General features: G+C 45.4%; 1 protein-coding gene across 7 annotated transcripts; it reads left to right on the forward strand.

Moving 5' to 3' along the window:
• Positions 1-1,772: 1,772 nt before the first annotated feature.
• LRCH3 (leucine rich repeats and calponin homology domain containing 3) lies at positions 1,773-109,435 on the forward strand. 7 transcript variants are annotated; one of them, XM_073589288.1, is made up of 21 exons: positions 1,773-2,137; positions 28,003-28,147; positions 37,309-37,435; positions 39,020-39,125; positions 41,960-42,096; positions 42,202-42,311; positions 45,040-45,133; positions 45,402-45,522; positions 52,393-52,532; positions 52,777-52,853; positions 53,440-53,526; positions 62,478-62,529; positions 62,714-62,836; positions 65,060-65,101; positions 68,034-68,087; positions 92,475-92,523; positions 93,579-93,680; positions 94,044-94,129; positions 95,912-96,049; positions 96,144-96,221; positions 97,460-101,855. In XM_073589288.1, the coding sequence occupies exons 1-21, from the start codon at positions 1,897-1,899 to the stop codon at positions 97,664-97,666; spliced, it is 2,316 nt and encodes a 771-aa protein (XP_073445389.1). In that variant the 5' UTR covers positions 1,773-1,896; the 3' UTR covers positions 97,667-101,855. The 7 variants fall into 7 exon arrangements, with proteins under 7 accessions (XP_073445389.1, XP_073445391.1, XP_073445388.1 ...); XM_073589287.1 differs by having other exon boundaries at positions 1,774-2,137; positions 65,057-65,101; XM_073589292.1 differs by lacking the exon at positions 97,460-101,855 and adding an exon at positions 103,165-103,591 and having other exon boundaries at positions 1,775-2,137; positions 65,057-65,101.
• Positions 109,436-123,487: the final 14,052 nt, after the last annotated feature.

Consider the following 123,487-nt stretch of genomic DNA (forward strand, 5'->3'; position numbering starts at 1 on the left):
GGCGTGACTGACATCTTTTCACCGGTAACGTCTGACAAGCAGATGAGTAGGAAGATTATACTGCGAGTCTGATGAGCTGGAAGCCCCCTCCATTCCTGCACTCTATGGAGCTTTTATGCGGCTGTAAAAAGTTTTGAAACGTTGCATAATTTCAGAGCCACCAGCAGCTGATAAAGTGATGCAACTTTTGTCATTCTCACCCAGATATGCTGGGACAGGGGCATGCGATCACCGCTCATTAAATTCATGGTGAGCGGCAGCTTTTGTTACCATAAATCATCCTAGAAGCTGCATGATGCTACTTTCATGTGCCGTGGGGGGAAATCAGCGCTTCAACACTGCAGAAAGGAAAAAAGTGTAATTGTAAAACAGCTACATATAACCCGATATGTGCGTGGCGTCCGCTCCGGTGGTCCCTGGCACACCACACACTACAGGGCCCCCTGGCACTCCACTCACCACACATGGCAGCGCCCCCTGGCTCACCACACACCATACACTCCAGGGTCCTCTGGCACACCGCACATGGCAGCGCCCCCTGGCTCACCACTCACCATACACTCCAGTGCCCTCTGGCACACCACACATGGCAGCGCCCCCTGGCACACCACTCACCATACACACCAGTGCCCTCTGGCACACCACACACTCCAGGGCCCCCTGGCACTCCACTCACCACACATGGCAGCGCCCCCTGGCTCACCACACACTCCAGGGCCCCCTGGCACTCCACTCACCACACATGGCAGCGCCCCCTGGCTCACCACACACTCCAGGGCTCCCTGGCACACCACTCACCATACACTCCAGGGCCCACTGGCACACCACTCACCATACACTCCAGGGCCCTCTGGCACACCACACATGGCAGCGCCCCCTGGCAAACCACTCACCATACACTCCAGGGCCCTCTGGCACACCACACATGGCAGCGCCCCCTGGCACACCACTCACCATACACTCCAGGGCCCCCTGGCACACCACTCACCATACACTCCAGGGCCCACTGGCACACCACACATGGCAGCGCCCCCCTGGCTCACCACTCACCATACACTCCAGGGCCCTCTGGCACACCACACATGGCAGCGCCCTCTGGCACACCACTCACCATACACTCCAGGGCCCTCTGGCACACCACACATGGCAGCGCCCCATGGCACACCACTCACCATACACTCCAGGGCCCCCTGGCACACCACACATGCACACATGGCAGCGCCCCCTGGCACACCACTCACCATACACTCCAGGGCCCACTGGCACACCACACATGGCAGCGCCCCCTGGCACACCACTCACCATACACTCCAGGGCCCACTGGCACACCACACATGGCAGCGCCCCCTGGCACACCACTCACCATACACTCCAGGGCCCACTGGCACACCACACATGCACACATGGCAGCGCCCCCTGGCACACCACTCACCATACACTCCAGGGCCCACTGGCACACCACACATGGCAGCGCCCTCTGGCTCACCACTCACCATACACTCCAGGGCCCTCTGGCTCACCACTCACCATACACTCCAGGGCCCACTGGCTCACCACACATGGCAGTGCCCTCTGGCTCACCACTCACCATACACTCCAGGGCCCTCTGGCTCACCACACATGGCAGCGCCCCCGGCCCTCTACACACGGCAGAAGCTTCCTGGGATTCCACCAGACTTCACGTTCTGTAGTTCGCTTTGAATGAAGTACGATAAAGCTTACACACCGACATCAAAGAATGACACATGCGCAGTAGACACATCCGGCAGGCTGTTACGCCTGCGCCGTAGACCATTTGTGGTGTGCTTAACGGGCATGCGCGTTACGGCCTGTCCCTGCCCCTGGCTCGCGTTTCCCGTCAGCTTGGTTGCGCAGGCTCACTGAGGAGTCGGGGTGATGGCGGCCGCGGTGTTGGCCGAAGGCTCGGTGGTTCCCAGTTACACTGGTATTATCCATAATGGTCACGGAGTACCCTCTGCTTCCGGCACTGGTGTGGGACCTGCAGCTTGGAACCGTTCACTAGAAAGGGCTCTGGAGGAAGCTGCGGTCACCGGGTCTCTGAATCTGAGCGGCAGGAAATTGAGAGAGTTTCCGCGGAGCGCAGCGCGACAGGATCTCAGTGACACAACACAAGCTGGTGAGCGGAGGAGCGGGCGGGGGTAGCACGGCACTGGCCGTATGGCGAGGCTCGGTCACAGGTTATGTACACAGTGTGCTGCCAGGATCAGCGCTCACACCAGGTGCCAGCGGTATGTCCATGTACACAGTGTGCTGCCAGGATCAGCGCTCACACCAGGTGCCAGCGGTATGTCCATGTACACAGTGTGCTGCCAGGATCAGCGCTCACACCTGGTGACAGCAGTATGTCCATGTACACAGTGTGCTGCCAGGATCAGTATGTCCATGTACACAGTGTGCTGCCAGGATGAGTCCTCACACCTGGTGCCAGCGGTATGTCCATGTACACAGTGTGCTGCCAGGATCAGCGCTCACACCAGCGGTATGTCCATGTACACAGTGTGCTGCCAGGATCAGCGCTCACACCTGGTGACAGCAGTATGTCCATGTACACAGTGTGCTGCCAGGATCAGCGGTATGTCCATGTACACAGTGTGCTGCCAGGATGAGTCCTCACACCTGGTGACAGCGGTATGTCCATGTACACAGTGTGCTGCCAGGATCAGCGCTCACACCAGCGGTATGTCCATGTACACAGTGTGCTGCCAGGATCAGCACTCACACCTGGTGACAGCAGTATGTCCATGTACACAGTGTGCTGCCAGGATGAGTCCTCACACCTGGTGCCAGCAGTATGTCCATGTACACAGTGTGCTGCCAGGATCAACGGTATGTCCATGTACACAGTGTGCTGCCAGGATGAGTCCTCACACCTGGTGACAGCGGTATGTCCATGTACACAGTGTGCTGCCAGGATCAGCGCTCACACCTGGTGACAGCAGTATGTCCATGTACACAGTGTGCTGCCAGGATCAGCGCTCACACCTGGTGACAGCAGTATGTCCATGTACACAGTGTGCTGCCAGGATCAGCGCTCGAACCTGGTGCCAGCGTTATGTCCATGTACACAGTGTGCTGCCAGGATGAGTCCTCACACCTGGTGACAGCGGTATGTTCATGTACACAGTGTGCTGCCAGGATCAGCGCTCACACCAGCGGTATGTCCATGTACACAGTGTGCTGCCAGGATCGGCGCTCACACCTGGTGACAGCAGTATGTCCATGTACACAGTGTGCTGCCAGGATCGGCGCTCACACCTGGTGACAGCAGTATGTCCATGTACACAGTGTGCTGCCAGGATCAGCGCTCAAACCTGGTGCCAGCAGTATGTCCATGTACACAGTGTGCTGCCAGGATCAGCGCTCACACCTGGTGACAGCAGTATGTCCATGTACACAGTGTGCTGCCAGGATCAGCGCTCACACCTGGTGACAGCAGTATGTCCATGTACACAGTGTGCTGCCAGGATCAGCGCTCAAACCTGGTGACAGCAGTATGTCCATGTATACAGTGTGCTGCCAGGATCAGCACTCAAACCTGGTGCCAGCGGTATGTCCATGTACACAGTGTGCTGCCAGGTTGAGTCCTCACACCTGGTGCCAGCGGTATGTCCATGTACACAGTGTGCTGCCAGGATCAGCGCTCAAACCTGGTGACAGCGGTATGCCCATGTACACAGTGTGCTGCCAGGATCAGCGCTCACACCGGTGCCAGCGATATGCCCATGTACACAGTGTGCTGCCAGGATCAGCGCTCACACCAGGTGCCAGCAGTATGTCCATGTACACTGTGCTGCCAGGATCAGCGCTCAAACCTGGTGCCAGCGGTATGTCCATGTACACAGTGTGCTGCCAGGATCAGCGCTCAAACCTGGTGCCAGCGGTATGTCCATGTACACAGTGTGCTGCCAGGATCAGCGCTCAAACCTGGTGACAGCAGTATGTCCATGTACACAGTGTGCTGCCAGGTTGAGTCCTCACACCTGGTGCCAGCGGTATGGCCATGTACACAGTGTGCTGCCAGGATCAGCGCTCAAACCTGGTGACAGCGGTATGTCCATGTACACAGTGTGCTGCCAGGATGAGTCCTCACACCTGGTGCCAGCAGTATGTCCATGTACACAGTGTGCTGCCAGGATCAGCGCTCACACCTGGTGCCAGCGGTATGTCCATGTACACAGTGTGCTTCCAGGATGAGTCCTCACACCTGGTGACTGCGTTATGTCCATGTACACAGTGTGCTGCCAGGATGAGTCCTCACACCTGGTGACAGCAGTATGTCCATGTACACTGTGTGCTGCCAGGATGAGTCCTCACACCTGGTTACAGCAGTATGTCCATGTACACTGTGTGCTGCCAGGATGAGTCCTCACACCTTTTGCCAGTAGTATGTCCATGTACACAGTGTGCTGCCAGGATGAGTCCTCACACCTCGTGACAGCGTTATGTCCATGTACACAGTGTGCTGCCAGGATGAGTCCTCACACCTGGTGACAGCAGTATGTCCATGTACACTGTGCTGCCAGGATCAGCGCTCACACCTGGTGCCAGCGGTATGTCCATGTACACAGTGTGCTGCCAGGATGAGTCCTCACACCTGGTGACAGCGTTATGTCCATGTACACAGTGTGCTGCCAGGATGAGTCCTCACACCTGGTGACAGCGGTATGTCCATGTACACAGTGTGTTGCCAGGATCAGCGCTCAAACCTGGTGCCAGCGGTATGTCCATGTACACAGTGTGCTGCCAGGATGAGTCCTCACACCTGGTGACAGCGTTATGTCCATGTACACTGTGTGCTGCAAGGATCAGCGCTCAAACCTGGTGCCAGCAGTATGTCCATGTACACAGTGTGCTGCCAGGATGAGTCCTCACACCTGGTGCCAGCGGTATGTCCATGTACACAGTGTGCTGCCAGGATCAGCGCTCACACCTGGTGCCAGCATTATGTCCATGTACACAGTGTTCTGCCAGGATGAGTCCTCACACCTGGTGACAGCGTTATGTCCATGTACACAGTGTGCTGCCAGGATGAGTCCTCACACCTGGTGACAGCGGTATGTCCATGTACACAGTGTGCTGCCAGGATCAGCACTCACACATTTTGCCAGTAGTATGTCCATGTACACAGTGTGCTGCCAGGATGAGTCCTCACACCTGGTGACAGCAGTATGTCCATGTACACGGTGTGCTGCCAGGATGAGTCCTCACACCTGATGACAGCGGTATTTCCATGTACACATTGTGCTGCCAGGATCAGCGCTCACACCTGGTGCCAGCAGTATGTCCATGTACACAGTGTGCTGCCAGGATGAGTCCTCACACCTGGTGACAGCAGTATGTCCATGTACACGGTGTGCTGCCAGAATGAGTCCTCACACCTGATGACAGCGGTATGTCCATGTACACAGTGTGCTGGCAGTATCAGCGCTCACACCTGGTGACAGCAGTATGTCTATGTACACAGTGTGCTGCCAGGATGAGTCCTCACACCTGGTGACAGCGATATGTCCATGTCCATAGTGTGCTGCCAGGATCAGCGCTCACACCTGGTGACAGCGGTATGTCCATGTACACAGTGTGCTGCCAGGATCAGCGCTCACACCTGGTGACAGCAGTATGTCTATGTACACAGTGTGCTGCCAGGATGAGTCCTCACACCTGGTGACAGCGGTATGTCCATAGTGTGCTGCCAGGATCAGCGCTCACACCTGGTGACAGCGGTATGTCCATGTACACAGTGTGCTGCCAGGATCAGCGCTTACACCTGGTGACATCAGTATGTCCATGTAGAAAGGGTGCTGCCAGGATCCGAGCTCACCTGGTGACAGCAATATGTCCATAGTGTGCTGCCAGGATCTGAGTTCACATCTGGTGACATCAGGATGTTCGTGTACACAGTGTGCTGTCGAGATCTGAGCTAACACCTGGTGACAGCAGTATGTCCATGTACACAGTGTGCTGCCAGGATCCAACCATACACTTGGTGACAGCAGTATGTCTATATACACAGTGTGCTGCCAGGATCCGAACATACACCTGGGGATAGCAGTATGTCTATATACACAGTGTGCTGCCAGGATCCGAACATACACCTGGGGATAGCAGTATGTCCATGTGCACAGTGTGCTATCGGGATCCGACCATACTGCTATCCCCAGGTGTATGTCCATGTACACAGTGTGCTGCCAGAATCCGAGCTCACATCTGGAGACAGCAATATGTCCATGTACACAGTGTGCTGCCAGAATCTGAGCTCACATCTGGTGACATCAGGATGTTTGTGTACACAGTGTGCTGTCGAGATCTGAGCTAACACCTGGTGACAGCAGTATGTCCATGTACACAGTGTGCTGCCAGGATCCAACCATACACCTGGTGACAGCAGTATGTCTATATACACAGTGTGCTGCCAGGATCCGAACATACACCTGTGGATAGCAGTATGTCCATGTGCACAGTGTGCTCTCGGGATCCGACCATACTGCTATCCCCAGGTGTATGTCCATGTACACAGTGTGCTGCCAGAATCCGAGCTCACATTTGGTGACATCAGTATGTCCATGTACACAGTGTGCTGTCGGGATCTGAGCTAACACCTGTGACAGCAGTATGTCCATGTACACAGTGTACTGCCAGGATCCGACCATACAACTGGTGACAGCAGTATGTCCATGTGCACAGTGTGCTGTCGGGATCTGAGCTAACACCTGTGACAGCAGTATGTCCATGTACACAGTGTACTGCCAGGATCCGACCATACAACTGGTGACAGCAGTATGTCCATGTGCACAGTGTGCTGTCGGCATCTGAGCAGACACCTGGTGTGGCAGGTCCCTATGTGGCTGAATAGGGGTGTAGTAGCTTGTCATAGAAACGTGGACACGGCCATCTCTAGAGACGTGCTGTGAGTGTGTACTGGCGTCTAGTCGCTGGGTCTGTCCGCCTGTCTAGTGCTGCGGTATTAGTATAGGACATGATCACTGACGGGTGACGCTGATGCCAGTGATTTTCTGCTCTTGTCTCCTTTGTGTTGCTGCGCCATACTTGCTATTGTTAGGAAATCATTTGTCTGTACCTGGATGTAGTGCACTAAATCGTGGCCTTTAATGGGGTTGAATCCTCTGGCAATTCCTACACAGATGTGACTCAGAATGACAGGGCCGTGACCTGAATGCTCACTAATGTAAGCAGTACCAGCCCCAGCCAGGTGGCATCGGACCAGTAATTACTGAATTCATTAGGTAAAACGACAGCATTAGGGACCATAATCTGACCTCTGTTGGGCCGCCCTTCTGATCTGGACTGCAATGTTCTGTACTTTAGGGTTTTTTCTCTCACTGCGATCTTATTACTTGTTTGTTTACATTTTGTTGTTCATTTAACCCCTTAACGACCGCCGATACGCCTTTTAACGGCGGTAATTAAGGGTACTAAAACCACAGCGCTGTTAATTCACGGCGCTGTGATTTAAGTGAATAGCGCCCCCCAGTGTCGGATTTTCTCCGGGGTCTCGGCTGCCAGGGTAGCCGAGACCCCAGAGAACATGAATCGGTCGGTTTTTACCGACCCCCGCATTTGCGATCGCCGTTATTAACCCTATAACGGCGACCGCAAAAAAAAAAAAAAAAAAGCCGAGATTTTACATTTAATTTCTCTCTCCTCTGATGTGATCGCACATCAGAGGAGAGAGAAATAGGGTCCCCGGTACCTCTCCGTGGCCCTCCGTCCCCTCCCGGTGGTCCCACGTCCCGCCGGCATCCTCCGATGGGCGCCGCCATCTTGAAAATGGCGGGCGCATGCGCAGTGCGCCCGCCGGGAATCCTCCGGCTGGCAGATTCCATTCATTATTTTGATCACTATGATAAACGATCATAGTGATCAAAATAAAAAAAATAGTACATAACCCCCCCGTTTATCACTCCCTTATATAGGCCAATATAATGAAATAAAGAAAATATTTTTTTTTTCAGTTTTCCATTAGGGTTGGGGTAGGGTTAGGTTAGGGCTAGGGTTAGGGTTGGGCTAGGGCTAGGGTTAGGGTTGGGCTAGGGTTAGGGTTGGGCTAGGGTTAGGGTTGGGCTAGGGTTAGGGTTGGGCTAGGGTTAGGGTTGGGCTAGGGTTAGGGTTGGGCTAGGGTTAGGGTTGGGCTAGGGTTAGGGTTGGGCTAGGGTTAGGGTTGGGCTAGGGTTAGGGTTGGGCTAGGGTTAGGGTTGGGCTAGGGTTAGGGTTGGGCTAGGGTTAGGGTTGGGCTAGGGTTAGGGTTGGGCTAGGGTTAGGGTTGGGCTAGGGTTAGGGTTGGGCTAGGGTTAGGGTTGGGCTAGGGTTAGGGTTGGGCTAGGGTTAGGGTTGGGCTAGGGTTAGGGTTGGGCTAGGGTTAGGGTTGGGCTAGGGTTAGGGTTGGGCTAGGGTTAGGGTTAGGGTTGTGCTAGGGCTAGGGCTGGGCTAGGGTTAGGGCTCGGGTCACGACTAGGGTTAGAATTAGGGTTAGGGCGAACTAGAATTAGGGTTAGAATTAGGATTAGGGTTGGGGTTAGGGTTGGGATTAGGGTTAGGGGTGTGTTGGGGTTAGGGTTGGAGCAAGAATTGAGGGGTTTCCACTATTTGCCAACTTTGGGGGTCTAAAAATTGGGGTCTAAAAAAATCGCTTTTGTGGAAATAAAAAAAGACTTTTTATTTTCACGGCTCTGCGTTTATAAACTTTTGTGAAGCGCTTGGGGGTTCAAAGTGCTCACCACACATCTAGATAAGTTCCTTAGGGGGTCTAATTTCCAAAATGGGGTCACTTGTGGGGGGATTTCCACTGTTTAGGCCCATCAGGAGCTCTGCAAGCGCAACATGATGCCCGCAGACCATTCGATCAAAGTCTGCATTCCAAAATGGCACTCCTTCCCTTCCGAGCTCTACCATGCGCCCAAACAGTGGTTCCCCCCCACATATGGGGTATCGGCGTACTCAGGACTAATCGCATAACAACTGCGGGTATGATTTCTCCTGTTACCCTTGTAAAAATAAATATTTGGGGGCGAAAAGATCATTTTTGTGGAAAAAAATAGATTTCGTATTTTCACGGCTCTACGTTATAAACTTTGTGAAGCCCTTGGGGGTTCAAAGTGCTCACCACACATCTAGATAAGTTCCTTAATGGGTCTAGTTTCCAAAATGGGGTCACTTGTTGGAGGTTTCAACTGTTTAGGCACATTAAGGGCTCTCCGAACGCAACATGGCATCCGATCTCAATTCCAGCCAATTCTGCGTTGAAAAAGTCAAACGGCGCTCCATCCCTTGCGAGCGCTGCCGTGTGCTGAAAAAGTGGTTTACCCCCACATATAGGGTATCAGCGTATTCAGGAGAAATTGTTCAACAAATTTTGTGGTTGATTTTCTCTTTTAACACTTGTGAAAATAAAAAAAATTGGTTCTGAAGTAAATTTTTTGCAAAAAAGAGTTAAATGTTAATTTTTTCCTTCCACATTGCTTTAGTTCCTGTGAAGCACTTAAAGGGTTAATAAACTTCTTGAATGTGGTTTTGAGCACCTTGAGGGGTCTAGTGTTTAGAATGGTGCCACTTTTGGGTATTTTCTGTCATGTACACCCCTCAAAATGACTTTAAATATGATGTGGTCCCTAAAAAAAAAATGGTTTTGTAAATTTTGTTGTAAACATGAGAAATCGCTGGTCAACTTTTAACCCTTATAACTTCCTAACAAAAAAAAAATTTTGCTTCCAAAATTGTGCTGATGTAAAGTAGACATGTGGGAAATGTTATTTATTAAGAAATTTGTGTGACACATCTCTCTGATTTGAGGGCATAAAAATTTAAAGTTTTAAAATTGCAAAATTTTCAAAATTTTCGCCATATTTCCGTTTTTTTCATAAATAAACACAAGACTTATCGAAGAAATGTTACCACTAACATGAAGTACAATATGTCACGAAAAAACAATCTTAGAATCAGCGTGATCCATTAAAGCGTTCCAGAGTTATAACCTCATAAAGGGACAGTGGTCAGAATTGTAAAAATTGGCCTGGTCATTAAGCTGCAAACTGGCTCTGTCGCTAAGGGGTTAAACCAGATTCCTTCCAGTGTTTAGGAGCAGAGACATTATCTGCAAAGAGGTGTATGGGGGGCTGAGAGCGCTTGGTAGACAACAGTAATCATTTGTTGTCAGCTGTTATGTTAATGCATAAATAGGTTGTCCACTTTTCGGGACTTTTTTTAAATTATTTAAATGCATATAATTGGGGCTATTCCTTTTTTTTCTCAATTTCATTAAGAAATGTTGCTTTTTATAGCCTCATCTGTCACTGGCTGCAGAATGAGAGGGGCTCATGCAGACGTCCATGAAAAATAAATCTAGACGCTGTCAGTCCGTGTTTTAGCGGCCCATGCTTGCACCGATTTGCACAGATGTCTGCATGAGCCATTATCTGGGAACCTGTCAGTCAGCCGTCTATGACAAAATGACGGAGAGTTTGTAACTTTTTCTTATGTCTTTTGCTGAGCTCCCCCCACCTGGTTTATGACCAATTCATAGTTAAATGTGCCTGGAAACAAAAGGCCTGTAGAAACAAAACTGTGCAAAAATTTTAATAAAACACTATTTTTTATCGCTATTGCATTTAAGAAAAAATAAATTATGGTGAACAATTCCTTTTAAAAGGTTGTTCTGATCTTCATAGCTGGGTATTGTTGAATAATGCTTGTAAAAATGTGCAATTTGCTGTTTACTAAAATTGTAGCTGTTCTTTTGTATACAGCTCGTTGCCTAGGAGACAGACCACCACTGCTCAGTCGTTCTGCCGCTGCCGAGCAGTGATTGCCAGCATATAGGAGGGAGTGGTGCAAATGCACATCCCCAGTGATGAAACATGACTGCAGTAGTGCAGTCATTGTGTGATACATGCTGCCTGGGGTTCGGGCAGCATAAATCAGCTGAAAGGTTCCTGTTAATGTTCATGTAACTTAAAGGGGTGACTGGCTAAACGTATCATTACACCCTAACCACTTTTGTAATTTGCTTTATTGTACAACACTTTATGTGGTTTTTTTTTTTTGATTGTTTGTTTTCTTTTTATGGAACTTCCTGTGACATTTTGTTTGAGAGATGTCTTAAACGTGATATCACAGGAGGCTGGGTCTGCACTCAGTGCCCGCAGCGTCCATTGCTCCTCCTGGAACAGGACATAATCGGGGGCAGCACTGCAGTTACTTACTAGCTTTTTGCATCGCTGCCCTCTAAAGACATCCTGGATTTTGGATCTTGAGTGGTGGACACTGTTGGAGAGGTGAGTACAGCATCGGCACTCTTCCATCTCCTCCACTGCCATAGCTTCTAAATGAAAGAAGACGTCATCAGGAGATGGAGATAGAAGTGAATGACACCAGCGTCGCCCAACAGCTTCTAGCAACGCCCTCACACTAATCATTTATCGGAGGAGGCGCTGGTTTTATCTCCGCCATCTGATGGCGATTCGTTTGAGGTCAGTACTAGAAGCTTTGGCGCTGCACTGATGTCACTCACTTCTATCTTCGCCCCCTGATGGCGTTTTCGTTCAGTTAGAAGCTATGCCAGCGGCAGAGAGAGAAGCAGAGTGCTGGCGCTGCACTCGCATCCCCCACAGCTTCCAGCATCCAGGACGTCTTCAAGAAACCAGCAAGTAACTGCGGTGCTGCACCCTGTGACATACAGTTCCAGGAGGAGCGATGGACGCTGCGGGGAGTGAGTGCAGCCCCAGAATAATCAGCCTCCTGTGACATCATGGTTTAGACTCCCCTCAAATTAAATCTCACAAAGTGCAGTAAAAAATATACCATTGATCATGAGATTGGGGTTCTGGTTCCCAGGAACCACTTTTTGCAGAGCCATATATTGATTGGTGCAATGCTTGACTTCCATACCATCTATTGTCTGTGTGACTGCTTAAGAATCGGAGTACAATGCTCAAACAGTTCCATAGACAATTAATGGAGCAGAAGTTCAACTTGCACACCTGTATTTTATTCAAAATGGGACTGTGCAGCACCCCATCCCTGGGATCTAGAGCTCATGTGTGACCCAAATAATCAGTAAGCTACCTCTAAACTGTGGATAGGGCATATCTTTCATTTTTGAGAATAGCCCTTTAAGGCTCTGTTCATACCTGCATTCTGAGCTCCATTTATCAGCTCAGTTTTAGGAACAAAGAAACAGGATGCATATGGAAAACAGACCTGCTACAAAAATGCAAACTGACAGCAGAAGGGCCCTACTGACTATCATGGGGTCAGTCTGGTTTCAGTTTGGGGCCGCTTGCCTCTGTTTAGTCGTGGATCTATTTTTCACCTAAATTCTACTTCTAAACCCAAGTGTGGATGGAGCCCAGCATTACATTAATCAGTCAGTCTATTGTAACACAAGCATTAAAATATACTGTTACTTCCTTCCATGTGAGCTTGGCCACTTTACACTGTGAATCAGCCAAACTGGTGTACAGATGTGCAGCTGTCGTCCGCTGTCTGCTCCCGGTGCCAGCTACACTCTGGAAATACAGCCTGGCAGCGCTCCAGGACAATTTGCACTTTGTTTTGGCATGTGAGTATTTGAGGGAAAGAAAAAATAGTTTTGAGCATAATGACATCCTTCCACCTGCCTCCCAGGCGTTGCTCATTCATGAAGATTGCATCCTTTCTGTCCTAGAAATGTACAGCACGAAATACTGTCACTTCCTTTTCCAGACAAACAGTTTGTTCTAGTCCGCGGAAACTGTCCAGATCCCACCTAATTGTAGATTACAGCATTTTTTGATGTTGTGCAGGTAAAGCCTATGTCCTACTATTTGTATTGGCCAGTAGACTGTAAGGGCCGCCTCTCCTCTGTACCTGTCTGTCGCTGTTATTTTCTTCTCTAATTTATGTGTGTTTTGTATGTAAACCCTTTTTACATGTTCAGCACCATGGAATCCATGGAGCTCTAGAAATAAATATCACAAGTCCTGTATATTTTTGTTATTTATAAGCTCCTTCTTTGTTCTTCCAGATCTTATATTTATCTCCTATATTTGTATTTTTGATATTGAATTGCCTGTGTCTAAAGACATATTCCTGTGAGGTTTTTTTTGTTGGTGGGGGGTATTATTTTGGTCAGTACTTGCTTTGTACAGTAGATAATTAAATGGATAGTGGCTATAAGAGAAAAAAAAGGCACCGTGCAATGATATACCTATGGTGGAGATTCTCTTTACAATGGATGTGTATTGCTTGTTTTGTGCACTGTCTGCTGGAGAACATTACAGTATATAAAATATAGAATTGTGATTAAAGAGAGAATTTCCTGACATATAGTAGCACTTATTTTTTTCCTATGTATTTTCCGTGTTTTCTGTTGGAGCCTTTCAGTAAAACATGTTTTGTCATTTACCCCAGAAAAGCACTCACCTGATTGTTTTGAAAATGCCTGATATAACCATACCCATCTCTAAAAGGTGATTACAAAATGTTTTCATGATCTGCCATGAGAAACCGCTTAGATACTCTGTAACCAGGCCAATAAAAAATCTGATTTTCAGACCTGGACAATCCCTGAAAGTGTTCAGCAAAGTTAGTAAACTTATAACCTGACATTATCTAAAAGGTAGAGTTTTGCCTTAAAGTGCACCTGTCACCCACTCAAAAGTGGCCAGTTTTTGCTCTTTTTATTTTTGATTTTGTTTCCCTGTTGCTGAGTACTTAGGTTTACTTTTTTTATTTTAATTAATTACCGTAAATCCAAGCAGAGATATGACCATTATTTTTTTTTGTACCTATTATTATGGCGTTTATCGGGGGCGTGACTGGCAGAATTCTCTGGGGGCATGTCTTTAGGCGGCTCTGGGTTATTACCCCTTGGTGAAGAGCATAACATTTAGCACCCCATAATAATCCCGAGATCTCTGAAACCGTATGGTGGATTTAACAAAAAATGTACTATTCAGGGGGGCAGCAGGAATAAAAGGAAAACTGCCCACTTTTCACCTGTTGACTGATCTTCTTTAACCCTTCAGGTTTAGCTTTGCTTTATGCACATTTTGACAGCATAGCAGAACAGGCGATGTCGTGAATAATGATTATATTCTCCGTGGTGGTGTATCGTGGTGTTGCATGGGCCTGGTTCTAGTGGCACGTCCGCTTTCAGTTAGCCGACCCTTTTACTAGTAGTGTGACCTGGTCCTGGTGTTTGCTGCAGCTTGCTCGGTCAGATCCGCGGCTGGTTCTCCACATGCTACACATGACTCCGGAGTTTAAATATAACATGTTGTGTAACCATACACCGACTGGCTGCATATTTCAGCCCGGCTACAGGCGACTTTACTAGCTTCTATTCATAAAGTGACGGTCTGTGACATTTTCTGTCTAGTGTGTAGCTGAGTAAGGGGTTAAATATTTTCATCTGTATTAAAAATATTGCAATGCGTTCCGCGCGTCTATAGTCGCACGCACGCCGGTGTTCTCAGCGCCCGGACGCTCCTTGGGGATGTGCTGACCGTGGACATAAGATGGCTGCTGTCTGATCATGTCTCTGACTTCAGCTGAGCGTGATGTTCACAAGGGGAAGGAGATAAGCGGATTGTTTGCGGGGATCTGACCAAAAAATATCTAATGCCAAAGCAAAAACCGCAACAAGGGAAAATCCAGGTGAATGATCCCTGCAGATCAGAGCGCGCTCCAGCCACAGATCTATTTCTTTTAGACATTTTATTACTTTTACTATCCTCACTCCCCACAACTGATGAAGGTATGACACGGCAGTCACAGACCGGCTGCCATCACTGCGGTATGATCTCACATGGCAGCACATAAGGGTGACTATTTTTTTATATCCTCTGATAATATCTGTATTTAAAGAAGTCCTGATTTTGTTTCTGAAGCCAACATACATGGAAGCGATTAAAGTAAGCTCCCAGGCTGAGCATATGCCACGGCAAATCGATTTTCTATCACAGCACATATGTTCGTTCACTTTAGCCTAATTTCCACGTGGGTTTTGGAGCGTACCCGCTTGTAAAAGATGTTGTGTTCCCATACCCGTAGGCTCTGTGCTAGTGGCTTCACACAGCGCTTTAGGTCCTGAAGGTAACGTGTTCGCTTGGAAATGCCGCGTAATCTACTGGCAGCATCTAATCAACTAGAGGAGCTGAGCAAAACATGTTTCAGCTGACGGGAAAAGATTCTCTATGAATTATAGTTTATACATGAAATCCCTGCTGGTTCTCAGCTTAGGAGTCAATCTGTTATTGCTTACTTTCCCTGTTCTATAGAGAGCTGGAAAATCAATAATTAGGACCACCCTTTTCGTAATAATTGTTTAATTTTTACGTTGGATGGCTTAGAACAGTAATGTCTTGTTCACATGTTGCTGTTTTTGACGCCATTTTTTAGTGTGTGTGGGGGGGGGGGGACACGCAGCATTTTACTGTGCCAGCAAAGGTTTGGATATATGCTTCTTTATCGTCTCACCCTCGTGTAAACATGAGTTGTAAAGTTGAATATAACCTTTAAATTGTGTGGGGATAAAACCTGTTTGTCCTCTTTCTTATATAGCTGGATATGGCCACTGTTTCACCTTATCAGGGATGATCCACAAAGATTTACTTCCTGAATAGCAAGTCTTAAAGTACGGTAATTTCAGCTGTGTGTGAAAAGTTCACATGCCGCACCGCTACGGGTGACCTGCAACTCCCCTATGATGGAGGCGCAGAGCTTTGGCCTCTCCATTCTATGGTTCTGCTGGTGTGATAAAGATCAAACCCCCATTGGAATGACATCACGTATGTGAAGATGAGAGAACCCCTTCATTTAGATTGTTTTGGTTGATGTTCTCCTTTATAAGGCGAATATCGATCACCTCTTGGGCCTCTTTGTGCTGCACATGTTGCAGCAATGAAAGGTCTACCCCTGATACTATGAGCTTATATTTTACACTTAGGCCACCTTCACAGGCCTGCTTTAGAAAAAAAAAAAAAAAAACCATGCATGAGGTATTGTGTGGTTTTCTGTTAACCATCCATGTGTGCCATATGTCTGTACCATCTGTGTTCTGTTCATGTGACACATACGAAATAGAATGCAGAATAGAAATTGCAGAATTTTAGGTGTTAAAGATGTGCAAAAATAGAGGTAGATATATGCAGGTAGATCGATAATAGAAAACCTTTATCATTGCATGTGTAGCTTACTGTACATATATTAACCTAATAAATTAAAAAACGATGTGGGTTCCCCCACTATTTTTGATAACCAGCAAAGGAAAAGCAGAGAGCTGATATTATCAGGTTGGGATAGTCTATTGTTATTGGGCCTTTCCCAGCCCGCAACCGCTACAGAAGTGGCACATCACATCAGATCCTTCTGTACTGGTGCTTAGCTATTCCCGATTGCCCTGGTATGTTGGCAATTGGGGTAATGGTAGTTGGGGTTGATGTCAGCTGTCCAAAAACACAGCTGACATCAAGCCCTGGTGATAGTAATGGAGAGGTGTCAATCAGACACCCCTAGTACTAAAAAGAAGAAAAAAAACAAACACACACAAAAATGCTTTATTTAAAAAAAAAAAAAAAATCAGTACCCCAACTTTTTCCCTGGCTAATCAATTTATAAAAGAAAATAAAAAATCCCACGCAGGTCTGTAGTCCAGGGAATCGGACGTATTCCACAAATATAAATCTGAAAAGAGAAATGAAGATACTGTCCCTTATTCACAAATGTATTTTTAAAAAAAAGTTCTCACTCAGATCCGGCGTACTCCAATGCTTCCCATTTTGTTTCCCAAATTCGTTGTTCAAAGCCTATGGAGCTTCGTTTAGACTAGTAATATTACTGACCTCACGACTCTTCGCTGTTTTTTTTAATTTTTTTTTAATTTTATTACTGGGTTAGTAATGGGGATGTCTGAGAGACACCTTTCTATTTCTAATACAAGGCCTTGAGGCCAGCTGCTTCTTTGGGCAATTCACAGCTGACATCAAACCCAACTACCATTACCCCAATTGCCAACGCACCGGGGCAATCTGGAAGAGCAGAGATGAAACACCAGAATTGGCACATCTAATGTCATGTGTCATTTCTGGGGCGGCTACGAGCTGGTATATTTAGGCTGGGAAGGGCCCAATAATCATGGACCTTCTCAGCCAGATAATATAAGCCAACAGATGTCTGCTTTACCTTTACTGGTTACCAAAAAATCTGAGGGACCCGACATCAATTTGATTTCATTCAATTTTATTTCACATATTTATTAGGTTAATCCATGTCCAGTAAGCTACACACGCAAGGCACTACCATATTTTTCAGACTATAAGACGCACTGGACCATAAGATGCACCCCAAATTTTAGGGTAAAAAAAAAAAAAAAAACATTTTCAAAAGATGGGATCCATCTTATAGTCGAATTTAAAGTATCTTACCTTGGGGCTGGTGGTGGTGGAGCAGGATCACAGGTGGCATGGTCCCTTCCTCAAGAGGTTGGCGACAGCAGAAGTGGGGCAATGGGTGGGAGAAGGGGGTATCCAGCGGTGCGATGCTGCGAGCCCAGTGTCAGCAGTAAGGCAGAGTGCGTGACGTGGAGCAGAGTCCCTTCCTCAGGAGGTTGTCTGAAGTGGGAGGATGCTACGGGCCTGGTGTCGGTGGTGAGCAGAGTGGAGTGCATAATTTATTTCCTGGCTACCTTTTCCCTGAAGCCCACAGTCAGGGGAAAATATTCACCTCCGGTGGTGTGTGTGCAGATTGAGATCTTGGTTAGGCCAAAATCGCAATCTGCGCATGCACTGCCTCCAGCGGCCCACAGCTTCAGGAAAATGGCTGCTGGGAAACCAATGTTGCACTCCGCTCTGCTCACTGCCGACATCGGGCCCGTAACATCGCCACACTTCTGCCGCCAGCTTCCTGAGGAAGAGACCCTGCTCCATCACTGCCACAACACCCCCCCCCCCCCCCGTAAGCCTTGGGGGGGTGTCTTACGGTCTGAAAAATCCGGTAATTGTATATCTCATGGATATCTGTTTATCCATCTATTTACCTCCTATCTGCCGATCCCTATCTTTACCCATCTTTAGCACACATTTCTGTTTTGCATTCTACTCCGGTACGTGGCGCACAGATGTGAGTTATGTCCTCCTTGTGCACAACACGTGCTGCCTGAGAAATCTGGACATATCTAGGCATGGATCACATGGACATACGGTCCGTGTAAAAACACAGACATGTGCAAAGCCTCATAGATTATAATGAGTGTGTGAAAACGGATGCCACATGTACACGAAACGGACGCTTGAAGAGGCCTAAGATAGGTGGTGCTAAGTATCAGAAGAGTCCGTATCCAGCTGTGCTCTGAGAAGGCAGACCGGCGGCTTGTTTTCTGTTGATGTCATCCTTTGAACTGTGGCCACACTGTATTTAGCCTTGGCTATCTCATTGTGCTCTGCTGCAATACAGAACACTGCTCTTGTTGTTAGCTGTGCTACTCTAGGGGATAAGGGTTGGATCCAAGATATTCGTATAGATGAAAAGCACCATATGTCAGATGACCACTATTGAAAGGCTGGAAAATGTGCATTTCTGACAAGTTTTCATATAGTTTGAGATCGCATCATTATCTTAACAGCCATATGTGAATGCTCCCTAAGGCCGTGTTCATATGAGCGGTCTGTGGTCACTTATGCTGAGACAGGCAGTGCTTGTGGCTGTCGCTCCTCCGTAGTGGACCCCAAAATATGGCAAAAAGGATCCATTTTCATTTTACCAATGTCATCTCCTGATGATTTCCAGTTTGACAAAATACAAAAAAAAATCTCCTTTTAGAACAAAATGCTGGACTGGCCAAAAAAAACAACAACCCCAGATCCCATTATACCGTTAAATGGCTGCAAGATGGTGCTTGATTAAAAAATGGGTATGAGATCCAGTTTGTGTCTAATAGGGAGTGCGTGCTCCATCTAGTAGCATATTAGAGGGTCTCTATATCACAGCGGAGTTCATCGCATTGCTTGAAGTCATTATGTAAGACGTGCCGCTCAGGATTCCTCGGTGACTCAATCACCAGCTTCTTATTTTGTTGAGGAAACTGGAATTTCCCCTTGAGTTATTTGGTGAAATATTTTCTCTAGCTGGAACATGTTGAAAAGGGTAAAATAGATTTTTTTTCTGGTATGCAGTGGTTGCAGAATTGACATTTGATCCTCAGACCATCCTTGTAATGGGGCACATTACTTCCCGTTCTGGACTTCATACACATATAAGTTTACAGGTTGCATTGAATTGGAGGACTGAGAGCAGGGTTATATGTCTGTTACTTTTAAGATCCAGTTTCCTATAAACATATGAAACAACTGTGTTTTAAACCCTTTGAAACTATTGCATCACTCTTATTTGAAAAAAAGACATGCCTGCAGTACTCAGCAGCAGCCACTACACAGCGCTGTACTGTTCAGCGTGGCAACTATCAACTTCCAGCCCGCAGCATTGAGAATAGCTGATTGGTGGTGCTGCCAAAGGCTATTGGACCCCACCAATCTGATACTGATGAGCTACCCTAAGCAGGATACATCAGCAATTTAAAATAAGTATCAGCCTAAAAGTAATGGGACTACCCATTTTAAAGGGAACCTGTCAGCAGCATTGTGCATAGTAACCTACACACAGTGTCAGGTCGGTGCAGTTATACTGATTTCAATGATACCTTGAGTGATGAAATCTGTCTTGTGGTTGTTGCTTAATCTTTATTTTCAGTTAATGATATGCTCATGCGCCGGGGCCGCCTGTGGGGGATCTTCATGTGGTTCTCCGATTAGATATTCATGTCTATGGCTTCTGACCGGTCACTGATCCCTCACTGATATGCCCGCTAGTTTGCATAATGAATATTATATTTTTTTCTTTTTTTAAAAAAACTTCGGCAGGCAGATGGTGACTGCCCTGCAGCACGATCGCATCTATAATGTGTATTTAATTATTGTTTTTGATGGTATACTTATATTAAAAAAAATCAGTCTGAAAATGGCGCCGCCTGCGCAGTAGCAGCTATCGGAGAGCTGATATTAAAAAAAAAAATCGCCTCCTCCAAGATGGCGGCGTCTGCGCAGTAGCATCTATTAGATGGCTGATACCCTCTAATGCGCAGACGCGGCTGGCACCATTTTCAAAATGATTTTTTTTCTGTTTTATTGATACCATCAAAAACACATTATAGATGTGATCATGCTTCAGTGCTGGAGCCACCTGCAGAAGGGTTTTTTCTTCTTTATATGTAGAAGCCATACACATGAATACCTGAGCAGGGCACCACATGAAGACCCCCCCCACAGGCCGCCCCAGAGCACGAGCATATCATTAACACAAAACTGAAAATAAAGATTAAACAACCACAAGACGGATTTCATCAACCAATGTATCATTGTAATCAGTATAACGGCGGCGACCTGACACTGTCTGTAGGTTACGGAGCACAATCCTGCTGACAGGTTCCCTTTAAGTGATTATTTTTAGTTTAGTTTGATCATTTTAAATTACAACATAATTGAAAAATGAGCTTTTTAATGATAAGGTAGCTGTGAATGAGGACGCTCCTTTACAGGTCCATAATTGTAGTCCTCTGAGTGGATACTATTGTAGCTATTTATGCAATGCTCTGTGAGCAGAATATTCCGCAGCTGCACTGATCATGGGCTAGTTCACACCATTGGGCAGCACCTGCATGCTTTGTGTTGCAGCTGCACTTCTTGGCATGGCCGTGTATCTCCTGGGATGCTGCTGGTTTTGATCATAAAAAGACCTGCAGTTGGACTGGGAGTTGTATCCGTAATATGTAAGATAATAGTCATGTGGCTAAGCCCTATCAGTGTGGAGTCTGTTACCAGGCTGGACAAAGTGGTCTGTACAGGATCAGAAGGACATGACTGCTTTCTTACATAAGAGGCCACAGTAGGGCATGCTTAGTATTGCAGCTTGGCTTCATTGAAGTGAAAAAGGACTGACCTGTAATACCATACGTAACCAGTGGATGGGTGTGGCTCGGTTTTTGGAAAAAGGCATTTGTTTTTGCAAGAGCAGGTACTGGCGGCTGTAGATTCTCTCATCCGAGAGTATCCGTCCAATTATGAGTGACCTTCTGATCAGTGTGAGCATAGTGCGATCTGATTCTATCGGATAAGAAGAAGATGTAGTAAAAAAAAAAATCCTCCATTGTGTCAGTGCACAGAAATCTGACTGCACTCAAATGTCATCCAAGTGCAGTCTGATGTTTCCCACGCACTCATTGACCTGCATGGCCAAGTGCGATCCAAATGCTGCAGGGTTTTTTTCCCCTTGGGCTGAACGTTGGATCGCAGGCACTCTGTTGTTTTGTCGGATCGTTCTAGCACAGCAGATTTTCTTGTCTGCACGAGTCCTAATACTAGACATCCCATTTAAACTTTCTATAAAACTGGAAATCCCTCTAACTAGACATCATCCGTGCACCCTTACCTAGCGGTGATGCTACCCATGTATAAGGTGCTGTGTCCACATTCCATATGTCTCTTTGCACCTTCAGCTGTTCTCCTATATCTGTGCATTGTCTCATATGGGTCAGGGCACACGTACTGAGGGGGTGTGTGCAGGGGGATGTGGTGTCCATAAAAAGCCTTATGTTCTTGTAATTCCTCCAGGCGATCCTCCACACCATGACATCATCTGAAGCGGATCATTGTGCTGCAGAGAGGAGACCGGAACAGCCTCATTTCTAGCATGAAGAGGCCGCTTTTGTACATTAATGCTGAAATGATTTGGGTCATTGCCAGGTCGTCTGTGTGAGAGTAGCAGAGAAAGAACTGGGCAGCTGTCTATCTGCGGCATTCATCTTCACTGTGAGCGGATTTATCACCCAAAATCTCTGCCGATAAAGCCGCCAATGAATGAGGAATGGCTCTTGTTTCATAGGGAGCAGCCTTGTACCCTTGGGCACGAGACTTGAAGACCATCGAAGGTCATGTTACGGGCAGGCACATAGCAGAGTAATGGTTCCCTACTTGTCAGCACAAAGGTGTTTCCCGCAAACATATAGGGCTATCCGCAGGATGGGTCACGTGACGTCTGAACGATGGGCTTCTCATGTTCATTGGGTGACAGGCTGCTGTTTATTTTAGAAATCACTATTACACCTGAAAAGATCATCGATCTGATCAGAGACTCTGCTTGTTTCATTGTTCTTTCACTGCGAGAGATGGACACGTTCTATGGAGGAGAAGGTAGACACCGCATTCTGCTGCAAAGTCCTCAGTGGGACACTTTGAGCTCAATCTGCTCATCTCTCTCTGTAAGGCCGGGATCACACATGCAAGAGACTCAGCCGAGTCTCACATGATAATGCCCGGCACTGCCGCCGACACTCGGCTCCATGTATTGCTATGCGGCCGCACTCTCCGAGGGCCGGGTATTAAGATGCGAGACTCGGCCGAGTTTCTTGCATGTGTGAACATCTGTACTCACTGAAAAAATGTTACCTGTGAGCTGAGATTGAATGATCAGTGCAAGGAAGAGAGAGAGCTGCAGATTACCCTCATTTTATATACCGTACTACCTGTACTATTGATGTTTGACAAAAATACATAAAATGACTATTGCGCTTTAAGCTCCGTTCACACGTTGCAGTTCATCATGGATAATTTATAAGAGAATAACAATCTGCTGGTCAGCCAGCTGACATTGGGCCAGAGAAGGAGAAGAGCCCAATTTTCCTTAGGGTTTATTTACACGGATTTTGCAGCCAAAACCAGGGATGAAACCTACAGAGAAACTATCATTAAAAGACTGCCGCCTGCTCTGTGTTTTGGAGACGCTCCTGGTTTTGGCCCACGAATACTGATATGTGAATAACTTACAAGTAGGGATCATGGCGGTTTCCTCTTGTATTTTTGAGGGGATGATACCCCTGTGAATTATGGTGGTCTTTTTTTCATTATTCACAGTCCGACACTACATAAAATGTTGAGTCCGTTTGTTCTGCTTTTCTTATTTTGGTTGTGTCCAGTTATAGTTCTTTGTTCACGTGTGTTACTCATTTTTTTTTTTTTTTCCATGTGATGGATTTGTCCTCTACGTGAATTCCTAATGCTGGGAAGAATGGCAGATTCCGAATTCTGCCGGTTTCTTGTTGGCAGAGCAGAGGGTTATAGACGTTTGGCTCGTATATCGCAGGTCGCTGAGTGCCACATGTTTAACGTGTCACACATTTCACAGCGGGTTCAACTTTGTTTTTCTAGATTCAAATGGTGAAATATTTCTTAGAAATCTAATGCACTTTAAAGCTAAGTTCACACTAGGTGTTTTTGCCGTATTTTTAATGTCGTTTTTTTTAGTGCATTTTACAGCACCAGCAAAAGCTGAGATTTCAGAATATTCCTGCACACAGCGTGTTGTTTTTTTTTTTGTTTTTTTTTTGTCGTCATGATTTTGTGTTTTGCATGTTTTTTTGCACAATGGAGCATGTCATTTATTTCATCAGCGTTTTTCACCCATTTATTTTCACAGGGGCAAACATTCAGATCGAGAAGGGGTTGCCCTAGTTGTGGACAACCCCTTTAATTATGGATGTGTAGATGATATAAGGCGGCGACCAGTAAATATTGTAAACTAGATTAAGGCCCGATGCTATCGCATCGGGAGGGTAGTGATGTAGCGTTGACCATGTGTTGTGCGGCACTGTGAGTAGCACACCTTGAGAAGGAGATGTGGTGAACAACCATCCCGCCCATCTCTTTAGCTGTTCACAAAAACCCAGCCCTGTTAAAAGAGGAGATAACATATCTCAGCAGCAAATATGATGCTGGACCTTGACATCCGGGTTCATATCACCAAATGAAAGAATTTTGATGATACACATCTCCCCTCTTATACTTAATGTGTGTTACAGTAATGTTGAGAATTATGTGTAAATGTATCACACCTATGTTTTTATGTGGATAGGATATTTACATAGTGAGCCTCAAGAGGGACAGTATTACTGATGTATGTAAAGTGCTATTGAAATAACAGTACTCTAAAAATAAAAAATTATTTATTATTACCTAAGTTATGTAGGTATGTGTTAGCTATATAGTTGAAATCTATGGATGTGTGCCTAATTTTTTTTTTTTTTGTATTTTTATTTATTTTTAATCTATGTATACCTATACGTATTATGAGGAAGAAGCCGTCTGTTGTCGGCGGTGACGGCGTGCAGAGGCTTCTTCAGCCAATCTAATGGATTTAGAGTTAGGGGATTCGTGTGTGAGACGACGGCGTTTATAAGCCGTAATCTTGTCAAGGCGATGGTGTTTTTCCTCAGGAGTCTCATTAGCACGGCGTTGTTTTTGACGTCGTGCTAAAGCTGCTTTCCTTTCACTGGCATTGGCATACTTTTTGGTATGACTCATGTTGGCACAGGTAAAGGAGTCTATTTGGCAGTTATCTGGCAGTGAAGAAGGTGTCCTGGAGTATTGTAGTGTAAACAGATACTTATAGTACTTATAGTCTTCTTATAGAAGTGGGGTACAGCAAAACAGGGCATATAAATGGAGTGAAATAAATGACTTATTAACTGGTGTAATTATGCAGAAGACTTAAACTGGGGTCCTCCTGTAGTTATGCTTAACGTTTGAAGAAACTGGTGTCCTCCTAGTCGAGGCAAAATTGGCCCTGTAATTGCCCAGCAGTAGTTATGAAGTGGTAGAGGCAAATTGGTCCTGTAATTAGACACCAGAAGTGAACAGGCAAGAGGAGCAAGGCAACACGTCCGCACAGCAAGTCGGCGTGAGGTAAATGACGAAATTCCCCGGGATCCAAGATGGCGTCCGCAAAATCTCACAAGATTTTGCGGACGCCATCTTGAGTATCGTGGATTTCGTTGATCCAAGATGGCGTCGCTGCAAGAACATGTCGCCGGCGTGGACAACGTCTGGATCCAGGATGGCGCCGGCGGAAGATGATGTCGGGGATCGTGCCGATGCCGACGGCTATCGTGGAGCAGCGGCAATGACGGCGTGAGTATGAGAGACGGAGTGAGAGAAAGGGGCGTATGTGGAGTGAAGGGGGGGACGTGAGTGGAGATGGTGAAAGGTGAGAGGAGTGTGTGTTGAGGGTTAACGTGGCAAGAGGTGTGTGGAGACGGCTGGCATGGTGAGGAAGGTGTGTGTTAGGAAGGTATATGCTGTCGGGTAGTGTGCAGGGGGCAGAAGAGGCACAGTGCTACCGCCAAAGGCAGCTTCTGTCTGGATGTGATGTCACCAAGTTACAACCGGACGGAAGCTGCTTAGCGCATTTATTATTAGAGGTGCCCTCTCTAAACACGCATTACTAATTGCTAAGACCAGGAAAAAAGGACAGCAAAAAATGCCCGACTGGTCCTTTAAGACAAATCAGTGTGTTACACAGTAGTCAGTCGTTTAATTTTGGACCGAAATGGCACCAGTCTTCGTCTGCATTTTCTAACGGTTTCCTGGGTTTACCATAGCTCTGACCTAGCTGGCTTTTTTTGCCTTGATTTAGGATTGGTAATATTCCCATGAGTCACTGTAGTGTAATTTGTGGAGGTAGTGGAGCGCCAGTAACCTGTCAGCTCCGGGTGTCAAAGGATTGTTGCTTGCTGAGTCAGAGCCAGAATAGAACAGGCAGCAGTGCTATTTATGAGAGCGTTACGCTATTCATCTAGCCATTCGGTTTTACCAGACGTTAGAGTATGAAACACAAGTCAACCGTGACAGGAAGCTCATTAATAGTTACACTAAAATGCAAGAAAGGTAAAATATACTACACATGCTTAAAAAACACCCCATATCTGCAGGTCAGTAGCGTTTTTTTCACATGATAGGTTCCATTTAATATATAAATAAGCTGTTAATATCTAGGGTCCAGACACAGATCTGTATAAGTGTATACCTCCAGAGCTTATTTTAAACAGAAGGGTGGTGTCACTGTGATTTGTAATGACTGACAGTCTGCTCTCCAGGTGATGCCCCCTTAATTTAAAACGAACCTGTCCCCAGGTTTGGCCGATATGAGGTAAAGCAGGTAGAATGCTGTATATCAGGCCTGAAAGGTGGTGGCCGTATCTCATATCGGTGAAACCTGATGACAGGTTTGCTGTAAACTAATCTCTGGAGGCAGATTCTCAGGGAGATTTGTTTCTGGCCCCGAGATCTTAGCAACTCCTTTACATATTGCGAAAACATGGATTACTCTAGAATAAGACATTTGATTGCAGATATCAAGGTACCACTTTATTCACATTCTTATGACCGGCTTAAATCCTAATGACAGATTCCCTCTAAGGCTGGTTTCACATTAGCGTTTTTTAGCATAGCGCATCGTGCGCGTCCATGCGCCATGCGCCCCTATGTTTAACATGGCGGGCGCATGGTCTAGCGTTTGCACACGTTCGTATGCGTTTTCGTGCGCATGCGCTTTGCGTTTTTTTGTAGTGCGCACCTGACACAACCTGTTGCATTTTTGGCCCGTCCAACCTGTGTCAAAAAAACGCTTGTGCACGGAATGCGACACAATAACACATTACAGTCTATGGGAATGCAGGTGTGCGCATGTCCATGCGCACCCCTGTGTTTAAAATCGCAAGTGTTTTAAGAGTTAACATGGCTAGAAACTGGTTAAAACGCATGCGCCTAAAAAAAGCAAACACATACAAAACGTATGATGCGTTTTTTGCATGCGTTTCTATTGCGCATGAAGCGCAGCGCTAATGTGAAAGTAGCCTAATGCAAGTACAGTTGCTTGATTTTACAAGCCCTTTGTAATTTCAACAATTACAGATGATCAAACAATCCCTTTAAATGAGAGAACTGACGTAAGGCCACATAGTGTATGTAATGAGAGCGCTGCAACCTAACAGCGCCGTTGATAGACTGCAACTTTTACCCTGCCGTCAGATGGTGCTACTCCATCAGACGAAGCTGTAAAGCTGCAGCTCATCACTGACCGCTGATAGACTGCAGCGCTCTCATGACAGGAACAATGTTAGGGGGATCACAACGCTTGGAGCGGAAGTACGTACCGTAAGTATTTAAGTGTGGGTGTGTCTTTTTTTTTTTTTTTTTAAATTTTACTAAACACATTAGGGACATTGAATATGGAGTTGTCTGATCGTGGATCATGCGGTTATTTACATGATATTTTATATATTTATACGGATTGTATGGATATTTGCTCTGCTTAGCAACATGTAATATAAAGCGCACTGTCTACCCCATGCTTGTTTGGGCAAAACGCCACCAAATCTGCACTGTCTGGCATTACCCTTAGGCTATGTGCACACGTGTGGATTTTTCGCAGAATTTTCCGCTGCAGTTCCGCAACTCCCTGCCACGGGAAATACGCAAAAAATCCGAATGCGTAATTCCCGCAAAAAACTAGCGTTTTGAAAGCGTAATTAGCTGTAGCATCGCTTGGAAAAATGATTGACCAGTTGGTCACACTTGTCAAACATAGTGTTTGACAAGTGTGACCAACTTTTTACTATAGAGGCTGCAAAAAATACACAGCATTAGCACAGCATGTGCGGAATGCCATTGAACTCAATGGGTTGCTTATTTTATGCGTTTTCGTGGTGAAAAAACCCCGCAAAAACGCCTTAGAGGATCACTTGTGAAGTAAGCTTTTGTACTCAGGTTTTTGCTATGTATTGTTTTTGTATGTTCCCTTGCTTTGCACTGCTGTTCTGGAAGCTACAACTCTGCTAACTGGTGATGGGTGTAAACTTTACATATTCAACATATTTTTTTTTAATACACTATAACTTACATATTACGACTTCCAGAATTAAAGTTTATCAACAAAAATTTTTTGTTGCATCCATTAATTTAAAAAAATGTAATATGAGTTTTAAAATGCAGTTATGTGTCAAAAGTACAAGTTCTTGTAACTAACAGTGGCCCGTTGTATAAGGCAGACATGCCACGAACAGGGAAATGAATCATGCCATTTTATCCTCTTGTACTTTTGTTTCAGATCTGTCTCGCAATCGATTGTCTGAGATTCCTGCGGAAATCTGCAATTACGTCTCTTTGGAGAGCCTAAATCTTTACCAAAACTGTGTCCGCTATGTGCCGGAAGCCACGCTTAACCTACAAGCCTTAACCTTCCTCAATCTCAGGTATTTCCCTACTCAAACGTCATGTGACTCTACTTGAGGACAAGTCTTGTCTTTTAAATAATGGAGTGCTGACTTCATCAACAAGAAAAAATGAGCAGGATTTTATTAGTAAAACATGACACAATTGGTACATATACAAAAATATGATAAAAAATTGTATAGAGGTAGACAAAGAAAGGAATCTCAATTGGCACCCTGGGAATGAAACTCTGGGTAGAGAATAAATCCACAGAGGTGTCTGATGTCAAGAATAAGAAATTACGTGAACAAAAGGATCTATGCATAAAAAAGCTGTATGCAGCACACAAGGAGCCAGAGGTATGCCATGAAATAGTAAAGTACCTGTGCTGAAAGTGGGATCTAATCACTGTCTCACTGACAGTAGTAAGCATGAACATCAGAGTCTAAGTAGAGCTAACCATTAAAGTGCATATCCTATTCAGTGACACTCACCCATTATATGTAGTGCATGTGCAAAGACCATGGATTCCCTGGGGCCGCCCCAGACGCGCGTTTCACCATAGCTTTCCCAACAGGGGTATACTCCAATTTTTGTATTCCGTTGGCATTTCTTCTTTATTATTTTTCATGTTAATTAGACTTGATTGAGGATTATGTTTTTCACAATACCATTTATTTGTCTAATTACTAGTGTTCCTGTGAACGCTTCAATATTGTGGACCGGTCTGCTGAGTTATTTCCTTTTTAGGAAAACGAGATGAATATTAGAGTCTTTGGGTGTAATATCTGATGGGTGATATATATTCAGACTTGGAGCCAAGATTTGAAAATTCTGATTTCTTGGCTTGAAGGAAACAATAACCTTAGATCTTTCATATATGCGCAGGTGATCTAATGTTGGAGGCAAGCGGAAAAGAAAATGCATCTTTACTCAGGAGTCATTTATTTATTTTAATTAAAAAAAAGAACTAGATTGTGGTTTGCTCACCCTCCCTGGGTCCAGTATGGAGTCTGTGTCCGTTACTGTCTGCAGTGCTAATGTCATGTTGACAGTTTAGAATCATAGCGTGGTAGAGTTGGAAGGGACCTCTTGGGCCATCTGGTCCAACCCCCTGCTCAAAGCAGGATTCGCTAAATCATCCCAGACAGATGTCTGTCCAGTCTCTGTTTGAAGACTTCTATTGAAGGAGAACTTACCACCTCTCGTGGCAGCCTGTTCCACTCATTGATCACTCTGTTAAAAAGTTTTTTCTAATATCTAATCTGTGTCTCCTCCCATTCAGTTTCATCCCATTGCTTCTAATCTTTGTTTGTGCAAATGAGAATAAAGATGATCCTTCTGCAATGTGACAGCCCTTGAGATATTTGTAGACAGTTATTAAGTCTCCTCTCAGTCTTCTCTTTTGCAAGCTAAACATTCCCAAATCGTGCCATCTTTCCTCATAAGACAGGGTTTGCAGTCCGGTCACCATTCTGGTCGCTCTTTTCTGAACTTGCTCCAGTTTGTTAATGTCTTTTTTAAAATGTGGCGCCCAAAACTGGACACAGTATTCCAGATGAGGTCCAACCAAAGAGGAGTAGAGGGCAATAATGACTTCACGTGATCTAGACTATATGATTCTGTTAATACATCCTAGAATTGCATTTGCCTTTTTTTTGCTGCTGCATGACACTGGTGACTCACATTCAGTCTGTGATCTATTAGTATACCCAAGTCTTATTCATATGTGCTGTTGCTTAGCTCTATTCCTCCCATTCTGTATATGCTTTTTTCATTTTTATTGCCCAGTTGTAGTACTTTGCATTTTTCCCTGTTAAAAACCATTCTGTTAGTTGTTGCCCACTGCTCCAGTTTCTTTAGATCTTTTTGAATCCTCTCTCTCTTCTCTAGTATTAGCTATCCCTCCTAGCTTTGTGTCATCAGCAAATTTAATCAGTTTACCCTCAATTCCTTAATCTAAATCAATGATAAAGATGTTGAACAATACAGGGCCCAGGACAGAGCCCTGTGGTACCCCACTTGAGACATTCTTCCAACTGGATGTGCAACCATTTATGACCACTCTTTGGGTCCGATCACTAAGCCAGTTATGAATCCATCTAACAGTTGCCTTATCCATTCCATACTTAGTCATTTTTTCAATAAGGATTGTGTGAGATACTTTGTCAAATGCTTTGCTGAAGTCAAGATATACTATATCTACAGCATTTCCCTGATCCACCCAATCATTGTTTCTGCCATATAAGGAAATTAAGTTAGTCTGACATGACTTATTAGTTACAAACCCATGCTAACTCTGGTTAATCACTTCATTCTTATCCAGGTTACTTACATGTTGTTTAATAATTTGTTCAAAGATTTTTCCTGGTATAGAAGTCAGACTCACCAGCCTACAGTTGCCTGGGTCCACCTTCTTCCCCTTTTTTTGAAGAAAGGAACAACATTTGCTCTTCCCCAGTCTTCTGGGTCTTCTCCTGTTCTCCACGAACTTTCAAAGATTATGGAGAGGGGTTCAAAATTTTCTTCTGCTATCTCCTTCAGTACTCTGGGGTGTAATTCATCTGGACCTGGAGACTTGAATTTGTTTAGGTTAGCTAAGTGTTTCCTCACTATCTTTCTGTTTATAGATATCCTAGATTCTTCTATTCCCTTAATAGGACAGTGAAGAATAGTTGATGTTACATTTTCCCTTCACCATGACAGCACACCTGAGAGAGGGATCCGCCCCGCCAGGACAGGAACCTACTGAAATATAAGGGGCGGTACCTCTCCCCCGCTTCAGTTGGGTTCCTGACCTGGAAGGGCATCCCAGACTGACAGCGGCGGGTGGCAAACTGTGTTTTCCAATAGAAGATACGGATGCTCTCCTCAAGGCCATCAAAGTGACAATGGGCCTACAGGAGGAAAAAACAACTAAGTCCCTGGAGGACTTCATGTTCGGGGGACTACAAGAAAGGAAGAAACTGACCATTCCAGTCAATCAGAAGGTCCAGGTACTCATTGAGAGAGAATGGAGGAAGCCTGAGAGGTCAAGAGCCCTTTCCTCCTCCTCTAAAAGGAGGTACCCCTTCGAACATAAAGACACAGAAATATGGGACAAAGTCCCAAAGATTGATGCGGCGGTGTCCAGGTCATCCAAAAAATCGTCTCTGCCCTTGAAAGATTCAGGGGTACTTGGGGACCCACTAGATAAGAAAGCGGATTCCTATTTAAGACATACATGGGAAGCAGCCGCAGGAGGATTAAAGCCTGCAATAGCCGGCACCTGCACGGCGCGTTCCCTAATGATTTGGCTGCAGCAGCTGGAGAGAGACTTGCTTCAAAGGTCTCAAGAGAAAAGATACTGGCAGACATGTATCTTCTGCATGGGGCGGCAGCATTTTTGGCCGACACCTCTGCTGACTCCATGAGGTTGACAGCCAGAGCGGCAGGGTTATCAAACGCCGCGAGACGGGCGTTGTGCCTTAAGGGCTGTCCAGGGGATCTGCAGTCTAAAGCTAAACTATGCTCTCTCCCATGTGATGGTCGTTTTTTTATTCGGAAAAAACCTAGATGACATCCTAGAGAAGGCGAGTGACAGAAAAAGAGGCTTCCCCAGGTTTCCAGCGGATCAGAGGAGGCCACCCTTTTGGATAGGAAAATTCAACAGGGGCCGTCCTCCGGGGGATAGGAGGAGATGGGAAGATAAAAGGAAGGAGGAGTCCGGATTTATGTTCAGTGGAGCCACCTCCACTTCCAAGAAATCCCCACAATGATGCCAGTATTCCGGTAGGGGGGAGATTGGCGCTATTTTCCCAGGCATGGTAAAACATCTCTTCAAATGCCTGGATCCTAAACATCATAAGGGAAGGCCTCAAAATCCCTTTTTCACATCAGCCGAGAGAATCATTTATCGTTACCCCCATCAAGAAGGGGATAGAAGAACAATTGGCCTTGGAATCGGAAATCTTAAGTCTGCTAGACAAGCATGTTCTTTCCGAGATCCCGAGCGGACAAGAGAAAACCGGATTCTACTCGCCCCTCTTCCTGATAAAAAAAAAAAACGGACCAGTCATTCAGGACACTCATAAACGTCAGAGGCCTCAATCAGTGGATAAAAAATCAAACCTTCAAGATGGAGTCGATAACTACAGCCATAAAACTGCTGCATCACAATTGTTTTATGGCCATAATCGATTTAAAGGATGCATACTATCGCATCCCCATTCACCCAGGTTATCAAAGATACTTAAAAGTGGCTCTCTACATCCAGGGCAATCTCAGGCATTTTCAATCCATAGCCCTTCCATTTCGCATATCCATAGCCCCGAGAGTGTTTACCAAGGTTATAGCGGACATGACAGCCTTCCTCCGAATCCACAACACGATCATAATACCCTATTTGGACGATTTCCTAATAGTGGGCGGCGTACTGTACAGTTGAGACGAGTAACCGACACCCTACAAAAACTGGGGTGGATGGTAAACGTCAAAAAATCAAGGTTACAACCCCTAAAGAAACAGGTTTTTCTAGGGTTTATCCTGGATTCCGAACAACAAGCCTGTCTGCTACCAGAGGCCAAGATAGAAAAGGTGAGGAATGTGACCTTGGCTGCCCTAGATTAACCCCACATAACCCTGAGAATCGCGATGTCCTTGCTAGGTACCTTGACATCCTGTATCCCAGCGGTCAGGTGGGCACAATTCCACACCCGACAGCTTCAGGAGGAAATTCTGTCAGCACAAAAATCGCTGAGAGGGCGTTTAGAAGGAAGACTGGAGCTTTCCTTAGCGGTCAGGAGCTCTCTCAACTGGTGGTTAGACAGGACAAACTTGACGTCAGGGATGCTATGGGACAAACCAGTGACCGACATAATTCTGACAGATGCAAGCTCCTCAGGGTGGGGAGCGCACCTAAGGGGTCATGCGGCCCAGGGGTCCTGGGGACCTCAAAAGCAGGGCGCATCTTCCAACTTTAGAGAACTGTGGGCAGTGAGCAAAGCCCTAAGAGACTTTATTCCCCCTCCTCAGCGGCCGCAATGTCCGTATCATGTCGGACAACAGAGTAACAGTGGCATACATCAATCACTAGGGGGGTACAAGATCACACTCCCTAATGAAGGCAGCCAGCGACATTTTTCACAGAGCGGAACAACATCTACTCTCTCTGACGGCATTGCATATAAAAGGGGTAGAGAATATAGAAGCCGATTTCCTGAGCCGCAATATACTAAAGCAAGGGGAATGTGCTCTAAATCGGTCAGTTTTTCAGAAGATAATACAACTATGGGGGGAACCGGTGATATACCTCTTCGCCAACAAAAACAGGCAAGTGGAGAGATTCTGTTCATTAAACCCAAAGGAAAAGCCGTGGGCGATGGACTCATTGCAGATTCCGTGGGATTTCAGGCTAGCCTATGCGTTCCCCCCAGTGACTCTGATCCCAACAGTGGTAAGGAAAATCAGGAAAGATCAAGCCAGGGTGATCCTAATAGCCCCGTTCGGGGCAAAAAGACCCTGTTTCTCTCTGTTGCGGATGATGTCCCTCTCAGATCCATGGATCCTGCCGGAGATCCCAGACCTGCTAACTCAGGGTCCAATATTCCACGCACAGGTCAAGAGATTCCATCTGACGGCGTGGAATTTGAAAGGTCAAAGCTGGGGTTAGCGGTAAATACCCTTAAAGTTCAAGTGTCCTCACTGGGCGCGCTATATAACTGCAACTTGGCAGCAAACAAATGGGTAGCTAGGTTCATTAAATCCTGCCGTAGGTCCAGACCTATCCCATTACCAAAAATAGCCCCGTGGGATCTAAACCTGGTGTTAGAGGCCCTTACAAAAGAACCATTTGAGCCTATTCAACAGCTGCCTATAAAGTATCTTACCCTGAAGCCGATTATATTAGTTGCCCTTACGTCGGCCCATAGGGTAAGTGACTTGCAGGCCCTCTCAGTAAATCCACCCTATACACAAGTATATCAGGATAGGGTTGTGTTAAAAACAGACCCTGCGTAGCTACCTAAGGTAGTATCAGATTTCCATCGGAGTCAGGAAATTATCCTTCCCTCTTTTTGTGAAAATCCCAAAAATCCAGGGGAGGAAAAATTCCACAAATTGGATGTTAGGAGGGCCCTGCTAGAATATATGTCTGTGACTAGCCAGTGGAGGAGGTCCCAGTCCCCTATTCGTAGCCTGAGTGTCAAAGGGGACTATTGCCAGATGGATTAGGGAGGCCATTAGTGTAGCCTACTCAGCTAGTGGTGTTCCGATTCCTGACGGCATCAAGGCTCATCCCACCGGGGCCTTGGCGACCTTCTGGGCCGAAAAGGCAGAGGTATAAATTGATCAAATTTGTAAGGCCGCTACATGGGCCTCACCGTCATCCTTCTTTAGACAATATGGATTAAACCTGTCGTCCTCTGCTGACTAAACCTTTGGTAGAAGGGTGCTGCAAGCGGTGATCCCTCCCTAAGGTGTTTCAAAGTCTCCAAAAATCTCTCAGGTGTGCTGTCTTGGGTGAAGGGAAAACTACCATGGTTACTTACCGGTAGCCGTTTTTTCCGGAACCCATGACAGCACCCGTATATTTCTCCATTTCCCCCCCCCCCCTTTTTCACCGTATGGGTGTGCACGCTAGTAGGGTGTATTTGTGTGCTGTGGTGTTGGATAGATATGTAACTAACTGGGAAGTCCTCTCATGCTCTGTAACCAACTGAAGCGGGGGAGAGGTACCGCCCCTTATATTTCAGTAGGTTCCTGTCCTGGTGAGGCGGATCCCTCTCTCAGGTGTGCTGTCATGGGTTCCGGAAAAACGGCTACCCTTAAGTAACCATGGTGGTTTCCTTTCTGAGAGAAAACAGATGCAAAATAGGAATTTAAAAGTTCAGCCTTCTCAACATCCTGTCTTACCATTTCATCATTTTCAGCCTGTAAAAATCCTTTAGCATCTTTTACGTTTCTTTTACTTTTGACATATCCCCAAAATCCTTTATTATTGCTTTTGACATCTCTTGCAAGCCTCAATTCATTGTCAGCTTTAGATAATCTGATTCATGCCCTGCAGGTTCTGCAGACAGCATTATATTCTTCTTTAGATATGCCTCCCTCCTTCCATTTTATAAACATTTCTTTCTTTCTTTTTAGCATTTGCTTACGTTCTGTGTTCATCCATCCTGGTTTCCTTAAACCCTTCCTGTTCTTCACTCTTTTCGGAATTGTTAACATTTGTGCTTTGAGAATTTCATTTTTCAAGATTTCCCATCCTTCCTGGACATTTTTGTCCTTAAGGATATCCAGCCAGTGGATCCCTCCAATTCTCTTTCTGAATCCCTTAAAATCTGCCTTTTGCTGCCAATTGGTGCTGACTTGAAGGCACGAGCCGCTCACTGATGGTTTGCAGCACTGTCAGTCCTTGTTCATACTGAATGTATTTGAGTTTTTCACCTCAGTATGTGTAAGCCAAAACCAGGAGTGGAACAGTCAGAGGAAAAGTGTAATAGAAACACGTCACCACTTCTGGATTTATCACCCACTCCTGGTTTTGGCTTACAGATACTGATGTAAAATACTGACCCAATACTGAATGTGTGCCACATGGCCTTAATGTGATGTCAGCACTGCAGACAGTAACAGACACCAGGAGCGTAGGTGAAGACTGAAGGCTTGACCTCGAGAGGGTGAGTAATGCACTCTTTTTAGTTTTTTAAAACAAACTGCAGCGGTTCTGAGTGTTCATTTCCAGTTGCTTATCAGTTTGGTATGATCTATTGTGATAGTTCTTGGTGACTTTGTGTAGGCACACTCCTCCCTGGTAACACCTATCTGTACTTTATTCATAAATTTATAGGAAAAATAACAGAGGAAATGCACCCTGCTGAGTTTTAAGTAAAGTGATCCATAATTTATTTTTTTTTTTATTTTTTTTTTTTACTTTATGAAGAGTATTTGCAGAATGTGACAGGAACAACCTGTGACATACACTTTTGTCACAGATCACCTGCAGGGCTTTTGGTTAAGGCTCAGGAACTGAGCCTGCTCCTCACCAAGCAGATGCCGGCTGTTTCACACAGCCGACATCTACGTGTAACAGCAGCAACCAGTGCTAGCGCCAATCGCTTCTGTTTAACCATGTAAGCAGCACTCCCACCAAGTTTTTATTCATTAAATATGTGCATGTGCATATAATGTAGTGTCAGTGTATTAATATACTCAGTGCTGCTCTCTCCGGTCTCCAGCACCATCCTTCTCTGTTTCGGTGACCTCACTGTTCTACTGTTTGGGTCACGCAGAGCTCAGCGAAATAGCTACTACAGTGTAAGTCTATGAAGCATCAGAACGAGGCTCCATGAGCTTTCATTTTAAGGCTATTGAGGGCTCCTATGACTTTCATATTTGCTCTTGTATGACGTTCCGAAGCTGACTGGGCCTGCATAGGAGGACATCAATCACACTATATACTGTACAATTGCAGGAGGTTTAAGTCCACTAGGAAGACTGAAAAATAAAGTTAAAATATAACATTTTTTTAACTTTAATTACCCCCCCCCCCCCCCTTTTTCCATTTCGGAAATTAAAAAATGCTATATGGCTAGCGCAGATGCTTCATTTGCGCTAGATGTGACGGAGCCTTAGATGCTGCAGCCCGCGTCCAAGGCGCCGTCACTGAATGACGGCACATCGCTAGTGCATGCCGATTCTGGCATGCGTTAGCGATGCGCCTGATAATGGGGGTTAATGGCCGCGTTAACGGACTGCGTTACACCGCGTTATGCCGTGGTGTAACGCAGTCCGTCTAACAGACTGCCAAAACGCAGTGTGACCCCAGCCTTAAACTCTGAAAAGGAAAAAAAAAAATGAAACTCTTGAATCCTACTTAATCGCATTGACCTAGAGACTCTTGTTTCGAGGTTATTTTTACTGCACAATGAACACGCAAAAACAATACCCCAAAGAAATTATGGAATTGCTGCGGGATTTTTCACCATTTTACCCCTCTTAGAATGTTTTTGCTGCTTTTCAGTACATTATATGATAAAATGTTTGATGCTATTTAAAACTAAAACTTGTCCCACCTTAAACAAGCTTTTGTATGGCTATGTCGATGGGGGAAAAGCCTCTGGAATGAAAAGACAGGAGCTAAAGAAGAGCAAAAATTAAAAAATAAAAAATTATGAAAGGGTTAAATAATTTTTCTTCTTTGTCGCTTTTTTCCCCCATGAAGTCGGAACCAACTGACTTCACTTCCTGGGCATGTCTGCAGCCTCCCGCTCAAGGTGCTTATAGCGAGTAACAACAAGCTGGACTCGTTGCCAGAGGAGATCTGTCATCTGAGGATTCTGACCGAGCTGGTAGGTGCACAAGTGATCATCCACATTTAGCTTACGCACTCAGATTCATGGGCTAGGCCTGTAGACGAGAACGAATATTTGCATGACCGGTTATGTCATCTGGTTCAAATCAAACTTGCTTTTATTAAAAGAAATGCTTTCTTTAATGGAAAGTCCATATAAGTATCACTATTAACACCAATGTTAAGTACAAAAGTTCTATAGTGTTGTCTCCATGACCGAATTCCAGATGTATCTCCATAAATGCTTGTTGAGCCTCCACTATAAGGCTATGTCCACAATCTGAGCACTGTTGCTTTGCATCTACTTGGGTCTCAGGTGGATGCCTTCACAGCAACTGTAGGTTCCATAGGGTGACTTAAAAGGAGTGTATCATCAGAAAATTACCTATTAAATCAGGTTTTTGTGTTAGGTGGATTTTTTAAAAGTTTTGGCAGTGTTTGTCATTTTACAATACGATTAGTGATGAGCAAACGTGCTTGGATAATGTGTTATCAGAGTAGCTTGAGCATTGTTTGCGGAGTTTGCCTAACAAACAGTTGTTGTTTACTAACTGTGAAGGATTTATCACTAAGCGATTAACATTGCCGGACTAGTCCTGCAAGTAAGCACCTCACTGTCTATGGACTTTGTACATGGAGAGCCTGGTGTGGGAGGGGTTAGCTTGCTCAGCTCTGCTTCTTGCTAAATCTAAAAGCTCTGATTAAGTGAGAGCGGCTGCACCCAGTAATCTAAGTGATACATTGTTGGATTCAGCTTCTCTTTGCCTACATGATGCTGCTCTCAGATGAATTAGCAAAAAAACTGCTGACCAATTCCCTTTAAGGAGAAGAAAAAAAAGTAATCCTGCAGTGTTCACACTGGTGACTAGTGCTTTTTTAGATTTGTGTTTTCTGTCCTTTCAGAAATAGTTTTCCCACAAAGCTCCTTATTATTGCAGGCAGGTTTATCATGACAGGCAATGCCTCTATACTCAGGCAATAGCACGGGATCTGCCAATCACAATAGCGATGTCACACCTGACTGCTCCCTTTGCATATGCTCATTCCACACTTTAATATAAAAGATGGGGTTGGTATCTGACCATTGTGGCTATGTACATGGTATTTTCTGAAACAATGGAATGTTAGTCTAAAAAAAAATCCAGTGTCCAACGTGAAAATTGCAAGATTTTTTAATAATAATAATTATTTTTATTAAAGATAGTGGCATGAAAAAAAATGGCAAAAAAACCCCCAAAAAACTAAGCAATAGGTCATTTTTTGATGACACATTCCATTTAAGAGAGTTTATATATTGATATTTCTGCTCTAATGTAAATATTACATTTATTAGGCTTGAAAAGAGAATCTCCTACATAATCCACAGCACTTTACAGGCATTGGCATCACTCATTTGTGGTCCTAATCTAAGATCCCTGTAACTATGATTGTGGGAGGAAATCTGAGAATTCAGAGGAAGCACATGGAGAGCTTGAATGTAGGAGACGCAGTGCTGCAAGACCAGTGCTCACCGCCTGTTTCCACCTGTCGGCCACAACTAAAATTCCTCCTCCAACCACATTATTTTCCCTGTCCTCCACAGGATGTGAGCTGTAATGAGATCCAAACCCTTCCCAAGCAGATTGGTAAGCTAGAGTCATTACGGGATCTGAACATTAGGAGGAATCATTTGGTGCGGCTACCAGAAGGTGAGCGGGAGAGCGTTTGTAAAGGCTAACCTTTGTTTCTATAGCTGTCATAGTTTTTATAATGTGTCATTCATGTGTGTCGGCTGTATATGGCCTCACGTTTGGTATTTTGGCTTTGCCTGCTTTGGTGAATGTTTAATAATAAAGTGCACTGAGTGAGAGATGTGCCAGGATCCGGTGTAAGCGAACAGGAATGTCAGGTTAGGACATTGTTATACCGTAAATGATTTCTACTCTAAAAGCCGATGACCGCACATTCCTCTGTGTCAGAAGAAGTGACGGAGGGACATAAAAAAGAATACAAAGTTTGGCTCAATTGTGTTTTACATTGTAGTTCTAGGCTACTGGTGGAAGTACCTTTATAAATGGTTTCCAAGCTTCCCCTACCCAATAAACAGTAAAAAACTGAAACCACTTGGGTGACACATGTCAAAGAAAGGCCATCCGGCTAAAACACACAAAAAGTCATCCAAATGAAGCTTGAAGACTTGCTGATATTTCTAAACACTGATGGCAAAGCGGTTTTCAAAGCGTAATGAGCCACAAGTTATCTGCCGTAACTGAACTCGCTGCCTCAGGCCTGGTTCCGACAGGCGTGTCAAAAGACGGGACGCTTGTGTCCACAGAATGCAGCCAGGATTGGCTCTGGGTTGTCCACGTTGGGACAGCAGTGGGCTTCATTGATTGCAGTGTTGAATGGTCGACCAGATGAGTGCATTTGGCTATTTTTGGAGACTCGGAGAACACTGATCCATAGGTTGTTGCTGGGTGCTTGTGCACGTGGCCATGTAATAGAAGACTGTTTATAGGAGAAATGTACATGTAAGACTTGGGATTTGCTGGCTGCAAAGCTTTAGAATCCTGTATTGCTGATTTTACTGCATTCTACATTTCCTTGTTTCCTCTGCTGCAGTTTTGTATAAGCTCCTGTATTATGCGCCTTTCATGTCTAGTGGTTGACAATAAGGTTCTGAGTGAATGGTAACTATACCCTTCTGTTCAGTAAAAGGTCTTGACCGTTTCCGCTTGAACATTTTATGCTAAGAATTGCAGAGTGCTTCATTCCCAGTGTTTGGATTCCCGTTTTCGGTTTTACGGATACATAAGGAAAGATGGAGCGACTTAGCGCTGCACATATTTTCACTGGAATATATTCTGAGCAATGCCTGAACTATGTTGGCATGGAAAAATCCGCACAGTAAAGTATTGCATATGTGGCTGGTTAACCCCTCAATGTAATAAATATTTGACTTCTTGCTGAAATCGGGGAAATGAGAAGCAGATTTATGAAACAATAGACATTGTGATCAATACACTGTGTGCAGTCTGGTAATGCCCCATGGTGAGAAACCCACAAACCGTAGCTTGTGCAATTTTGAGTGAAGTTTTGTCCTAAGTTGCCTCTATTATTCCACTCTAATGTATAGTTAAGACTTACCACTATGCCTGGGCAAACCACTAACTTTGATCTAAATCTGTCCATTTCCGAGGCACAATGCAGTTTTGAAATAGGTGGTTAACAAAGTTGGGTATCGAGCCGTGGTTAAAGTGTGGAATCGCTTGCCCAAACTCTTTTCATTTCAGGGGAGCTGGATAAAAACGGAAGTTAAAACATCAAAAGTTGTAACATTTTGCTGCCACGCTAGAGTTGCCCCAAAAGTTTGCAGCATTTCAAAGCTTTTATGTCACTATTTTGGGCATGAAAGCTTTGATGAATCGGGGCCATAGAATTTATCAAGCCATTTCTGTTCATCTTAAGTAGTGAGAAATCCGGATCTAGGGGTTAATGTGCTGACTGTCTTAAGAACTGAGCATACAGATGAGAAAACCGGACATGGGAGCACCATGAACAGATTTTTGTATTTTTACTCTGGCCAAGCCTATGGAGATGAAAAAAAAAAAATTAATCCAATTCTTAAACATACTGTCAGAGGGAGTGATTGTTAAGCAGGTTTGTTAAATGGTTTTTCTTCAAGGAAAGGGCCATAAACCCCCTTATGTACCTAAAATAACACCCTCTTGTGTAGTAACCACCGCTGCTAGAGACTCGCTGTTTTGACTGCAGCGATATGTTGACAGCACCCACCTCCGCTGCAGCCAATCTCTGAGCTCAGCTGCTTTGCCAAAGTAGACTGTACGGGTGACTGAACACACTGATTGGCTGCAGCAGTGATGCGAGCTGTCTGCGTGACATTGTAGCCACAGCCATGATCGTTTTGGGGAGCAACCGCTGGGCCCATGGTGGGTGATTACCTGATCTGTTTATTTAAAAGCGTTTCCGATCCACTTTCCCCAAAGCGGAAAACCTCTTTAATGACAAATTGAACCACCAGAGTGTATGTGGCTAGATACTGTGTTACGTTTGCAACCATTGGAGCAGAATTATTTCAAATTGGTAATGGCCAACTAAAACCAAGTTTGACTGTAAATTGTAATTGTACAGTTTTAGACCCAACAATCGCAGGTACAGGGCAGGAAAGATTTTATTCTATGCCCGCTGGGAAAAGCGATGGCTACTTACAGTGCGGAGATGGACTGGTGATGCTGGAAAGGGAGAGTCACAGGCTGTGTAGTTGACCGGTGGAGCAGAGAGTCACCACCACTCCCTGTAATCTGTCATTTCACTTGACAGCAGGCAGTGGACAGTAAATTTGATGGATGTGAGACCCCTAGTGGCTGGCATTTTGGATTAGTTCTTTGGTACCCAAACTGATTTTTTTTTTTTTTTGCAAAATAAGTGATTTTATTAATGTTATTTTTTACATTGACTATCCAAAAAGTGTAAAAAAATTTACACTTGAAATTGTATTACATTTTTCTTTGTTCCTTCCTAGAACTTGCCGAATTGCCACTGGTGCGATTGGATTTTTCATGCAACAAAGTAACCAGTATCCCAGCATGCTTCCGAAATCTACGTCACCTCCAGTCCATAATCTTGGATAATAATCCCCTCCAATCCCCTCCAGCACAGGTATGTGCTTAATGTGCTGTAATATTGTACCTGCTTTAGAAGAGTGATCTAGATACTTGGTATTGCACAGACGTGTGAATGGGAATTGTCTGTTTATTTCAACAGATTTGTATTAAAGGTAAAATCCATATATTCAAATACCTGAACATAGAAGCTCTTAAAAATGCTCCAGATCTGCCGGAGTATGATCGACGACCCTTAGGCTTTAGTACTTGGTAAGTTCTGTATTATGAGATGGAAGAAATTCTCTATTTTATTTGGTGTGATGAGGGGGCATGAGATCTCTTGTGACCTATTGTGAAAGGGAATCTGTCACCTTGGAAAATACTATTTGTCTGCACTTTGACAGCTGGCTCTGCAGCACGTCTCTGGAGAGTGAGCTGTCAAATCCCCGAGTTTGCTTACACCTGCCGCTCACAGTATAGTGATCAGTGCTGTGAGCGATGCCTGAATGCCGGCGACTCTCACAATGAAATGCATTTATTTCATTAACCCCTGGAGCTGTTTTCGGTTTTCGCTCCCCTCCTTCCCAGAGCCATAACTTTTTTATTTTTCTGTCAATATGGCCATGTGAGGGCTTGTTTTTTTTGTGGGACGAGTTGTACTTATGAACGACACCATTGGTTTTACCATGTCATGTACTAGAAAATGATAAAAAAAAATTCCAAGTGCGGTGAAATTGCAAAAAAAAAAAAAGCGCAATCCCACATTTGTTTTTTGTTTTGGCTTTTTTTACTAGGTTCGCTAAAACTGACCTGCCATTATGATTCTCCAGGTCACTACGAGTTCATAGACACCAAACATATCTAGGTTCTTTTTTATCTAAGTGGTGAAAAAAATTCCAAACTTTGTTAAAATAAAAAAAAAAATTGCGCCATTTTCCGATACCCGTAGCGTTTCCATTTTTCGTGATCTGGGGTCGGGTGAGGGGGTATTTTTTGCATGCCAAGCTGACGTTTTGGCACAGATACGATCTTTTGATCGCCCATTATTGCATTTTAATGCAATGTCGCGGTGACCAAAAAAAACGTAATTCTGGTGTTTTTTACTTTTTTTTCTCACTACGCCGTTTAGCGATCAGGTTAATCCTTTTTCTTATTAATAGGTTGGGCGATTCTGAATGCGGCGATACCTAATATGTGTATGTGTGATTTTATTTTTATTGCTTTATTTTGAATTGGGCGAAAGGGGGTGATTTGAACTTTCATAATTTTTTTTGTTATTTTTAAAAACATTTTTTTTATACTTTTGGCATTCCTTGAGGCTGTGTGCACACGCTGCGGATTCCGCTGCGTTTCCGCAGCGGTTTTAGCTGCGGTGTACAGTACCATTCATTTGAATGGGAAAAAAAAAAACGCTGTGCCGACGCTGCGGAAAAAACCGCGCGGATTTGCTGCGGTTTTGAATCCGCAGAAAGAATTGCATGTCAATTCTTTCTGCGGAAACCGCTGCGGGTTCCTATCTCCACCATTGTGGAGATAGTGAATCCGCAGGACCAAACCGCAGGCAAAACCGCAGATAATCCGCAGGTCTTCGGACCTGCGGATTATCTGCGGTTTTTGCAAAATCCGTGCGGATTAATCCGCAGCGGATTCCGCAGCATGTGCACGTACCCTGATAGTCTCCATGGGAGACTAGAAGCTGCCACAACCCGATCGGCTCAGCTTCATAGAGGCGATGGTCAGATCGCAACTATGTAGTATAATTGCTCTCTTGCTATGAGCGCTGACCACTGGGTGGCGCTCACAGCAATCCGGCACTGACAACCATAAAGGTCTCCAGGAGACCTCCGGTTGTCATGCCAACACATCGGTGATGCGGGTCACTGGTGTGCATATTTCCGACGCGATTGCCGGAAGCGCTTGTTTAATGCCGCTGTCAGAGTTTAACATTATCTACCTGCAGATTAAAGGGAATCTGTCAGCAGGTTTTTGCTATGTAATCTGCTAGGAGCAGAATATAAGGCACAGAGCCTGATTCCAGGGATGGGTCACTTACAGGCCAGCTTGGTGCAATTTTGATCGAATCCCTGTTTTGTCTATTGTAGATGTAACAGTGGTCAGAATGCTGAGCTCAGTATAACCCCGCCGACACCCCTGATTGGCAGCTTCGTATGTATATTCTCAGCTGCTGATCAGTGATGGGGACAGAACTAGACAAATTAGCTGGACTGGCCTGAACTTGAGACCTAGTCAGGTAGCTATAATCTGCTGATAAAACACTGTATAAATCTGCAACACAAAGCCTAGTTACATTGCTGTAATCATGCTCTTTTTCTCTTTATTGTGCTACGCTCAGATTAAAAAACAAAAACCTGCTAAGAGATTCCATTTGAGGCCGGGATTACACTTGTGAGAAACTCGCACGAGTCTTGCACCTCAATATCCGGCACTGCCGCCGGCACTCGGGACCGGAGTGTGCGGCTGCATAGAAATCCATGCAGCCGTACACTCCGGTCCCGAGTGCCGACGGCAGTGCCGGATATTGAGGTGCGAGTTTCTCGCAAGTGTGATCCTGGCCTAACCCTAAATTTTCTGGTAAATGTTTTTGGAGGTGACGTGTTTCCTTTGAGATTGTCTAAGCTATAAGTCTCTGTGAGCTGAAAGTAGTGAATTCATTTTTTTTTTTTTTTCGCATTCTAGTGACATGCTTAATCACCTAGAAATTGGAGATTCTTGACCAATCCTGTGGGCTGGTTTAGGAGTCGCCATCTGATGGCTATGATGCAATTTGGTATAGAGGAGCAGCATGAGTGATGGAGGGTTAACTGGGGAGCGAGTGTAGTAATGTTATCTCTGTTATGGGGTCACTACCACATCAGGAACAGGAGCAGATAAACAATGTATGAGTTCATCCCTAGTCACATTGTGGTTGATCATCTAAGTTGGCTTCCAAAAAAGTAATTCGCACATAAAAAATGCTGAAATCTGTCCCTTCTTACAGTCATGATGATGTGTATCCTGGGCGTGCATATGGGGCACTGGACTCTGGATTTAACAGTGTGGACAGCGGTGACAAGAGATGGTCTGGCAATGAGGTAAGCTTTAGATTTCCTATCCATTAAAGTAACAAGTAGCTCCTTCCACGTAAGCACACTCTATCACATGTTTTTACTGCTGATATTTTCACATAACCTTTCTGGATACTGTTAGTAATTACACTGCCAGATAAAAAGCAGAACTGATTTCATGGATTTACTTGGAGAGTTAGAAATGCATCATTTAATTATTCACATTTTTTGCTAGATATGTACCTATTTGTTTTTATAGTTTCAAACTTTATTTTTTATGTTTACCCCAATATAGCCTACAGATGAATTTACAGACCTGTCTTTTCGGACAACTGATGCAAATAAAGAGCAGAGGTTAAGAAGAGATCACCAATGCCAAGATTCCAGAGGGAGTTCCTTAATTGCAAATGGAGGAGGTAAGTGCCCAAAAAGTGGAAAAGTTGAGTTTGATCCTCGAGAAATTCTAGTTACAAGCACTATTGCTCTCCCTGCTGCATCTATCTTTCTCACTTTTAAAGTGAACCTGACAGCGGATATATACTGTGGTGATCACAGGCAGCATTCATCAGACACTGACTGTATGATTTCAGCTGTGTGTGTTTGACTCTGAAACCTCACAGCATATCAGAGAAAAACATACTTTAAAGGGAACCTGTCAGCAGGATTGTGCTCAGTAACCTACAGTGTCAGGTTGGCGCAGTTATATTGATTACAATGACACCTTGGTTGATGAAATCCGTCTTATGGTTGTTCTTTAATCTTTATTTTTCCCTTCACCCATGACAGCACACCTGAGAGAGGGATCCGCCCCGCCAGGACAGGAACCTACTGAAATATAAGGGGTGGCACCTCTCCCCCCGCTTCAGTTGGGTTTCTGTCCTGGAAAGGAATCCCTCTGACAGCGGCGGTGCCTGTCATCTGTGAAGGTCCCAGACCCGTCCCGGCGCGAGAATGAACAGGGCTCACCTTTAGCGCCGGCTGTCGGGCTTCTGGATGCGCAGTCCCCGGAGGTTCCCTCAGGTACCGGGTTCGTGCGGGCGCTGGCGGCGACTCCTGACTGCTGGAGGCTCCACCGCGCCTCCCTCCCCTCGCGCATTCCTGCGGTCTCGTTCCCCCAGGGCACCTAGCGAGGGAGTGCCGCAGGCGTCTTCCGGACTCTGGCATCAGAGGCGCAAGGCATCATGGGCGCACCAGCTGACGTCAGCCTGTGACGCCGGCCTGCTTTTTCTAAAGCGGTCGGTCGCAGGGGGGAGGGGAGAAGACACCCACCAGGACGGAGGCAGAATATTTAAAGAAGAAGAGCGGCATGGCGGACGCGTAATCATGGAGTCAGAGCAGGAGCGATCGCCGTCTCCACCGACTGTGCCTTCTTCGCAGCCCTCCGCTCACAAGACATAATCCTGACAGAAGCGAGCTCCTCGGGGTGGGGGGGCACACCTAAGGGGTCATGTGGCACAGGGTTCCTGGGGGCCTCAAGAAAGGGGCTCATCTTCCAACCTGAGAGAACTGTGGGCAGTGAGCAAAGCCCTAAGAGACTTTATCCCCCTCCTCAGTGGCCTCAATGTCCGGATCATGTCGGACAACAGAGTAACAGTGGCGTACATCAATCATCATGGGGGTACAAGATCACACTCCCTTATGAAGGCAGCCAGCGACATTTTTCACAGAGCAGAACAGCACCTACTCTCTCTAACGGCATTGCACATAAAGGGGGCAAAAAATATAGAGGCCGATTTTCTGAGCCGCAATGCTCTGAAGCAAGGGGAATGGGCTCTAAATCGGTCCGTTTTTCAAAAAATAATACAGCTTTGGGGAGAACCAGTGATAGACCTCTTTGCCAACAAAACAACAGGCAAGTGGAGAGATTCTGCTCACTAAACCCAAGGGAAAAACCATGGGCGGTGGACTCATTGCAGATTCCGTGGGACTTCAGGCTAGCCTATGCGTTCCCCCCCCAGTGGCTCTGATCCCAACAGTAGTCTGAAAGATCGGGAAGGATCAAGCCAGGGTGATCCTAATAGCCCCATTCTGGCCAAAAAGGCCCTGGTTCGCTCTTCTACGAATGATGTCCCTCTCAGATCCATGGGTTCAGCCAGAAATCCCGGACCTACTAGCTAAAGGTCCAATATTCCACTTTCAGGTCAAAGGATTCCATCTGATGGCGTGGAATTTGAAAGGTCGCTTCTAATGGATAGAGGGTTCTCTCCGGGGTTGGTGGCCACCCTGCTAAAAAGTAGGAAGCCGGTGACGACTACTATCTACGGCAGAACATGGAATAAATTCCTGCAGTTCCTAGGTAAGCCGTTAGAGCAAGAGCCCCCGATTAGTTCCATCTTGGAGTTTTTACAATCAGGATTACAGCTGGGGTTAGCGGTAAACACTCTTAAAGTTCAAGTATCCGCACTGGGCGCGCTTTATAACTGCAACCTGGCAGCAAACAGGTGGGTAGCCAGATTTATTAAATCCTGCCATAGGTCTAGACCTATCCCAATACCTAGAATAGCCCCTTGGGATCTAAACCTGGTACTAGAGGCCCTCACAAAAGAAGCATATGAGCCTATACAACAACTACCCATAAAATATCTTACCCTAAAAACGATTATTTTAGTGGCCCTTACATCGGCCCGTAGAGTAAGCGACTTGCAGGCTCTCTCAGTGAATCCACCCTAAACACAATTTTTTCAGGACAGGGTGGTATTAAAAACGGACCCCGCTTATCTACCTAGGGTAGCATCAGATTTTCATCGAAGTCAGGAGATTGTCCTTCCATCCTTTTGCAAAAATCAAAAAAATTCAGGGGAGGAAAAATTCCACAATTTGGATGTTAAGAGAGCCCTGCTAGAATATATATCTGTCACTAGCCAGTGGAGGAGGTCCCAGTCCCTATTCGTAGCTTTTCAGGGTGCCAGGAAAGGCTATGGAGTATCAAAAGGGACTATTGCCAGATGGATTAGGGAGGCCATTAGTATAGCCTATTCAGCTAGTGGTGTTCCGATTCCTGACGGCATCAAGGCTCATCCCACCAGAGCCGTGGCGACCTCCTGGGCTGAAAAGGCAGAGGTATCAATTGAGCAAATTTGTAAGCCCGCTACCTGGGCCTCACCATCAACCTTTTTTAAGCACTATAGATTAAACCTATCCTCCTCTGCTGACTTGACCTTTGGTAGAAGGGTGCTGCAAGCGGTGGTCCCTCCCTAAGGTGTTTCGAAGTCTACAAAAATCTCTCAGGTGTGCTGTCATGGGTGAAGGGAAACCACCATGGTTACTTACCGGTAGCCGGTTTTTCCGGAAACCATGACAGCACCCGTATATTCCCCCCCTTTTCACCGTATAGTTTTGCACGTTAGTAGGGTGCATTTGTGTGATGTGGTGTTGGATAAACATGTAACTAACCGGGAAGTCCTCTCAATGCTCTGTAACCAACTGAAGTGGGGGAGAAGTGCCGCCCCTTATATTTCAGTAGGTTCCTGTCCTGGCGGGGCGGATCCCTCTCTCAGGTGTGCTGTCATGGGTTCTGGAAAAACCGGCTACCGGTAAGTAACCATGGTGGTTTCAGTTTTGTGTTAATGAGAGTCACAAGAATCTCATTAAGGTGTGGTTAGTGTATGTGGTGCTCTGATTAGGTATTCATAATGCAGCCTGCTGACAGGTCACTGATCCCTCACTGACCTGCCCCCTTGTTTGCATAATGAATATGTGAATATATTTAAGAAAAAAGAAAAACCTTCTGCATATACGGGTGCTGGCCGTGGCACCTGCTCTGCAGCAAAATCATATATTTTGTGTGCTAATAATAAATTTTTTTTTCAGGTTATTACGGTAGAGGGAAAAAAAATCAGTTTGAAAATGGTGGCTGCTATCGTTGTCTGCTGCTGTGACCGATAGCTGCTACTGCGTATGCTCCGGCGTCAACATCTTACTGGAGAAGAAGAAATTCCTCCATTAAGATGGCGCCACCTGTGCAGTAATAGCTCTTGGCTATCTACGAGCTGCTACTGCACAGGTGTGGGCGGCACCATCTTGGAGGAGGAATTTTTTTTCTTCTCCGTTAAGATGGCACCACCGGAGCAGGTGTCCTTAGGGCATGAGAATCTCATTAAAGGGAATCTGTCACCTCATTTTGGCCTATGAGGTGCGGCCACCGCCATCAGGGGCTTATCTCCAGCATTCTGTAATGCTGGAGATAAGCCCCCGATGTAACCTGAAACATAAGAAAAACGAGTTATATTATACTCACCGGGGGGCGCGGTCCGCTGCGGTGCGTGTCGCGGTTCGATCCGGCGCCTCCCATCTTCTAGCAATGATGTCCTCCTTCTTACTTCTGCCATGGCTCCTGCGCAGGCGTACTTTATCTGCTCTGTTAAGGGCAGAGTAAAGTACTGCAGTGCACAGGCGCCAGATCTCTCTGACCTTTCCCGGCGCCTGCGCACTGCAGTACTTTTTAGGCCAAAAATGAGGTGACAGATTCCCTTTAACACAAAACTGAAAATAAAGATTAAAGAACAACTATAAGACGGATTTCATCAACCAAGGTGTCATTTTTTTCAGTATAACGGTGCCGACCTGACACTGTCAGTAGGTTACTGTGCACAATCCTGCTGACAGGTTCCCTTTAACCTCTTCACGACCGCCCACAGTAGATAAACGTTGGCGCTTGCTGGGCTTTGTGCAGCGCCGACATTTATCTACTGTCGGCGGTTTTGTGCCCCCCGGGACCCCCTCATACCTTATAACGCGGGGATCCCGGTGCACAATGCATGCTGGGACCCCCGACGTCATCGAGACCTGATTGGTTCAGGTCCTGATGACGTCGCGTCACAGCAGCCAATGAGAGAGCTCGCTGGGAAAGCTGCTTGTTTCCCGGCGATCTCCCTCATTATAACGCGACTTCTCCTCTGAGCTCATGCTGACAGATGAGCAGAGGTGAAGCAGCGTTACAGTGTGACTAGATCGCTGCCTGGCACAGCTGTGTCAGGCAGCGATCTTGTCACACAGTAGCGCTGCTTCTCCTCTGATCATCTGTCAGTGTGAGATCAGAGGAGAAGTTGCGTTACTATGTGACGGGCAGCGATCTTGTCACATAGTAACGCTGCTTCTCCTCTGATCATCTGCCAGTGTGAGATCAGAGGAGAAGTGGCGTTACTATGAGTCAAAAATACAAAAAATAAAAAACACAAAAATAAAAAAAAAGTAAAGAAAAAAAAAGCAGGCGGGCTAGGGTTAGGGCTAGGGTTAGGGGTGTGTTGGGGTTAGGGTTGGAATTCGAATTGGGGGTTTCCACTGTTTAGGTACATCAGGGGCTCTGTAAATGCAATATGACGCCCGCAGACCATTCCATCAAAGTCTGCATTCCAGAACGTCACTACTTCCCTTCCGAGCCCCACCGTGTGCCCAAACAGTGGTCCCCCCCCACATGTGGGGTACCAGCGTACTCAGGACAAATTGGACAACAACTCTTAGGGTCCAATTTCTCCTGTTACCCTTGTGAAAATAAAAATTGGGAGCTAAAAGATCATTTTTGTGGAAAAAAAATGATTTTTTTATTTTCACGGCTCTACATTATAAACTTTAGTGAAACACTTGGGGGTTCAAAGTGCTCACCACACATCTAGATAAGTTCCTTGGGGGGGTCTAGTTTCCAAAAAGGGGTCACTTGTGGAGGATTTCCACTGTTTAGGCACATCAGGGGCTCTGCAAACGCGACATGACACCCGCAGACCATTCCATCAAAGTCTGCATTCCAAAACGTCACTACTTCCCTTCCGATCCCCTCCGTGTGCCCAAACAGTAGTTTTCTTCCACATATGGGGTACCAGTGTACTCAGGACAAATTGGACAACAACTTTTGGGGTCCAATTTCTCCTGTTACCCTTGTGAAAATAAAAAATTGGGGGCTAAAAGATCATGTTTGTGGAACAAAAATGATTTTTTATTTTCATGGCTCTACGTTATAAACTTCTGTGAAGCACTTGGGGGTTCAAAGTGCTCACGACACATCTAGATAAGTTCTTTAAGGGGTCTAGTTTCCAAAATGGGGTCACTTGTGGGGGTTTCCACTGTTTAGGCACATTAGGGGCTCTCCAAATGCGACATGGCGTCCTATCTCAATTCCAGCCAATTCTGCATTGAAAAAGTCAAACGGCACTCCTTCCTTTCTGAGCTCTGCCGTGTGCTCAAACAGTGGTTTAGCCCCACATACGGGGTATCGGCGTATTTGGGAGAAATTGCACAAAAAATTTTGTGGTTCATTTTCTGTTTTTACACTTGTGAAAATAAAAAAAATGGTTCTGAAGTAAAATGTTTTTGAAAAAAAGTTAAATGTTTATTTTTTCCTTCCACATTCCATTCATTCATGTGAAGCACCTGAAGGGTTAATAAACTTCTTGAATGTGGTTTTGAGTACATTGAGAGGTGCAGTTTTTAGAATGGTGTCACTTTTGGGTATTTTCTGTCATATTGACCCCCCAAACTCACTTCAAATGTGAGGTGGTCCCTAAAAAAAATGGTGGTGTAAATTTTGTTGTAAAAATGAGAAATCGCTGGTCAACTTTTAACCCTTATAACTTCCAAAAAAAAAAAAATTATGTTTCCAAAATTGTGCAGATGTAAAGTAGACATGTGGGAAATGTTATTTAATAACTATTTTGTGCGATATCACTCTCTGATTTAAGGGCATAAAAATTAAAAGTTTGAAAATTGCAAAATTTTCAAAATTTTTGCCAAATTTCGATTTTTTTTTTTTTAACATATAAGCGCAGTTCATATCTAAGAAATTTTACCACTATCCTGAAGTACAATATGTCATGAGAAAACAATGTCAGAATCAGCAGGATCCGTTGAAGCGTTCTAGAGTTATGGCCTCATAAAGTGACACTGGTCAGAATTGAAAAAATTGGCCTGGTCACGAAGGCAAAAACAGGCTCAGGCGCGAAAGGGTTAAAAGCTGGCCAGGGACTAAGGCACACAGGTGACTAGTCAAAAAGGCAGGTCCACAGCAGCTTCACCCCGCTCATTCCCTTGAGTGATAGGTGACCTGTGTGCGTGTACAGGGAGAGATTTGTCAGTCAATAGACAACCATCCTTTTTGATTAGTCTTGCTGCAGCATTTCAGAGTCAAACATACACAACTATGTCTGATACTTGCTGCCTGTGGTTCGGACAGCATGTATCCACTGTCAGATTCCCTTTAACTTATGACCTGAGAAATCGGTCAAGCTTTCAGCTGGAACTACCCTTCTAAGGATTTTTTGGGTCCATAGTGTTCATAAAGATTTCTTTTCGAATAGTGGAGAATGACTTGGATCAGATAGACTACATAGATAGTTATGCTACAGAAGAAGAGGAGGAAGAAGCGAGACTCTCCAGAGGAGACAGTCTAAGCTCACAATTCATGGCATATATAGAAGAGAGACGAGTGACACATGAGGTAAGGAAAAAATTGTTGATATAGAATGATAAATGAAATCTTATTCTGGAATCAGAAACCAGACTTCATCAACATGTCATCTCATATTTGTGACTTCTGAATATCATTTTGATTGTTTTTTACCTTTAAAATGCCTGATTAGTCAAAGGGATACTCGAATAGCCATTGTTTGCTAATGTAATCCAGAAATTGAGTGCATTAATATTATGTCCTTCCAACAATGTGCTTATTCCTTTTTCTCTAGAGCTCACCATTCAAACAGGCGCAAGCAAGAGAGCAACAAAGGTCAGAAGAGGCTAGAGGACGTTTATTTCACAGCAGGTTAGAGAGTTTCGATATAGTTTTATATACTGCATGTATATAACCGAGTGTGTGCTTGCAAGCGTATTTGTGTACATTTGCAAATTACTTTTCATTTTTGATAATCTGGTACCTAAGAATTCTCAGTGATACTGGATTAATGGCATTTTACCATGGTAGTTATTAGTGGACGTCTATTGCACCTATATGTTTAACACGGTAGTCCTCTTCTAGGACTTATCCATTATGATGCCATTTTTTTTTTTTTTTTTTTTTTTACATTATAATGTTCTCCGCTTTATATGAAACCTCGTGACTAGTGATGAGCGAACGTGCTCGGATAAGGGGTTGTCCGAGCATGCTCATGTGCTAGCAGAGTGTCTTAAGTTTCAGACCTTGGGCTCAAAAGGGAGCCTTTGATACTTTGGTGGGCCAAGTCCGATCCTGCCCTTTATTCTCTATTGTCTTGTGGCTTAAACTCTTGGCATTACAAATGTGTTGAGCTTTCAATGTAGACTATCCCTTTACATAAACAAGAAAAATGCTTTAATGCTTATACTGGCAGTAAATCTGAAGTACTTTGTTATTCATTTGTGTCATCCTGCAGAACCCAAGAAGAATTGAAACGACCTGAATCTTTGAGCTTAATACAAAATAAGCAGAGGCAGCCGTCACCACGTAGGCAATCTGACAGGTAATGACATTAACAACAGCTGACTTGTGCTCACTAAGAAGTAGGTTTATAGAGTACTGAGCCAAGGCTCTTCATGACTGCTCACTGTGCAGAAGGGGAAAAAAATGCTATTACATAACCATTTTATGTCTTAAAAATCTCTTAACCTGCTTCAAAGAACATGTTATAGTCCTGATGCTGTCATCATTTTCACTAAACCACTTACTTAACGGGCACACCCATGGTCAGACACATTATTGTTAATTTCAGGGTGCTGTTCGTGTGAAGAGGGTTTACAAACACAATCTATTTTGAAAGCTATTGAAACACTACATAGTAATTAAATACTTAGAGTATATACAGTGGGTACGGAAAGTATTCACACCCCTTTAAATTTTTCACTCTTTGTTTCATTGCAACCCTTTGATGAATTCAAAAAATGTTATTTATTTTCTCATTAATATACACTCTATGCACCATTTTGACTGAAAAAAAAACTGAAATTTCACATGGTCATATGTATTGAGACCCTTTGCTCAGACACTCATTTAAGTCACATGCTGTCCCATTTCCTTGTGATCCTCCTTGAGATGGTTCTACTCTGTCATTGGAGTTCAGCTGTGTTTAATTAAACTGATAGGACTTGATTTGTAAAGGCACACACCTATTTAAGAGCTCACAGTGCATGTCAGACTAAATGAGAATCATGAGGTCAAAGGAAATGGCCAAGAAACTCAGAGACAGAATTGTGGCAAGGGACACAACAGGCCAAGGTTACAAAAGAATTTCTGCAGTCATCAAGTTTCCTAAGGGCACGTGGCCTCCATAATCCTTAAATGGAAGAAGTTTGGTACCACCAGAAGTCTTCCTAGATCTGGCCATCCAGCCAAACTGAGCAATCGTGATAGAAGAACCTTGGTGAGAGAGAGGTAAAGAAGAACCCCTTGATCACTGTGGCTGCGCTCCACAGATGCAGTAGGGAGATGGGAGAAAGTTCCACAGAGTCAACTATCACTGCAACCCTCCACTAGTTGGGCCTTTATGGCAGAGTGGCCTGACGGCAGCCTCTCCTCAGTGCAAGACATATGAAAGCCCGCATAGAGACTTTTTGATGATAATTCTAAGCCGTATGTGTGGAGAAAACCAGGCACTGCTCATCACCTTCCCAATACAATCCCAACAGTGAAACATGGTGGTGGCAGCATCATGCTATCTGGGTGTTTTTCAGCTGCAGGGACAGGACGACTGGTTGCCATTGAAGGAAACATGAATGCGGCCAAGTACAGAGTTATACTGGATGAAAACCTCTTCCAGAGTACACTGGACCACAGACTTGGCCAAAGGTTCACCTTCCAACAAGACAATGACCCTAAGCACACAGCTAAAATAACAAAGCAAAGGAGTGGCTTCAGAACAACTCTGTGACCATTCTTAACTGGCCCAGCCAGAGCCCTGACCTAGACCCAATTGAGCATCTCTGGAGAGATCTGAAAATGGCTGTCCACCAACGTTCACCATCCAACATGACGGAACTGGAGAGGATCTGCAAGGAAGAATGGCAGGGGATCCCCAAATCCAGGGGTGAAAAATTTGTATCATTCCCAAGAAGACTCATAGCTGTACTGGCTCAAAAGGGTGCTTCTACTCAATACTGAGCAAAGGGTCTGAATACTTCTAACCTATGATATTTCAGTTTTCCTTTTTTAATAAATTTGCAAAATTTTCCACAGTTCTGTTATATTCAGTAAAGATGGGGTGCAGAGTGTACATTAATGAGAAAAAATTATTTTTCTCCTTCGTCTCATTGGGGGATACAGAGACTGTGGGTGTATGCTACTGCCGTCTGGAGGCTGACACTAGGTATACAAAAAACAAGTTAGCTCCTCCTTCGCCACATGCACCCTTGCCCCGGTACCGGGCGGAAACCAGTTTTATGCTTAGTGTCTTTGGAGGCACACGCAGTCTGGAGTTCTCCAGACTATTTTTTATTTTTTTTTTTAATTCCTTTTCGGTTCTCTCGCTATGAAGAGGAGACAGGGGCGACGGATCCTATAGAAAGGGTCCGATCTCCCCAAACCAACAACGGGCGAGCACGCGTGGAGCATCGCTCCGCGTATCCTTTCCCACACCGAGGGACATCTCTGGGACTTTTCCCCAGACATCTATTTTTTCCGTGTTTATTATTTTTTGAAGATGAGACAGGGGAAACGCATCCTATTGAAAGGATCCGATTTCCCCAAACCAGCAACGGGCGACCACGTGCGAGTATCCCTCCACGTTTTTCTCTCCCGCAACGTGGGACATTATGCCAGACTTAGCCCTGTCCACCCCTAGGTATGGAAACCATGGGCTTGCACAGTGGCACAAGACTAGTCTGTGCGCCCCCACTGCTCCACCAACGCTAGACGGCGGTGCCGCATGGCGGCGGACGGTCCCTCTCCTTGCCCCTGCTGGGCAGACGGAGTTAGGGTGCCTGCACCGTCCACGGAGCAAAATACCCGGTAAGTTTTTGCAGCTGGGGAGGGCTCTGGGCAAGGAGTAGGAGTAGGAGCCAGGTACCCCCCCCCCCTCCTCGCGCCCCTCGCTCCTCGCTCGCCCCTCGCCTAAGATTACCTGCAGGAAGGGCGAGGGTGTAGGACCGGAGTAGGCCCAGGGCCGGGCGCCGTCGGGGGGTGAGCTTGACTCATCAGGATGTCGGCGCCGCCATTAGGGGCACGCGGCGGCGGCGTGATTGGCGCCGGCGCGGCGTCACGGCCGGCGCCGCCCCCGGCGTGATGTCACGGTCGGCGCCGCCCCCGGCGCAGCATCATAGCCGGCACCGCCCCCCGGCGCGACGTCATGGCCGGCGCCGCCCCCCGGTGCGACGTCACGGCGGCATCGCCCCAGCGTGACATCAGATCCGGCGCCGCCCCTCAGCATAGGGCGGGCGCTGGCTTAAATCGAGGCCCCGGCTTCAGAGCAGGGTAGGCCGCATGCGGAAAAAGCACGGGCAACCTACCCAGAGGATCGGCACCAGGCTGAGCATCCGCCAGTGCAAGGAGTCACGCTGGAAGGGGGGCACACAGACTGTGGGTAAGTGCGACCCTGTCCTGGACTGCCCGGGGCACATTTAAAAGTTACCCTCCTCCTCCTCCTTTCCCCTTTAGCTTGTGATAGGAGTAAGCGGCATTATGTCTGGAAAAGGGAAAACACACACGTTCCTTTATGCCGCATGCGTTTCCTGTGGGGTTATGTTCCCACGAGCACAGACTATCAAATTGTGTGAAGCCTGCGACTCCGAACGCGCCCAGGAGCCCTCCCCTGCGACAGAGCCCAGGGGTCTGGATCCCCCGGAATGGGCGTTATCACTGTCTCGGTCCATGGCTTCACTTACGAAAGCGATTGAGACCCTTCAGGCCCCGGATAGGGGTAGAGACGATGGCTCGCTTGTTTGGGAGGGGTCGTCCACCTCACAGGAGCCTCCGGCCTGCAGGGGCCGCACACTCTCTAGGCAGACGCACAGGAAAAAAACCATACTGTGTCTCCAGGCCCCTCCGGTGCGTCAGCATCCGCGAGTGTGGCATCACGCTCACCGTCACCTTTTTCCGGGAACGAGCAGAGTTCGGGTGACGACGTAGAGGAACCCTTGTACCTGGATATACCGGGGTGTCGGGAGACGGTAGACAGTCTTATTGAAGCTGTTAATCAGACTCTGGGTATTGAGGATGATGTCTCCCCAGCTACAGGTCATAAGGTATCTTTTTAAAGGGCCAGGATACCACACAGAGTATTTAGCTCCCATCCTGAGTTCGAGGACATTGTGCAGCGGCACAGGGAACGTCCTGATAAGGGGTTTTCGGGACAGAAAACGCTAGAAGCGAAATATCCGTTCGCATCAGAGCTCTGTAAAAAATGGGCGGAATCCCCGGTAGTGGATCCCCCAGTGTCTCGCCTAGCCTCAAGATCCCTGTTGTCAGTTCCCAGTGGCTCCGCCATTAAGGACCCCACGGATCGGCTCATAGAGGGCTTAGCCCGCTCGGTATATGAGGCATCAGGATCAGCGCTCCTCTCTTCTTTTGAAGCGACATGGGTAGCCAAGGCCATGATGTCGTGGTCGGAGTCTTTGAACAAAATCCTGCAGGATAGAGAGGTGCCGACGGAAGTAGGCGAGATAGCAGGTCAGATCGCAATGGCAGGGGACTATTTAATCAATGCATCTTTAGATGCAGCTAATGGCGCAGCGCTAGCGGCGGCAATCGCAATCGCCATTAGGAGAGCCTTATGGCTAAGGCTGTGGCGAGCTGATTCAATCTCTAAAAAATCGTTGACTTCTCTGCCCTTTCAGGGGGACCGGTTATTTGGGGAGAAATTGGATAAGATTATTTCAGACGCCACGGGGGGAAAAAGCAGCTTTCTTCCACAACAGAGGAATAAAGTGCCGTTTCGTCAACCACAAACGCGCTTTCGAGCATTTCGTACCCCAGGGATGGCAGCGGCCGGTACTTCCGGCCCAGCTCGCTATGGCCAAGACAAAGAGCGTCAGGTTACGTACAAGGCCAACCCCTTGGGCAGAATGCGGGGCCGGCCGCCCAGATCAAGGGGGGCCAGGTCTCAAAGGACCTCAACAAAATGACTCGAAACATCCAGTACCCGGGGACAGCAGGGTAGGCGGACGTCTGCTCAGGTTCTGCCACGTCTGGGTCGCAGTGGCACGCGACGCATGGGTGGCAGAATTAGTGTCTTCCGGGTACAAAATAGAATTTATGAGGGATCCGCCAAAACGATTTTTTCTTTCTCGGCTTCCCAAGACGGAAGTTCGGGCACAGGCTTTGCTAGAGGCCATCAAAGTGCTGCAGCGCAACGAGGTCATTGTCCCGGTACCAGAGGGCGAGAAAACCCGGGGTTTTTATTCCAACCTATTCGCGGTACCCAAGAAGGATGGAACAGTAAGGCCAGTTCTGGACTTAAAGCTCCTGAACAGGTTCATCAGGGTCAGGCATTTCCGCATGGAATCTCTCCGGTCGGTCATAGCGTCCATGGAGCAGGGAGAATATTTGGCCTCCATCGATGTCCAGGACGCCTACCTGCACATCCCTATTTTTCCCCCGCATCAAAAATTCCTGAGGTTCGCAATCAATGGGCGACATTTCCAGTTTGTGGCCCTACCTTTCGGGTTGGCCACGGCCCCCAGGATATTCACGAAAGTGATGGCGGTTGTTATGGCCACCCTACATTCTAGGGGCATAGTGGTTATGCCGTACCTGGACGACCTCCTGGTAAAGGGTTCGACCTTTCGAGCTTGCGAAGAGAATGTCAGCATTACTCTGGACACCCTAACTCGCCTAGGGTGGTTGATCAACGGGAAGAAGTCATCCCTTATTCCAGCCCAGAGGATTCTATTTCTAGGGATGATTTTCGATACTTCCCGAGGGTTGGTGATTCTCCCTCAGGACAAGGCTCGAGCACTGCGGCAGGGAGTTCGAACCCTTCAACAGCCGGGGCCCCACACTATCCGGTTTGGGATGAGGGTTCTAGGGAAGATGGTGGCGGCGATGGAAGCAATTCCGTTTGCGCAATTTCATCTCCGCCCCCTGCAGCATGCTCTCTTAGCGACATGGGACAAAAGCCCGTTGTCGCTCGATCATCAGTGCAGGTTGTCCTCTCAGGTCCGAGGGGCGCTTCAGTGGTGGACACGCGACTCCTCTCTCCGTCAGGGAAGGCCCTTTCCCCCGGATCAGTGGTTAGTGATCACGACCGATGCAAGTCTTTTCGGTTGGGGGGCAATCTTCCGCCACCACACGGCCCAGGGGCAATGGTCGCCTCAGGAGGCGCGTCTCCCTATCAACTTGTTGGAGATTCGAGCAGTGCGGTTGGCACTGCAGCAGTTTCAGCACTTGCTGGCAGGGTGCCCGGTCCGGATTCAGTCAGACAACGCCACGGCAGTAGCATATGTGAATCACCAGGGAGGCACGCGCAGCAAGGCAACCATGCGCGAGATAGAACATGTACTCCGCTGGGCCGAGAGAAACCACTCGATGATCTCAGCAGTCCACATACCAGGTGTGGAAAATTGGGCGGCAGATTTCCTAAGCCGGCAGGGGATCGCGGCCGGGGAATGGTCTCTGCACCCCGATGTTTTTCAGCAAATTTGCCAGCGGTGGGGGACTCCAGACGTGGATCTGATGGCCTCCAGGGAAAACGCCAAGGTGGGCGTGTTTGTCGCCCGGTCTCGGGACCCGCGAGCGCTCGCAGTAGATGCGCTGGTCCTACCATGGAACCAGTTTCGGCTCCCGTACTTATTTCCCCCGCTGCCACTTCTCCCGAGGGTCATCAGAAAGATCAAGACCGAGGGGGTTCAGGCGATTCTGCTGGCCCCAGATTGGCCCCGTCGGGCATGGTATGCGGATCTGGTGCAGCTCCTCGCAGACGTACCCTGGCGGCTACCAGAACGTCCAGATTTGCTGTCTCAGGGGCCGATCTGCCACCCGAACTTAGAGGCCCTGTGTTTGACGGCATGGCCGTTGAATCTTGGGTTCTGACCCGGGCGGGGTTCGGGCGTGATGTGGTGGCTACAATGGTTAGCGCCCGGAAACCGGCTTCGGCGAGAATCTACCATAACACTTGGAAGGTTTTCTTTCAGTGGTGTCGAGAACGCGGAGTTGCGCCATTATCCTTCTCGGTCCCCAACATCCTGGCTTTTCTCCAGTCCGGCCTAGACGCAGGGTTGGCTCCGAGTTCTCTTAAGAGGCAGATATCGGCCTTGTCTGTCCTTTTTCAGCGAAAGATCGCTACCATCATGCAGGTCAGGACGTTCATTCAAGGGGTCTCTCATTTGGTACCCCCCTTTAGGGCACCCTTGGAGGCCTGGGACCTGAATCTGGTACTGAGTGTCCTGCAGGAGGCCCCGTTTGAGCCGCTACAGGAGGTTTCGTTGCCATATCTCTCCAGGAAGGTGGTGTTTCTGGTAGCCATAACTTCCATTAGGCGGGTCTCGGAATTGGGGGCATTGTCTTGCAGGGCTCCATTTTTGACTTTTTTTAAGGATAAGGTAGTCCTTAGACCGCCGCCGCCTTTTTTGCCGAAGGTCGTGTCCTCTTTCCATATTAATGAGGACATTGTTCTGCCTTCGTTTTGTCCGGCACCAGTTCACAGAGTGGAGAGAGCGCTCCACACGTTGGACCTGGTAAGAGCTCTCAGGAGGTATGTGTCAAGGACAGCACCTTTCCGCCAGACAGACTCGCTGTTTGTGATCCCCGAAGGGCGCAGGAAGGGGCTCGCAGCTTCACGGTCAACCATAGCCAGATGGATTCGCCTAACTATTCAGGAGGCTTACCGTCTTAGAGGCACGCCGATTCCTACGGGAATAGGGGCGCACTCTACTCGGGCAGTGGGCGCCTCTTGGGCGCTTCGGCACCAGGCTTCGGCAGAGCAGGTATGCAAGGCAGCAACCTGGTCCAGCCTGCACACTTTTTGTAAACATTACAATGTGCATACTCAGGCTTCGTCTGATGCGAGCCTGGGTAGGAAAATTCTCCAGGCAGCAGTGGCACACCTTTAGTCAGGAGGGCATGCGGCTTGGAGCGGTGAGTTGTCTTCCCACCCAGGGACTGCTTTAGGACGTCCCACAGTCTCTGTGTCCCCCAATGAGAGGAAGGAGAAACAGGGATTTTTGTGAGTACTCACCGTAAAATCCTTTTCTCCGAGACGCTCATTGGGGGACACAGCACCCACCCTGATAGCCAGTTGGCTTTTGTTTATTTTTGATGGGTATAAACCCTTATTTTGTAGGGTGGTCCTTTTTTTTCAGACATATAATTTTCTGCGGTAGAGCTAAATTGCTGTCAGCTTTTCCGACGGCTTTGGCACTAAACTGGTTTCCGCCCGCTATCGGGGCGAGGGTGTATGCGGCGGAGGAGGAGCTAACTTGTTTTTTTGTATACTTAGTGTCGGCCTCCAGACGGCAGTAGCACACACCCACAGTCTCTGTGTCCCCTAATGAGCGTCTCGGAGAAAAGGATTTTACGGTGAGTACTCACAAAAATCTTTGTTTTTGTCAGTGGATTGTTCCTGGGTCCGTTCTAGCTGATGATTACTAGAAAGGTTAGCATAGCCTAACAATGACAGTCTGGTACAGAGGGGGAAAAGGGGACCCTGCACTCACAAGCTTACGCTCTGAATTGAGGAAGCAGTCAGCGGGTTTATTGCAGGCTCTAAGATTTCCTCAAGACAGGAGTTGGTCATTGTTAGTATTTTAGGCTACTTTCAGATTTCTGGATTTTAAATCCGGCGGTCTGCGGCGAAAAATTGTCAAACCGGATTCGGTAGAAGCCGCAGCCCGCCGGATCATCTGTTTTTGCCGGATACGGTGCTGGAGAGGAAGAGAGAGTCTTCGCGCATGCACTCTGCAAAAACGCGGTCCGGCGCTGTCAAAAACGTTGCATGGAACGTTTTTTTGCAGACGCCGGACAGGCATTTTTTGCCGTTTCCGGCAAAAGCTGGACACGCCGCAGGGCCATCAGGCGCAATGCGCCGATAATGTAAGCCTATGGGAAAACAGCCGGATCCGGTAGCAACAGGCGCCAGAACCGGTTTTTAAATTTTTCGCCGCATCGCGCCTGATGCTTCAAAACGGAAATCTGAAAGTAGCCTAAAATGTGATTTTTCTGGGGAATTATGATTGCATTTTATTGTCATAACTTTTATATGGATCATTTAATATTCCCTTAGATAGCTAGGAGGTTTATTTTGTTTAGCTGGAATCACTGTTGTGTACGAAAAAAAATACATAAAAGGCTTTACAACTTTTTTACCTCCGGATCAGTTGTGGGTTCCAGGGTTTGGACCTCAATTATGATACTGTTAAGGCTTCTCCTAGTTTTATTTGCTTACCTAGGACATGCAGCAATGTGTAGGTGTTAAAGCAGTAGAGATTTATTATTATTTAACGTTAATAAAATACCCACTTGATCTATTGTCTTTGTCTTTACTTTTAGATCCCAGGTAGATGCTACGTATCTTTTATCCTTGACAAATGGTCCAAACCAGGTAATGTCTGGAGATAGCGTTTGTTAGTTTCTGCCCATGAATGAATTGATCTCATGACATCATATTATACTTTAATGCTTTCCCTGCGTTAGCATCTTTATCTTTTTATTTTATTTTTTTACCTCTGTAAAAGCAATAGACTTTTTCTAATTTGTGCTCACTTTGTACATTTTTCTGGGTGTAGACTAAATTAGACAGACATAGAAGAGATATTTTAGAAAGCACCAGGAGGGAGGCGCAACTTGCAGCTCAGCAGTATGAAGAAGAAAGGATAAGAGACACACTTGCACATACAGATTCTTTAAAGGTAAGCGTCAATCCATATTACACAAAGGCTGGCAGGAGGGGTTATAAGTCATGATGTGGCTACACATTTTTAACATTTTTAGTGTATATTGCAGTGTTGTTGATGATGTTTTTATAGATCTATTTGAATTCATTTGTATATGTATGTAATATGTATTTGCCAACCAATGACGTCTCAAATGTTCTCGACAGGAGACAAGTCCCTAGACATTGCAGGATGTTAGGATGTTTAGGCCATTCTGGCTGCTCACAGTAGCATAAGCAATATGCGACCTTGCGTTATGATAAAATCGTCTCCTGGGACACTTTATGGAAATAGCCGTACCACTGATTCCACCACCAAATCACTATCCCGAACTGTTAGTGTACCTGCAATGAAGACTATATGGGTCCGGCTGCTGTACAGTATGGCACCCCATAACATAATCCCTGGAGTAAGACCGTAGTGAGGTTCCATTATGAAAGATTTTTCATGGTGTTGCCCATTCGGCCTCCAGACCTATTTCCAGCTATCATTGTATCTAAGACAAGAGTGGGACTCATCGCTAGTCCTCCATTCCAGCCTCCATTACCATCTTGCTCTGCACCATGATAGCTTTTGAGAGCAGTGTCGTAAAGTCCATGGAGTACCTGTAGAAGGACGTCTGGCTCATAGCCCAATGTCTTGCAAAAGCCTTTTTATGGTTTGCGTAGACACTGTTTGACACGTTGGGCTTGGTATGTGACGTCAAATTTCACTTTAAGTACAAAATGGATCACCACTCATCATTCTTTTAATCAGGCTTCCCATTCGTGCAGAGGTTCGCCTCTGTGCACTTCTTGCTATCAATCCAGTTTGTCGTTGTTCTCCCTACATGTAACGATAAACAGTACTGACATCTCGGACTGTGCGTTGCAACCAAGGGAGTGATAACCCAAGGACCCGCTCAGGTTGCAATAATTGGCACGTCAATGAACAGGATCAACATTGCACAATCATCTCACAAGACTTGATCCGATTTTTGCTCCTTAGTACCTACTTATGATGTGCTGCTTTTTCTTTGGAAAATACATAAACATATTACAGTGCCAAGCAAAAGTGATACAGGTGTGGGAAAGATGCAATATGAGTGTACAGAATTGTAAATCAAATAAATATTTGGTATGACCCTTTCAAATACAGCATTCATTTTTCAGGGTACAGTTGCACTAAGTCAGGAACTTTGTTAAATTATAGTCAGGTGTATGAGTTACCAATTATAAAAAAAAAAAATGATGGTGATTGTGTTTCAACCAACAATTGAAAAGAATAATCATTGACTGACTGAAATTGGTGTGTAGAATGTTTAAAACTGGGTGAGGAGCAGACAAAACTCTGCTACAGAGGTGGGGTTGTGGAAGACAGTTTGCTGTTACAGGTCATAGACCATGGCAAGACTGAGCACAGCAACAAGACAAATGATAGTTATACTGTATCAACAAGGTCTCTTCCAGGCAAAGATTTCAAAGCAGACTGGTTTGTTTAAGTTTTTCTGAAAATTCATCTAGAAATGGGCAACATTGAGGACCATAGACCCATTGGTCGGCCCTGGAAACATAATGAAACAGATTAAAGACATATTAGGTTTGCTTTACTTTGAAATTGGAATATATCTAGCATTGGCATCAGGTCAAAAATGGCAGCAACCAGTAGGACTCGTCCATACTTGTACACTGCTCGGGGAAGCCTGGCCTGAAATGGTTTTCATGGAACAAGCTCTCCTTAAAAAACTGTGTGCCATTGTACCTAGAAGAACGGATGCGGTTTTGAAGGCAAAGGGTGGTCACACCAAATATTGGTATAATTTAGGTTTGTCTTTTGTATGTGCATTAACTTTGAAATGACCTTGATCTGTAATCATAAAAATGTATTATTAATTCTTTTACCATTTGTTGTGGCAATCTGCTCATTGATCACTTGTAGAAATTCTGGACATACCTCAGATACCTATGCAGGGTGAAGTATGCAATGTCTGCTAGCGGTCTTGTCACTTCTGCTATCAATATCTTCTAGCCTTATCTGAAGTAGGTTCATGGTTTTATCGCCATAAGAATAAGGATAATTTAGCTGCGCATTCCATCCTATACTGTCAGTTCAGAATTAGAATGTCCTCATGCAGTGGCTCATCCTGTATACTGTTGCACAGATAGAAATTAGTTTTGGCTTTTGCATCTAATATTGGATTAATTTTCCTTTTTCCAGCAGAAAACATTGAGTCCAGAGAAGCAGAGCCTGCCGGACAGTGAGGTGAGGGTGTGCGCAGTAATGTGGAGAATGACGATTATTGGGTACCATAGTGCGATAAAACCTCTGCTTTATATTATTTTTGATAAAAACAAAACTACCTTTTATTTTTATTCTAAGTGTCATGTTTGCAGATATTCTAAATATGTCGCTAATCATGTATATTTTTTTGCTTTCCCAAACTGACAAACCCATCTTATATTGGAACCTCTGTACGATCTACATATATGCATTACTTAGAGGGGTGTCCCACAATTAAATATTAAATTACTGTTTATTTTACAATAAATATTCCTTTTTGTTCTATTGATGTCATTTTGAATAAAAGGTTCCTGACTTTGTTACACCCTCTTTATGAGCGATCCAGTAGTTCTTATGATGCCATTTTCAGAACGTCCTCCTAACTTGCAAGGTGCCAATGAGAAGTCATCGCTTCTAGTGAGAGCGAGCTGGCAGCTTGGACTGCTCTACTGGGCAAGTGCTGCTATGGGCGCAAGCTGTACTTCTGTGTGCCTCTAATTAGAAAAGCCAATTTCCAGTTTTTTCTTTTAAGGGCCTCAAAGTGGCACCAAACGGCAGCATAGAGCGTATCCGCGGCTTAAAAGTACAGATCTTGAAGGAATTCATGCTTCAGAAAACCGTAAAAGCACATAGTAATGTTGGATGTAAGGCAGCATGCTGTATTTGTGCAACACAGAGTTTTAGAGGGAACCCGTCACTGGGTTTTCCAAACATAAACTACGGACACCACTTTTATTGACTCTTTTACAGCAGTCTAGCAAACTGTATACAAGTCTCCAAACCCAACTGCATAGCCTAAAAAATACCTTTTCCATCCCTTCTCCTCCACGTGGCGAGGTCCGGTCTGATGGGCGCAACAGTTCCTCCTTGCAATCACCATCGTCCTGTTTGGTTCATGTGGATGACATGTCCTCCATCATCCACAGTGTCCCCCAATCGTGCTCCTGCGCAGGCGTCATTTGCTGTGCCCTGCTGAGAGCAGAGCAAGTTACTGTAAAGTGCATACACCAGTAGAGTCCACAGAGCACAGATGACCCGGAAGTAAGGATGGCTCATGCGCACTATACAATGCTATGCTCTGCTTTCTGCAGGGTAGCGTGAAGTACACCTGTGCAAGAGTGCGATTTGGGACACTGTGTGGATGACGTAGGACGTGTTAGGCCTGTTTCACACTTGCGTAGTTGGCGGACAGCTGACATCCGACCAAAACAAAAATTACGGATCTGCCTCCAGGATGTGACATACGGATGTCAGCGGACGTTAATTTGGTCGGATCCGCCGAAGATGAAAAGTGCAGCAAATTTAAAGCGAGCGCGGCCTGGAAGAGAGAGATTTATTTTTTGCCGGTCCCGGAACGGCATTTCATGGTGCTTCCCGGAGTAAAGTTTCCAGGCATGCGCACTTAAAAATAGCGGACCGTCAAGGAAAAAAATCTTGGCGGATCCGTCAAAAAACGGGTGGGACGGACGGTTCGCCACTAATGTAAGTCTATGGGGGAAAAAACGGATCCGCCCCTTTTTTGGCGGATCCGTTTTGTTCTAAAATTGGCGGATTTTGACTGACGTCAAAAAATGGACGTGTGAAACAGGCCTTATCCACATGAAGCAGGACAGGAGGGCTGTGATTGCGAAGAAAGGGGAGGCTCCGAAGCAAGACCAGCGCCACCTATCGTACCGGCCTGACAGGGTTATGGGGGGGTTTAAAAAGTATTTTGAGGGCTATGCAGAAGGGGTTGGGGACTTACATACAACTTGCTAAACTACAGTAAAGGGGACATTAAAGGTGGTGGCTGTAGATTTATTTTGGGAAAACCTAGTTCCCTTTAAAATAAATCTACAAACTGTCCATGTTGGATGACTAATTACATCCTGTGCTATCCTCTCCTTACCTGATATGCATGTTTTCGCTCTTTCATATATTCTAGTATATTCAAACTAAGAATGATATATCCCATGTCCAAACATATTGCTCCATGTCACTAAAGGCCCAGGGTACTGGGGACCATTACAATAGATTTTAGCTTTTCTAGGTGACTGTCATTGATACTCTGCATTTTTCTTGCTTTCAGTATTATATTGAATCATTGTCTGTTACATTTTTTCTGCATTAAGTCATAGCGCAGAGTTATATAAGTGGTATGACATCCACCCTGCATGCATAACAGGCCTCCGACACCCAGCAAGTTATGTAATGTTTCTGAATCATTGTGTTTCCGTCAACTTCCATTGTTCAGTATGTCCACATCTACCAGATTAACATTGTATCTATATTTGTTTCTTTTGTGCCCATGACGACTTCTGAGTCATGGCCGCTGCTGGCCTGGTGTCCATTACATTCATGCAGCATCAATGTCGCTGTAATGCGTATAACAGTCAGGCTACCGGAAGAAACTACACTCCGAGACGACCTTAGGGTTGGATCCTGATGTGGGAACTGCCTTTTCATACGTGCTACCATGTAGTAGTGCCCAAATTATAATGTCATTCTGCGCATTTATAATTAGTTACGCCAGCAAGTGACATGTAATTGTGTCTATTGCATCTGACAGTCAGAACACCTACGTACAGCTGTAGGTCTCTTTCCATAGGTCCAGACATCAGAGCTGTAATAACTTGGCTTGGATTTTTTTTTTTTTAACCTTTTTTTGTATTAATATGAGGGCACATGTCAGTGATGTGGTAACTGACAGATTTGGCATTATCTCGTCTGATGCTGATTCTGTTTCTTTACAGTTTTCATAGGAGGTGCCATTTTTTTCATTTAATGTCCCAACCATTTTCCACAAACAAATCTGCTTCTCTTCATTAGTGTCGTCATCTGGTACCTGAACATTTGCATTATATTCTTTTTTTCTTTTGTTTTATGAGTTTGCGTGTTTTTGACATTGCTCCATCTCTCCCTGCCTCCATCTCAGTGTTCCCTCCCATCCAGACGCTCCCAGCATACAGATGATAGTGCCCTCTTAGTGGTAAGAACCCTGCATGGAATGATCTGGCACCTTCGGCATGACACAATTCCTCGTGGAATCATTTGTAGATGATGCATGTCACCAGCATAAACCAGGACAGGTTCTTTGCTGACTTAAAGTCAAGATTTTCCTGTTAGTTTGCAGCATTTTTTCACATTTGCTTTCGTAAATGTGAAATTGAAAACTTTGCATGGCACTGGTTTATCCAAGTGTGATTTTGCTGTGGAGTTTCTACTTTATTGTAATCGCTCTTCTTTCTCCAGGAGTAGCATATGCCGTCTGCTTCAGCTATTCTGTGTACAATTGGAAATGCTGCATGCAGTGTTGTACAGAAATAAATCACATAAAATATAACTGGTCATGGATTTTGTATGACTGCCTCTTATCATATGCTATCTAATGACAAAAGCATTAAATTAGTATAATGGCTGAGTCCTGGTTTATGCTGTTAGGGACTGATGATTTAGCTCAATTGCATTGATCACAGTACTTAAGAGTAGCATTCACGGTTAAAGGGGGTTTCAGGCTTTTTATTAAAGGTTACTAACTGGATGCCATCGTGAGAGAAGAGTAAGAGAAGCCATACTTGCCCACAGAATCCACCCTCCAGTCTAGATGTTCTGCTCTGAGTCTTTGCCAGACCAGAAGTAATGACATCCAGACCCGACCATGAAGCCAACTGCTGACTTGAGTGGTCAAGTCATTGGTGGTCGTGACCTCTTCACTTTCAGTTCTGATGGAGAACAGCAGTGTGGCTGCCTTAGGCTACGTTCCCACAATGAGCTTTTGGTGAGTTTTTGATGTTGCAGATTTTTTTTGCACCATTTCTTCATCCAATAAAGGAGGTTGTCCACTACTTTAGGTCATGAATGTATCAACAACACGCCTTACTGATTAGCTGTTATCAGTGTCAAATCAGTAGGAGGTGGATGTGTATAGTACCCTGCGGCGACCACTACCCAAGACGACCAAGCTCCACAAGTGAGTATTTCCGGCTGCCAACTATAACAGATGATTGGTGTGTGAGCCAGGTGTCGACCCCAACCTATCAAACATTGATGGTCTATCCTAAGGATAGAAGGAAAGAGAAGTACGGCTGATTAGGGAGCTCAGACCAAGACAGACACTTGTTTTGGATGGAAAAGAAACTTCTTTACTTGGTCATTATGTCCTCACAAAGCTTTTCGGCGGTGAATGCTCCTTCATCAGGTGATAACCAGTGTAACAAACAAGGGGTATTTAAAGGGAGCTAATCAATGATCTCATTTGGACATTTAACCCCTTCCCAGCTTGAAATCAAATGGGCTGATAACTGCATACAATAGCTGGCTGAGAAAAGAGAATGTTTCAATTCAGGATAATGGGGTATTAAATGGGTAGAAGTGTAGTTATTACATCTAAGACACAATAAAAAAAAAAAAAAAATACAAATAAAGGGCAAATGAACGTTAAGAATTATAAAAAGACTAAAAAAAATTTTTAAGGGTTTTTTTTTTCTTTTTTCTCCTTTATAAAAATATTTTTAAGAACATTTCTGCTGATGTAGCAACAAAAAGCTGAGAGATTAAAATTACATATTAAAAAGCTAAGAGTTATTTTTCATTTTCTCCTTTGTCTCATTGGGGGACACAGTTACTGTGGGTGTATGCTACTGCCATCTGGAGGCTGACACTAAGTATACAAAAAAAAAAGTTAGCTCCTCCTTCGCCGTATACACCCTTGCCCCGATTGCGGGCGGAAACCAGTTTTTTGCTTCGTATCCTATGGAGGCATACAGTCTGGATCTCTCCAGACTATTTTTTTTTTTGCTTTCTTGCTATGAAGAGGAGACAGGGGCGACGGATCCTATTGAAAGGGTCCGATCTCCCCAAAACATCAACGGGCGATCACATGTTGAGTATCGCCTCCGCGTATCCTTTCCCGCACCGAGGGACATCTCTGGGACTTTTCCCCAGACATCTGTTTTTCTTTTTTATTTTATGAAGATAAGACAGGGGCAACTCATCCTATTGAAAGGATCCGATTTCCCCAAACCATCAACGGGCGAGCACATGCGAGTGTCCCTCCACGTATCCTTTCCCGCGACGTGGGACATTATGCCAGACTTAGCCCTGTCTACCCCTAGGTATTGAAACCATGGGCTTGCACAGAGGCACAAGACTAGTCTGTTCGGCCCCCACTGCTCCACCAACGCAAGACAGCGGTGCTGCATGGCGGCGGACGGTCCCTCTCCTCGCCCCTGAAAGGCGGACGGAGCTAGGGTGCCTGCACTGTCCTAAAATGAAATACCCCAGGTGCCGCTACCGAGTGGCTGGAGTGGAGCTGGGGAGGGCCCTGGGCAGCGTTTTTTGGAGGAGCAGGGTAAGGGCTCACACTATGAAGTCCCCTGAGGTTTTTACTCTGGTTATAATGAGGCTAGGGCTGCGATCTGCAAGCGTCATTACCCCCCACCCTCCCCCCGCACCTCTCCCTCCACCTATCTCCCTCTACCTCTCTCCCTCTTCGCCTCCCCTCCTCCCTCCTGGTACCTGCGCGTGGCTGTGTCCGGCAGGAAGCTCAGCAGGGCCGCGGACATGCACCGCCAGCGGATGTGAGGAGAGCGGCATGAAGGACCGGATCGCCGGGGTAGCGGGGCCGCCAGCGCACAAGTGGGCGGACGGTGTCTAATTTAGCACGCGGCTTTGGCCTAGGCCGTGGGTGGAAGTTCCGCCCCCGGCGTGACGTCATATCCGGCGGCGCCCCCCGTGACTGGGGCAGGCGCCGGATAAAATTGAGGCCACGGCTTCAGTGCAGGGTAGGCCGCGATAAGGCGAGCACTCGCAGCCTACCCAGAGGTGGAGTGCATCGGAGGCAGACCCAGGAGCGCGGGGGGGGACACACAGGAGCAGGGTAAGTGCGACCCCATCCCGGAGCCACACTAAGTGCATTAAAGGGTTACCCTCCTCCTTTCCCCTCGAACTTTCATAAATTTGGCCTAATCGGCAATATGTCTGGGAAAGGAAAAACGCACACGTTCCTTTATGCCGCATACGTTTCCTGTGGGGTTATGTTCCCACGAGCGCCGACTATTAAGTTATGTGAAGCCTGTGACTCCGAACGCGCCCAGGAGCCCTCCCCTGCGACGGAGCCCAGGGGTCTGGATCCCCCCCGGAATGGGTGTTATCACTCTCTCGGTCCATGGTTTGGCTTACGAAGGCGATTGAGACCCTTCAGGCCCCGGATAGGGGTAGAGACGACGGCTCACCTGTTTGGGAGGGTTCATCCACCTCACAAGAGCCTCCGGCCTGCAGGGGCCGCACTCTCTATAGACAGACGCATAGAAAGAGAACCCACACTGCGTCTCTTGGCACCTCTGGTGCTTCGGCATCTGTGAGTGCGGTGTCTCGCTCACCGTCACGATTTTCCGGGAGCGAGCAGAGTTCAGGTTATGACGTGGAGGAATCCTTGGACCTGGATACCCCGGGGTGTCGGCATACGGTAGACAGTCTCATTGAAGCTGTCAATCAAACTTTGGGTATTGAGGAGGACGTCTCCCTAACCGCAGGTCATAAGGTATACTTTAAGAAGGCCAGGCGACCGCATAGAGTGTTTAGCACTCATCCAGAGTTCGAGGACATAGTGCAGCGGCGCAGGGAACGTCCAGACGAGCGTTTTTCAGGACAAGAAACGCTAGAAACGAGATATCCGTTTGCACCAGGGCTCTGTAAGAGATGGGCGGAATCTCCGGTTGTGGATCCCCCAGTGTCACGCCTGGCCTCAAGAACTTTGTTGTCGGTGCCCTAGTGTTTCTTCCATTAAAGATCCCACGGATCGGCTCATAGAGAGTTTAGCCCGCTCGGTGTATGAGGTATCAGGATCAGCACTCTCTCCTTCATTTGCGCCAACATGGGTAGCCAAAGCCATGTCATGGTCAGATTCTTTAAATAAGGTTCTACAGGATAGAGACCTGCCGAAGGAAGTGTCTGAGATAGCAGGTAAGATCGCGATGGCGGGTGACCATTTAATCAATGCGTCCTTGGATACGGCTAATTGCGCAGCACTAGCGGCAGCGAATGCAATCGCCATTAGGAGAGCCCTGTGGTTAAGGCTATGGCGGGCTGATTCGATTTCCAAGAAATCCTTGACTTCCCTGCCTTATCAGGGTAGCCGCCTATTTGGGGAAAAATTAGACAAACTTATCTCAGATGCTACGGGGGGAAAATGCAGCTTTCTCCCACAGCAGAAAATTTAAACTGCCATTTCGTCAGCCTCAGGCACGCTTTCGGGCATTTCGCAGCGGCCCGGGTGGATGGCAGCGGCCAGTTCTTCCGCCCCAGCTCGCTGCAACCAAGACAAGGGGCGTCGGGTCACGTATAGAGCCAACCCGCTGGGCAGGATGCGAGGCCGCCCGCCCAGGTCAAGGGGGGCCAGGTCCCAGAGGCATCCGGTACCCGAAGACGGCAGAGAGGGCGGACGTCTGCTCAGGTTCTGCCACGTCTGTGTCGCGGTGGCACGCGACGCATGGGTGGCGGAATTAGTGTCTTCCGGGTACAAAATAGAATTTGTCAGAGATCCTCTAAGACGTTTTTTTCTTTCCCGGCTTCCCAAAGCAGAATCCCGGGCAGAGGCATTGCTAGGGGCCATCAAGGTACTGCAGCGCAACGGGGTCATTGTCCCTGTACCAGAATGCGAAAGAACTCAAGGTTTTTATTCCAATCTGTTCGCGGTACCCAAGAAGGACAGGACAGTAAGGCCGGTTCTGGACCTAAAGCTCCTGAACAGGTTCATCAGAATCAGGCACTTTCGAATGGAATCTCTCCGTTCAGTCATATCGACCATGGAGCAGGGAGAATACTTGGCCTTGATTGATGTCCAGGATGCCTACCTGCATGTCCCTATTTTTCCCCCGCATCAAAGATTCCTACGTTTTGCAATCGATGGTCGGCATTTCCAATTTGTGGCTCTGCCTTTCGGGCTGGCCACCGCCCCCAGAGTGTTCACGAAGGTAATGGCGGTGATCATGGCCATTCTACATTCTCGGAGCATAGTGGTCTTGCCGTACTTAGACGACCTCTTAGTGAAGGGTCCGTCCTTTCGGGCATGCGAGGAAAATGTCAGCATCACGCTGGATACCCTATCTTGCCTAGGAAGGTTGGTCAATTTGAAAAAGTCGTCCCTTGTCCCAGCTCAGAGGATTTCATTCCTAGGGATGATTTTCGACACCTCCTGAGGGTTGGTAATTCTCCCTCAGAACAAGGCTCGAGCGCTCTGGCAGGGAGTTCGGAATCTTCAACAACCAGGCCCTCACACCATTCGCTTCGGGATGAGGGTTCTAGGGAGGATGGTGGCGGCAATGGACGCGATTCCGTTTTCCCAATTTCATCTTCGTCCCCTGCAGCACGCTCTCTTGACATCTTGGGACAAGAGTCCATTCACGCTCGATCATCAGTGCAGGTTGTCCTCTCGAGTCAGGCGGTCACTTCAGTGGTGGATGCGCGACTCCTCTCTTCTTCAGGGGAAGCCCTTTCCCCCAGATCAATGGTTGGTGATCACAACCGATGTGAGTTTTCAAGGTTGGGGAGCAGTTTTCCGCCATCACACGGCTCAGGGGCAATGGTCGAATCAGGAGGCACGCCTCCCGATCAACTTGTTGGAGATTCGAGTGGTGCAGTTGGCACTGCAACATTTCCAGCACTTTCTAGCAGGACGTCCGGTCCGGATTCAATTGTACATCGCCACGGCGGTGGCGTACGTGAATCACCAGGAAGGCACGCGCAGCAGGGCAACCATGCGCGAGATAGAGCATGTACTACGCTGGGCCGAGGGGTAACCACTCGGTAATCTCAGCAGTCCACATACCAGGCGTGGAAAATTGGGCAGCAGATTTCTGAAGCCGGCAGGGTGTCGCGGCCGGGGAATGGTCCCTGCACCCCGAGGTCTTCCAGCAGATTTGCCAACGGTGGGGGACTCCGGACGTGGATCTGATGGCCTCCAAGGAAAATGCCAAAGTGGCCGTGTTTGTCGCTCGGTCGCAAGACCCGCGAGCAATCGCAGTGGATGCGTTGGTCCTACCATGGAACCAGTTTCGGCTCCCATACCTGTTTCCCCCTTTGCCACTACTTCCGAGGGTCATCAGAAAAATCAAGACAGAGGGGGTTCCGGCAATTCTGCTGGCCCCAGACTGGCCCCGTCGGGCATGGTACGCAGATCTAGTGCAGCTCCTCGCAGACGTTCCTTGGCGTCTGCCGGAACGACCAGACTTACTGTCTCAGGGGCCGATCTGCCACCCGAACTCAGGGGCCCTGTGTTTGACGGCATGGCCGTTGAATCTTGGATTCTGACCCAGGCGGGGTTTGGGCGTGAAGTGGTTGCTAAAATGGTTAGCGCCCGGAAGCCTACCTCGGCGAGAATTTACCATAACACTTGGAAGGTTTTCTTTCGTTGGTGTCGAGAGCACGGGGTTGCACCACTGTCCTTCTCGGTTCCCAACATCCTGGCATTTCTTCAGTCAGGCCTAGACGCAGGATTGGCCCCGAGTTCCCTTAGGAGACAGATATCGGCCTTGTCTGTCCTCTTCCAGCGAAGGATCGCTACTAATATGCAGGTCAACACGTTCGTTCAGGGGGTCTCTCATTTGGTGCCCCCCTTTAGAGCGCCCATAGACGCCGGGACCTTAACCTGGTCCTGAGTGTCCTGCAGGAAGCTCCTTTTGAACAGTTACAAGAAATTTCGTTATCATATCTTTCCAGGAAGGTCGTATTCTTGGTAGCCATAACTTCCATTAGGCAGGTCTCGGAGTTGGCAGCCCTATCTTGTAGAGCACCGTTTCTGACTTTTTACAAGGATAAGGTAGTCCTTAAACCAGCTCCTCCCTTTCTGCCGAAGGTCGTGTCCTCTTTCCACATTAATGAGGACATTGTTCTGCCTTCATTTTGTCCAGCGCCAGAACATAGGGTGGAAAGGGAGCTCCACATGTTGGACCTAGTGAGAGTGCTCAGGAGGTACGTGTCGAGGACGGCACCTTTTCACCAGACAGACTCGCTGTTTGTGATCCCCCAAGGGCGCAGGAAGGGGCTTGCAGCCTCAAGGTCGACCATAGCCAGATGGATTCGTCCAACTATTCAAGAGGCTTACCGTATTAGAGGCACACCTCTTCCAACAGGGATAGGGGCGCACTGTACTCTGGCAGTGGGCGCCTCTTGGGGAACTTCAGCACCAACTAAGTTGGCAGATGAGGGGAGTGTTAGTGGAGGAGTAGCACTGCTGCAGCAAGGCATGTCCTCTGAAAGCCGGAGGAGTGTCTGCTCCAGTAAGGGGGGAAATAGGAGAGCAGGGCAGGCCAGACAGGTTCTGGTAATGGGAGACTCAATTATTAGGGGAACAGATAGGGCAATCTGTCACAAAGACAGGGATCGTCGAACGGTGTGCTGCCTACCTGGCGCTCGAGTCCAACACATCGCTGATCGGGTTGACAGATTACTGGGAGGGGCTGGAGAGGATCCAGCGGTCATGGTGCACATTGGCACAAATGACAAAGTTAGAGGTAGGTGGAAGGTCCTTAAAGATGATTTCAGGGAATTAGGCTGTAAGCTTAAAGCAAGGACCTCCAAGGTGGTATTTTCGGAAATACTTCCTGTACCACGTGCCACACCAGAGAGGCAACGGGAGATTAGGGAGATAAATAAGTGGCTCAGGAATTGGTGTAGGAAGGAGGGGTTTGGGTTCCTGCAGAACTGGGCCGACTTCTCAGTTGGCTACAGGTTCTACGCTAGGGACGGGCTGCACCTCAATGGGGAGGGTGCCGCTGTGCTGGGGGAGAAAATGGCTAGAAGGTTGGAGGAGTGTTTAAACTAGGGACGGGGGGGGAGGGTATTCCTTTTATAGGAGGGGAAGACAGTGCAGATAGAGACCTGGGCACAAATAATGACATTGGGGGTGGAGGTGGCATGGGGGGTGGGGTTAGAACAGTTAATAATTTAAGAAAGAATAGAGGTACAGAGAGATACATAAAGTGCATGTATACTAATGCCAGAAGTCTCGCCAACAAAATGGAGGAATTGGAGTTAATGTTGTTGGAACATAATTATGACATGGTGGGGATATCTGAGACATGGCTGGATGAGAGCCATGACTGGGCTGTTAATTTACAGGGCTATAGTCTGTTCAGAAATGACCGAACAAATAAGCGAGGGGGAGGCGTGTGTTTATATGTAAAATCATCCTTAAAACCCATCCTTCGTGATAATATATATGAATCTAATGAAAATGTAGAGTCCCTGTGGGTAGAGATAAGGGGAGGGGGGAAAAATAATAAATTACTGATAGGGGTTTGTTATAAGTCTCCAAAAATAATGGAAGCTACAGAGAATATCCTCATAAAGCAAATAGATGAAGCAGCGACTCAAGGAGAAGTCATTATTATGGGGGACTTCAACTACCCTGAAATACATTGGGGAACCGAAACCTGCAGTTCCAGCAAGGGTAATAGGTTTCTGACAACGATGAGAGACAATTACCTTTCACAACTGGTTCAGCACCCAACTGCTAGACCTAATATTAACCAACAGGCCAGACCGCATATCAAATGTAAGGGTTGAGGGTCACTTGGGTAATAGTGATCACAAATTAATAAGTTTTCATGTATCCTTTAATAAGATGTGTAGTAGAGGGGTTACAAGGACACTAAACTTCAGGAAGGCAAATTTCCAACGGATGAGAGATGATCTTGGTGCAATTAACTGGGACGATATCCTGAGACATAAAAATACACAAAGAAAATGGGAGACATTTATTAGCATCCTGAATAGGACCTGTGCACAATATATACCGTATGGGAATAAACATGCTAGAAATAGGAGGAAACCACTATGGCTAAATAGAGCTGTAAGGGGCGCAATAAGAGATAAAAATAAAGCATTTAGAGAATTAAAGCAAGTAGGTAGTGATGAGGCATTAAATAAATACAGAAGATTAAATAAATTCTGTAAAAAGCAAATCAAGACAGCAAAGATTGAGACAGAGAGACTCATTGCCAGAGAAAGTAAAAATAATCCCAAAATATTCTTTAACAACATAAATAGTAAGAAGCTAAAAAATGATAGTGTTGGTCCCCTTAAAAATAGTCTGGGTGAAATGGTGGATGAGGATGAGGAAAAAGCCAATATGCGAAATAACTTTTTTTCAACAGTATTTACGCAAGAAAATCCCATGACGGATAACATGATCAGGGATAAAAATTCTCCATTAAATGTCACCTGCTTATCCCAGCAGGAAGTACGGCGGCGTCTACAAATCACTAAAATTGACAAATCCCCGGGCCCGGATGGGATACACCCCCGAGTACTGCAGGAATTAAGCACAGTCATAGATAGACCACTATTTTTAATCTTTAAAGATTCCATAATAACAGGGTCTGTACCACAGGACTGGCGTATAGCAAATGTGGTGCCAATATTCAAAAAGGGGACAAAAACTGAACTTGGAAATTATAGGCCAGTAAGTTTAACCTCAACTGTGGGTAAAATCCTGGAGGGTTTTCTAAGAGATACTATACTGGAGTATCTGGAGAAGAATAACCTTATGACCCAATATCAACATGGGTTTACAAGAGACCGTTCCTGTCAGACTAATCTGATAAGCTTTTATGAAGAGGTAAGTTCCGGACTGGACCAAGGGAATGCAGTGGGCGTGGTGTACATGGACTTTTCAAAAGCTTTTGATAAGGTGCCACACAAAAGGTTGATACATAAAATGAGAACAATGGAGATAGGGGAAAATATGTGTAGGTGGGTTAAGAGCTGGCTCAGGGATAGGCAACAAAGGGTGGTTATTAATGGAGCACACTCGGACTGGGTCACGGTTAGCAGTGGGGTACCACAGGGGTCAGTTTTGGGCCCGCTTCTTTTTAACATATTTATTAATGACCTTGTAGGGGGCATAGAGAGTAGAATTTCAATATTTGCAGATGACACTAAACTCTGCAGGGTAATTAATACAGAGGAGGACAATTTTATATTACAGGAGGATTTATGTAAACTAGAAGCTTGGGCTGATAAATGGCAAATGAGCTTTAATGGGGATAAATGTAAGGTCATGCACTTGGGTAGAACGAACAAGTTGTATAATTATGTGCTTAATTGTAAAACACTGGGCAAAACAGTCACTGAAAAAGACCTGGGTGTATGGGTGGACGACAAACTCACATTTAGTGGCCAGAGTCAAGCAGCTGCTGCAAAGGCAAATAAAATAATGGGATGCATTAAAAGAGGCATAGATGCTCATGAGGAGAACATAATTTTACCTCTATATAAGTCACTAGTGCGACCACACTTAGAATACTGTGTACAGTTCTGGTCTCCGGTGTATAAGAAAGACATAGCTGAACTGGAGCGGGTGCAGAGAAGAGCGACCAAGGTTATTAGGGAACTAGGGGGTCTGCAATACCAAGACAGGTTATTACACTTGGGGTTATTTAGTTTGGAGAATCGAAGGCTTAGGGGTGATCTTATTACAATGTATAAATATATGTGGGGACAATACAAAGACCTTTCTAATGATCTTTTTACTCTTAGACCTGTGACGGGGACAAGGGGGCATCCTCTACGTCTGGAGGAAAGAAGGTTTAAGCATACTCACAGATGCGGATTCTTTACTGTAAGAGCAGTGAGACTATGGAACTCTCTGCCATATGATGTTGTAATGAGTGACTCACTACTAAAATTTAAGAAGGGACTGGATGCCTTTCTTGAAAAGTATAATATTACAGGGTATATACACTAGTCTCCTTAATATTGCGTTGATCCAGGGAGCTAGTCTGATTGCCGTATGTGGAGTCGGGAAGGAATTTTTTTCCCCAATGTGAAGCTTACTGTTGCCACATGGGGGTTTTTTTGCCTTCCTCTGGATCAACATGTTAGGGCAAGTTAGGATAGGATATGGGTTGAACTAGATGGACTTAAAGTCTCCCTTCAACCTTAATAACTATGTTACTATGTTACCAGGCTTCAGCAGAGCAGGTATGCAAGGTGGCAACCTGGTCCAGCCTGCATACTTTTTCTAAGCATTACAATGTGCATACTCGGGCTTCGTCAGATGTGAGCCTGGGTAGAAAAATTCTCCAAGCAGCAGTGGCGCACCTTTAGACAGGAGGGCATGCGGCTTGGATCGGTGAGTTGACTTCCCACCCAGGGACTGCTTTAGGACGTCCCACAGTACCTGTGTCCCCCAATGAGACGAAGGAGAAACATGGATTTTTGTGAGTACTCACCGTAAAATCCTTTTCTCCGAGACGCTCATTGGGGGACACAGCACCCACCCTATGAGCCAGTTGGCTCTTGTTATTTAATTAGTATAATTCCTTTTTAAAAGTAGGGTGGTCCTTTTTCAGACATATGGTGTTCTGCGTTAAGGCTAATTTGTTTTGTGTTCTCCTTCTGCTGTTGCACTAAACTGGTTTCCGCCCGCAATCGGGGCGAGGGTGTATGCGGCGGAGGAGCTAACTTTTTTTTTGCATACTTAGTGTCAGCCTCCAGACGGCAGTAGCATACACCCACAGTACCTGTGTCCCCCAATGAGCGTCTCGGAGAAAAGGATTTTACGGTGAGTACTCACAAAAATCCATGTTTTTGTTTGTTGTTTTTTTCCCTTTTTCCCCTCAGAGATCTCAGGGAGCCTAAATACAAAAATTCTCTTTTCCCTTACACATAGAATATAAAGCGTGGAGCAATGGAAAAATCAAATTTCAGAAAACCACATTTTCAAGATTAAGGTTGAGGCCCTCAGGATGTAAACATAGGTGTGGCCTATAAACAAATCAAAAATGGGTTTATACAACACAGCGTTTCAGAACACTTTAACTGAACACCAGAAAGATCATAAACAACTAAAGGTGACAATCATTGACCACATATCTGACACTGTAAAAGACAGGTACAGACAACTCATTAATATCCCGGGAGAATTATTGGATTTTCAAGTTGGGGTGTTTACATCCTGAGGGCCTCAACCTTAATCTTGAAAATGTGGTTTTCTGAAATCTGATTTTTCCATTGCTCCACGCTTTATATTCTGTGTGTAAAGGTACTGTCACGCTTAGCGATGCACCAGCGATCCCGACCAGCGATATGACGCGGTCAGGATCGCTGGTGCATCGCTAAGTGGTCGCTAGTGAGCTGCCACACAGGCAGATCTCACCAGCGACATAGCAGCGGTCGGGGGTCGCTACTTACCTGTCACACTAGGTGATCCTGACGTCCTCCCGCCTGCGTCCACGCTCGTCTCTCCACAGGAAGCGCCGCAGGAAGCTGACAACGAGAAACAGTCCTGGACGTTCTCGCGCGATCAGCGATAACCAGTGGGGGAGTGGGTCGTAGGTAAGTATCAGACATAGCGATATCGCTAGCAATATCACTATAACGTCACAAGTTATAGCGATATCGCTTAGTGTGACAGGCCCTTAAGGGAAAAGAGAATTTTTTTTATTTAGGCTCCCTGAGATCTCTGAGGGAAAAAGAGAAGAAAGAAAAACATATGAAAAATAACTCTTAGCTTTTTAATATGTAATTTTAATCTCTCAGCTTTTTGTTGCTACATCAGCAGAAATGTTTTAAAAATATTTTTATAAAGGAGAAAGAAGAAAAAAAAACCTTAAAAATTTTTTTTAGTCTTTTATAATTCTTAACCTTCATTTGCCCTTTATTTGTATTGGGTTTTTTTTTATTGTGTCTTAGATGTAATAACTACACTTCTACCTGTTTAATACCCCATTATCCTGAATTGAAACATTCTCTTTTCTCAGCCAGCTATTGTATGCAGTTATAAGCCCATTTGATTTCAAGCTGGGATGGGGTTAAATGTCCAAATGAGATCATTGATTAGCTCCCTTTAAATGCCCCTTGTTTGTTACACTGGTCATCACCTGATGAAGGCGCATTCACCGCCGAAAAGCTTTGTGAGAACATAATGACCAAGTAAAGAAGTTTCTTTTCCATCCAAAACAAAAGTCTGTCTTGGTCTGAGCGCCCTAATCAGCCGTACTTCTCTTTCCTTGTATTTTACACCCTTCTGGGTGAGCGGCTTCCAACCATCCTGCATGACCTGAAAGACGGACGACCTGTGGTGACATCAGCATCACGTGACGCCCCTTGTGACCAATTAACCTGGAAGCCAGGATGGCGAATGGTGCACGATAAGCACTGCAGGCTCTGCAAACGTGGTTATGCCGGTAGCATAACCACGACAGGTTAGTGTACTCTGTTCCTAACCTACAGTATTTGACCACCGGGTACCACACCAAGAGCGCCCCCTCCTCTCTCCTATTTTATCCTAAGGATAGGTCATAAAAGCTAAAGTAGTGGACAACTTCTTTTTGAAAAAATGCAAGTAACCTATTTTACTTAAATATGCAATGTGGAAAACACACCAGAAACTCATCTTGGGAACTTAGTCTCAGAGTTGAGGGAACATGAGGTGAGGGAGAGTATGGCTTCTTTTATCAAGATATATTCCTATTGTTAACTTTAACAAAGAGCAGAAAAGCTTTTAGTTTACCTTCTTCAATATTAAAGCATAAATGTCTCAAAATGTTTTGAAGGAAAGAGTAAGAAAATCTTAATACTTTGGTTGAGCTGGCGCACAATTAGTGATGGTGTTTCACTTATCACAGACACGCCAAGAAAATATAATATGTCACCATTTTTTCTCGACCTTATTAACTTGTACCGTTGAATTGTGGCAGTGTCACGCCAAGTGATAGTTGTCTATGCAGTATGTTATTTAAGCCCCCTTTCCAACCCTGCCATATAAAAAAAAAAATACTAATAAAAAGTATTGGTCCTGGGTTCAAATCCCACCAAGGACAACATCTGCAAGGAGTTTGTATGTTCTGTGTTTGCTTGGGTTTCCTCCAGGTTCTCTGGTTTCCTCCCACATTCCAAAGACATACTGATAGGGAATGTAGATTGTGAGCACCATTGGGAACAGTGCCAATAATGTCTGTAAAGCGCTGTGGAATTAATGGCGCTATATAAATGAGTAAAATAAATATATATTTAATACATTATAAGGACCTCAAAACTGTCATTTTACAAAAACAAAAAAGTTATGACTAAGCAGAAATGAAAAAATATGTTGTATCTGCAAAGGCCAAGCTAGCCTTCTACATTACGGGGTGCTGGTCAATAAATGCCATACTAGACAAATGGAGTAATGGGTTTCTTCTCTCGGATATGTAAAAACACTGCATTTGGTTGTGGTATGATATCCCTCATAGACTAGAGGGACTGGCATATTAGCAATATGATATATTCTGCTTTTCCCCTAATAGCAAAGAATGGAAAAGCAAATTAATAAAATTACACTTTTTGTATCTTCTACATGATGAAATGTAGTTTGGTTTAATGTTCTTGTTTGGAATAGCATATTATTCAGCTGTCATTTAATCCAGAACATACTTGTGTTTAGCTAGCGGTGCCTCAAGTTCCTCTAGATGGAAGTTTAAGATGGCCATACACCTTAGGCCGGACTTGGTGAGAGCGGCAGACCATCTAATGTGTAATGGCTGGTGATTCGTTTTGCCTTTGTTGTGAGGAAGTGAGAAATCATTTTTTTCAGAACCAGAGCGCTGAGTGGAACGGTCCTAACTTCCAAACCTGTGGATCCCTTTAAGAGAGGCCTGGGGTCAAACTAAAGCCCTGGATGGATTTGCCCTGACTTCCATACCAATGATCCCTTTAAGAGAGGTCTGGGGACAGTATCAGAGCACTGATGGATTTGCCCTAACTTCCATACTGTAAATCCCTTTAAGAGGGAAGATGTGCCTATGGGATGGAGGGGGGATTCATTTCTGTCATGTGCTCGCTGCTCCTTTCTGGGGGGGGAAGACAATGGCTGGGAGCTTATGTTACCAGGGATGCTAGATTTCTCCCACCATGTCAGTGTCTGCTGAGGTGCTGTCAAGTGGGAAAACTTGCTCATAGCAACCAATCACAGCTCAGCTTCTTTTAACCAACTCTGGTGAAATGAGAGATGCTTAGTGATTGGTTGCAAGGAAAACTGTTGCTCATAGCAACCAGTCACAGCTCCGCTTCTTAACAGCTCTGGTCAAATGAAAGATGCTTTGTGATTGGTTGGTGATACACACATACATACATTCAGTTTTATATATATAGATGGCAAATGAAAAACGCAGTGCACATGCTGCAGATTTTTCCGCGCGGATTTGCTGTGACTTTAAATCCGCAGCATGTCACTTCTTTGTGCAGAATCCGCAGCGGTTTGACACCTGCTCCATTACCAGGTGTCAAAACGCAGGGGAAAACCGCAGGCTAATCCACACTAAATTCGCAGGTAAAATGCAGGTCATTAGCCAAATCTGCGCGGAAAAATCCGCAGCAGAATCCGCATCGTCTGCACACAGCCTTACCCTAGCTCTAACACTAAGCCTAATGGGAAAATGGAAATAAATACATTTTTTAAATTTTATAATTTTTTTCCTAAGGGGGTGATAAAGGGGGGTTTGATTTACTATTTGTGGTGGGTTTTTATGTTTGGCAGCTGTCACACTAAAAGACGCTTTTTATTGTAAAAAAAAAAAAAAAAGTTTTTGCATCACCACATTTTGAGAGCTATAATTTTTCCATATTTTGACCCACAGAGTCATGTGAGGTCTTATTTTCTGTGGGATAGTTGACGTTTTTATTGGTACCATTGCCTGAAGTGCATGTTAAATGCTGCTGTCAGAGTTCGACAGCGGCATTTAAAGGGTTAATAGCCGCAGGTGGATCGCAATTCCACCCGTGGCTAATCTGGGCACATTTCAGCTGTTCAAAACAGCTGACATGTCCTGGGAAAGATGTGGGCTCACCGCCGGAGCCCACATCAAAGGGAGGGTGTCCGACATCGGCGTATTATTACGCCCGATGTTGGAAAGGGGTTTTGGCCCTACAAAAAACAGGGAAGACTAATTTGACTTACCGCGATATTAGGGTAAAATGTAATTTCTTTAAATCAGCACTAGACCCGTGTGCCAAAGCTGAACCCTTTGGGGATTAGGGATTCAAAGTCCTGTATGTAATGTTTGACAAATATATCAGAGTCATCAACACAAAATGACTGTTCAAACCAAGCAGAGACCCTCTGTGTACTCTTTCTGCCACCAAGCAGTTTAGTGCACCTTCCCACCTCATTGTTTTTCATCTATCTCTGCCGTTTTCCTGTGATCTAGAGCTGTCAAAAAAAGGGGGACTGAAATATATGAAAAACAAGCTGGTGGGAAGGTGCACTGAAATGTTTCGGAATACCAATGGTGTAGGGGGGCGCTCTGCGCCTGTACTTGATTTGAACAGCTATTTTGTGCTGATACACAATATCTAAAAACTCTATTTTAACATGAAGACCATAAATCCAACATTGTAGATTGAAGCGTGGAACGGGCATGTAGCAGATTGTGCCACGTTTAAATTGCAATCTCTTCCAGACTGCAAGCTTTGATAGTAATCTATCTGGCTAATGTGTCCCAGAGACTTTACAACCTTTTTAGTGCCAGCAAATTGAAGAAATACATTCTCCAATTATCTGAGAGTATCAAATCTGGATACAGAATATATAATTTAGGTTTTAGAGGCAGGCAATACAGTAATTAAGATAATGATTTATTCAAGTGAATAGAAGGATGTTTAGAGAATAGATGATTTAGCTTTCACCTAATTGCAAAAGTATTCAACCTCATCAGAAAGTCAACAGATTTGTAGCCTTTGGCAATCTGCACCCATTTTTTCTGTAAGTATATTTAGGTATAACAGTATGCTCTGTATTTGAGATCTGGGGCACTGCCGAAAGTAGCCAAGCGCTATGCTTCGCTGTTGTCGTTGGGTTGTCGGTCTGTGTCCGTTAACATAGTCAATCACCATTCTTTCCAAGTGTCTACCAGCTATAGACTTGTAGATGAAGATGGGAGTGAAGAAACCTTGGTGGTATACAATTAAGGTTTATATTCACACCAACGTGCTTTGGCCCCATTTCTGGACGGACTGGAGCCTTTTTAAAGGTAAAAAGCCATTTGATTTGTTTTTTTTACCTTGAAAAAGGCACCAGTCCGTCCAGAAATGCATTGGTGTGAATATAAACCTCAATTGTTTGCCACCAAGGCTTCTTCATTCCCACAAGTGCAGCAGCCGAGGTACCGTGATCTCTCCAGTAAAGTGAATTGCTGGAAGAATTTCTCCTTCAGCCGTGGATCCTAAGGCTTACACAACTCCCCCAGGCGAGCTCTGCCATCTCTCTCACCCTCTTCTCTGGCAGTAATGCCCTATTGTGTGCGTGTGTCCCAGCTAGACCTCAGCAAAGTTGTCACCTAGACACTTACATTGAGGATTAATAGGAATGCAGAGGTCATTCCCTAACCCATCCTGACTTTTTTACTTATCAGGTAAGTAGGTGATGTTGGGAAATGATAAATGTTTGGAAAAGTATTTTTTTATTTTTCATTCCAAATAACAGTAATTATGAAGTGATGCCTTTCATTTAGGTGTCCAATTATATATTTTTTTCTTGAATTGGTCTGGTCTTTGATCTTTTGTTAGTGTAACATAAGAAAATGCAGCGAGTTGCGTTGTGCATGGATTATATGGAGACCGATACTGATTCCGAGCTTAAATATTTGTTCCACTGAAATACATTGTGTAACCTTTTTTCTTTAGTATTGGTAAGGCCTGTTTCACACTTCGTTTTTTGAAGTCAGTCAAAATCCGCCAATTTTCGAAAAAATGGATCCGCCAAAAAAGGGGCGGATCCGTTTTTTCCCCCCATAGACTTACATTAGCGGCGCATCTTGACTGACGGTCGTCTGTCCCACCCATTTTTTTGACGGATCCGTCAAAATTTTAGCGTCTCCCGTGCGGATGGGACGGACTCTGCAACGTTTTTTCCTAGCGAGGGTCCACTAATTTATATTGCGCATGCCAGGCAGATTCGCTGGAGCAGGGCTTTTAACCCCTGAGTAGCGTTCCGGAACAGCCGTGCAAAGAAAAAAAAATTATCTCCCCCTCTCTCTCTCCCCCAGACTAGTTTTCCTTTAAATTTCGGTCACTACCTGGCTAAAGCGGATCTGTCCAAAAACGGATTTGGCGGCATCCGTTTGTATCACAACGCTGGCAGATTTGGACTGACGTCAAATAACTGAAATGTGAAACAGGCCTAACAAGTGAATAGAGTCCAACCTAAAAAAAAAGCTTTGCCATGTAATCAGGACTGTGTTTCTCTTCTAAGATGTGCTTCCTGATAACAGTTCTTCATCTTCTAAACGTCCTCTGTGAAATGATATCTGAACCCACATTTGTCTCCATTCAGTAATCATTGCTCTGCTTTCTGCTCTCTAATTTTCGCATGCACTTGGCTGCCTTTTTCTTGTGGGTGCGGTGCAAGATGATATTTTCTCTCAATTGCTTTCATTTGAGCCACACTGTTTCTGTCTCTCCTCTTCTGTCTTCTTCCTCCTGCTGGCAGAATGGCTTTGAGCCTCATTTTTTCTTTGAGGTTGACAATAACACCAATACCATTAAAAGGAGGCCAGGAAGCCACCTGCAGGTGAATAAAGCATGCCACTACTGGGGTTTTGGTCATCTTCTCCCTCTCCTGCCTCATGTGTCAGTGTGACGTTCACTATTGAGATTCATTAAAGTGTTCTGTGACTTGTATGTGTTCAGACTGGCCTCAGACAGCAAGGTTTGTGGTGGTTACGGAGGCCGAGCTGAGGGGTCATGGGGACATAGCTGCTGCTCTGCTTCCATTGACCCAAGAGAGTGTTGTTTATGGGAGGACAGGCAGCAATCTATCTGATAATGGCTACTCCAAAGCTACATTCTGCTGAGTTTTGACACTGACACACAAATGTTTTCACAAAGTTTGCTGATTCAGTATTTATGGCAGCGTTATGCATGTAGGGGCTGAGACCTTGATTCCAGCAATATGCCACTTGCTAATTTACATGCTGTCATCTTGAAACCTTTTTCTCTGCTGCAGATATAGCAGTACTGAGCTCTGTATAACCCTGCCCACACTATGGACTGCTTTCTGTGCACAATGTTCATAGGCAGAAATATGCTAATCAGTGGTGTAGTCGGGGGGGGGGGGGGGGGGGGTTACACAGAGCAGTTGGCTAGAAGGCATGAGACACCTAGTCCTGTAGTGATAATCTCCTGCAGGTAACACTGATTTTATTGCACAACCTAGTAATTGACGCATCATTGGAATAAGGCTTTCAGCCCCTACATCTTGCTGCTCTCAGATTACATAGTGAAAATGTTCTGTCAGATTCCTTTTAACATTAGGTTATGAAGAATGATCAGGTGAATTTAAAAAAAAAATGCAAACTCATTTATTGCTCTGAAAATTAACTTAATCACAAAACCCCTTTTCCATGAATTTCAGCCCTGCCACAAAATGACCTGCTTACATCAATTTGGTGATGAACAATGCTTTTTCTAGCCTGATGGAGAACAGTGTCACAAGACAAAAGTGGTAACAAAATGGCCTGGTGAACAAATGGATAGGAAATTCCCCAGATCTTAATCCAGTTGAGAAATTGTGGTGAATCCTTAAAAAGCGAGTGTAAAAAACAAAAACCCAGAAATTGTGATAAACTCCAAAGCCCTCATTAGGTTTGAATGGGCTGTCATCAGGCAAGATTTGGCCCAGAAGCTGATATCCAGCTGCCAGGGCAAAGGGTAGAAGTCTTGAAAAATAAGGGTGAATGCTAAATATTGAGTCTTTGCATATACTTGGGGTATTTGTTAATAAAAGCTTAAAAGCGTATGAAATGCTGATGATTATACTTCAGAAACCATAGAAAAATCTGACTAATAGATCTAAACACAATGAAGCAGCAGCCTTTCTCAAAACCAAAATCTGTGTCAGCCTTGAAAGTTTTTGCCATGACTATGTAAAGACTTTATCAGCCCTTGCAATGACTGATACTGAAAACTGGTTGATCATCTTTCTTCCAGTGTATCCAAATGGCTGCTGTAAAGGGAACCTGACTGTCCCCAAGCACTGCGCCAGCGGTATGCCTGAAGATTTCTTAATCTGAATAGGTGTTTTATAACACTGCATGTTTGAAGAATGAACCTTTATTCTGCAGTGTCACAGGTCAGATCAGGACTAGTCCAGTGTGACATCTTCCTTTTATTAGTCCTGTCTCAAAATTTTCCAAACGCTGTTCCCTGGACTTGAGTGACAATATTAATGCTACACTCTTACTCTGTCGCCTCATTGGGGGACACAGAACCATGGGTATTATGCTGCTGTCCACTAGGAGGCGACACTATGCTCCTCCTCTGCAGTATACACCCTGGACGGCGTCAGTCTTCTCCAGTTTTTGCTTAGTGTCGCAAGGAGGCACACCTAAAGATTTTATTTCTTTTCCGATGGATTACAGATGAAGAAAAGTGGGTCTCCAGCGAGACTCCCGACATGGCTTCTTCCTCGGCCCCCTATTACGGGGTGCCCGGTTGAAGTTGTGATGGCTATTCCCCATGTCGCTCCTTCCCCAGTCCCTCGGGTATTGGTTCCAAGTCGAGACCCCCTCCTTCCCCAATCCCTTTGGGGTCTGGGTTGAGGTCGAGGCGAGGATGAAGACCCGTGATGGTGACAAACGCACCCTCCCTAATCCCCCTCTGGGGGCATTTGGTTGAGACGCCTCAGATAGGGTCGGTACAAGGCAGCATTCTGCAGCTTAAACAGCCAGGGATCCCAGCTCTGCTGCGGGCTCCTGTTGGGGCCGGAGGAGAGTGCAGGCAGACATGGCACATACAGAGACAGGGCTCCCTGCCCCCCGTCTCTGCGGCAGCATCAGCTCCATAGCGCCTCAGGGGGACCCCACACATGGCCCCATAACCGCTGCTAGCCCCACCGCTATCCTGCCTCTCAATCCGGAGGGGTCTTGTTCAGATCCGACCCCCTCCCGGACATCCGCGCTGGCCTGGAGCCCTTCTGGGCATCAGGCTTCTAATTTAGGCCGCGGCTTCGGCCTAGCTGAAGCCGCCGCCTCCTGCCTGGCCCGCCCCCGGATGACAAATATGACACTACAGTGTCATAGAAGGGGCGGGTCGAGGCAGAAAGGGCGCGTTTTTACATAGCCCTGCACGCTCTTTTTCAGCTCTCCGCCCCCTTCTTCCTCGTCTTCTCGGCGGCCATCTTCGCTGCAGAAGAAGCTGTCTGTGACGTCAGCAGCAACGTCGGCAGTCTCCGGGGGGCACAGGACTGAATTGTCGACGCTGGACCTAGGGGCACACAAGTGGGGTAAGATCACAGCTGGGTTCTCTTTACTTGGCTGTGAATCCATATTACCTATAAGGCTTTCCTATAGTTTTCCTCTGCGTAGCCACTCCTGTAGGGTCCTCTGCTAGCCAGCCTCTGTGCACTATGCTGGGCTCAAGGAAGAGAACCAGGCAGGACTGCTTTTATGCTTTCTGCACAGCCTGCAAAACGACTCTCCCTAGTGGCAGCACGTACCCACACTGCAGGGATTGTATCCAAAATACTGGGTCAGAGCCCCAAGAAGCCCCTACCATTGCTTCAGCGTCGGCTACCATGCCGGAATGGGCTACTCAGATGTCGCAGTCTATGACACAGTCCATAGATAACCTAACCTCCACACTACTCCAGGCTCTGCAGGGTCATACCTCGGCTATGAACGTTACCCATCAAAGGGACAGCTCGTGTCAGGAACATGCCATTTCCGACACTTACAGACGTAAGCGGACCCACAGGTCGCGTTCATCCGCGTTATCCCATAGCACATGGTCATCACCCTCTAGGTGGTTCCAGGTCACCTAGACCGTCCCCTAACAGAGACAGACAACGCAGATCCCCACAGCGATCCCCGACCACAGAAAAGTCTCTGGCCCCCCGAGCAATACGGCGCTAGTTGAGGACGTAATTTCTTCCATCCATCGGGTGCTGGACATTTCTGATGCACCCCCAGAAGCCCCAGAACACAAAATTTGCTTTGAAAGTGTTCTAAAACCACCTAAGGTCTTCTCTAATCACCCGGAATTTCAGGCGATACTTACTAAGCAGTTTTCGCAGCCTGAGAAGAAATTCGACAATCGCAAATATCTGGAAGCAAGGTACCCCTTTCCACAGAAGGACACCAAGGAGTGGACAGATCCACCCGAAGTGGACCCCCCAGTCTCTAGGCTAGCAGCACAGACCCTCCTCTCACTGCCAGATAGCTCAAGCCTCAGGGACGCAGCAGACCGGCAGGTAGAACGCATGACTCGTTCAATCTTTGAAGCGGCAGGGACCTCTCTGGCTCCCGCGTTCGCTTCCATCTGGGCAGCCAAGGCCATTATAGCTTGGGCCAAAAAAATTGCAGGCTGGCCTCCAAGCCTCAAATCCTGAGCTGTCGGACCAGGCGGTGCAAATAGCGGTGGTAGCAGATTACATGCTTCATGCAGCTCTGGATTCCACAAGAGGTGTAGCGGGAATAGCATCAAACGCCACCACAATCCGGCGTATCCTCTGGCTGCGGGAATGGAAATCGGACGCGGCCTCAAAGTTGTCCCTCACGCATCTCCCGTACCTCAGTGGGCGGCTTTTCGGTGAAAAGTTGGACACAATAATATCCAATGCCACCGGGGGTAAGAGTACCTCTCTCCCTCAACTAAAACCTAAACGCACATTCAAAAGTTCTTGGTTTTCTTCAATTGGGCCTGGACGCCAGGCTATCCCTGGGCTCGATTAAGAGCCAGGTGTCAGCGCTCTCAGTGCTTTTCCAGAGACGCATTGCTAACAAGCCGCAAGTGAGGACTTTTCTTCAGGGGGTCTCCCGATTAGTTCCCCCCTACAGACGTCCACTGGAGACGTCGGACCTCAACCTGGTCCTGACAGCATTGCAGGCACCACCTTTCGAACCCCTTAAGGAAGTCCCACTCCGCATTCTGTCACAGAAGGTGGTTTTTCTGGTGGCAATGACCTTGCTACACAGGGTGTCTGAACTGTCGGCACTCTCCTGCAGACGGCCCTTCCTGGCCTTTCACCAGGACAAGGTGGTTCTCCCTACGGTTCCATCCGAAGGTTGTGTCCAACTTCCACCTCAATGAGGAAATTTCACTGCCATCCCTTTGCCCGGTTCTGGTTCATAGAGTGGAGAAGGCTCTGCATACGCTTGACCTCGTCAGGGCATTGCGTATATACGTGTCTAGGACTGCACCTTTCCGGAAGTCTGATTCCCTTTTCCTTCTTCCGGAAGGCGTTCGCAAGGGTCTGCCGGCTTCCAAAGCTACCCTTGCCAGGTGGATCAGGTCCACCATACAAGAGGCTTACCGCCTTAACAACTCTCCCCTTCCGGCCGGTATCACGGCACATTCTATGCGGGCGGTAGGGGCCTCCTGGGCCATTCGGCACCAGGCTTCGACACAACAAGTGTGTAAGGCGGCCACTTGGACTAGCCTACACACGTTTACAAAACACTACAAAGTTCATACCCAGTCCTCAGCGGACGCGAGCCTGGGTAGACGGGTTCTGCAGGCGGCAGTGCCCCAAGTTTAGGGACCTGTCAGCACAATATTCGTCCATTGCTTCCCACCCAGGGACTGCTTTGGGACATCCCATGGTTCTGTGTCCCCCAATGAGGCGAACAGAGTAAAGGAGATTTTTGTGTACAAATCTCTTTCTCTTAGCCTCTAATTTGGGGACACAGCTCCCACCCTGTTGCCCTTACGGGCCGTTGTTAAGGTTGAGTTCTCATATTGTTCTTTGAGCTCGTACATAGTGGCCTTCTTGCAGGCATGGTTATGTTATTTCTGTTATGTTCCTCCTAATGCTTTTGCACAAAACTGGAGAAGGCTGACGCCGTCCAGGGGTGTATACTGCAGAGGAGGAGCCAAAGTTAATCTTTTTCAGATTATGCATAGTGTCGCCTCCTAGTGGACAGCAGCATAACACCCATGGTTCTGTGTCCCCCAATTAGAGGCTAAGAGAAAGAGATTTTATGGTGAGTACACAAAAATCTCCTTTTTTGGTAGGACTGTTAAGAAGGAAGTCCATCACACACAAGGAGGATTGATTAGCAGATTTGACGTACCAGCACAGAGAAACAGATTCCCCCCCTGATATATGCCTGTTTGCCACTGCAGAACAAAACTTCATTCTTCAAACACTGCAGTGTTAGCACATAAAATGCCTCCTTAGAATAAAGAAATCTGCACCCATACTGTAAGAGTAGTGTTTGGGGACAGTCATTGGACGTGACCTGATCCCTTCTAAGCTCTCTTTGTATATTGGCTTCAGTGACCGCCGTTCAGTAGTTGGTGTTACCCCGTGCATGTTACATCCTTGTTCTTTTTCACGGTCTTTCACTTTATCATAAGAATGCCATTTATTCTACTTTTCTTTTTGAACTTTTAACAGAGTGATGAGAGGTCATCGCTGACTCCCATTTCACCCACTTCTCAGACTGGTAAGTTCATCCTGAATTGTACCTGCGAGGGTACATGTGCCACGTGTGACGGTTTTAGGCCTTTGTATATGTAATTAAAGGTGACCTCCCACACAAGACAGGCACCGATAAAATGGAAAAATATATATATTTACTTCCCGTGCTGGTGCCGTTCCAGCAGTGTCAACATTCACCGTCCCAGAGCTCTGGTGCGGTGGAATGACGTGGTGCCCGGCGCCCAGTTAGCGCTGGCATCACTATCCTCACCTTCATACTGATTGAACATGAAGAGGAAGCCAGGGCTGCAGCTGATCTGACTTCCTTTCATGTTCAATTCATACGAAAGCGGAAACGGTTACGCTTAGCGCTTATTCGGCGCCGGGCACCACGTCATTCCACTACACCAGGTGAGTGTAGGTTTTTGTTTTTTTTTTATTGGAGCCAAACATTTAGTTCAAGAAGGGGTTGTCCTAGTAGTAGACAACCCCTTTACACAACACACCTTTCAACACCATTTGACCTGATCTTTCACTTGAGTGTTAGGCTTCCTTTTTGATATGTCTGCTTTGGAATTAATTCCAATGGAGCTTTGGGATGGATAGCCTTGGCGATCTTTCATGCTGCAATCCCCCCCAAACTCTTGATAGGCCTGCTTCTCATATAGCTGTTGTAATAATTGGGTTCCATGTGCAGATCTGTCTAGTGGTCTGCATTGCAGACTGACGCGAGAGCTGCGTGCGGTTATATACACGATTCTGCTCTGTAAAACAAAGCTTCTTGCCATTACACATTGTTTTGCACAGAGAAAAGCGCCAGAAAAGTGCAAACTGTGATTTTCCTTTCTCATGGGAGGTCGTTCATGGGCACAAGCACAGTCAGTCTGTTGTGCCCTTCTAAATTTGGTCATATAGTACACAATATTAGTTGTTATGCACTCCACCTTTAATTGTGAGCATAGGAAATAAAACTGTTGTATGTGTAAGACAAATGCTTAAATATGATGTAATCAGTTTACATTATCTTTGCATTTATGATTGAAACCTATTAAAAAAAAATTAACGTTTTATTTTTTGTAGTACATTTGTCCTCGCCAGCATCTGCTACATTATATCGATGCTCCCCTCAGCGTCCAGAAAGCTTCTTATTCCGGGCCGCTGTTCGAGAAGAAGTCAAGAGAAGTAAGTGAGAGAGCTCCTTACATTTATAGCCATCCGGCTCCAGTAGGCATATATGGCACAAAATGATGCGCGATAGAGGTCCGACGTAAGGAGAAAACGTAATCGGAAAAGGCCCTTAGTCTTAAAGGTTGCAGTTCTGAATCAGCATGCAGATATAATAGAAAAAAAATCATTCCTATCATCCATATATTTTAAAACATAAGCATCTATATTTCAAGTTTACTAATTTATACTCACTTGTGAAAAATCAAGCTTCTGCCATTTTTACTGCTGTGGAAAAAGCACATTGGCTTTCTACCAGAGGGCTCCTTGTTCTGCTGGTGGTAATCAGATAGTGATTTCTACATTGTCTTCTGTTACCAGGTAACACCCCTCCTCCTGCTTCTAGTGATTGTACAAGCACCAAAATTAGGCAAGAGGAATTGGACGTTTCAGATCAACTCAGAAAGGTTTGTAGCTGCCAAACTAACTGCTATGCTACATGGCACCGACTCTACATGTGGAGATTCAATAATTATGTGGAGCTAAGATTGCAATAACAGTCATATCTCTTCTGAAGAAGTCCTCCAATGACCTAGATGCCATCAGTTACCACAGACCTGTCTCTAACCTGCCTTACTAGGAAACATTAAAGAAAGCTTCTGTTATCAAACTACATACATCAGCTGGTTGAATGTATCTGAAAAAGCCGAGCGCTGTTCTCTTCTGCTCCATGGGGAGTTAATGGAGCATTGGTTGAGCAACTGCACAGCCATTCTGCTCTAATGGGCATACACGTTCCCCGTTCTGCTGATCGTTGTGGGTCCCAGTAGTTCTACTCGCATCAATTGATACATTAAATCTTTTTAACGCCCTTTAATCAGCTCTGGCAACTGATGGCACAGTTCTTCAGTGGTTTAGCTCCATCCTAACAGGCAGAGAATCTTCCTACCGCTCACCTGAGCTACTGAATAAACGTTCGCAGGTGAAAACTGTACCCTGGCCACACTGAAGTTCTCTTGGTCGGATGTGAGCCTCTAACAGCACAATGTTAACTGACACACTCCACAGACCTATCCCAAGGGAACACAATCCTTCAAAGCTCACCTCATGTGGACACCTTGGGTGCAGTTAGTCTGTAGAACCAGATCTCTGCCATTTTACCATCCTCATACTTCCACATGTTAAAACATTGAAAGAATGAAACACGTTATTGCACCAGAAGATCTATCACCACAGATTATTCCTCCAGAACGTTGCTGAGGGACTACTGTATTACCCTATATGTAGGCCTCCAAGACAGAAATTACCGCCTTTACTTAATTCAAAATGGTAGATTTAGAAGTAAAAATGTTACCGTTCTCCCAGTCCTTCATGTCTGACACTGGCTGTCCATAATGGTGCATAACTTTTAAAATGTCACTTAAAGACATAAAGAATTTGAGCTCTAGCACCTCGAAAGATTGCCTTAGCCCTACACACCTCGTCCTCTCAGATCATAAGGCAGGAAAAGGTGATACATATCTGACTGCCAGCGGGGTTGTACACTGAGACACCTACCGATTAGAAGAACCGATCCCAAAGTGCCACTGAGTGACTGACGCGGTAGTAAGCATCTCCACCACTGCACTATGTTGCAGATGCTCTCTATTGCTTCTGGCTTACCCCCCTTCTTAGGAACCCTAATGCTATTACCAGTCAGACCTACAGCAATCATACATTTTCATTTCTGCTTTGGATAACTGATAAATGCATTTAGGACTCGCTCTTAAAGTAAGACTGTCAGTTTGACACTTGCGAAATAGAATATAACGAAATAATCATTTTATTCCCAGACTGCATGTTTAGTTCCTTGTGAGACAAGCCAATTACAAATGGTGGTGGTTGGAGAGATCCTGGATGGGGAACATTTTTTTTTTTTTTTTTTTTTTTTTTTTTCGAAGACCGTGCTCCATTTTTTTCATTGCTTTATTTCAAGAAAGAGTAATGGAATGTTCACCTGAACATATTGCAGCCGTTTTTTCCTATCCGTATTACATCCACTATTTGAGCTTAGATCTGCGGCCTTGATGCAGGCAGAAAAATACAGCTAGAATACAGTCGGGTGAACCTGCCATAAGGCAGAGCATATTATTATAGTAGTCTTACTACTCAATAGTCGTGGTCTCCAACTTGTCTTGCTGGTTGCTGCAAACTGTAAAAGCTCTGACATAACTGTTTTCATTTCAAAGTGTTCCTTTTTTTCCCCTTAGAACATTGAATCACGGTTAAAGGTATCACTTCCCACCGACTTAGGGGCGGCCCTCACAGATGGCGTGGTGTTGTGTCATTTAGCCAATCATGTTCGGCCAAGATCTGTGCCGAGCATACATGTTCCCTCACCTGCTGTTGTAAGTATGGTGCTATTGGCTTATCCTCTATGCTAAAAAATGGAAACTAAATGTTGTGCTTTCCCCAGTAACAGTCATTGTTTCCCTTCCATAGCCTAAGCTCAAAATGGCGAAATGCAGGAGAAATGTTGAAAACTTCTTGGAAGCCTGCAAAAAAATTGGCGTTCCCCAGGTAAGAAAACACTGACATTAAGTCTCTGCTGTATGAGAACACAATATTATATTCACTTTTGTGTTATTTTAAAAGTACATGTCATGCCCATTACTATTTTTTTTGCTGCAGTTTTCTTTGGCTGCTTGCTCTACTCATTATTAAAATCCATGAATAACTGAGTACAACGTTACTTTCCTCTCTCATTCTAGGGTTTGTTATAACTTTCTTTTTTCATTGCAACATCAGCATCTTTCCGTTTCAGTTTTGTGATGTGGTTTAAATCTGCCATTGTGAGTTACCGTTGCCCTTTACCAAGCAAATTGTACATTAGGTTTAGCCCTAATAGCAAATGTAAGTGATAATCGAGATGGTGGAAGGTTCCTTCATTTCTGTAACGGATAAGCTGCCATCAGAAGTGTCTGGCAGCAGCTTATTCTTCTTTAACCATTGCGTTAAAGATGCCATTCTTATGGTGGAGTTGTAGAGTCCGCTCTAGAAAACAGGCCGATGCATCTGAGCCACATAGGGCTTTTATCTCAAACTCCCTGTGGCTTTCCAGAAAATATTTCTGCCCATCTACTATCTGCTCCTTGATTTGTGGCCTCCTGCAGGGTGTGTGGTACAAAATTGGAGCAATGTGCTTGGATAGGGCGTTATCGGAGCATGCTCGGGTGCTAACCGAGTGACTTTGGCGTGCTCGAAAAATATCTTCCGAGTCCCCGCAGCTGCATGTCTTGTGACTGTTGGACAGCTGCAACACATGCAGGGATTGCTTGTTCTTTAGGCTATCCCCTGCATGTGTTGCTGCCTTCGAACAGCCACAAACACCTTATCCAAGCACGTGCTCTCATCACCAGTTGTAATATGTTCAGCCTGGATACTATGGAGAACAAGCCGAAAGGTCAGTTTGGAGCTATGTAATCCAGTTTATACCTAATTGGGTTTGGAGCATGTGACATGGGCATAGCTGTGAAATTTCTAGATACTTCTGATGTCTGTTTGGACATTTGTTATACTCCTCAGTAAAGGTCGAAGGAATTATCAGAATTATAGCTCTTAAAATATGAAATCTCTTCTTCTCTAACACCAGTGTTTCCATATGGGATATATACGGGGAGAGGAGAACATTAACTGCTTCATTATGTCCATTTTCTAGCCTTCCCTTTGTCTCATACTCTTGTCTAACTGCATGATGGTGTTTGCATGACTGACTCTGCTTTCTGTTTTTCCCTTCCTGCTGACCCCACTCTGGACAGGACAAAGTTTGTCTCCCTTCAGACGTTCTCCAGCTAAACCTCTGCAGCGTTCTGGGGACTCTGGAAAGTCTCCTCTCCTTTGGAGACGGCTCACGTGCACCTGCTCTTTCCTCCCACCTCCTGGGCTTTGGGGTTTTCTACTGCACCCTTATGCTTCTCCTCTTCATGCTCTATCGCTGGTTTCTTACCTTCTGGACCCAGGCGTGAAGAGGCAGGGCTGATCCGTTTTCTCACTGTTGGTGGGGGTGGGTCGTTTTCTCGATCCTGCAACTACGAATTCTCCAACAAACCTCTTTCAGAAGCACAACAGCAATGTTAACCCTTTACTGCGAAGTAATTCCGAGCTCTAATCCAGGGCCAATGCCCATGATTACCCGCGGATGCACATGCCACAACCTCTATGCTGCCCACGCCGCTTTCAGCATCAACTAGTCAATGCTTTGATACCTACAAGAGATAATGCGCTGATCGATGTTACCTTTGCCAATAGGCAGCTTGAGGCACTTGTGACGTTTTACGTTTAGGAGAGAGAAATGCTCCTCACTTCATACACAGAAGTGCCGACGGACAGAAGGTATCTGGCTCGGTAGCTGATTTCTCAGAGCTGACTGCACCCTTCATGTGCCTTCATGTCGATGTTGCTAGAAGTTGTTTTCCCAGTTGCATTCAGAGGACACCCTGGAATATCCTATACCAAAGGCTCACTAGTCTGACTGAAATGAAGACTAAAAAAAAAAAAAAAAAAAAAAAAGGGCTGAATTTTATACATTTGCGTCAACCTGTTTTAGCAAATATCAACAACGGGACTCGAGTCACAATAAAGTAGCACTAAATTTCCTGTCCCCCCTCTGAGGGCCAGAAATGGGGTGTGCACTAGAGGAACAGATGAGAATGACCGGCCCATCCATCCATTCATTAGGGTGTCAGCCATTCAGATGAATGACTGGCATGTAATGTGCCTGTTTCCTCCGAGAGACTACTACTGGGGAAATGTACAGTCACCTCGGGCGTACCCTGTCAGTACCAGCTGGGATTCCAGGAGACTGCATTTTTATATTGCTGAGAGACAATAGATTTAAAGGGATTATCTGTGCTAAAGATATTGATGGCCTATCTCCAGGATGGGCCATTAATATCAGATCGATGGGGCGTCTAACATCCATCACCGCCGACAGACACATGTAATGAATGAATGGAGCACGTGTGAGAATGAGTGCTAGCTCCATTCTCTGCTGAAAGGCCACGAATGTCATCAGCCCACACAGCCTATATAAACGGTTAGGAGAAAGAGTTTACAGCCCCATTACTCATACTTTGTATCGGGGGAAATGGGAGTTATAATCAGAAAATGACCTATTGATTTCTTGTTCTTGTGTTAAATGTTTTTCTTTTTAAATGACACCATCTGTATTAAAAATAAATAGAAATCTTGCAGATTTCACACTGGCCACTAGACTTATTTATTTTTTGTTCCAGATTCCATTTGTGTCAGGAAATAACACATGTACGTAGCCCCAAAGATCAGACGCCGAATCTAATCTTTTTATGTTGAGGCTGGGCAAAGGAGTGGGCGCAGGGTCAGCCGTGTATACAGGTGTTACCCGTTGGGTAATCCTGCCTCTACACATATGACGTCCTGTAAACTATTCCTGAATAGATGAAAATTTAGTCTAAAAAAGCCCCAGTGGCCAGTGTGAAAACTGCAGGATGACTAATTTTAGACTTTTAATAAAGATTATAATATGGAGGGAAAAAAAAACATTTTTTAAAAATGCATGTAATAAACTGACGTAAAGAATGTCATTTTCTGATTATGGCTTCCCTTTAACGTTTTAAGAGAACCACTAACTACCACGACTTTGCTCCTACATCTCAGTCCCTATAATTCTTTTCACTATTTGAGTTCTGTGGTATTTATAGACACTTCAGATATTTGGTGGCTCCTGTTTTCAGCAACGATGTAATGCATAGGCCAAATACCCTTTGATGTTTCCTTTTTCGGAATTAAAGGGAATCTGTCACCAGGTTTTTGCTACCTCATCTACAAGCAGCATGTTGTAGGGGCAGAGACCCTGACTCTAGTGATGTCACTTACTGGGCTGCTTACTGCAGTTTTTATAATATCACTTTTTTTTAATCAGCAGGAGATTCACTAGAGCACCTGTAAATTTGCTGCCATGTAGTTCACCATATTCATGAGCTCACTAAAACCCCATCACCAGCACTGATTGGCAGCTTTCTACATATACTGTGCATAGGCAGGAAGCTGCCAATCAGTGGTGGGGGCGGAGTTATACAGGGCTCATGCTGGTTTATTAGTCCTGTGGTAACAATCTCCCACTGATAAGTGATTTTATCAAAATTGCAGTAAGCAGCCCAGTAAGTGACACACTGCTGGAATCAGCATCTCCGTCTTTACATTATGATTACACAGATTAGGTAGCAAATATCTGGTGACAGATTCTCTTTAAGGGTGGGACAGATTAGATGTTAGCCTGTCTGATCCTTTGTGTCTCTAAGGGATAAGCCAGAGGTGACTGCATTTCCCAGCTTGCATGCTCATCTGAGCTGAATGTCCATGATTATTGGAGAATTTGTAGCTGGTAGGTTTATTTTTTTTGTTTATAACCAGTAAATGCAGCTAACATCCTGAGTGAGAGGACCACTATTAAATAATAGGAGTGTACTACGGTTTCATTTAGAGCTTGAGGTTTAAGCATTCATTCTAACTCTACAGTGTTTTCCAGGACAATTGTATTACTAAGGATATGTTGTGCCTTGTTTCTTTTTAAAGCTGCAGAATTAACATGATGATCTTCATACGATCTGACATTCACACGGCTTCTGAAACGACTTTGGAGGATAATGTTCTAGCAGAGATCTTTACAAATAAGATATTGCATCTACCTGAAAGAACTGAAAATATACTTTATCAATTAGATGGTAGGGCTCAACTGAACACTAGTAAGTTTCAATAAATCGGGCTCTAGATAAGGTAGATGTCTAGAGGTGGACAAGAGGAGCCGTAATCCAGGCCTGCGTCTTGCTAACCTCCCTGGCTGTCTAATGCATTGTATTGAATTTTCTATCAGATGGCGGCATAGTTAGCCATACTGTACCATACTTATTTACCAGCATTATATTATGAATGTCCTCCAGCCTGTTAAGGCTAGTTTCACACGAGCGTTTCTCAGAGCTGCGCAGGGCTGCGGACGTCCTCCGTGTAGCTCCGCATACATCCGCACTGCTGCATACCTAGTGTTCCAGATAAATACGCAGGCCGCATGCGGCTGTAGGCGGAGCAGACCGGAGGAGGTGCGGCAATGGGCGGAGCTACACAGGGGACATCCGCAGCCCTGCGCATCTCTGAGAAACGCTAGTGTGAAACTAGTCTAAGATGGTATATGACCGATTCATTTTATAAGCATAAAGCCAGACCACCATGGTGCAACAATTGAGTAAACTAACATTAAGAATGATGCATAGCTCCCTCAATGATAAAATCCAATTAACCAATGCCACCCCTATTACAATGGGGATTACTAAACTGTTATCGATATTTTTTTGGTGTGCAAATCAGAATATCACTTTTAGTGTATTTACAGATGAGCTGTGCAGCACCCAATTGGCTGTGCAGATAGATAATATACTGTAACACCAAATAAATGGGCTTGAGTCTATATTGGTTGGCGTAGAATGTGTAGGTGCACATTCACACTGTGGTCATTAACAAATATAGGCTGGAATAAAAAACCGAATGAGCAAATACCCTGCAGTAAGTAAATAGTGCATACAAATAATATAGGGTAGTTGGTTATCAGCAAAGGACCCTATGTTATGTACATGTACTTTCTGCAGGGTATATGCTCATTTTGTTTTTATCCTAGGTTACATGTGTGCCTACTCCACTGTGCACTAGTTACTATGCTATACTGGCTGGGGCGCGCGGCCGAGCACTACCAGCTCATCCCTGCTACATGACTGAGCTCCTCGGCAGGGGAAGCCACTCCTGCCAGACTTCACGCTCCCTAGATCCAATAGACTAAAACTCCAGCCAAAAATCCAGATAAAAAAATAAAATTTTATTCCAGTGCGATTAAAAAATTAATGACATCTTCATTTTCATCCAGTAATGTAATATGAATTTCCTGCGTTTCTGACGGTAAACCAGTCCTTAATCACGATTATACCAACAGTATTTTTCTGGTGCAAAAATACATTACTTTTTTTGTTTTTGTCAGTGTTACAATAAACCAGATTCTATTTGTTTTATTAGTGGCCTTTCTTTCTACCTCTTCGCTATCTTCCAGCGTTATAGAGTTTGATGTAGATTGAGTATCCAGTGTTCAGTTGAGCCCCAGAATTTTAGTTGGTAATAAATTAAGTTTATTTTTAAGTGTTCTCTTGTCAGTTCCGGGCCCTGAATTGACATCGACTAGACATTTATAGTGCAAGTGTCTGTATGTAAAATCCATATTTTAGCTTAGCACCCAGCAGTCTTCTGTTGCCTGATGCCGCTAATACTCTAGCCTACTCTCCATGCAGATAATCCGGTTTAGTTTTTGAGGACAGTCTGTTGAGTTCCACCTAATATCATGTTTTGACAGCAAGGGTTTATGATGAGTGTTTTCCTCATTGGTGTTACTTCAAATATTCTATTACCTTAACCTAAATAGACCTCATTGACACTGAAGCCAAAGTAGCATCTTTCCTGATTTCACACTCCTCTCCTGTACGTGTGATCTTCACTAATGCTTGTTCCTCTGATACACTGGACTATTTATGTATATATTAAAGCAATAGAAACTTTCCATGAAATACATTATGCAGAAATTCTTGGAAAACCAGTCTGCAGTTTAGGCCAAATATTACCAGGCTTTATGCATTACTCTCTACCTCAACTGAGGATTGATGTCAAGTACAGTGTGGCTATATCGTTCTATGCAGCTAGCCAAACCTACAGCCTTGCAACTAGGTAACGAACTATATAGAAGCAGAATCGTTTTGCTAAAAACAAGGCACACTTAATTAAGGGCTGATTTACATGATACAATTGACTTGTTGTAATGGACTTGTACTTCGTGATCGTTGCCATCATGATTTAAAGGGAATCTGTCACCTACCCTTTGGCGGGCGATGAAAACGAGGTCGGTCCGGTCCGATGGGCGGTGTTCCCGATGTGTGCCACCTCCCCATCCTTGCCCACTGTCCGCAGGTTATTGCTGAATTGGAGTAGGTGTACGCCATTTTTTGCACGTGCGCTAAGCATTCATAGCTAGCACACGCGCAGTATGCTTTGCCCAACTGCGGGCAAAGCCGGACTGCGCATGCGCCGGTTAACTAAGCCTAAACTAAAGAAGTATTTTGCTGTGTTCCGGGGCTTAGTTAACCGGCGCATGCGCAGTCCGGCTTTGCCCGCAGTTGGGCAAAGCATCCTGCGCTAGCTATGAATGCTTAGCGCACGCGCAAAAAATGGCGTACACCTACTCCAATTCAGCAATAACCTGTGGACAGCGGGCAAGGATGGGGAGGCGGCACACTTCGGGAACACCGTCCATCGGACCGGACCGACCTCGTTTTCATCACCCGCCAAAGGGTAGGTGACAGATTCCCTTTAAACATGATTGTGACCAGTAAAAGATGGCAGATCAGATTTTACAAACTTTATAGCATGTAAACCTGTTATTTGCTTGTGTCTATGATAGGAACATATGGATCCAGAAATGTGGTGTTCTGTCCAATTGCAGCAACACAAAGACCACATTGAGAGGCTTGTGTGCCTTACTTAGTCCAACCACATATATGTTGCAAGGGGTCCTGTCTTGGCAGCATGAAACCTGAAGCTTTTGGCTGAGGCTATACTGCAAGCATCACAAGCTTTACTCAACTCACTGGAAATGTTGCCATCATAGCAAGGTGGCTTGCAACTTTTTTTTTCCATAGGGAATTTCTGTGCAACTTTTAGTTGCTGTGCAGCCCCAGCCGACTTCACAAACAATGCATGGTATAGTAGACTGCTAGAAACAAGAAGAAATGCAAAGTCCTGATGTATGTTGGTTTCTTCTGCAGCTCCTGATCAATTGCACTTTGTTTTTTGCTGAATTTTGTAAATAAATTTTGCTACTGAGATAACTGTCTACATTCCTGTTTTTTCCTGCTTTCTTCTCTTTCGACTGTAAAAATGACATTTTCTTTAATTTTTCCATCCACTACTCTTTCTTGTACTTCATAGATATTCTTCATAGCCTATTATTTTAGAAGGTAAATATTTGCCTACTGGTCTAGGCATCTGCTAATGATATGGGCACTGATGCCCTTTATTATTCTGAGCATACTGTTATTTTCATAATTTTTTGTTTTGCTTTTTTTTTCCCCCCTCCTTCTGTTTTTCTTCCTCTTATTCAAATCCACCCCTTCCTCTTACTTTCATGTCCAGGACCGTCTGTGTCTGCCTCCGCACATCCTCGAAGAGACTGGATTAGTGGAAGTAGCAGGAACAGTGCAGGCCTTGCTGGATCTTGCACCACCCAAACCACTTTCTCCCACCAGTGTGTGAATGCCATGGGATCCAAAGGCTCCTCACTTTGTGTACCACTTCAGCATCCTGCTTTCACCAAAGGGCCCACCGAAAACAATCACGGACTTTTAACAAATGGGGATTTTTACACGCACATGCTGCAGTTTTGTTCACAAAGGGTTTTAATTGAATTTTAAAGACAAAAACATTTTAGCGCTCACTCTACGTTCTTCATTCATTATCAATGGGTATAAGCACTTTCTAAAAATTAAATTATCAATCACGCCCATCCAATAAAGGGGCTATAAAAACAGAAAGAAGTGCAATATTCAAATGTTATGTGCATAACTGACACCAAGAGAAGGGAAAGCGGTTCCAAAGCCCCGCAAAGGAGCAGGTTATTTATTTTATTTTCCTTGTTCCCACCTATGGCAAGATCCTTTTATTGTTTATCCCAATGAAAGGAAGTATGCAGTGTGCCTGAGGAATTCCCTGAAGAGTCTGCAAGAACAATCTAATCGTACATTCTGCACCGAGTGGTTGTAGCTAATGTGCTGGGAATATCCAGGGAATAAAGCAAAGCGCCGTTCCGCACTTCTCTGGAGACTTGGCACCTGAAGATTGCCGACTGTTGGACGTGAATGAAAGCCTCCGGGCACACAACTTTTCCTTGGTTTCATTTGCAGAAGTTGAACATGAAATACAACATTTTAACTGACTTATAAAGTGACTTTTCTTGTATGGACCTGTTAACCTTATGTTCTTGGAATTTGATTTCCTTGACTTTTGACTTGGTGGAGCAATTTTTTTTTTTTTATTTATGCTTTTATTTATTTTATTTTTATCTTTTTAAGCTTTGGAATTTCCAGTCTGTGGTCATAGTGAACATATTTACAGAAAAGAGTTTGATGTCGCCAATAGTTGGTATTCGGCGCCTCATAATGTAAATATTACATTGCACACCCAGTCGTCACTTAAAAAAAAAAAAAAAATTTTATAGGAGACTAGGGCAAACCTAATAGACTGAATGTCCGTATTGCAACTGACTTGACCATACATCCCATAGAAGAAAATTAAAGTAGTCTTATCCCTCGGAGCACTGAGATCTAACCATACACTAGAATTGTCTAAATATTGGCTGGATACAATATCTAACCGAAAAAAATGGATCTCTGTTTTTAACCCCAAAGACTTGAGCCATAGACGGTCATAAAATAATGCTCATTTCACAGGGGACTTGAAGTTTTAAATTTGTGTAAAGCTCAAACTCTTTTACACTTTAATGTAATAATATTTTTTTTATATTCTATATTTATAATTCCACCATCACTGCTTGAGAACTCTTAAGCTCCAAATGGTAAAAGATGTTTTGGCAGTATACAAATGGAAAGCCTAATAAAAGGGAAGGTAAACCTAATGTGTCCCCACAGGAAGAGAAAAGTGCATTTATTGTGTAAGGATCTACTCCAAGCCCTGCAGGTAGCTTTATGGCCTTGTCCACACCAATAATAAAGGTTCATTACCCGTTCCATATTTGATAGCCTGAAATTAGAAAGGCTCCCACGAGAGGGAGGAAAGCCCTACATAAAGAGTTGAGAGTGGAGCTCCTGCTCATTCTGCTGGAATCCATTTCTTGTCGTTTCTTCATTGAATGTTTCTCTATACTGTCTATAATGCTTAGAAGTTCAAGTGATGTAAATATTAAGACTTGTTCTCTTGGGATACTTTTTTGTATTCTCCGTGAATAGGATCTGGAAGTTGCTAGAAGATTCTTTTGCTTATTTAGCTCTTATTTAGTCTCTAACGGATGATATCTGCATGTTGATTTTGTTCATCATGCCACATACACCCGTAATGGTTATTGCAGAATACACACAAAGTACCGTAACCGTTGGTACATGATTCAGACCTTCATACTACGAAGTAGTGTTTTACTGTTTTTACTGGTATTTTACCGTACATCTCTTTATTCGCCATTACTTTTAGACAAAAGAGAAAAACGTATACCCGACTGCATGTATTCCCCTACACACATTACCAAGCCTTGTAAATGATTTCACACACAGATGCTTTATTTGTAGATTTAACTATATTAGTACGCTAAATATGTCTGTCTATAGGATATAACTGTAAGAGATTACTTTTATTGGAAATTTGTTGATGTAATATATTTTTGTGGAACTTTTTTTTTTTTTTGGCAAATTGATTTCCATTGTAATTTTTTTTGTAAAGTACAAAATAATCCACAGTTTTAAATTGTTGAACAGTGGCTATTTATTGTAGATTTGGTCACTGATGGCAATCTTGTCTTTCCCTACCTGCTGCAGTGATTTGTGCCCACTCTGTGTTTGCATTGATCTTTTTCTAAATTTTGGATCGCCATTCTTCTAGGTTGAGCCCCATTGTTAATTTACAGATGTGGGTACTCATTGAAAAAGTTAGGACATCACCAATGCAAATATGTGGCACCAATAACAGGAGTTGTATAAAACTAGATATTTTTTTTACAGGACCATTCTTGTAAATAGGCTCTGTCTCACATTGCTTGAATGAACTAAATGGGCTTTCCATGCAATGCCCAGATATTCTGGGTCCTCCAGAGCTCGTTATATAGCTAGCATGTAGATGGGGGTCCCGAGTGACCGCCCCATCTGCCCCAATTAAGTGTTTGAAAGCGAGTTTGGTAAACTAAATAACCACTTCAATTAGTTCACTGAAATAAATACTCGTCTGTGCATTTAGCTAACATTTAAATTATTGGGACCAAAGAAAATCTTATGAATCCCTTAAATTGCTTTTGCAACTGCAGTATGTAGTGAACGGTATAACACTTGACGCTCTTATGTTTATCAAGTGAAATGTTGCAGAAAAGTCATAACATGTATTGCAAAACATGCCACATTTATGAAAGATGTGCATAATTTTTAATTCTACATTACAAAATGTTTGACAGACTTTATGCTATTTCCATATCAAATTGTATGCCTATGTTTCATGTATATGCCTTCAATGCGCCTAATATGCTTTAAAGGGAGTCTTTCATGTGAAAATCACTATTAACCTTATGGGGTTGATCTGCAGGTTAATAGTGTGTCTGTCACACTGAAAGCCCCGCTGCCGGGAAGAAGTGAACTTTATTCCTCCGAGCAGCCTCCGGTGTAGCTTCAGTATCTACGGCTGTAACCACGTCCCAGCTTTGACTGACAGCCAGTTCTGCGGTGCATGAGGACCGATGACTGAAAAATCCAAAGTTGCAGGGGGGAATAAGGTTAATTTCGTCTTGGAACCTGGGCTTCCAATGTGCTGGCCACACTGCTTCAGAACACTATTAACTTGCAGATTAACCCCATATCTACATGTTAATAGCGTTTTTTTTCACATGACTGTTTCCTTTTAACTCCAGTTGATCCAAAATATGCCCAAACTGTCCATTTAGTATTCAGGTGGTATGTGTCTGCATATTTTTTTGTGTATTGAAAAATTGTAAGAATTCCTTTTTTTCTTGATACAAATCCATCTTAACCCCTTATTCAACACCAAAACAACATGTAACTGACCTGAGATATAAGTGAATAGCAGCACCGCCTGACAGGTGAAAATACAGCTGCTGTCAGCTGTACTGTACAGTATAGCTGATACTCTACTGCTTCAGTCATGAGCGGTGTTTTCACCGATCATGGCCTTTTAGGTGCTGCTGTAAATGGTGACTACAGCATCTAGATGGTTAACAGAGCATGGGGGCTCCCTCTTTAATCATGATCGTGTGGTCCTGATGTTTGCCATGGCAATTACAATGGCCTTAGAGTCTGCCAGCTACAGTGGTCTGTTCAGAGGTTAGCGACACTTAGGTGGTAAAAAAAGGACTCGTAATTCTTTCAATTATTTCTTCCTTTAAACTCCACCAATGCTTTTTGTTCATTTAAAAAATTAAAAAAAAAAACAACTGCTGTCTAAGTCTACGTGCACATGCAGCTTTTTTTATGCAAATTTACTTTTTAGGTATGCAGAAATTTCCTGAGGAAAAACCGGATTCCTTCCCAGGAAATCCGCAAATTTTTTTTTTCCGCGGTTCTTATCGCGGTTTTTTTTTTTTTTCGGATTTTTCGTGTTTTTTTCCGCAGCATTATTATGTATTAGTATACAATGAAATCCGCAGATTTTCTGCAAAAATTATGAACATGCTGCGTCTTTTTCCACAATGCGTTCTTTTGCGGAAAACAACGCATCATGGGCACAAAAATTGCGGATTTCATTCTAATAATAGGATGCTTAATGTATGCGTTTAAGTGTTTTTGCAGGGGAAAAATCCTGAGCGGGTGAACACAGCCTTATAGTACCAGCAAAAGTTATGAGACTTCAGAAATCTCATGCACACACTTGTTTTTTTTCCTGACTGAATTTGAGAAGTGCAGTTTTTGTTTTTTAAATTCTAGCATTTTTTGCACCCATAGAAAACAATGAGTGTAAAAATGATGCCAAAAAAAAAAACCCGCGACACGTGTTTTTGGTGAATAAAACTAACTTTATGAAATGTACTGTAGACAGCACACTTGTAATCCGCACCCAAACAACGCTGCAAAAAAAGCCACAAAATGGGAGTTTCAAACGCAGCGTTTTTACTGCCAAGAAAGCAGGTCCTGGCTGCAGAAAAAAAATGCTGCATGTGAACATAGCCTAAATCTTGGGAGCCTGTTGGACAGAGCCCATAAGAAAAAAAAAACTTTGTACAAGCAATAATCCCATTAGTGAAGCGGTTTGTACTAGTGTGCCACGTGAAGATTGGCCGTTAATGGAATGTACACATTTTATTAAAAGACTTCTAAGACAAGCACTTTTTTATTTGCCCTCCCTACTTATGAGGGTTTCCTAAATAACTTGGCACTGTAATTTAATATGACCTCCGTTTCTTTTCTGCATGACCAGTGCCACAGGTCTGTGGATTGTGCCTAATATTGCAGTCCAGTCCTATCCGCATGGGATAGGCTGCAATATATGACGTGGACCATTGGCAAGTATGGCTCTGTATCTGCGGAGAATAGGCCCCTCTGTTCTAATCCTGGACAACCCATTCGCTGTATATGCTATTGTTGACTGACAACTGACTATCCTGTCCTGTAAAAACCGCAGTTATGCAGACACATACACATCTATGTGGTGGGGAACTGATCCCCGAAAGCTACGACCCACTCATCAGGCTTTCAGTTGGTATTTGCATTAGAGTGCGGTATGTAAAATGTACAGATGGACAAGGTAGGACAGGGAATGTAAACATTACACTGTTCACAAGGTTTCTTACTTGTTAATTTTTGTAAATACATTCCATATTTTTAAGATAGTTAAAAATGATATATTTGTCTGTACATCTAGTGGTTTCTTCCCAGTTGTCTACTGTTGCTGTTCTTTACCTGACAAAGTGTGATACATGTGGTAAGCTGAATAAAATGTACCTTTTCAAACAAGTCGTCTGCTGTTATCTGCCTTTTATCTCGTGCCGGTATAAACCAATTATTCTGTTTGCTGTTAATGGGGATTTCTTTATACCAGTTTCACGCAGGTATATTTAGGGCACATTTCTATGTCTGCAACATGGATGAAGATCCCGGCCCTACTGCAGATTTCTGCAGAATGACTGTTCAAACGAAGTACAGGCGCTTTGGTGCACCTTTGGTGTGGCCAAACATTTAAAGGGAATCTGTCAGCAGGTTTTTTGTTACCTCATCTGAGAGCAGCATGATATAGGTAAAGAGAAGCGGAATCCAACAGTGTATTGATTATTGGGTGCAGCGGTTCTCACACAATCAGAGCTTTTAGATTTAGCATGAAGCGGAGCTAAGGAAGCTAACCCCACCCACACCACAGCTAACCCCTCTCACACAGCTAAACCCACACCAAGCTCTCTGTACAAAATCCATAAACAGTGAGGTGCTTGGTTGCTGGACTAGTCCGTAAATTTTAGTTTCTTAATGACCAATCCTTCATAGTTAAACTGTATGCTCTTTGACAAGTGACAAATCCATGAATTCAGTATTTCAGACACTCCTGCTGTATTCAGATTACATAAAAAGAATGTCTTTCTGCGAAGTGCATCTTCCCATCTGCTTATTTCCCTCTATCTGCACTGCCCACTTCTTCTTTGATTGACAGCTGTGGCTTTATAGAGCCAGAGAAGGGTGGCAATAAAAAAACAAGTAGGTGGGAAGATGCACTTAACTGTTTGGACACGCCATGGGTCCATGATTGTCTGTACTTGGTTTGAACAGTCATTCTGTGCTGAAAGTTCCTTTTAATGATTTGAAGCGACAGCATCATATAGACCTACGCTCACCTAAAACTGGCTTTGGGTTGGTCTCCGTAAATTGAAATAAACCCAATAAGATATCTTGTCTAAAGAAATGTGAGGCATAGAAGAAATGACCTAGTAATAAGATTATACATGGTGCTCAAAAGTTTACATACCCCGGCAGAATTTTTGCTTTCTTGTCCTTTTTTTTCGGAGAATATGAATGATAACACCAAAACTTTTTCTCCACTCATGCTCAGTGGTTGGGTGAAGCCATTTATTGTCAAACTACTGTGTTTTCTCTGTTTAAAACATAATGACAACCCAAAACATCCAAATAACCCTGATCAAAAGTTTACATACCCTGGTGATTTTGGCTTGATAACATGCACAGAAGTTGATACAAATGGGTTTGAATGGCTACTAAAGGTAACATCCTCACCTGTGACCTGTTTGCTTGTAATCCGTGTGTGTGCATAAAAGCTGAGTGAGTTTCTGAGATCCAGACAGACGCCTGCATCTTTCATCCAGCCACTGATGTTTCTGGATTTTGAGGCATGGGGAATGCAAAATAATTGTCAATGGATCTATGAGAAAAGGTAGTTGAACTGTAAAAAACAGGAAAGGGATACAAAAAGATATCCAAGGAATTGATAATGCCAGTCAGCAGCGTTCAAACTGTGATTAACAAATGGAAAATCAGGGGCTCTTTAAAAACAAAACCATGGCCAGGTAGACCAACAAAAATTTCATCCACAACTGCTTGGAAAATTGTGATGCAAAGAAAAACCCACAAATAACATCAGCTGAATTACTGGACTCTCTAAAAACTAGTGGTGTGGCTGTTTCAAGAAGCACAATAAGGGGGGCGTGGCTACACAGCGGTGAGGGAAGGACGCACGCTGCGGGAGCTCCCATTACTCCTCAAAATGTCCTCCACTTACCGCCTGCATTGAGCACAGGACGTGGCAGCGCTTGGTGCCCGCTGGTGTCGGGACCCCCCGGGAGCTCTGAGAGGCGCAGAGCGGCTCCGGTGAGCGGGAGCCTTGGAGGACGGGGGTGGACAGCGGGGCCTGTGGGGAGCGGCGGCCTTCTTGGACGCGTGCTCTATCAGAGGGAGCGCGGCATCCAGTCTCCAGCGCTGCAGGGGTAGCGATCCACATCCTGCAGGATCCAAGAGGAGTGCGGTGAGTGCCCTGAGAGACGGGCCCTACGATTTCCTCTTCCCCAACTGAACTGCTGGCCTGCTAATACCGTTACACTGCTCCCCCTCCCATTGCTACTATCTCTGAGGTTGGATGTCCCTCCCCCTCCCCCTGCCATAGGAGCCTTGGTGACATTTTGCCTACATTCATACAGACTGCTCCCAGGCTGCAATTAATGAGTGTGTCCCTATTGCGCATATATAACTGCTACGGGAAGATTTAGACTGTACAACTTCAGCTATACCGGGGTACTTCACGGCCGATCATGAACCGATCTAAGGGATCGATGGCGGCAGAAAAATTGAAGGAATTTGCCAGGCCCGACCCTTCAGAGAGTACACGTACTCTACGAAACGCTCCCCCACAATCTCAGCGTAAAAATCGTCCCTCGGAATGGAGAGGAGGTCGAACAGGAAGAAATGACTCAAACAGGCATCTGAACAGTTGATGCAGGCTATCTCCCTTACTAGGACATCCCTGACAGAAAAAATAGAGGATGTCTACACTGAGGTGGGGAGACTCCGTCACGACATGCAGGCCATGAGGGGGCGCATCATGGAGGTGGAGGCGAGAGTGTCCCAGGTGGAAGACACTATTACGCCAATAGAGGCTAAGTTAACTAAAGTGGCGGGATCTACGAACGCCTGGAGGCAAAAGGCAGACGACCTATAAAACAGAATGCGGCGAAATAACATCCGTATCATCGGTCTGCCTGAACGCTCTGAAGGTCAGCATCCTGAGCAATTCTTAGAAGGCTGGTTTAAGGCCTCTTTGGGAGATGAATTCTCCTCGGTGTTCGCCGTTGAGAGAGCCCACAGGGTTCCCACCAAGCCTTTGCCTCCGGGAGCCCCATCTAGACCCTTTCTGGCCCGTCTCCTCAACTGTAAAGACAGGGACGCCATTCTGCGCCTCGCGCGACAAGAGTCCTATCAAGTTCGACAATGCCGTGATCTCAATCTTCCCGGATTTCTCCATGGAACTCCAGAAACAACGTGCGCAATTCATTGACATCAAGAAGCAGCTCAGGGAAAAGAACATTGTATACTCCATGGTTTGTCCGGCTCAGCTTCGGGTTGTCCACGGGGGCTCCTCCGTGTTTTTCACGGATCCGGCGGATACTACCGAGTGGCTGCGGTCCCATAAAGGATCTCCTGCGAAGGAATCCTAGATGGTATACTTCATCTGGATCCTTTTACTGCAGGCCTAGTCGGAGCTCTCCTGGCGGGCATCCAGACATCTACAATACCGGACACAACGTTTAGTGATGGTATCCCCTTGTTTGTTTTCTGATAGAGGAGCGGGACTTTGTGCCTATGTTACTAAGTCTATATTTTGTTTTTTCCTTAAAAGCTTTAGTTTTAGCTTTAAGTGTTATTTAGGTAGAAGTTGCAGCCAATGGAAATCTTGCTATTTATGTGGTGTCTCTAAGTTCTACTTAGGCGCCGACGTGCAACATGTTCAGATAAGTGGAGATGGGTTCTGATTTAATATGCATGACATGGAATGTGAGGGGTATCAAGACCCCCCGAAAAAAGGATAAAGTATTTTCACAAATTAGGCATTATCGCCCCCACATTGTGGCTCTGGTCGAAACACATTTGACCAGAGATACAGCTCGGACTGTACAAAAATCATGGGTTCAGTGGTCTATACACCCATTTCTCACTAGCTACTCCAGGGGGGTATCATTATTGATACACAAGGACGTTAGATGGGAGGTCCGGGAGGCCCGGAGAGATTCTGAAGGACGCTTCGTATTTGTGTATGCACTGATCAACTCTAAGAAATGTTATTTTGTGTGTTTATAATCCCCCTCCAGTGGGTACGTCAATTCTCCAGAAAGCATTGAGTTTTGCTTTGAATTACCCATATGCGGATGTCATTTGCATGGGAGACTTTAATCTAGTGATGAATAATAGCCTGGACAGATTGAGACTAGATGACGGGACACAGGGTGGGACCCCAGCAGCAGCTACATGCCAATTATCTGTTTATAGTGGGTAGTGGATGGTTAGACCTATGGAGAATACGTCACCCAGAAACAAAAGAGTATGCTTGCCATTCCTCCACTAGACGTTCCTTATCCCGTATAGATTACATCTTTGGATCTAGTGGTTTGGCAATGTGGGTGGACAGTATTGAACATGGAAGTAGAGGGATTTCAGATCACAGCCCAATCATCCTCAAACTCAGGTATGGCCCGCCAGGGGGTAGAATAGCATGGAAATTAAACCCGTTCTGGCTGAAATTGATCAAGTCACCTGATAGAACAATCGACCAATTACATGTCTTCGTGTCCTCCCACCCCGAACCCCGGAATGTTAATTTATTTTGGGACACCTTTAAGGCGTACTTGAGGGGCTGCCTATCTTCTACGATCTCCTACATCAAACGGGTGATGTCGGGGGAGGATGACGAAATAGAGCAACGATTGAAAGATTCAGAGGCCGCTTATGTATCTGATCAAACTAGTGGTAATAGAGTGGAGTGGTTGACGGCCCAAAGATTATATACTCAACATATACACTCACTGGCCACTTTATTAGGTACACCTGTCCAACTGTGTGTTAAGACTTAATTTCTAATCAGCCAATCACATGGCGGCAACTCAGTGCATTTAGGCATGTAGACATGGTCAAGACAATCTCCTGCAGTTCAAACCGAGCATCAGTATGGGGAAGAAAGGTGATTTGAGTGCCTTTGAACGTGGCATGATTGTTGGTGCCAGAAGGGCTGGTCTGAGAATTTCAGAAACTGCTGATCTACTGGGATTTTCACGCACAACCATCTCTAGGGTTTACAGAGAATGGTCCGAAAAAGAAAAAAAATCCAGTGAGCGGCAGTTCTGTGGCCGGAAATGCCATGTTGATGCCAGAGGTCAGAGGAGAATGGGCAGACTGGTTCGAGCTGATAGAAAGGCAACAGTGACTCAAATTGCCACCCGTTACCAACAAGGTAGGCAGAAGAGCATCTCTGAACGCACAGTGCGTCGAACTTTGAGGCAGATGGGCTACAGCAGCAGAAGACCACACTGGGTACCACTCCTCTCAGCTAAGAACAGGAAACTGAGGCTACAATTTGCACAAGCTCATCGAAATTGGACAGTAGAAGATTGGAAAAACGTTGCCTGGTCTGATGAGTCTCGATTTCTGCTGCGACATTCGGATGGTAGGGTCAGAATTTGGCGTAAACAACATGAAAGCATGGATCCATCCTGCCTTGTATCAACGGTTCAGGCTGGTGGTGGTGGTGTCATGGTGTGGGGAATTTTTTCTGGGCACTCTTTGGGCCCCTTGGTACCAATTGAGCATCGTTGCAACGCCACAGCCTACCTGAGTATTGTTGCTGACCATGTCCATCCCTTTATGACCACAATGTACCCAACATCTGATGGCTACTTTCAGCAGGATAATGCGCCATGTCATAAAGCTCGAATCATCTCAGATTGGTTTCTTGAACATGACAATGAGTTCACTGTACTCAAATGGCCTCCTCAGTCACCAGATCTCAATCCAATAGAGCATCTTTGGGATGTGGTGGAACGGGAGATTCGCATCAGGGATGTGCAGCCGACAAATCTGCGCCAACTGTGTGATGCCATCATGTCAATATGGTCCAAAATCTCTGAGGAATGCTTCCAGCACCTTGTTGAATCTCTGCCACGAAGAATTGAGGCAGTTCTGAAGGCAAAAGGGGGTCCAACCCCTTACTAGCATGGTGTACCTAATAAAGTGGCCAGTGAGTGTAGACTCCAAGTCCAAACTTAAATTATTTTTTACTCGCCAATCCTACTTTGAACTAGGAAACCAGTCTAGTAAATTTCTGGCCTATTTGGTGCGGCAGCACAATACAACTAACACAATATTACAGATCCGCAGCTCAGATGGTACAGTGGTGTCCTCGACAGAAGAAATAATGGGATGTTTCCATGATTATTATAGCTCATTGTACAGTTCAAAAAATGATATTGATAGCCGGGGATGTCTAGACTATTTATCAGATATAACGTTTCCCACACTAAGTGCCTCTCAGCGGGCCTTTATGGACGCTGAGTTCACTCTGGAAGAGATAGAAGATGCCATGAGAGATACGGCCTCTGGGAAAGCCCCTGGGACAGATGGGTTTCCTATTGAACTGTATAGGAAATATCGGGAGATTTTAGCGCCACTTTTGTTGTCAGTGTTCCGGGGGATTTGGGGGGGGGGTCATGCCGGAGTCCTTCCATGAAGCTAATATAATAGTACTTAAGAAAGAAGGGAGGGACCCTCTGGACTGTGGATCTTATCGCCCCATATCTTTAGTAAATGTGGATTACAAAATTTTTATGAAGATTTTGGCTACTAGGCTGAATTCAATTATTTTGGGACTTATACATCCGGATCAGACTGGCTTTATGCCTGGGAAAAGCACCTCCATTAATATCAGACGGGTTCAATCAGTGGTTCAATATAGTTCCCCGATGCCGGACAATAGGTGGGCATTAGCGTCGTTGGACGCAGCTAAGGCCTTTGACTCTCTTGAGTGGCCTTTCCTCTACGCATGCCTGCAGAAATACGGTTTTGGAGATAGGTTTTTAAATTGGGTCAATACATTGTATATGAAACCTAAAGCCCGTGTTGTTGTAAATGGTTCCACTTCCGGGTCCTTCTCTCTGCACAGGGGGACTCGTCAAGGGTGTCCCCTCTCCCCGGCCCTCTTTGCAATAGAGGCTGTGGCAATTCGCATGAGAACTTCTAATATTATATGTATAAAAATAGCAGATCGGGTAGACACCATAGGCCTATATGCCGACGATATGATAATCATGGATGGGGCGGAGGAGACGCTGACAGGAGTGAATGCCACTATAAAGGAATTCAGTAGATATTCCGGCCTGTATATAAATTGGGAGAAGTCTGCTCTGATGCCTTTTTCTCATGACCTGATGCCGCGACTTGGAACTCTCCTTGTTGCCTATTGTACCACATTTTAAATATTTTGGGGTTCATATTTCTCAATCCAGCACGCTTGATCTGCAACTTTATATATCCATTACTGGAGATGGTTAAAGTCAAATTTGCGATTTGGAGCAAACTCCCGCTGTCTGTAGCTGGACGCATTAATTTAATTAAAATGATACTACTCCCTAAGATCAGCTATTTTCTCCAACATAGTGCTGTGGTGGTGCCTAAGTCTTTTTTCACTAATTTGAATTCCCAGATTACGTCTTTCATATGGGGGAAAACTAGGCCAAAACTGCTATCCACTCTACAAAGGCCAAAAAAAGGAGGGGGGGTAGCACTACTGGATTTTTTTCTATATTATCTGGCGGGGCAGGCAAGAGCTATAAATAAGTGGATGCCCGGTAATAATCTTCCTAATTCTGAGAGTCATTTGCTTCATGCCGCACATGCTGATTGCCCGTTGGGGTTTTTGGAGTTGGAGAAAGTAAGGCTACTTTCACACATCAGGTTTTCGGCGTCAGGCGCGATCCGGCGTCGTGCCGGAACGCCGGATCCGGCAAATGTTTTGTAAAACCTGATGTTCCGGATCCGGTTTTCTGCCAGATCCGTCTTGTTCTTGACAGACAAAACCGGATCCGTCTCATCCGGTTCATCCGTTTTTCTATCCGTTTTTCGACGGATTACGCCGGATCCGGTTTTTAAAATTGACCCTTGTGGCCTTCCGAACGGGATTGGCTACTGGAAAACTATATATAGAGTGTTCCTACAGCCCTTCTTTGACAGGTTGTCGAGGAGAAAGTGCAGGTTGGAGAGAAGAGCAAGTTACTGGCGAAGATGGATGTTGTGATTGGAAATATTTTGAAGAATTTGGCGGATTTTATAGCGGAGGCGAATCGTTTGAGGGTGATTTTTCTGGAGAAGGAGAGAGCGAGACAGCAGCGCATCAGGCATCGTAGACGTTTGTGGATCCACCCCATCACAGCCAAGAGAATGACGCGTGGGGTCTATTCTACACTCTGCATGGACCTTCGACGAAACCCGGATAAATTTTTTGGATATGTTCGGATGAAAATGGAGAATTTTGATTACTTGGTGGAGCGCATTGCACACCTCATAAGAAAAGCGGACACCTATTGCCGCTTCTCTGTTTCACCCGCAGAGCGTCTGATGGTGACTTTAAGGTAAGCCACATTTATTGGATGTGATCGCATCAGAGCACACTTTCACTGCAATCTTGTTGGTGGTAGTTTGTATCTCCAAGTGTTATAGCTGACTTTTGGTATGTAATGCTGTGATTTTAAACTAATTGATTGTTTTTTAATTCCCCACAGATTTCTTGCAACTGGAGAATCCCTTTCGTCACTGCATTTCCAGTACAGACTCGGGATTTCCACCATATCAGGAATAGTGAAGTACACATGCCGTGCACTGTGGGACTCCTTAGCTGAAGAGTTTTTACCAGAGCCCACAACAGAGAGGTGGATTGAAATTGCTGACAAGTTTCAACAGATATGTCAGTTTCCCAACTGCTTGGGCGCTGTGGACGGGAAACATATCCGCATTGTAAAGCCAGCCGGATCGGAATATTTCAATTACAAGAAATATTTTTCAATTGTCCTCATGGCCATCGCTGACGCGGAATACAAATTTATTGCTGTTGATATTGGGGCCTATGGCCGTTCCAATGACTCTCAAGTTTTCAAACTGTCTGCCATGGGGCGTAAACTGTATGGAAACACCTTCCAGTTCACACCACCTAGACCGCTGCCGCAAACATCTGGTCCACCTATGCCATTTGTCTGTGTAGGGGATGAAGCCTTCCAGCTGTCAGAACACCTTTTGAAACCGTACTCTAGCAGAGGATTGACAAGACCAAAACGCATTTTTAATTACCGCCTCACAAGAGCAAGAAGAATGGTTGAATGTACCTTTGGTATTCTGACAGCCAAATGGCGGGTCCTATTGACTGCGATCAACCTCAAGACAGAAACTGTTGACGAGGTGATCAAAGCTTGCGTGGTACTCCACAATTTTGTTATCTGCAAGGAACCCATTTCCATTGAGGACACCTCTGAAGAAACCACCTTGCAAGATTACCATGACATTACCACTAGAAGTTCTGTGACGGTTTCAGTAATGAGGGACAATTTTGCACTATACTTTGTCACCTCAAGGCAGAGTACACTGGCAGGATGACAGAGTGTGAAAGATTTGTGCCCTAACCAAACTTGTGTACCTTCTGTACCAACAGTATATACCTTTGCCAACCAAAGTTGGCTATCTTGTCATGGTCTCTATTTTTAGCTTTAGGCCACAGGTGTGTACCTGGTTGTGTTTTATGCAAAGTATTTCACCTTTTAACAAAAGTTGTGTACATTGTTAGGAAATCACCAACAATAAACACAACTTTTTAGGTGAAATACTTTGCTTCAAACACAACCAGGAACACAACTGTGGCAAAAAGCTAAAATTTACCCACAGTTATATACCTGGTTTTGAATACCTTTTTACCTTTTAAATACCCTTTATTTAACCTTTTTTTTAAACATATTTTGCCGCAGAAAGAAATGACAGACAACCAGTGTAAACAATAATTTAACTTTTATTTAAAATATTTTTTTGTTTGTAAACTGTTTTTAAAGTTAAAAAAACTTTTTTAATAAAGGTTTGAAAAAAAACTGGGCATTTTTATTACAAAACACACATTACGAATCTGTGTAGTGTGGGGTGGAAATACTGCTGGAGGGGCTGCGGGACACTTCGACAATGGGAGTGTGGAGAGAGGACTGGGATCGTGGTGTGGAAAAAGCTACAGAATGGGTGGACATGTGGGAGGCAGAAGAGGTGGTGGGCGGTGGAGTGGAGGGTTGGGCAGGGACTGTAGGAGCAGATGATGTTGATGGAAAGTTGTATGGGGAAGGAGTTTGGTACGGGGAAGGAGTTTGATACGGGGCAGGTTGCTGGAAGTGGGGAGATGTCTGGTACTGGGGAGGTTGCTGGTACTGGGGAGGTTGCTGGTACTGGGGAGGTTGCTGGTACTGGGGAGGTTGCTGGTACTGGGCAGGTTGCTGGTATGTAATAGGAGGGGGAGGATGGAAAGTGGCTGGAGGGGGTGCAGATGTAATAGGAGGGGGAGGATGGAAAGTGGCTGGAGGGGGTGCAGGTGGAGGAACTACAGTGGTGGGAGGTGGAGGTTGGGAGGTAACCTGCTGTAGAGCACCGTGGCACGAATGCATTACATGCATCTGCTGGGTAGGAGATAGTGTTGCCATGCGCTCCACAACAGACCTGAAAAAGGTGTGGTTTGGCGAAGATCTTGCTTCTGAATGCATGGTTTGCAGAAGTGTCTTCACCTCCAGAATGCTGGAGTTGATCTGCTGAAAGCCTGCGGAGATTTGCTCTGACAAGACTTTTAGACAGTTCTGGAAAGATGCATTCAGATGCAAGAACTCTGGCGCATAACTCTTTTCCTGACCCCTCTGCCGCTGCCGCCCAGTACCCGCAGGTGTACTAGAGGTGGCAGGGGCAGAAGGGTGGGGTAAAGGGAAAGCGATCACCTCACCAGCAGCTTCATGTAATGTAGGCGGCCACGATGCTCCTGTGCTGGTGGATGGGACAGATGGGTCGAATGTGTGGGAAGGTGCAGATGTACCGGGGCGGTCGAAGTGTCCCTCGGTGCCGGTCTCCTCAGGGATCGCCTCAGAAGGGTCCAATCGTGCAGGCTCCCGAGTGCTGCTCACCGTGCTGTGGAATAAAGAGAAAAAAAAACAATTAAAATAGTGACATGGTATGGCCCTGGCTGAAAAAAAAAAGTTACATCTAAACATTTTTTTGTCACATGTGGTGTGTAATATTTACCTTCTGGTGAGCATTGTCTCCCGGAGGAACGACAGGGCTCGTGCGTACTTGTACTTGCTCCTGCGTCCTCCAGATCCACTCGGGGCCCGCATCTCTTTATTGAACTCCTTCTTGAAACGATCCCTCACAGACCGCCACCGCTTCACAATTCTCTCCACTGAAACGAGAAAGGACAAAGTGGTTAGTATACAACATCAGTGTTTCCCAAACTCCAGTCCTCATGGTCCCCAGGGGTCATGTTTTCAGGATTTCCAAAGTAAATAGAAATCCTGAACACATGATCCGTGGGGACCACGAGGACTGGAGTTCGGGAAACACTGGTTTAAATCAAGCAACCGGTACTGTATATACTTACGCTCTTTAATCTGGGCCCGAGCTTCGAGGTCCTCCCAGCGGTCCACAAGGAGCGAACAGATTTCCTCCCAGAGTCGTCGGGTAACGATAAGGTCAGCGTGGCGGCGGTCAGCCATATTCCAGAGCGGCTCCCTTTCTCTGACGAGATCGATGAGGCGGTCCACATCAATCCCTCCATCCTCACCGTCAGAGTCGGAAGCACGCTGTGAAGGCTGTTAAAGAAAAAGACAAAAATAACATAATTAGCCTCCACAAAAGAAATGAAATAAAAAGTGCAAAAAAAACAAAGCAAAAATATTTATACTTACACGCTGGTGACCGCCGCGTTGCTGTCGCCGACGACCCCGGGAGGCACTGCGAAGACCTCTTGGCCGAGCACCAGATTGGGAAGACTAGAGAAGAAAACAAAAAATGTTATGTCTTTAGATGTAGGCATTTGTTTGCTGTGTGTGGTCTGCAGAACATTGTTTTCTATGTGTTGTGTGTAGTGTGATGTTGTGTTTCTGCGTTTGATGCAAAAAACTTACCAATTGTGAGCCCACTCCAAGTGTCTGTCCACCCCTTCCTCCTTCTTCTGGGAGCTCCTCTTCATCTTGTGATTCCTGTTTTGAAATAAAAGGCAATGAATAGACATATATTACAGAGATGATGGATTTTGGAAATAAAAACTTACCGTCAAACGCTGACGATGCGAGGGAGGGCTCCCAGAAGAAGATGTGCTGTCATCCTCATGGCCAGACTCCATGGCTGTGGGTGGTGTTTCTGCTGCTGCCATTGCTGCTGCTGCTGCTGCATCTATTGGGCGGCTGTTGAATAAAGAAAAACAAAGGGCCAATGAATATCTTGATATTCCATAGCCCTAGTTTGGAGGAATGGGGGATTTGATAATTACCGTCTCTCATCTGCTGCTGGACTCCCCTCCCGTTGTTCGGCATGCTGCTCCATTTGGGGTGGTGCTGATGGTGCTGCTGCAGATGTCTGCTGCCTTCTCCTGCTCCTGGTTCTTGGCTTGGGTGTCATGTTGGGTGTGGCTGAGGGTCCCACTGTCTTGCTTTTATATATGTCTTGTGGGCAGAGCTACTGAGCATGCTCAGACCAAAAAAACCGGATCCGGCCGCCGCCGGATCAGGCGCATTGCGGCGCTCATAGGCTTTCATTGTATGAAAAAGCCGGATCCGGCGTGTCCGGCTTTTTCGCCGGAGACAAAAAACGTTACAGTAGCCGTTTTTTCCAGACGCCGGATCGCGTCACATTGCCGGATCCGGCGAAAATCGGATGAAACGCATGGCCATCCGGCTCGATCCGGCTCTAATGCAAGTCAATGGGGGGGAAACCGGATCCGGCATTGCATTTCGCCGGATCCGGTTTTTGTCAAAAGCGCCGGATCGCGCCAGACGGCGAAAACCTGATGTGTGAAAGAGGCCTAAAAGTTCCACGTCTACTACCCATGCTTCGTCTGGCAAGATTAGTGTGGCGACAGATTAAGAGGGTGGTTGGATTTAGTGATATCATATCTGAAATGCCCTTATGGAATAATAGTTATTTTCCGACACTGCTTGCTCACCCATCTGCTGAATTCTGGCCTCAGTACAATGTCTCCAAGATGGGGGATATATATGAATGTGATACATTATTATCTTTTGAACAATTACAAGTTAAGTGCAATGTCCCGAGGTCACAATTCTTCCGATATTTGCAATTAAGATCAGCCCTTCAATCGCACATGAGATATGTCGGTATGAATGGTGCCATCTCGTCTCTACCCTTTATAGGCATTCTTAAATCACAGGGTCCCATCTCCTCTCTGTACACACATGCTATGGGTGGGGACGGAATCTGCCATATGCTCGGTTAGGGGGAAATGGGAAAGGCTCATCCCTGATACACAGGGAAAAGAGTGGGAGGAAATCCTGGAGTCACCAACTAAGGTGTCCCCGTCAATTAACAATAGAATGATACAACTTTATATTATAAACCAATCTTATATTTGACTCCGACTCGACTCTTCAAGATGGGCCGTTTTCAATCTTCGGAGTGTCTGAGATGCCATGCATCCGATGCAGATTTTATCCACATGATCTGGCAATGTCCAATTATAATACATTATTGGAAAGAGGTAACGTCATTATTAACCTCCCTGGCACAGATTCCTGTTCCCCTTGAGCCATTGGTTTGTCTGTTTGGGGTGTGGGATGATGAGACATGGGGACATTATACGGGAATTTTCTTACGAGAGACATTGTTCATGGCACGGAAGGTGTTGGCACTGCGGAGGATGGGGGGGTTCGGATCCCTCCCTTAGGGCCTGGATAGAATTGGTGAACTCGATTATACCATACGAGCGTACGCTCTATCAAAACAGAGGGTGCCCGGATAAATTTGAGAAGATATGGGAGAGGTGGAATTCCTCTCAGCTTACACTGTAGGACGGAGATACCACATGATAAAGAGCTAATTATATAGACATAGGCTGCAAATAGTTGTTTTGTAGTAGTAGTGGTAATGTTTTAAAGGTTTGGCAGGCTTTGTTATTTGAATAATAATACACAGACTAATGAAAGGCAATTGACGGTATGATTTATTCTATGTACAGCTGGTATACATGCATTGTTTGACATTAATGCTCTGCGAAATGTATGTGTATTACATGATATTTTCATCATTGTCAGTTTGCATATTGTGTATCCTGCCATTGGTTCAATAAACAAATTAAAAAAAAAAAAAAAAAAAAGCACAATAAGAAGGCACTTGAAGAATTATGGGCTGCATGGTCACCAGAAGAAAGCCATTACTGCGCAAATGCCACAAATACACAAAACAGCACAGAGACAAAACTCAAAACTTCTGGAACAAGGTAATTTGGAGTGATGA

This window comes from Dendrobates tinctorius, unplaced genomic scaffold (genome assembly GCF_039654945.1).
Source record: "Dendrobates tinctorius isolate UK_male_01 unplaced genomic scaffold, ASM3965494v1 ptg000107l, whole genome shotgun sequence".
Taxonomy (NCBI): Eukaryota; Metazoa; Chordata; class Amphibia; order Anura; family Dendrobatidae; genus Dendrobates; species Dendrobates tinctorius.

Bases quoted from the DNA above. Each gene is read 5' to 3' on its own strand.
- LRCH3 (XM_073589287.1), top strand. From the start codon at position 1,897: ATGGCGGCCGCGGTGTTGGCCGAAGGCTCGGTGGTTCCCAGTTACACT. The intron at 37,436-39,019 runs GTAGGTGCACAA...TGTCCTCCACAG, and splicing joins TGAGGATTCTGACCGAGCTG to GATGTGAGCTGTAATGAGAT. The intron at 92,524-93,578 runs GTAAGTTCATCC...TATTTTTTGTAG, and splicing joins TTCACCCACTTCTCAGACTG to TACATTTGTCCTCGCCAGCA.